Here is a 134,249-nt window from a genome sequence, read left to right as displayed (position 1 = left end):
GAAAGAAAGAAAGAAAGAAAGAAAGAAAAAGAAAGGAAAGGGAAGAAAAGCAAAGAAAAGAAAAATGAACACATAAAATGGTAGCTGAAATCTTCAGTGGCTGAACTGCTTTTGAGCTACTCAAAAGTGTGGTGATGTTTAAAAGGAAATAGGAGTTTTCCTCTCTCTGAATCACTTCACCCCATCAAGACATGCCCAGCAGCTCAGGGGTTTTGAACTTTCCTGAAATCTCCCGGCACTATTTATTCTTCTTTTGCATTATGGTGGCATTAGCTTTCGTTGACTTTTTTTGGTCATGGTGTTGAGGTGAGGGTGGGACACAGACGAGCCCGTTTGTTTTTCCAGGTTTCACAAACCTTTTAGGGGCTTGTAGATTGTGGCTTTAATAGTGTGATGCGCGCTGACCTGGTGCCTATTCTAATTGTGCCAGTAGATGGCGCAAGTTCACCTGTCAGGGCTGCTGCAGCGCCACACTGAAGACAAGGGCATTGAGATCTGGTGCTTCTGAATTTGAATCCTTTGTTAGTTTTGTGACCTTGGGCAAGCCAGTTTCTCCCTCTGTAAACTTGGGATGATGAAAATCAGCAGCCAGTGATGCTGGCTCGGGCCAGCTCCCTCAGGACGGGGTTCGTGGGCCAGTGTGCCCTGAGTGGAGGGTGTGTGAGAGAGAGGTGGTTAGGGCTGGGCTGTGGGTGAATTGCATGGAACATTAAGCGGGTGGGGTTTTTGTCCTAGGCAATGGGGAGCCACAGCAGCCTTCTGAGCAGAGGAATGATGGGACAGTATCACCCGTCATGACCCCTGGAAAGAGCAGGGACTGTCCAAAGCTGGGGACTAGAAAATTTCATCCTCATTTCCTCCCCAAACTTCTTTCCTTCACCTCCCTCCTGTCTTTCTCACCTTCTCCTCCTTCCTTCATTCATTCATTGATTCATCCATTCAACAAATATCTATTAACCGTATCCCATACTGAAGATATGTTTTAGGTACTTGAATTAATCAGTGAACAGCAGTGACAAAGCTTCTTCCTGGAGCTTACAGAAACCCATTCACATTACTGTATTTGTAGATTCATTTATCTTCTTTAATATGGGCCTCCTGAGCTGTTTGGGGTCACCTTCCTCTCCATGTAAAGAAGCTGTGTCATGCTACTCTGGGTTTTCCAGCCCTTCCTTCAATTATATGAGATACTTCAGTATTTCCTCTTAATCTCCCTGCCTCTGTAGGACTAAGCTCACTTAAGTGCATGTCTGCCACATGCTACCAAAAGGTGCCTCTTAGAAAGGCTGACCCATCAAAGAAAACTGAAAAGAACTTCTTGATTATGTTAGGATGCGGGACCAGCCCTATAGTGGGGCCTAGGGTCTGTGGCAGGATTCTCAGAGGCATCTGGATGTCTGGGCCCTGTTCTAATTCTGCAGCCCTAAGTTGGAGAAGGAATGTACTAGGAGAAGGAATGGGTTAGCCTGGAAAGCTGATGTGATAAAGGAAGACTGTGTTCATGTGTGTTTTCATTTGGATTCTTCTGAAAGCAGAGCCTGGGGCAAGGATTGGGTGCAGGTGGTTGATGTGGGAGATGAGCCTGGGAAGTAGGACTGTGGGAGTGAGGAAGTGAGATGGGGGAGAAGGAAAAGCCAATATAAGGGCACATTCTCAAAGTTGCAGCTTGATTCTGCTAGACCCTTCCGAGAAGTATACAGAATGCCTCTTAGAATTATCCAGCTAAACAACGGAGATGGGAGCTTCTTTGCACGGGTTTCCAGCCCCACAGTGATTAAGAGTTGCCTTGGGAGTGTTAACTTTCTTAGCAAGCCAAGATGCTTGCTCCCTGGCTCTGTGAACACCTCTGTTTTCAGAGAAGACCCTTAGCATGGGGCTAAGGGAATCAGGGCCGCACAGAGCCGTCCAGGAGCTGTGGCTGGAAGCAGAAGTGGCCTGACGGCATGTGCTGCATGCACCGGAGCTGTCTCCGCTGGTGCCTTACTGAGCTTTGTAGTCATGGTAAGTTGTATAAGCCCAGGATGGGTGAGGGGCTGCTGGCCAGATGAGGTCTTCTCTGGCTTATATCCAGAATACTAGCCTCTGTGCATAATCCCAGTCTTAAATACGGCGAGAAAATGTTGGGCTTCCAGAAATTCTGATGAGATCCTTCTTTAAGTGGCAAAGGTGAGGTTGATTTGGGGACTAAGGAGTGTGAACCTCCTTTGGAACTTGTAATTTTCTCTACCGTGTACCCCAACTGTGCTGACTTCCTTAAACCTTCAATTTGTCCAACGGCATTAAAATGCCTGACTGTCCTCCAGCCTGGGCCACTGTAGGCATTGGTCACCATAGTGGCCAGGCACAAACCCTGCTTCAGGAACTGTTCTACAGGCTCCAAGTCCCATGTAAAGTTCTTCTGTGATGGTTGCAGCCAGCCGCAGAGTCTGCAACGTGTGGAATGCCTGTCATTTTCCCCCCTGAAAGCCTGGCTCCATTTGATTGAAGTATTTTGGGGCTGGAAGGTTATCTGAGCCGTCGCCATCATGCTTTGTCACGTGCAAACAAATGGCAGGAAATGAATAGGTGAGCCCTGCCAGTTTCTGAGGTTGGGCCGTGAATACTGGGGTTGTGAGTCACTGAGGAGATAGAGAGAATCTACTCATATATCTCCAGCCACACTTAGAGTTTTTCAAGAGACAGAAGAGTCCTCCTGATCTGTGCCTATTCTTCTGCTCCTTGCACTTCATGAGTTGATTTTGCTTAGAGCCATGCAGCTGGGCTAAAGAGGGAACCTGTCACTCACAAGGGCAGAGCCTGTATCATATGAGGCCTGAGAAAGAAAAAGACAGCAGCCACTAAGCTGGCACCCATACCTGGGCTGCAGAGTTCCCTCCCTGCTTAACACACAATTTCACGAACACCAGCATTGGACAAGTTCACTCTGTGACCACGATGAAGTGAAGCAGAACAAGGCCAAGCTGTCATCATGGGTGAGCAAAGACAAAAGCAAGAACACTGAGCAAACTACAAAAATGACCCAATAGCCTTCTCTCGCTGGAACACACAAATGGTTGTTGATCAACCACAGCTTTAGCCCCACTCTATTCCTCCCATTGCCTTCTATATAAAATTACTAAGATGCCCAATCATAAAATTGCCCCATTTTCTGACAGCCTCCAGTCTAGAGCAAGACCATACTTTCTGGAACTCTTCCCCAAATCACCTAGCCCGAGCTCTGATCTCATAAGCCTCTTTCAATAGCCTCCTACGTGGTTCTTCATGGTATGTGGTGTCTCTTGTTGCAACAAGTGCCAAAGACCCCCACTTGGATTGGCCGCAGGTGTGTTCTGGTGGTATTGACTAAAGCTGCTGACAGGCCCAAAGGGTAGATGGCCTGTGCTGATCCGCTGCACGGGGGGGGGGGGGGGGCCGGGATACCCGCCACATCCAATGCAGAAGCGCTCCCCGAAACCATCTGGCAAGGTGATTTGGGCTCTGAGCCTGCAGGAGACATTGGTTGGTTGGCTCGTGTGGCAGGTGTTTTTGGTACCTAGAGTCACATCCTTGGCCCTCTTTGGATTTCAGCATCAGCTCTGAGAACACATTTCCATACAGGCTAGACTCATCTTACACCATATGAAGGTGTAAGCCCATGTATTCCCACTTTTCTGCCTTGGGGTCTTCTCTGAAGCCTTGGGATCCTGCTTTGCTTCTGCAAGTGCAGTTTGCAAGGTGCATTGGAGATGTCTCCAGGGGCAGCCTCCAACCCAAGGGGAGGGAACTGGTGGAAAAATGTCCCAGAGTAGGAAGAATCAAGCCTCAATGCTCACAACATCCTTATATTGGCTTTTCTTCCCTCCTTGTCTCATTCCCACTACTCCCTCACTCTTGCTCCCTGGAGTTACCTCCTAAATAAAGCACCTGCATCCAAGACCTTATTCAGGTCTGCTCCTTAGATTACCCCAAACTAACATCCCTGCCCAGGACCCACCCACCACCATTCCCTCCCTATAGGATTTCTTAGCCATAATATTGGCTGGGATTGTTTCTAGCCCCCAGCTCCAATCAAAATTTCCCAAGCTCCCAATCAAAATTTCACAGAGATTGGCTCAGGGGCAGGTGCATTCCTCGAGCCAGTTTAATCACAGTGAACCTCAGAGCTTTTTCTGGGGTTTCTGGGACATAGACTAGGTCTTTGCCACTGGGCCTGTAGGGGCGGTGGTTTAAAGATGCCCATACATTTTTTGTTACTCTTCCCTTTGATAGGTGGGGTTTGTTTCCCCCTCCTCTTGAATCTGAGATGATGTGTGATTGCTCTGAGCAATGGAGAACAGGGGAAGGGGTCCCATATCCATTCCAGGTCTGACCTTTAAGAGGACTGGCAGCTTCCATGTTGGTCTCTGGGTGTGCTGAGCGACTGTGTAAGAGACCTGCTGCAGAGACCATGCCAGAGGCCCTGAGACCACATGGAGAGGGGAGCGCCCAGCTGATCCTAGCCTGCCAGCCACCCTTGCTGGAGGGCCCAGCATGGGAGTGCAATTCTTTTGGGCCCTCTAGAGTAGACCAGCCACAGTCAAATGCCACCAAGTGACACCAGTCGGAGCCACATGAAGCAGAGGAACTGACCAGTTGAGCCATTCCCAAACACCTAACCCACAAAATTGTGAGCTATAATAAAACCAGTTTTAAGCCGTTAAGCTTAGGGATAATTTGTTACACAACAATAGAGCACTAGAGCAGTGTAGTGAGGAGGGTGTGAGGTCTGGAATGATTGTGGCCAGAAGAGGAGTTTAAAGCCATCAGGTGGCCATCTTGGGGAACCAGGTAATAAAGCTAAGCCAGAGGGGAAACCAGAGCAAGTGATGGATCCTTGTGATCCCCTTTGAGTTCTGGACCAAGCCAGACCTGCAGGTAAACTATCCCAGACTTGCCAATTACCTGAGTTTATTATTTCTTCCTTTTGCTTAAACCAGTTTGGGTCAGGTCTCCTTTTGCTTGTAAACCAACATACCCCGAATGATCCCGCCCCCCAGTTTTCCTTTATGTTGTGAAGAATATAAAGTTTAGTTTTGTTCTGGCACCTGCAATTGTTGAAAGGCAGTTACCTGATAAGAGTACATTTCAAGGACATCAGAAACCCCTGAACCTGGCTACATGTCAGAATCATCTAGAGATCTTTTAAAAATATGGACGCCCAGGCCTCACCTGGTCTGTAGCATTTACTGCCTCAGGGGAAAAACAAAAATTCAAAGAAAAGGTTTGAGAGTGTTGTGAAAGCCTAGGTTCTGAGGGGAAGTGAGGGTATACCCCCATATCCTGAAGCTCTCCTGAGGAGCCAGAGTGGAACTTCCATACAAGCCCCCACCTCATGGTCTGAGAGATCGGACATGCCTAGGTGGAGCCCAGCAGACCTGGGAGAACAGTGTGGGGGTAGATGCTGATATGTGCCTTGGAAAGGGCACTGGGCCAGTGCCCACCCCACACTGCAGTCAGGGGGCTGTCAAGGGCAGGTCGCATCTGCGGCTTTGCAGGAGGACCCCACCTCCCTGGTTTGCTCTGAAACCCACAGACTCCAGGTAGAATGCCAAGCCTTCCGTTGGGGAGGTGGGTGCTTACTTCCCACCCTTAGCGCTGCTATCTTTCCTGTCTACCACTCCCAGGCCCTTTGAAGTTTTCTCCTTAGTCTCCTAGGTTAGAACAATGAGTTGTGCTCAGTCCATTTTTAGTCAGCGCGCTCTTGGCTTTCCTGATTTGTGTTCTTTTGTGCACTATTTGGGGAAAAAAAAAAAAAGACGATTCTACTTTGCAAAAAGATTCCTTTTAATCTCAGTAAACTAGCCTTGTGCATTCTTCGAAGAAAATATTTTCCCCACTTATTGAGCATCTTTGTCTCCTAGTCCATAGACTCTGGAACACTGAAAAGTGATCAAGACAAAATCCTCTAAAGTGTGACCTCACATAAGAGCTCTTGGGTGACTGCATTTAAGTTCTACAACTTTTCTTCTCTTGCTTTTACTCCACCTGACTCTGGGTACACACACACAGAAGATGCCATTACCACTTCAGTTCAGGTTCAATAAACATGTGCTATGTATCTAACAAAAGTCAGAAAGTGTGCGGAGGACTCTGGGCAAAAAGATGTGCAAAATGTGATGAGTCTAGTGGAGGAAACATGTGTGGTTATTGTAATACAGAGTGGTCTGTGTTTAGGCAGAGCCACGTACACAGCAGCCCAGAAGAGGCGCACTGAGCCCAGCCTGGAAGTTTGGAGGAATGATGGATGAACAAGTCTTGCATGATGGACAAGAACAAGCTGATGAAGGGAGAGAAGGACGCTCTGGGCAGAGGAAACAGTGTGGAGAAGTAGAGACAAATAAGTGTTGTATTGGGGACTATGTGTTAAGAGATGGTACAGTGAGTCCAGAGGGTCAGGGCCAGGCTAGGAAGGATCTTGTGGGCAGGTTGTGTTGGGAAGGCAGGGCATTGTTTTGAAGGTGATGGGGAGCCATGGAAGGATTTCCGGCAGGAGAGCCCTTAAGCTACATCACTTGGGCTCTAGTGTCAATTGAAGGTGCTTGAATGAGTGGGTCTGAGGCTCCAGAGGAGTCAAAGCTGGAAAAATACCTGGAAATGATCTTAACATAGCTGGATTATATTTTAAGGATCCCTGAATGCTGGGCATATCTTCATAACAAGTTTGGAAAAATAATTGTTATTTACAAATTTAGGTCTATTTTTTCTCCCACTTGGCAAATGTATCAAAAGGCACATTTGCTTCCTTTCCTGGAATTGTTTTTGAAATATCCCTGCCTTCCCAGAAACTAAAGAGTACATATCCAACTCTGAGTCTGTTCTGACATAATATGCAATGAAGATGATATTTTGTAATTTTTCTGATTCATGGATGACTCATCAAGATCACCAGAGCTAACAGTTCAGAAAACACATGGGACAAGGACCTGGAAATGTTCTTGGTACTTAGTAGATATTCAAGGAATATATGTAGTTTTTTAGTTTGGAAAGTGACCCTAAATGTCTAGAATTCACTCTGGAAAGAGCGTTATAATCTGGGTTTATAGTAGTAAACATATCACTCAGACTCTTAACTTTGTGCTTTGTAAACCTAAAGCCAAGCCATTGAAATTTCTGGGCTTTTCACTGCATTGTTTTGCTTTCAGAGCACAGAAAGATTTGAACTTTTCCAACTCAGCACTCATGGGTATCAGCCAGATGCTCTTACCTTCTGTGGTTACTGACTGGATTAAGAGGGAGAAGATTAGAACCAAAGGGTTGGGGGATTTTGTGTTAAGCCCCTGCCTTATGGAAAAGCCTTGAGAAAATCCAGAGGCCCCTTGACATGATCACATAATAGACTTCCTGCTCGTGGGAAACAGATGGGGTTCACAGGCTGTAACTCGTTTTAAGCAAAATTCCCAAGCATTTCCTGTATCATATACTCCCATATGATATGCAATAAAGGAAGAAAACCATAATAAGTCCCATGGGAAGATCCCCCTCTCATTTTTATAAGCCATGCTTACTTGCTTTTGATGTTTCTTTTAAAAAGCAAATAGAAACCTGACTCTCGGAGACAGAAATAAAGGAAAAGGGCTTTTTTGGATTGTACTTTGGGGCCACAGTTTTTTTCAAAAAGGTGTGTCATAAAAGAGATCGAAACACTTTTGCTTCGTAGAATGTCTGACCAATTGTGATGGTGGAGGGTAATGTCCAGATGGTAGGCACCCTTATGCCTTCCTCATACCCCAGCATGAGTAAACTGAGCTGGGTCTGGGGAAATTGAAGATTCCTACTTTGGGCAGGGGGCAAGAGTTGATCGGATAATACCTTGGGGTTGGGAGCACAGAACTTTATAGGTCTTTGTCTCAGCGTCCTGTCATTTTCATCTCATAATGATAAAAAAGAAAGAAAGAAAAGAAACAGAGCCCACTCTTGCTTGAGAGAGGAGTCATCCCCCAAATACAGACACTGTTACTGGCTATCCATCAAGCAACTTCCCATCTTCTCTGCTTGCAGACCCCAGTTAGGTTCCAGGTGGCACTGTGCCTGGCCTGTTCCCACTTTGCTGAGATACCCTCATGGTCATTTTCCCGCCTCCTGTGCTGCCAAAGGTGACCATGTGTCACAGTTCTGACCAATGAGACAGAAGGAGAAGTCCACTGGGAAGTGGGGTGACCTCTGGGGAAGAATAGAAATAAAGACGTTAGAGAGTTAGAAACAAAGAATAGAAATAAAGACGTTCCTTCTGCTGCCTCTCTTTGTTCCTATTTGGGATATTGGGGCAAGGATGTTTGGTGTTGTGGTGTTTGGTGTGTGGTGGCCATCTTGTAATGACAAAGAGATAAATATCAGAATCAAAAGCCATGGGGAATGGTAAATGGAAGGTTAAGAAGAGCCTGGGTCCTAGATGATGTCTGTGAGTCATTGCACCAAGTATGGAACTAACTACCTTTGGATTGGGCATGCGAGATGACCAAAGATCTTTATTTCTTCAGCCCCCAGGGGGTTGGTTATTGGGTTACTTGCACCTGTACTCATCCAGACTGAAACATCTAATTTTGGCAGGTCCCAAAACACCTTGGCCCTTATTTTCAACTCCCTCCATTTGGAAGGTCACTGCTTTACTTTATTTTCTTTACTCACAAATACTGGGAGGCAGTAAAATGTGTAGGTCAAAAGCAAAGTCTTTTGTGTCCAGTTACATCACTTTCTAGTTGTATGGCCTTGGGAAAATTATCTATGTAAGCCTCACTTTTCTCAACTATAGAATGGGATAATGTAAAATAGGATATTAATGGTACCTACATCATTGGCCTATTTTGAATATAAGAAGAAATAATGCAAATAAAGAGCTTAGCACAGGCTTAACATTTGTGGTTATTACCATTATTTCCTTTTTTTTTTTATGTTATGTTAATCACCATACATTACATCATTAGTTTTTGATGTTCCATGATTCATTGTTTGCATATAACACCCAGTGCTCCATTCAGTACGTGCCCTCTTTAATACCCATCACCAGGCTAACCCATCCCACCACCCCCCTCCCCTCTAGAACCCTCAGTTTGTTTCTCAGAGTCCATAGTCTCTCATGGTTCGTCTCCCCCTCCAATTTCCCCCCCTTCATTCTTCCCCTCCTGCTATCTTCTTCTTCTTTTTTTTATTATTACCATTATTTCTGATGGTGGGTACATATATTTGTTCACAGAGGTCTTACTGCCTATTGCCCATTTGGTAACCAGAGTTTTTTATACCTGATTTTTCTCCCAACTCTTGAAATTTCATTCTTCTGTATCCCAACTGCTGGATTTTCCTTCTCCATAATATAATCCATGGAGTCAAGAATGTTGCCCTGTGGTAATGGTAAGGGGGGGAAACAAAGAAGTATGGATCGTGGCTCTTTGCTTTAAAAAGATGCCTATTGCTTAGCCTGGCATATAATTCCACCATAAGCCATACTGAATAACAACATAGGACGGGAATCATCTTAAGGCAACTTGTTTCATGTTTCCATCAGGATTCCACCTGCAGGGTTAGGGCCAGCTGGGTAGGGAAGCTATGCAAGGAAGTGGCAGATGGCTTGGAGAAAGGTGCTGGAGACCTACCTGACCAGCTGGGAGGGCCATTGCCCAAACAAACATGTTAAGGGTTGTCATTGCAGGGCACAGAGCTGGAATCTTAGGGAGACAGTGGTGGCTCTGCCACCATGAAAACCAACCCACCTCCTAGAGCTATGTGTGAAGGCCTCCTTTGGAGAGTGGTCAAGGACATTCTCAAAGAGTTGACTGAAGAAGAAAATGATGTTCCCAATGAATAGTAAGAACAGGAGCTTTTCATCCTTCCATTACTTTAAGCATCTGACCAATATGGGGGAAAAAACGGGATCGCTCCAAAATAGAAGTCAATAGGCCTCAACTGTGGCTTCCATCTGGATAACCCGAGCTATGGAGCTATCTGTCCCTTGTGCATGGTGGAGGCTCACTGGGCAATGACAGGTGGGATCAACTGAGCAGAGAGTAGAGCAATAGTTTACAAGGTAGAGATGGGGTTGGACAGCTCTGACCCTGTCCATCAGGGGGAGAAGAAGTCCATGGGGAGGGGAAGGCACCCCAGGCTTTTTTTTTTTAATTGGAGCCAGCCTTGGATGTGCCAACATTGACACTTGAAGGGGCATGATGGGCCAGCAGCCCCAAACATCAATTATAACAGGCAGAAGGCACCCCTGGGTCGGGCCTTTAAGCATGTCTTATGGGCCTGGCCTGGCTTAGGAGCACAAGGAGTGAGGTTTGTTGGCCTGGTACACCCCCGGTCTCAAGGCAAGCTTTTGGAAATCCCTTTGCTCCACTTGACTTTTTGCTGTTTGTGTTTTGAAGCCTGGTGAACTTGGATGTCAGGGATGAGAGTTTATATAAATACACAGGGGTTATTGCTTTTGCCCACATAAGAGCTGGTGTCTGATTGTCTTCAAATCCCAATCTCAAGAGAACTGTGGCAGGAAAGGGAGGGAGTGTGTGTGTGTTGCCCTTTGTGAGTGTCTTCACCACAATAACGAAAACTACAGTGACAAATTTTATCTGTTAGCACAATTTAATCCCACCAGCTTGACTAAAATCCTTCTTAGCAGCCCTCCCTCCCACGTTGCTGTTCTTACTGCAGCCTGTGGTCTCACTAAGGAGGCTTGTTCTGCCTAACGTCCAGTGACAACAAAGGCCTCTGGAATCTGTATGTCCCCAAAGGAAAGAAAGCTATGGGCTGAGTGTCAATGTTTTATATTTTGATTAAGAAAAAGAGATTTATTTGTTTATTCCTATTTCTTTCTAAAAAGGATTGAAGTCTGCTTACACTGGGAACAGGCTATATATTGTTTCCCCATGTAGCATGAGAACATGCTGTATATTGTTTTGTTTTTCTTTGCTTTTTTGTTATTTATAGTATACAGAAATACTTTTATATTTTTCAAGCATTCTTACTCACAATTTCTTTGGTAATGTTTTTCTGTTTTTTAAAATCTGTAATTTATCTCCTTCTGCAGCTGGGTCAAAAACTCTACTCTTGGGGGTGGCAAACTAGGGTTGTGGGCCAACTCTGTTTTTGAAAATAAAGTTTGATTGGCACCCAGCCATACTCATTTGTTTATTATTGTCCATGGCTGCTTTTGTGTTACAGTGGCAGATGTGTGTAGTTGTGACAGAGACCATAGGACCCACAATGCCAAAAATATGTACTGTCTCGCCCTGTATAGAAAAAGTTTGCTGACCCCTGCTCTAGTCCATAGTTTAATATAATTTTAACATATGATCTTGCCTCATTGAATTTATCCTCATTGACATGATGTGGCAGCAAGTGTCAGTTCTTCTCTACACCAATGTTACCCTGCTTCCCCTGAATGCCTAGTCACACTGGTATCTACCCAAAGTGCAAAGGCTTTCTCTTCCCTTTCTGTCCTGGACAGGGAGCTCAGCCCTGTTCCTTGATTTCCACCCTCCAACACAGCACACAAGTCAGCATGTAAGTCGTGGCCAAAAGTTTTGTGTGAAAATAAAGAAACACCTTTGTAGTGAGGACTAGTCACCTATCTCTGAAAATCCCTCTGGCAACCCCTCCTGCCCCCACTGGAATGACCTCCTGGATCATCTTGCTCTTTAGGACTTAACCATATTGTCTGGCCCATTTCTTCCTCAATACCCACCTTATATCTGAATCCCCCTCACTTGATCATGGAGAACAATCATGTTCTCCACTCCTAACTTACATGGTATACCTGCACATCCTCTTACACCTGTATGTACCAGTTATTGGACAATAACTAGAAAGGGAAACATTCTGTGCATGTGTGTATGTGAGCGAGAGAGAGATTCAGGGGGAACCTAGGTTTCCCTAGGCTTCAGGTTTCTACAAGTAGAGATATCAGTTTGTGGAATACTTATGGCCTCTCTCTAACCCCTCACTCATTCTTCCCCAGGGAGAAAGGATGTCTAATATTATTGATATATTTGGGGTAAGGACTATGCATGTTGCTCCATCCTCAGTCTCTTCCTTCTTGAGACACAGCTGCCTAGAGGTTCATACTCTGGTCTTGCAGTTCAGTGGAATAAGTTCAGCGCAGGGGAGTGGGGCATCTGGTCCATGGGGTAGGACTACTGATCAAGAGTGGCATTTGACGAGCAGAATAACTCCCATAGGTGGAAGCTTTTGGAGGGCCAGGCCATGTATCTGAAGGTGGGTTTCCCATTAGGAGACACTGAAATAATGATCTGAGTGTAAGCGGTTTACCTGGAAGGTGAGTTTGGGAAGCACCAGTAAGGGGGGGTGGGAAGGGAATGTAGCCAATTAAAGATGTATTATCAAGCCAGCCAGCACTGTGGATGATTAGAATGTAATCCCACAGTAGGCCCCGGAAAATGGTGTGGAATTTGCACCTCAGCATGATCCTGCTGGAGCAGTGAGGGAACTGAGGTATCTATACTCTCGGCAGTCATTGACTGAGGGCTGCCCCTTGAGGGGGTGAATTTCTGGCCTACCCCACATCATAAAGTAGCCTTCTTCAGCTTTAAGAAAAACCATCAGGCAAAGAAATGCAGATACTGACAGTTGGAAGTTCTTCAGGAGCTCCCTGAAGCTGTGCGACCAGAGGGAGATGGATGGGGCTAGAATACGCTGTGTCACTAGCAGAGACTCCAATGTCAAAGGGTGAATTTGGCATCTCCTTCTTAGTTGTGCTTTACTCTTATTGTGTGACTTAAGGATTGAGAGAATCAAATTTTGGGCTTTGGCAGGATTTGTTTTCTGATCATCTAATCTTATGTCTAGCTATTAGACATGGCTATTTTCAGAGGTCATGGGTCCTGGCCCATCTCCCAAGGGTCCCCTACAGCTTCCTCTCTGTAGGTCCTTTATATAGGGCTACCTGCCTGCCAGACCCCAGCTGCCTCCTCAAGACAAGGGCTGTATTCCCATGACCAGCAGTAGCACCTTTAGTAGCCCAACCATCTCATGTCCATGTGAAATGGCATTTCTACTCCTTCGTACTCTGGATTCTTCTAGGAGAGAAGCTAAGGCTGAGAAGAACTAAAAAATCCAGCAATTAATTGATGTGCTCAGTGCTCCAAAAATCCTTTGGAGAAACAGATGGTGTTAACTCCATCAAAATTGTTCAGTTGGATTTGGTGATGGAAGGGCATAGAGGGCCCGAGGGAGGAAAGGGAGAGTGAGGGAAAAGCTGTCACAAGACCATGGATGCTGGAAAAGCAGCTTTGATCAGAAATGAGAAAAAGAGGGAAGCTGAGGACAAGATAAGAAAAGTGAGGAGATCACAACATAACCATAGGCCAAACAGCAAAAACAACAAAAAAGGTAAAGAACTCTCCTGGTCAAAAGAGTAGAACTAGTAGACAGAATGAGAAAGAGGAAAAGAGTTGATGGAAGAGAGGAAAAGGAATTACACTGAACAAGGTGTGTTCTTCTACATCATACAGGATCAAACCATCCAGCCATGTGGATTCAAACAGAGGTAGTCCAAGAACTGGTCCAGTGGGCAGTCTCCTAGTTCCAAGTAACAACAGAAGACTGCTGGAATAGTTTTAATGTTTGCTGCTCAAAGAGTGGTCCACAGACCAGCATCAAGCATCCCCTGGGAGCTCATTACGAATGCAGAATCTCAGGTCCCACCCCAGACCTACCAAACTAGACTCTGCATCTTAACACAATCCCCTTATGATCTGTGAATACGGTGAAATTTGAGGAGCACTGGATTAAACCAAAATATTATGGGATGTCTCATGGACTCTGAGGACAGGGATCTAGCAAGACCTCAAGAACAAACTAGAACCAGCAACCTGAATACTATCAAGATGTTCCATCTTTCTCTTGCCTCTACTTCTGAACAATAAAGTCCAATCATAAAAGTGAAGATCAAACTCTTGGGAATCAAATCTTTCAACTGCCAGGTTTCTCTACTTTTAAAATGATCATTGTGGATAAAATCAAAGCAGAGTCCATAGAGAACAGAATTTGAACACTTGGTTACACTATGAGGAGAAGGTTGAATTTCTTTTAGAACTAAATGGAGACATCTGTTTTGTTTAAATTAAGGATCTGTAAGTACCAGCTAGGGACTGAGTTGACAGCCATTTCTATAATAAAGTAATAAATCATGGGGATGGTTAAAGAAGCAAGGAACCCCACATTCTTTCTTTGTTCAACCAATTAAGCAATAAGCCATCTGGGTCCTTTTGTTAATTACTGTCAAGCACAACTTACACAATTGAATTCAGCCTTTTATTTAATTATATTAATTTATTCCAGCAACTTCAAATACTCACAATGCCAATAATTAAGTTCATTTAAAAAAATAGAAGTCTTGTTTAATTTTAGTTTGCAACTATTAATACCATTTACAAGGTTGCCACCTGAGAATTTTTAGCTCCATCTCAGCCTCAGGATATTAGGGGAATTTGTTTTAAATATAGACATGTCTGAAGGAAGAAGACAGTGGCTAAAATCTCTTCTCTCAATGGGATGATGAATCTATCCAGATCAACACTGTCCAATAGAACTATTTGCAGTGATAGAATGTTCTATATCTGTGTTCTCCAATACAGTAGCCACTAGGCATGGGCAGCTATTAAGCACTAGAAATGTGAACAGTACAACTGAAGAACTGAGTTTCAATTTTTTAAAAAATTTTAATGAATTTACATTCAAATAACCACATGCGACTAATGGCTACCATAGACAGCACAAGTCTGGAGTGTATTCTGAGGAAGGAGAAATGCAGTGGGCCATTGACTTAAGCTGGTGGAAAAAGAATACATAATTATGATAGGTATTGTTTAGAAGCCCTCACTTCCTACCTAGTTTTTCTTATTTGAAACACATTGAATTCTGAGATAGCCCAGAGGAGACCAGTATCTTTGAAGGGAGGTTTCTAAGCTGACCATATGGTGAGTGAACTCCACTTGGAGGAGAAATAGGCATAAATGGTGTCTTCTTAACAGCAGAACCAACGCCACTCAACAGCTCCTTATGGCCGAACTAGGTAGGCCAGCACAGCAAGGAGAGCCATTTAGCTCTTGCTAGCACTGGCTCGGCTCTAGTGGAAGCATGTTCCTCCCCCAGTTGTGAACATTCAACCTGTGGGCACATTTGGGGGTCCCAGGCTCAGAAACGGCCACGTCAGTCCTAATGGACATTAATACCCAACTCTGGTTCCTTTCATATGAATTTTGGCTCAAATGCAGACATTTCCCTTCTGGGAGGCTTACCTCTTTGTGGAGGTTGCTCTTTCTGATCCAGTCAATGCAAACCTTATAACAAGGCATCAGCAGAGTTTCTCAACTGTATACACTTTGTTATTGGGAACGCTCAGTCTGAGCTGACCCTTCCAATAGCAACAACTAAAGAGAAATACATTGCATGAGATTCTGGTTGGGGTTATCCAAGGTAGAGAAGGGCTAGTGCAGGGTGAATGGAGGTAGAAAGTATGGAGGAAATTCTCATTTACATGAAAACATCCTATTCCAGGTCTGCTGGCTCTTGCCAGCTGCCAGGTTGAGCTGGAAAATTGGGTCAAAGCTCTTCATCTCTCTTCAACCCAACTCTTTGCTCAGTGACTTCTCTTCCTTCTTCCGAGCTATGGCTCAGCCAATGAACATGGAATTTGTCCTAATGAACTTAATCCAAAGTTTTGGAGAATTCAGGCCTTCACAACCTCTTCACACTTTAATTTTCATGGTTGGCTACACAGATGATCCACGGTAGGGCCATTTGCAAAAAATTTATCAGTTGGATTTATGTATACTTGGAGGTGTTGCCCGAGACTGTCCATACCTCTTTCCTTTATCAGCGATAAAAGCAATTATCAAGTGCTCAATGGAAAAAAATAAAACAAAACAATCTTCTGTACTACGTAATGACCATCTATCAGAGATGAAGACAATGAGACAATGAATCCCTTTTTTTTTTCTTTTTCTAAAACATCCAGAAGTCAATGCAAAAAGGTGCAAGAAGGAAAGACTTTCTATATTCATTCATGGAGCTTTCTTCTCTACTATCACCAGGAATACAAACACAAAAGGATCTGCTTCATGAAATATACATGCTCTTTTAGTTCTCTTGGGGCTGAACTGTGATGACTAAACTTCTCTTTTCCCTCTGACACCGGCATTCATCATTTATCCACACTGCTGACGTTGTCAAATCGCCACAGCTGGCTGGCTTTTCCATCACACTGGCGCAAGTACAAATCTTTACTGTTTTCCTGCACCACAGCTTCCATGCATTTCCCAGAAAGAATGTGGACAATCATTCCATTCTGAAAAGAGAAAAAAAAGGAGAAGAAAAAAAAAAAGAAAAAGAAATGAAAACCAGTCAGTTCCCTGCAATCAGTAAGCAAAGAAGGATATTTCTAAGCTTTGTGCTAATCATTATGAGAATTATAGAGGTGGTGTGAACTGGCCTGGTAAGGAATTGTAGTATGTTGGTTAATATAAAATATAACTTAGGTAGCTCTAAATATAAATATTGTTTGGAAACTTGAGGTCATTAATTAAATTATCTTTATTGAGATTGTATAATTGTGCTATTTCTTAGAGAGTTCTGGTTAGTAGCATGCCAGTGTATAGAGCATGTTCAGTCTTTATACCATACTGGTGACATTCACTGTTATCACTGTACTTGTACATTTTTGCTTTCAAAAAGATTTAGTTTGATCTCTGCTCCCTGTGAATCCTGCAATTTAGTACTTCTGCCACCAGGTTGCTGTAGAGAACAAAAGCTCAAGGATACACAGAGGGCCCAAGTCAGTCATGTTTGGAGGATGATAGCTGCTTCCTGCTCAAAATCCCCCAGATTTAATATTGAATCTAGCCATCCCTTTTTCAACAAAAAATTGATTTATTTTTGAAAAGCTACACATTTTCACCAACAAGGCTGATAATGTCTATTTGTTTATTTTTTGAGATAAGATTCACATACCATAATATTCGCTCTTTAAAAGTATACAACTTGATGGCTTTTAATACATTCACAGGGTGTATGCAACCCTCACTGTAAAAAGAAACCCACTATCCATTAACAATCACTTCCTGTCCCTCCCTCCTTCTAGCTCCTGGAAATCACTAATTTGCTTTCTGATTAATGGATTTGTCTATTCCGGACATTTCCTATAAATGAAATAATATAAGATATGGCTTTCTGGGATTGGCTTCTTTCACTTTGTGTGATATCTTCAAGGGTCATCCATGTTGTAGCATAAATAGTACCTAATTTCTTTTTTTTTTCTTTTCATTGTGGTAAAAACAGATAACATAAAAGTTACCGTCTTAACCATTTTTAAGATAAAGTTTAGTAGTGTTAAGTATATTCACATTGTTGTGAAACAGATATTCAGAACTTTTTCATCTTTCAAAACTGAAACTCTACTTATTAAACAACTCTCCCCTCCAGCCCAGCCCCTGGTAACCACTATTTTACTTTCTGTTTCTATGAATTAGACTACTTTAGATACCTTATATAGATGGAATCGTACAGTATTTGTCCTTTTGTGACACATTTATTTCACTTAGTGTGATGTCCTCCAGGTTCATCCATGCTGTAACACGTGACAGAATTTCCTTTCCTTTTAAGGCTGAATAGTATTCCATTATATATATATATATATATATATATATATATATATATATATATACCACATTTTGTTTATCCATTCATCCATCATTGAATGCTTGGTTTGCTTCTACCTCTTGGCTATTGTAAATAGTGCTACTATGAACAGTACTTCATTGCTTTTTATGGCTGAACGATAATACTTTAAATTTTAAAGTCTTAGTTTTTAATGCTTGAATTATACTGGGTGAATCTTACTCACTAATCTTTCCCTTATTATTTTAAAATGTATCTTATCCACAGGACTTGGTTAGAATGATCCTTTATGATCATTCATAAAGGACCTTAACTTGGTTTCCAAGATGTCTTTGAGCATGTGTGAGCCCGGAGTCTTAGGTTCACTTGTCGCCAAGTAGGGAAGGAAGAGCCTTTCTATTGCTCCTAAAACCACATCACTGAGGTAGTTGGCTACTTCTGTAACATGCTCCATGGTCTTACTGGTGACCTGAGCTAATAAACTTCAAAAAGGGACTGTCTCCTCTCTCTGCCATGATCACCATCAGAGCTTTACAGAGATGTGGCAAATCAGTACACTTCAAGATGCTGGCGGTCCAACTTTGCTGCAAGGTTGGCTTTACTTCCTCCTGAGGCCTTGATGCCAAGTCACCAAGTTCAACAGCAGGGGCACTGGCCTGTATGGTAATACTTGAGCTCTTGGAAGACCCTGGGACACCGTCCCAGCTGCTGAATGCTTCCTGCACAGATTACTTACCTCTTGGAAGTCCCAGTGTTGTTGATGGATGGCAGGGCCTTCTTCCGTGCACTTCTGAAGAATCACCTGCTCTTGCCTGACATCAAAGCACAGGTGCTGTGGGCTGCCAAAGTGGATCTCCTTCCTGCTGGTATGCTTCAGGTGCTGGGACAGGGGGAATTGTTGTTAGCATAGCTAGAAGGAGATCTTCTCTGAAGCTGGAGATGAAGGAAGGAGAGCTCACAATAGGGTTGAGGTCTAGAGCCAATCTTTAGATTCTATGAGGGTCAGCAATACCATATCTCATAGTCAAATCTACACATACAATGCTAGACTAGACCTAGCCTCTGAAATCTCCACATGCCACCTGCTGTTGCGTTCATATTTATATGTTCTGGCATGTGTCTCCATTATTCTATTTACTGCATCATAGGTGAGGCCATAAAGAATGCTGTGTGTTGTGAGTGCACTGGAAGAGGAGCAGATGAGGAACACTCTTGAGGCCCAAGGTGATCTCTTTCTGGAGAGATCTGACCTGGCCTGTAACTAATTCTCCTGCAGTCTGTTGCATCTGCTGACTCTCGCTCATGGTCATTTTTTCCTCCCATGTTTTGTAGTATTGGATGTGCGTGTCTTTGCAGAGGGGCTTTAACTTTAGGAAGACTGTGTGCCCCGGCTGGAGAGCACTTTCTGACAAAACCATTTTCTGTTCCTGCCAGGTGCAGCCTGAACGAATTTTTATATTAATTTTGTGGTTGGGAGACAAAGTTGGCTTCATGGACATGTGATCTGTGCATTCACATGGGGCCTCATGCCTAGAAGGGTTTAATGTTTTTGGTTTCATATACTTGGTTTAATGCTCTATTGTTACTATCTTGAAATTCTTAATAAATGAATGATGGACCCCACATTTTCATTTTGCACTGGGCCCCACAAATTAGGTAGCCAGTCTTGCTTGAGGATTCCCACACCACACATAAATTTGAAACCTAAACCCATATTAGATGCAGGCTTATGGTTAAAAAAATTTTTTTGAAGTAACTTTCTCCTATACAAAAACCCTGTGGAGGTAGACAAGTTTCCTTGTCATCTTCTTGTGCTGTGGGTGGATTTTTCTAGTCAAACTTTTGGCAGATAGGTTACTCTTTGAAGGTCAAAGTTGGCTTTATATGATGTCTCATTTCCAACTTCTCACCTGTCACAGGCTGTAGGCTCTCATTAACTACTCCTGCATGTAGCTAATGCCTCTGGATTCCCCAGGTTCCCTCACTTCCGGCAGGATAGCTTGGCCAACGCCCTATGGCTCTATTTTAAGTTGCCTCTTGATTTTTGGCCCCTGGAGATTTCCCTTTGTTACAAACTCAGTTATGTGTTTCTTCTTAATTTTTATATGTCATATCTAGGTGCTTTTAGGAGAAGGACTTTCAGCTTATCTAGTTCATGATTTTGCTACACATACAAGTCCTTGCTAGTCCCCTCCTCCCCACCAAGAATCAGAAAACCCACAAAAGCTAACATTCTGTTGGCATGAAGGAAACTGCATGATTCCCAGCTGCAGAAGAGGAAACCAAGACTCGGAGGGGTTAAGAAGGCTTCTGACGTCATATAGCTAGAAAGTGGTGAGCTGTTTCTACCACATTACATGGCTTCCTCACTTAGCACTTTATATCTATGTCCTCCTCCCCTGTGCCAGGTGTGAATGCCTTTTGGTGTGTTCTGTAACACTGGTAAAGGGCAAAACTGAAAGAGGCCACATGGATCCTGAGCACCTGTTTCCCCAAGTGCCCTCCAGGTGTAGGCCTTCCTCTGAGATCCCAGAGCCTGCACGGCCAAGCCTGGCCTCACAGGTCCTCCCTGCCAGGCTGGACTCCAGACCCTCCAAGACATGTTCTGGAGTTTGCTCCCAGGCTCTTGGGGCCTTACTTGACTCATTTGATCAATATCTCTAGCAACTTGTACTTTGTTGTTTATTTTTAATAGAGGCCTTAACGCAAAGGCCCCTGTCACAGTCTGAAAGAGATTTGGGGGCAGTCTAGGCTTTCTAGGTTCATCCAAGTTGTGAAAAGAGTGGACCCACCAACCCTCAGCCAGCATCACTGAGGCTTCCCACCGCCTTGGGAACTTATTGCACGATGGAAATTTTGAAGAAAATCTATACCCTAAGATACAAAGAGACCTTCCTGATAATCAAGGGGCCTACATGGGTACTGGAATGACCCTGCAGCATCTAGGCCTTTCCCTGACTCAGTTACCTTCTTCTGTCCTCAGACAAGAGAGGGCATGAAGTTTAGCAACCCCTGGGGTGCTGCAGGAGGAGACATGGTTCTACTCTTTGACTCTTTCCTTTAGCTTCTGGGAATTATGAACCAGGGGTTTTAGAGCTTCATGGACCATAGGGGGCCTCAAGGGATCCATGAGCCCTAGAAATTGTTAAAATTTTGTCCAGATGTGCTTATATGTGTTTTTTTCTGGGAAATTGTCCTTAGAATTCATCACCTTCTTAAAGGAACCATGTGACTTGTAATAAAGAGTCTGACTCCATGTCTGATGTCTGACCTCTGAGCTTTCAAGCTCCACCTGCTTCACCTTATCCCCTTGCTGCACTTCGGGGCAAGCTCATAAGAAAGCCAAGTGCTTTCTTCTTTGGTGCTGGCAGGAAGTTCAAACCAGGTAAGAGCAGCCGGAGTTTGGGAATACTCACCTGGCCCATCCCCCGACCACATAAGCCCCAAAGCTAGTTGCTGGCCTGCCTGGAAGCCTGCCCTGCTCCCTCCCAGAAAGTCTCATTCTGTGAATCATGCTTTCCATTCTCTCTTGTTACAAGTGTGGAATCATCAGTCTCCAGATCTGAACCAGATTTGGGGTCAAGGGTTGATCCTGCCCCACGGGGCAACCACAGATATAACCTAAAAAGGTTAAGAACCACAAGCAAGGAATGGACGAGCCACTGGACTGACCCATCTTTACTAGACCTAGATTTTAACCAGGCGCCACCTGGATTTCTCAGTGTTGATTTCAGATTGTCTGCCCTGTGGTGAGCCATCTATATTCAAGAATAGGAACTCCGGCTCCGGGAGGGGCCTGTCCCTGTGGGCAGGGTGACTGCTGGGCATGTTCAGCATCTCTCTTTGGCTGCCCTAGGACCATAAGCTTTTCCTGTCGCCACGGCAGCCCCATCCTTGTCGGGTCCTGCCAGGTCCAACTGTGCTGCAGAGTGGGGCCTCGGGGGAAAGCCGTGCAGTTTGTCTTCCTTGCTGCCTCTTGGTCCCTCCCCAAGCAAGTCATCAGAGCACTGTATTCGGGGGAGAGGCCCCACCAGCCCTGGCATCCCAGGAGAGCTTCTGTGCTATGCCCCTCTCCTCCCGAGGGGCATTTGTACTCTCTGCTTTCCTTCTGACCATGGAGGAAAAGGCTTCCTCCCTGCGGGAGGCATTTCACAGACCAAATTGCTCTGTGCACGGGAAATGTTCTGAATGAGGGCAATGTTCTGAATGAGGCCGAGGCTCTGAAGCTGGGAGCCAGTGACTCCATCTGTGTGTAAGCTCTCCTCTGGCAAGTGGAGCATGGTCACCTGAGGCCGGGAGGCCCGTCTGCTCCAAACCCAGCCCTCCTTCTCTGCTTCACACCGACACACAAACACAAGCGTGCACACACACACGCATGCAGAGACACCCACCCAGACAGACACAGACAGACAGACACACACACACACCAGACTCCCGTGGTGCCCTAAAGATCCCCCCCTTTGTGTACTCTGGCTCCCACAGAGCCACATGAAGTTCCTGAAAGCCACAACACATCTGCTTGGGAGGCCTCAGAATCAGGGGACTGAGACAAGACTGTAGCCACAGTCGTGGGTTTGAGGCACCACTTTCTGGGCTCCCCCGGCCTCCTCAGTGCTTCCATGTCTACACTGCCCACTTGGGTGACCCACTTTCCCTGTCTCTGGTCCTAATTGGCTGAGGATCTCTGGCTGGTCCAGATGTTTCAGGCAGTGCCCTGGTGGAAATGTGCATGCACACCGTGGTTCTCTTTGACCTCTGATTATAGATGTTTAATTTAAATGAGATTTTCCATAAACCCTGGGTTTCAAATGTCTTTTAAAATTTGGGGGTGGGACACCTGGGTGGCTCAGTCGGTTAAGTGTCTGCCTTCGGCTCAGGTCATGATCCTGGGATCCTGGGATCCAGCCCCGCATCGGGCTCCTTGCTCAGCGGGGAGCCTGCTTCTCCCTCTCCCACTCCCCCTGCTTGTGTTCCCTCTCTCGCTGTGTCTCTCTCTGTCAAATAAATAAGTAAATAAATCTTTAAAAAAATTGGGGGGGTGGTGTCATAATATTGGGCCCACTTTCATACAGAAGAGAAGACATTTGTTGAGGCTGGGGGACAGGTGCCGCTGTGCTTTCAGATGGGCACATGCTCCTCAGGCCCAGCAGCCTCCACCCAGCTCACTGTGCTCACCTCCTTTCCCTGCCTGATCCTGGGCATATCTGAGCTTGCAACCCCTGGGCTAGTGACTCTCTGAGCCTCAGTTTCCTCATCCGTTCGATAAAAGCATCTATTTCCCTCAGGCTCGGATGCTTGTATTCTCTGATGATGGCCTGTGTTTGTGCGTGTGCCTGGAGGCGGGGTGGGCAGAGCCGGCCGGGTCGGCGGAGTGGGGGACATGGGACCCCTGAAAGGTGGTGCCCCAAAGGGAAGTGAGGAGCATCCCAGGAAAGACAACTCGCAGGTCTGTGACGCTGAGAACTCCGACTACCCACCTGTTGCGGCCGGCTGTCGCTGCAAAGAGCTAGCATCATGGCGCAGCCCAGGATGTCCCCTTCCGCCTGGCAGTCTACACAGAAGCCAAGTCCGCTGTTGTGGAGCTGAAAGTGGACACCCGTACAAAAGTGAACCCCGCCGTCCACTGTAAAGATGCCCTGTGTCAGGCGCCATTCCTCTCCCCTCTCTCTGCTGTGTAGCTCAAGGGGTCAGGTTCAGACCACAGAAATGAGCAAGGTCAAGCTGAAGCCTCTAATCCCAAGGGACAGGAGGCAGGCCACACCTGTCAAGATGACAGGCCCTGAAACAAGTTTCGCGGCAACCCAGTCACCTCCCTCAGGGTAGGTATGAAAGCCTCTGAGGCCCCGTGGAGCTTGGGACTGTGTGGCCAGGGTCATGGTCAAACTCCTGAACACCCAGTTTCTGTCTTGGGAAGCTGCCTGCCCCCCCCCCCCCCCCCCCCCCCCCCCCCCCCCGCATCTTCCCTGGGGTCTGTCTTGCCTTTCCAGAGAACCTGGGCCTGCACTCAGATGGGTACAGCTCAGGGTAGATGTTGGCCAGAAACCAGTGGAACGTCCGACAACCCAGCCTCCTTTGCAGCTGCAGGCGTTCTGTGCAGTCTGGCTTCTCGGCCTGAGGGAAAGACACGGGCAGTGAGAGGGAAAGCCTGCTGTTTACCACCATTCCTGTGTGGACAGAGGTGGCTGAAGGACCCGGACAGAGAGAGGGGACCAAGGCCACCATTCCCCAGGGCTGCAGACAGCGGGGAAGGTCATGTGTTGGGAGAAGAGGTTTAAAAGGGACAGAATAGGATGGATACTCTCTACAGAGAGTTGTGGAGTGAGCAACGTGGGTGTGAGGTCACTCCCTCCCCACAATCCCTCACATCTTCAGTCGACAGAGACCATTATACCTGTGCTCTAAGGACTTTTCTGTGGAAGCTGGCAAAACGGTGGGGCTTTGAAGCTAGGCTGCTGTGACGCAGCACTATAATGAGCCTTATGGAGGCAGGAACTGACCCAAAGGCCACTCAGATGAAATAAGCTGGGAAAGTGTGGGGTGGGGTGGAGACAAGGCAAGTTTGCTTTTCTTCCCCTCCAAGTGCCCAATCTCCTCCATTAACGAATCATTCCTTTGGATGACGCTATCCCCTTACCTTGAGATTTTCCTTTATAATACAGTTGTCCTGGGATGGACATCAGGTAAGTCCTTAACACTTTAGTATAAATTTATGTATTTGGCTATATTGATAAGATATAAGGAAACCTACCCAAACATTTGGTACTAAGTCCTGGATATTTTTAGGGAAGACAAGTGTGCTAAGGAGTGGTTGGAAAGATCAAAAACAAAAACAAAAGTGTGGGGCTCCTGGGTTGGTTAAGCATCTAACTCTTGGTCTCAGCTCAGGTCTTGATCTCACCCCACATTGAGTACTTAATAAAAGAGAGAGAGAAAGAGAATATTTCCTGGGGTGAGGAGAGGAAAGGAGAGAGGGCTGGAACAAGAAGTCCATTTCAGAGTTCCAGCCTGATGGCCTCTAGGCTGGCAACCAGACACTGGGCTAACAGGCTATATGAAGTGAGTTTGGTTTGATTCAGCTTCTTCTTTTTTTTACTCCTCAGATGGAAATGTTGGGGGGAGTAAGGTCTGAATCCTCCATACTGAAATGCTCTCGGCATGCTTCTCAAACTGTGATCCCAAGCACCTGGCTCAGAAATGCCCAAGGAACTTGTTAAAAAGGCAGGTTCCTAGACCCCACACCAGAGACTATGGTTCAATAGGTTGGGGCAGCACCCTTGGAATCTGCATTTTAACCATCTTTCCTGGTGAGTTTTATTCACAGGAAGCTTGAGAACAACTTCTCTGGGGCAGGAATGTCTTGTTTATTCAGCATATGTACCTACCATTAAACCAAAGAGATCTATTACTCTTTCCTCTAAGGAAATTAATATAAGTTTTTTATAGTTTCTCAGCATTCTGAATGTTCACTTGAGACCTCGCCAGCCATTCTATTGGGTTGGACTTTGCTCCCAGAGCAGGAATATTCCTTCATGCATATTCTATCACCTTCACCTTTCTTGGTAATGAAACAAACTGGCGAATCTACCCAGCCCTTGTCTGACCTCAAATGAGAAGGCATGCTGACAATGAACTTGCTCTTCTGTATAACCTTGCTTGAGAGGAAAAAACAAGAGAATGTCAACTCTTCCAACAGTGAAACCCCGGCCTTGTCTTTTGGGTGCCCAGAATTTCTGTATCTCAAAATCTACGTGAGGGTTTTGGGGGTGGGGTGGGAGATGGGTTGGAAGGATAGAAATTGTAGAACGAAATTAATTTTTAATTATTTAAATTTAAAGTAAATGCATAAAGTAAATGCCTCCACCTTCAGGGAGGCAGTGATATTATTAAAATCTTGACACTGATGTCAGCAATAGGACATTTCCAAAACATGAATTAATAGGAATGTTCAAAAGAAAAAAAAAAAGGTCTTCTCATTTACCAGTAGGAGGTGCCACTGTCCTTGTGAAAGTCATCAGATAACAGATGGGGAGATTTGTGGATCAGAGAATAGAGCAGACCCAGCAGAGTAGGCTGGTGAGGGGCTTGTGGGAGTTGTCCCAAGACCTTTGTGGGTCACGGAAACCTTACCTTTGGAGCGCCTGCTCCCAGCATAGCAAACATTAATGGGAACCCACATCTCATGTCGAATAATATTATGTGTTACCCCATAAGAATTGAGCTGAATGGCCGTTGAAAATGCACTGCTTGTGGACATTTAATTAAATGTTTAAATTTTTCATTTTTCTGTGGCTTGTTTTGGATCTTTTATGTTTATTTTCATACTTTATTTGTTTCATGTCTTGGGTAATTTCGTAGCCTTGAGCACTTTGCCCAGGATGAAACGGCCCTCTGAGACCTGTTACTGCTTGTTCCCTGCACAATCTGTCCTCTGCCCCAATGTGTTCTGTGCTACATCCCATAGATATCATCCCACTGACATCAGGAGGCTCCAGGCCAAGACCAGCTGGGATGACCTGATGCTTGGGAGAGATGCTTGGGAGAGACGGGCAATCCTGCCTAGTAGAGGAGGCACTTGAGAGGGGCAACTTAAGGGAAGCACAAGCCGAAAGCTTGTATTTTCCCCTCCAGGCTAGAGGGAGAGGTACTCCCTGGCTCACCCTCCCGCTGGTGGCCCAGTGGCGGGTCAAGAAGCCCCTGCCTGGATCTCTCCTTACCTTGCTCAAGGAGAAGGCCTCTGGGCTGTGCCTGTAGAAGGTTTCTTTGAATGAGCCCAGCCAAGTCTCAGCAATGCGAACCTTGTTCCTCAGAGCGGCCTCCTGATCAAGTGGGGAGTGGGTTTCCTGATTCCGGTAAATGTGCCCCACCCGAGAGCAGGGGAGGATTTCAACGGAGCCACCACAGAGCCAGACCTGCCAGAAAACGAGAAAAATAAACATCTGAACACCACTCCAAGTTCATGGGAAGTCAGGAATCCAGGGGCTGGAAAAATGCACAAGAAATCAGGAGCACAAAATTGGAAAGAGAATTCTAGTCCTCGGGTGCCGCAGAGTTTCCAGATCTGGGAGTTCTGGGCAGGGGAGTGACAGGATGGGAAGAATGGGCCCAGTTGTCCCGGGACAGAACCAGTGGAGTGAGGGGGCCACATCCACATGACCACCTGAACGTGCCCTTCCCCTGAAGCACACCGAGAGGGGCAACTTTTAGCACTTTTAGAGATGTGGCCATGTGTTCCCCTGTTCCCCAAAGCTGCCTCCTCAGGGGAAAGGGGGTCCCTAGTGGTCAGAGAATTTCTAAAAGCTCGCGACGTCCCCTGCAAGGGGAAAGCAAGCTCTCTCTAAACATAGTCAGTCTCTCCTTCTTCAGGAGGATTCTCAGTGTTCTCCGCTAACGCTCCTGCCTACTCCCAAATGCCTGGAATTCATTTGCTAGGAAGCCTTTCATTTCATCCTTGGGGATAAAGAGGAAAAACAAAAACGTTCCTAGCATGGGCAGCATATGAACTGAAACACAACAAAGATGGAGTTTCCAAACTGTATGCCAAGGTACCCCCTGGGGTGCCCCAGCAACCTCAAAGGGCCATGCAGGGTATTTTAAATGTTTGAGAGAAACATAGTGACATCTGTTGGATGTTCTGCAAACTACAAGCTTGAGGTAATTCATTGTTTCAACATTAGATGGCTGCACTTCTGATAATGGACAGCTCTATTGGGTTGGGCTTTCAGTGATTGCTGGGATGAAAAAGCAAGTATCGTGTTAAAATCGACATGGAATGGGAAACGAGGTCTGATCTGATTCCAAGGTTCGAGAAGTTGGGTGGTGCCCAACAGGCGCTAAAGTTTTAGGACAAATACTTATTTTTTGGAGCTAGGGTAGTTCCTTCTTATCCACGGGGGATATGTTCAGGACCCCCAGTAGATGCCTGAAATCACGGATAGTTCTGGGCCCTATATATACTATGTTTTTTCCTTATACATACATACGTACCCGTGATAAAGTTTAATTTATAAATTAGGCACAGTAGGAGATGAACAACAACTAATAATAAAATAAAACAATATAATGATATACTGTAATAAAAGTTATATGATTATGGTGTCTCTCTCTGAAAATATCTTCTTATAACGTACCTGCCCTTCTTGTGATGAGATGGAGTGAGAGAAATGTCGCAGACACTGTGACCTAGAGTTCAGCTACTAGACGATACCTCAGAAGGAGGATCGTCTGCTTCTGGACTGCGGCTGACCATGGGCAACTGAAACCGCAGATAAAGGGAGACCACTGTACTCAATGCACAGAACTGTCTGGCATTGGTTTTGGCCTATGGGTGCTGTGAATAATGACAGAGATGCTGAGGGTGCCGTGCACAGAGAATGTACGGGAACCCCTACGTACAGTATGCGCGGCTGATACTGTGCCCTTTCCTATGGGGAGGTTTGATAGCTGCCTTCGTGAGGGAGGCTGGGGGCACAGTCAAGGTAGGGCACGAGACAGATGGGAAGGGGACACACCACATTTCATGACTTTATTCTTTGCCTGCAGCCTTAGACCTGACCAGGGGCATTTAAGGGCTGCCTCCAAGCTGGGACCTTACCCACTACTCCACAGAACCCACCTGGCTCCTCCCTTGGTCCAGGACATACCTTGAGAGACAGCTCGAGGTTTTCGCCACCCTGCAGGGACATGAGAGGGTCATACGCTCCAGTGTTTTGGAAGTAATGTCTGTCGATGGCCACAACCCCGCTGGGCACCACCGGGCTCCTGGGCAGAGAGAAGATGGAACAGACGGCAGTTCAGAACCCCGAGCATATCAGGAAGGCTTACCATGCGGGAGCTCCAGGGGCCGAGAGAGTGGGCTACGGGCCCAGATAGACCTCAATGCTTTTAATTGCAAGACCAGAGCCAAGCAACCATGTCAAAAATCCCAGTATTTTATGAGAAGAGAGTTATGGTTGCCTGGGCCCTTTTACCTCCTAAAGGGAGGGCCATGGGGCTGCACCTGAGGCTCCCCTACCCTCTGGCTTGAGTACCTCTAGAGAGACCTTTGGGAAGAAGGCCTTGTTAACATAATGCACCCTAAGGCAGGTAGCACCAGGCTAGGGAAACCAGGGAAACAGTCCGGCTTTTTCTTCCCACATCCCAAAGTGGGACTTGGGCAGATACCGAGGGCAGGTGCAGGCCGCTGGGGGCCGTGTGTGCCAACCTCTGGCCAGAGGCCATGACCAGTGAAAGTGCATGGTGGTGAACAACGATGCAGGACAGCTTGAGCCCAACGTGGGGCACTCCCTCCCCACCGATGCTGACCACCCCCCCAAAGAAGCCTGGAGCTCAAAATCAACTTCAGGGAGACAGGGTGAGGGGACATGCCTGGATGATAGATTTAAATATGCAATCACTAAGCTGTCATGGGATTTGACTAATTTGCACGGACGTTTTCTGCTGTTAGGTGGAAAGAGGGGTTAAGATAGAAATGACCTAAGTCCAGTTATTAGAAAATAAAAACAATTTTTTCTTTGCACTTCTAAGCTTGTGGCTTATCAGACTTCTGTTAGAGTCACACTCCCCTGGGCAGACCCTTGGGAAGGCCTGTTTGTGCCTAATGCCTCCCTACCGTGTCCCTGTACGAGGTGCTCAAACACCAGCTGTATGATTGGTGAGCATTGGGCAGGGTATGATGGAGATGGACCATGGCGAATGGAGGTCAACTGCCCAGAGGGGAACACCACACGATCCCTTGTCCCACAGGCTCTCCTTACAATGTGACATTGACATTGCTTCCCCTGAGGGGTGGGGTCTGTGTCTCCTTCCCATGAACCTAGGTGGGTCTGTGATTTTTTTGGAAGTGACCCTGGGTGAATTCTGAGGCTTGGTGAGAGAAGGGGATACGTCATCTAAAACATTATACTGAGTGAAAGAAGCCAGACATGAAAGGTCACACATCGTATGATTCCATTTATATGAAACATCCAGAATAGATCAATCCATAGAGATAGACAGTGGTTGCCAGGGGCTGGGGGGAGGAGAGGGTGGGAAACAACACTTAACAGGTATGGGATTCTACTTTGGAGTGATGGAAATGTTTTGGCACTAGATCGAGGTGGTGCTTGCACAACTTGCGCTACTTGTTATGAGATTGTTCATTTTTAAATGGCTCATTTGTGGTATGTGAAATTCGCCTCAACAAATTATTTTTTTTAAAGGGGGAGGGGGATAGAGCTTGTTTCACCTGGCCATCTTAGGATACTTAGTGTCAGAACCCAGTGTCATGGTGTAGCAAGCCCCAGGTGCAGTGACCTGATGGAGGGAGTGGCTGAAGTTCCCGTGGAGGTCCCAGCTGATGACAGGCATCAACCTTCAGACATTCGATGGGCCTCAGGGCAGCCCCCCCAACCCCTGCTGCCATCTTGAGCTATATCTCCTGCCATCCTGAATACCATGGAGCAGAGACCACCAACCCTGGTGCTCTCTTTCATAATTCCTGAACAACAGAATCTGTGAGCTTAATAAAACTGTTGTTGTTCCACACCACTAAGTTTGGGTGGTTTGTTATGCAAAAGAAGATATCTAGAACATCTTCTTAAATAGAATAAGCTTCCAAAACCCAAACATGCCCCAACACCAAAGCAAGCAAGCAACTCATAGAATTTGATATATTTTGAGAGTTAGGGTGTCTTAGCATTCACCTGAAGGAATCCTTCCTTTTTAGCAAGAAAGCACCTGAGGTCAGGGAAATTCCAGTGTTACCTGGAGAGGTAGAATTAGGTCAAGATCCCAGCTTGGGTTCTCTCACTGCCCCACCCACAGGGGTGTTCACTGAAGAAGCTACTTGAAAGAGCTTAAGCTGGACTCCATTCACTTAAGAATATAACAATAATAACACTGAGGTTTGAGTGCCTGGCACTCTCTCTGCTTTTCATGTAGTGACTCTTTCAATCTTCCCAACAGCCCTGTTACCCTCAATTCACTGATGAGGAAACTTGAGGCACAGATTAAGTAACTTGCTAGAAAACAGGTGGGGCCAGGATTTGATCCCAAGCAGTTTGGCTGCCAAGTCCTTCCTGAGGAAGCAAAGAAGGAGCAGGCTGTGTGAGGAGCCTCACCTAATGGGGCTGATGGGGGACTGGAGGATCTTCCTTTCTCGCTCCGGCAAAGGCTCCCAGTGGAAATCCAGCTTCCAGTCCAACACCCCACGCTGCAGGTACTTGGAGGGGTAATACTGGAAATTCTTCCAGTCAATCACATCTATGACTGGAGACACCACTCGGCTCCTGGAAAAAATTGTGGAATCAAATAAGGGATAAAAACCATTCACTTGCTGGGGGATAGAAGCGTAATCTACACTTGCGCTTCCTAATATGGCAGCCAGGAGGCACATGCGGCTCGCAGGCACCTAAAATATGGTCTGTCTAAATTGAGATGGGGAAAGTACCGCAATGGCTTCTCTCTCCAGCCTTCCAAACGGTGCCCTTGATGGGTAACCAGAGTGAGTGCATCCTATATCTAAAATGTTTGTGGGGGCACCTCGGTGGCTTAGTGGTTAAGCGTCTGTCTTCGGCTCAGGCATGATCCCAGGGTCCTGGGATCCAGCCCCGCATCGGGCTCCCTGCTCCACGGGAAGCCTGCTTCTCCTTCTCTCACTCCCCCTGCTTGTGTTCCCTCTCTCGCTGTGTCTCTCTCTGTCAAATAAATAAATAAAATCTTTAAAAAAATTAATTGCATGTTTCTTTTTGTTTTATAATATGACTATTAGAAATGTTTAAATTTAAATGTTAAATACATGGCTTGTTATATTTCTATGAGATAGCACTGTTCTAGAAAATACGTTTTTCCATAAGGAATTGGGGGCCCATTTAAGTAAAGAGCATGCCTGCCTCTTTCTTTTTTGAAAAACCTCTGTTGACAGCACCAAAAGACAGGAGAGTGGGGTTCTAGTCTCAGCTCAGCTGCACGTCTCTGGGCCTCAGTTTCCTCAGTTGTAAAATGGGAGTTTGAACCACTTCCCACAAACACCTTTCTCAGCTGTAATGTTCTAGAACAGTGGCTCTTGACTTCTTTTGGGGCCTTTGATCTCTGAGAATCAGGGGAAAACTATGGACTCCTCTTCAGAAAAATTATCATATGCACATATGCAAAATATTATGCACAATTTCAGAGGGTTCATGGGCCCCTGCTCTAGGGTCTGGTTCTTGTTCTTCCCTATATCAGACAACTTGATCGGCTTGAAGAATCAGGACTGCCAAACTCCAGCAGTGTCCCTGGTGTAAATGCACATGTACGCGAACACGTGGCGTCTATGAGCAAACCAAAGTCCTAAGTCGAGGCTTATCTGCTTGCTCATTTACTGATGCTGTTGGTAATTGGATTTTACCCCTTTTTGGCTGTTGTTCTTGTTTGTTTTGTTTTGTTTGCACAGCCTGGGATATGACCTCAGAGAGGGTGATGGGGGAAAATGGTACAGGTCAGAAACCTCACCTTTTAAGTAAACAGGTCATCATTCAGGAGTACCAGGAGCTGATCTCCACGTAGCCAATATCTCAGTCACATTTTTTTCTGGCCTCTCATGACTGTTACTTCTAAAATCTATGCCATGGTGTGCCTGAGTGGCTTAGTCGGTTAAGCCTCCAACTCTTGACTTTGGCTCAGGTCATGATCTCAGGGTCGGTCGTGAGATCAAACCCTGCATTGGACTCCATGCTGACCCTGGAGACTGCTTAAAATTCTCTCTCTCCCTTTCCCTGTGCCCCTCCTCTTTCCCCCTGCTCACTCTCACGTGCATGCTCTCTCTCTCTAAAATAAAATAAGTTAAAATCTATGCCATGAAATGGATCAGGCCTGAACTCAGGGGGTCCTGGAAGGTCTCAATCTAAGAGAAGAGAGATTCCTGGCAGAGAGATGCCAGCCACACTGTGTTTACACTTCTATCGATTTCCATCTCTATTCTTCCCACCTCAGAGATGGCCAGGCTAGGGTGGCCCAGGCTACATGGAAAGCACCAGGCTGGTCCTAGGACTCAATTATCTGTCCTTAAGTGGCTGACATTGGCATGAGGAGTCATGGGGTTTATATTTAGAGCAAGGATCCCAATATGATTTTCTTGCCCTTTTCACATTGTTCCCTCTGGAAGGTAAAGTAAACTTAATCCCTCTGGGTCCCCACTTCTTCTGGCATCCTGAATTGACCTAAGAAAACTGAGAGGCAAGGTCAAGGAAGAAAGGAGGACACCCAGCCCCCCTCCCAAGTCTCCACTTCCTGTGGAGTGAACTGAGCAGATGGGATGGATTTGGCTACTGGCAAAGCATTTTGTGGAATTTCAGAGTCAAGAGCCAGGAAAGCCGTGTGGCTGAATCCTGAAGAATCCCATCAAATTCGTGCCATCTTAGTAATCATAACAGGACAGGAAAGGAAATTGCGTCTGAGCATCCATACAACTAGCTGCTCCTAGATCTTTGAGCTGTGTCCTGCCTGACAAGGCTGTGCATTCCCTTGGACCAGAAAATGGGGACTCTAGAATTTATCAAGTCTCTCTATTTGCTCTGTCTTGCTGGAAGCTCAGAGTCCTATGCAAAACTCACATTTAATAACTGTATCACCCCAAATATCCAATGTTTCTTTTCCTGTCTGAGATCTCCTTTTCCTTCTATTTTAACCAGACACCTAAGTGATGAATCACGAGACACTGAGTGCCTTTTGGATAGAGATGAAGAGGATAGCAGCTGCTTAGCCATGGCTGAATTAAGGAGTAACTGCAGTCTAGTGACTCAAAAATGGTGATTTAAAAAACCCAAACAGTCTTATATTTAGCTTTGGGTTTTGTACCTACAGATGTGTCTGGTGTTCTTGGAATACACTTAAAGCAAAATAGCAACGCTGCCCTGTTTGACTCGGAAGGAGCTAGAAGTGTCTGCTTACACCATCATTCTCTCTTGCAAATTGAGTTTTAACTCTCAGGCAAGTACAAGGTTGATTCTCTCTTAAGCCTTTCTAAGCTCCAGGGGGTCAGGCAGTTGGGTTTCAAAAGACAAACAGAGGTAGTAGAACTGTCAACAAAGACTGGCTGACCACTAAACGTGAGGTCAACTAATAAACTACTGTCCAAGCAGTCAAAATCTAACTGCGGCTTCAACCTTACCAACCAAACTTAGGTTACTTACAAGCCCTGGCTTACCTCATCCCTCTTTATTATTCCTGCACCTCCATGTTCCTCCGGGTCTGTGATATCTAAAGTCATTTTGGAAGTTCACTCAAATTCTTCGTGTTGTGGACAGTATCTTATATTGAGAAGCAAAAGTCTCTGAATTCTCTAACCCCAGAGCTCTTGCTTCTCAAGTGTGACCCCAAGACTTGTGTCGGCCGTTTCACGACTCTGTCATGCTGAGGGGTGTGTGGTAGGAAGAAGGCTGGAGAGTTTCCCTGGGGCTTGAGACCAAAAGAAGCCTGCTCCCTTTGTGGGCTGGGGTCATCTTGGTCCCCCTGCTGCTCCTCACCACACACACACACACACACACACACACACACACTCTCTCTCTCTCTTTTTATACACTCTCTCACACACACACATATTCTCACACACACACACACACTCACACACACACACACACACTCACACTTTCACATGGGATTCCTCAGACTGCTTTCCATCATTTCACCCCTTGCAGGGCAGGGTGATGGGAGGTGGTCTGTTCCCTGTCCCACCTTGCTTCTCCCCATGGAGCAGGCTCAGCCCTAGCTGAGCACTACATAACCTTATGAACTAGGTGTCTCTAAGATAGAGGACCAGACTAAATTCAAGGGGAAAACAGCTTGGACAGCCTCTGGGGCCAGCATCGCCCCTCAGTGGGTGTTGTCTTTCAGCACTTCACTGAAGACTGCCCCTTTCCCATTGGAAACCTTCATTTCTCTAGGGCCATAACTCTCACTCCTTGGCTTGGGTATTAGAGCTGACAGTTAGCACAAGGCCGTTGTCAGCTGGCAGCTAGAGTAACAGCTACCCTTGATCTTCATCTGTGTTACTTTACACGGAAACCAACTACCAACCAGCACCTCTAACACTGCTCTAAAAACTGCTCTTTGAGCAGCTCTGTCTGGGGCTGCTATGTACAGTTATGTGGGTTGTGCACTGCCCAAACTTAGAGAATGCTTCAAATATCATAGGCATTATAAATTTGCATACTTCATTCTAAAATTTCTGGCAGTTAGCATTAAAGTAACTTGTTCTAAAAAATGAACGTGTTATGACACATGTTCTGAGAAATGAGAGTAAAGGATAATGAAGAAGGGACTCCTTTTACCAATTCATACAAAGTTGCCATATGGCTCTCTATAGACCTGTTCTGTGGGCGGGGGTGGGAGACCAGGGCTAGGAACCAGGCCTTGAACCCTCTGATCTGGGTGTTGAGGAAGTTATGACTCTTTGAAATAGTTGATTTATGGCTTGTTACACTGTTACTCATCATCCCACTCCACCTTTTTAATGAAAGGTCTTAAAGACCTTTTCCTGCCTCCTGCACAATGGATCCTCACCTGGTGACAGAATGTCTCCTGCCATGAGCCTCAGAGGCAGCTGGGACTCCTTTCCTCTCTTGAAGAGCAGCAGCTATTAGAAACTGTGCCCAATGGCTTCTACAGCTTTGCTTCACACAAGGTGAGCTGCCATGGGAGGCCAGAGGAAACGCTTGAGCAAAACTGCTATAGGAGCAAAGCAGACCTTAAAAGGGTCACTCTCCCAGGCCACAGCTTTCAGAGCATCTCTGTGTGCAGTGGAGAGAGATGAGAACTCAGGCCCATGAGAGCTAGCTTTTCTTTCAGACCCTCACCTGTGAAGGCCTGCAAGCTGAACATCGGTCCCAAAGAAAACAGGGTACATAGGAAGCTGTGAATGAGGTGTGGGATGACAAAAAGATGGCTAAACCATAGAAGAGAGGGGACATGAAGAGGAAGCCAAACCAGAATGGGGTGTAAGACCAGAGGCCGTGTGTGTGTGTGTGTGTGTGTGTGTGTGCAGGGAGGCAGGAGAGGGAGAGAGGTAGGGAGGGGAGAGAGGGAGGGAGACTGAAAGGGAAGAAGAAGGGGAGGGGAAAAGTTGGATAACGAGAGGAAAGAAAGAGCCCAGGAAATGAGAATTTCACGGACCCACCTTCTTAACTGTGGCAAGTCTCTCAGGGAGCCCCATTTTATTTATAGCTGAGGACCCTGAGGTATTGCCAAGTCTTCCTCTCTCAGCCTAGAGTGAGAAATCTCCAGATCTGTGAAAATGGCACCAATGTGAGAAGCAGACATGAGGGGCTCGTTCTAATCAATGTTTTAACACATGTCTCACAACCAGGGTGGGGAGGGGGATGAATAAATCTCATTCCCTGATCAGCATCTCCAATTCTTAAAATAATTCATAGACAGCAAAAAGAGCAGTAGGCCCAGAGTTAGAACACCTGACTCAGCAGCAAAGTCTCCATGCACCCTCGCAGATCATTTCACCCCGAGGAGCCCCACTATCCCTCTCTGTAAAACGGAAGCAGAAGTACTTGCCTGAGGCATCTCATGGGGGGGGCGTCAGTAAAGAATTATATGAGAACAGTCTATTCGGGTTATACATACATAAGGCTTAATGATATTAATTCCTGGGTTCCTAAATGTCTGCATACAAGAAGCATAGAAAACGGTCTAGCTCTTGAGTGGCTGTGTGACCCTGAGGGGTCTCCTTGGCCTCCCTGGAACTCAGTTTCTTTCAGCAGTGAAATCGTGAGATAGGACTAGATGATCTTACAGGTCCCTCTGAAAGCTATCTGTCTGTGACACGGGGATGGGAATTAGATGGGGAATAGGCTGGACCAACTTTAGTTCCCACTGCAATGATACACGGTCATTATGATGTTGAGGGCAAGATCCAAGATGGCAGAGTTTGTTAGGTTTGCATGTTTACTTGTCCTCGTCCTGGTCCTGGATTTATACACATCTCCTTTTCTTCTGAGATAATAGCCAGGAGTGGGCAGTAATCTGTATTACGGTACTGGGCAAAACTAATCCTTCCCGATTTCACTTGAACTCTGATTATTCTTTATTAAAAAGGAATTGCTGGACTATTAACGATTGACATCATGTTGCTTGAAACCTCCTTCATCTAGTGGAATATGCTAATTCCTTTGCCTCCTCATCCAGAAAGGTCTTTTCTTAGATGTTGTCATCCCCGACTTCAAAGGAGACATTGAACGTATACCATGGGGAGGAGTGCAAGGATAGAAGTCATAAGGCTTGGTTCTGGCATCTGCTCTATCTGGCTGGCCATCATCAGAAACAATCATTTGTTGAACTCCTACCGTGTACTAGGCCTCCGCAAACCCCAAGGGGTATGCCTGAGGTGGTCCAAGGTGGGCTAGCCACCAGGTTTTGCTTTTTCTTAGTGGGATATTCAGATTGGGGAAAATGGTTGACAGGGCATATTTAGGAACAGTATGAGGAGAGCAAGGAAGTGGGGAGCGAATGACAGCAAGATGGGGAAAAAGAACAGAGAAATGGTCAAAGAAAAAATTTTAAATGCTGGGCTAAGGGGTGTGTAATGCAATTCTCTCTGACTTCACATTCCTGAGGCCTTAGTTAGGACATTAGAGACCCCTCATCCCAAAAACCAATGCTGGTTCTTGATTGAAGTTTAGCAATCACAGAGTCTAACACATTCTGTTTAGGGGTAAGTACCTACGAACAAAATATAAAGACTTTTTCTCAGGTTATATTATAATCCTGATTAAAATTCCTGACTTTTCAACAAAGGGAGTGACACCATGGTAAGATGTTACCCTATCCAGGAGTATTTGCAACTTAAGAGAAGCTGTTCTCCAGGCCCCTGTGTTTGTATTTAGAAAACAAAGCAGATGGACTGGAGGACCTCTAACTTCCCTTCCAATGTACCTCCCTATACTTTTGAAAAGGCCCAAACTCAAACATCTGAAAAAAAAACCAAAGAAGCATGTTACTCTCTCATGGGGAGCCTCGGGGACTTGTTCAATGGTGGATAGATGTTCTGTGAGTGGTGGAGGCTGTAGACTCTTTCTCCCAGCCCCACCTCTGCTCCCCAGACCCCAAGGGTGAAGTTACCTGTCACCAGCTATTCTGCTGAGGAGGGGCTCCAACCAGCCCGGGTGGCACTCACAGTGGGAATCCATGAAGACCAGCACGTCCCCGGTGGCCCTGGTGGCCCCCAGCATCCGGGCCCTGATGGCACCCAGCCTCTTGTTGCTCCTGAGCAACTTCACTCCCTCCAGCCTGGCCACGTATTCGCTGAGAGAAGACTTGAGTTGTCCTGGAATCAACAGAGTTGTGGTCAGTGGGGTCACAGATGCCACAGCCAATGAGAGTGTGATGACCATCACTAGGATCATTGTCAGCAATTCTCTCTTGGGAGCTGTGGTGAGCACCAGGGTCCTGAGACTCAGATACATCACACTATGGCTGTTGCTAAGGTGTAAGTTGCTTCATTAGTTTGGGGTGGGTCAGTATTCCCTCCAGTAAAAGCCAGGAGAGATGGTGTCATAAACCCGGAGAGGAGAGGAATGGCTAATCTTCTCTAAATGCAGCAGTGGGTTATGCAGATTCTGTTGGTGCCCGACTCAGATGACCTAGGGTCCCTTCTTAGGTTTGGTTTGGTTTGTACGTGCCCAGCAGCTGTAGGTTTGTTGCTAACTAGTCTGCACCCTTCTCCGGGGACATGCCCTTGGGTATAGAACTGCTTCTCCTGTGAGTGCCAGAGAGTCCTGCAGAATGCTGCCCCTGGCCCCAGGTGCCCAGGGTCAATGACCAACCTGTGCAGGGCTATCAAAGCTCACTCCTTCACCTCAAGGCAGGACAGATTCTGGGATGCAGTTGGCACTGCAGAACTGTCCATGGGATCAGGCTGTGGCTGGACTTCATCCGAAACCTCATCTTGGCTCAGTTCCTTCCTCTGCCTCTCCTGCTTCCCCTACTCTCCTATAGGCTTCCCCTGAGAGTACACCCCCTAAAAATCACAAGCACATGAATCCCATCTCAGGCTCCGCTAAAGAAATCTGACCTAAGGCAGTGGTCAAGGAGGTCAAAGACAGAGGTCCATTAAATGTGGCCACTGGTAGATCATTGGTGGTGCGGGCCAAAGGGTTTCATTGTAACGGTAGGGGTGGATAGCAATGCAGTGGGTTGAAGAGAAAGTGGGACTTGAAAATCCGAGACCAAGAGACTAGACGTTCTTTGAGGAAAATGATTCTAGAGGGGGTAAAGGGAGAAGCTTATTAGGTTTTGTGTTTAAGAGCTTTCTTATCTTAAACACACACATGCACACACACACACACACACACACACATGCATACATCAAGATGAACAAGCTAGTGGAGACAGAAGGAAGAAAGAATAATGCATTCATGGAGAAGTAGTGTCCTTCATGAAGTCTTGGAAATGGGGTGCTCCTAGTCCACTGAACTAAGATCTCAAGGGCAGGGATTATACCTCATGCATTTCCACTGCTCTGATCCCTAGCACAGGGCTGGCCCGTGGTAGGCACTCAGTACATGTGTGTTGGACACAACTGTGCTGAAGAGCAAGAATTTCCCTGGTTCTCCAGCCCAGAGGCAGTCTTGATGGGAATACACATAGTCTTGCTACTTTGGTAGCTGAGTCTCCAGGGAGTTCGGGAAGGCTCAGGCAGCCTTACCTGAAGGCCCCACCAGACTCCCTGGAGAGCTGCCTTCTGAGCAGCACGTGGCTCCTCAGGGAGACTTTTCTGCAGAGGAAACTGTCCTGAGCAATGAACATAAGGATTCCCAGTCATTGGCTGTTGAATTTCTTGGTGGTAAAATATTATGTCGATTACTTTATAATTATTTTTCTGATAAGTTTGTTAGTCCCAAGTCCATTGCTTAGAGAAGGACCTCTGTTAGCAAATTAAAATTTCTGAACTTGGATGTGTGAGAACCAGCCCCTCGGTGACTCCACGGTATTGAGAACTGCTAGTTGTCTTGTCCAACATTCATTCTCCTCTTCTACCTCACTAGCAGAAACTTGATTTTGTTCAGGGCAGCTAAAAGCACTAACCTACCAAGACTCCCTTGCTGTTAGTAATAGCCTTTTAATCTAACTCTGGTGGAAATACACTAGGTGAGAAGATTCTGGAAAAAACTGTTGTTTTACGGATTTTTTTCTAAAGGACAAACTTGGCTGACCTCGGCATTTCACCCTTTTCTGCTTGGAATGTGACGTGACGTGCAGAGGTAGAGTAGCCTCATTGGATTAGGAGGCCAAAAGCCACACTCCAAGTAGGGCTAAGTGGAAAGCAGAAGATGCTGAGGACGGGGCGCCAGGGTGGCTCAGTCGCTTAAGCCTCTGCTCAGGTCATGCTCTCAGGGTCAGCCCCATTTCAGGATCCCTGCTAAGTAGGGAGTCTGCTTCTCCCTCTCCCTCTCCCCCTCCTCCCTGTTCTTGCTTTTTCTGTCTCTCCCTCTCAAGTAAATAAATAAAATCTTTTTTTTTTTAAAGGGTGAGAGTATTAAAAAAAAGAAGATGCTGAGGACATTGGAGGACCCCACTGCCCTGGGGCCCAGCTCCTCGGCTTCTACACACACAAGGAGAAGGGAAGGCTACCAAGGGACTCTGACATAACACAGTTCATAGTCTGACAGGGGAGGAGCCACAGATGTGCTCTTGGGAGGACCCCGGCACAGCCGAGAGTTCGGAGAGTCTGTGGGTGCTTCCACCAGCCAACACATCCCAGGCCAGGACCTGCTTGCCCGTCCGGCCCAGTACGCAGCTGTCTGTACCTCAGTAACCTCACACGCCTCTGGGGCCTCTGGATAGTCTGGTTCACTTCCATGCCCGGGCCGGGCAGATTCCCAACATGAGGCCCTTCAGAAGAACTAGCAGAGGCCAGTGGCCACTCGAGCCTGTCTTCTGTCACTCCCCTTAGAAAGGTGTTTTTCAGACCTCAGCAAGTGTTCAGTCTCCCTTGGAGCAGTCTGTTCTCCCCACAGGGCCCGGGGCGGGGCGGGGGGGGCCTCCACAGGCCATTTGGTTGAGCCAGAAATAAAGCCTGAGGCCCCAGCTGAAGAAGAGCAGTGGTTCTCAAAGTGTCGTCCACGGACCAGCATCATCCGTATCACCTGAGACCCTGTTAGAAATGCAAATTCATGGGGGCCCAGTACCAGATCCAGAAACTCTGGGGGAGATCCCAGCAATCAGTGTTTTAATAAGCCTGCCAGACAATTCTGATTACATTCAAGCTTGAGAACCACTGACCTAGAACTTTCTTCTGTCTCCATCTTCTTTTAACAACTCAGCCAGGCAAGGGGCTGGTCCCTAGTAGTGAGTTTCCTGTCAGTAGAAACATTTGAGCAGATTCTGCAAGTCTGGGCTCTGGGCCTGACTCTGCTGCCCTTGGCATGACTCAGTCCTGGTCAATTCTCTTCTCTAGGCCTCAGCTTCCTCCGTCTGGAAAATGAATGGATCAGGCTAAACAGGAATGATCTAGTGACTAATACATGTCAAGTGCTTTACCCAGTGTCTAGGAGGCAGTGAGCGATAAGGAATGGCCACCCTGCTGTGATTCTTGAGTGTCTTGGGAAGAAGCATATTGGACTGTGTGGAGGTTGAGACTGGGAGAGATCCCGCTGGGATCAGGCTGGAGCGACCCTCCTGAGATCCTCGCTGGGACCCCCTTGCCTTGTTTGGCTGCTTTGTCTTCTATGTCTTCTCCCCCCACTTCCTTACCAGGTGCCCCTGGGGCTCTTCACTAATGAGTTACCTGCACCTGAATCCTCATCTGGAGGTATGCTTCTGGGAACCTTTCCTCTACAGGCTCTAAACCCTAGTCTTTGCATGGGAACCCCCCAGGGTCTAGGCCCACCCGAGGAGCGGGAGGAGCCCATAGCCACCTTGCTGGCTGAGGTCATCCACCAAGATGATCTCCTTCAGAAAGGCCCTGGGCACTGTGTCAAGGATGCTGTGCACAGTCCTCAGGAGGGTGGACCAGGCCTCGTTGTGGAAACAGAGGATGACGCTGGCTGTGGGCAGGCTGTCCCCGGGGTTCTGCTGTAGACACCTGCAGGGAAGAGAACCAGGGAGCCATGGGAAGAGAAGACCCAAAGGAGCATTGGACATCCTCTAACACACTCCCTAGGCCCTGGCCAGGGCTGCTTTAACCAAATAGCCTCCCCGCCCCACCCCCCGGGTTTGCTTGAAATTTCCATGGAAAGAGAACCCCTCACACCCTCGCAGTAGTGCTGTCTACTGTCTCCCAATCCTCAAATCCCAGGAGCAATGTTTAATCCATGCCTCTCTCATAGCAGTTGAGAGATATTGCCACTATTCCCAGCAAACAACTGTTCTAAACTGTAAAATGGGAGTGAATGACATTACCAACCTCATAGAGCTGTTGTAAGGCTTAAATAGGAGGAGGTACATAGTGAGTATCCTATCAACACGCATTGTCATTCATTTAAGGGCAGAAACACTATTTTCTTTATTTTTGTGTCTGTATAATCTAGCACAGCACCTAGCACATAATAAAGGTTAAATATGATTATTGTTCTTGAAGAAGGGCAAGGATTGAACATTTGTGAGTGCCAACAATATGCCAGATAATGTGCTAAGTCCTCTACACATATTACTGCTTGTTTACGCTAAAATAAGTCTTTGGTTTGGGCACTTACCCCATTTTGTGGATAAGGAAACTGAGGCTCACAGAGTGGACAAGACTTACCAAAGCTCACAGTGCTGGTAAGTGGCAGAGCTTCCAGGCTACCCTGCCCTTTCCCCTCCGCTGGTTTGTGGCTGGAGAGGTAGGGGTGGGAGGTACCACCCCTGTCAGGAGCCTGCCCCGTTCCCTCCTTCCTTTGCAGATGAATAGTATGCTCCCTATTTGCTTTGCATTTCATCTGCTGAGAGTTGTGAGTGAGACCACAGTGGAAAGAATTATAATAACAACAGGATGCTCGGAGCAGTGTGTGGCTCACAATTGTTCACAAAAGGGGCTTTTTTTTTCTAGGTAGCCTCTAAATGTCCCTCCCTGGAGGAGGATTGGCATTTGAGTAGGGGTTGGCTCAAGGACCTCAAACTTCCAACATCTAAAGGCAATTGTGAAGGTAGAACTGCCTGCAGACTGACCACCAGACTAAGGCTGGCCCAGCTGGAGGGAAATGCCACGCTGGTCCTCAGCTGAGCATCTCTCTGCCTAGTACAGTCCTAACCAAGGCTGAGACTCTCAATGTGCAAGACTCCTGCGTGTGGCTCCAGGCAAGAATCTTATGCCAGGGGGTGGAGGAGTGATACAAGGTAAGTGCTTTAAGGTAACAGTAAAACAGAAATCCTAGATTAAAAAAAAAAAATCCCAAACATATGAATATCTCATAAACTAGCTGCCAATTATTTTATTAACTTAAATATTAATGCCCTATTTCTTTCCATAAAGGATTTGAAGTCACTCACAAGGAATATGCACAATAAAATAATGGTAATATAAAAGTAAGGATGAAAAGTCAGGAGGAGGGAAATATAAGTAATAGAAACTCCAGGGGCGCCTGGGCGGCTCAGTCAACTGAGCGTCCGACTCTTGATTTCTGCTCAGGTCATGACCTCAGGGTGGTGAGATGGAGCCCCAAATCAGGCTCTGTGCTCAATCAGGAGTCTGCCTGAGATTCTCTCCCTCTCCCTCTGCCCCTCCCCATGCAAGTGCTCACTCTCGCTCTCTCTCTCAAATGAATAAATAAATCTTAAAAAAGAAAGAACAGAAAGTCAATATCTAGAGAAAGAACATAAATAGATAGGCCATAAGGGCCTTGGAGTTTCCAGAATGAATTTGAAATTTGAGCTTCCCGGTAGCCAAAGAAAATGGAGGTTTATTCTGCATCAGAATTGTCACCATCAGAGAAGTTATATACTAGAATTTTTAGGGAGAGTGGTGCTCTTTCTAGTACTTTTCTTTTTTTACAATTTATAACTTTTATTTTGAAACAGTTAAAGACTTGCAAGAAGTTGCAAAAATAGTCCAGAGAGTTCCTGTGTTATCTTCATGCAGCTTTGCCCAGTGATGATATATTATATAACCATCCACCATGAGCAGAATCAGGAATTTGACATAGTTCAAATACTATTAGCTCAAATACAGACTTTACTGGAACTTCACCAGTTTTCACATCTCACACTAGTTTTTAAGAGAAATTCCTACAGATCTTAGAAAGAAGTCCCTAAATGGGTGACTGTCCTTAGAAGCATCCCTACAACAAATGAAATCATGAATTTTATGTGCACTTTTACAGGCTGCTCACATAACCCGTTCGAAGTGAAACCCCCTCCTGTAAGGTTTTCAGGAGATAACCAAGGCTGCAGGGCTCACTGCCTGCTCTGCTGAGGGATTTCACCCCTGCGGCCCCTCCCCGCACTCACCCTCCTCTCCCCGGAAGCCCTGGTGAAGCTTTGCTCCCCCACTCCGCCTGACTTGGAGAATTTCCACTCTGCACTCAGAATTTCTCTAGACCTGCTCACAAACAGGTTCAACCTCTTCAGGCAACCGCAGGACTGCTGGGAACCGTGGAAATAATCTGGAGTTTGAGGGGAGGACAAGCATGGGCTCTGAGTGAATCCTGTGGTTTGCCAGAAGGCCCAGCACTCTCGGCAAGGCTCTGGAGGGAGTGCAGCGCTAAGTATTAGAAACAGAACTTTGGCAAGGCCTTGCGTCTCAGGGCATATTTGACGCTTTTCAGAGGAGCCAGGGATGGATTATTTTGTTTCCGGTGAATGGAGTGACCAGGCGGAGGGGCCTGTGGATGGTGTCGGCTGTGTGGCTTCCAGACACCAGTGGCAGGAAGCAGGACCGGCTATATGCGTGCCCTTCTGGGGGTGTCTGTGGTCATCATTCCAGGGATGGGCACCATCCCCCTGTGGGCAGCACTGTCCTGTGGGGATGGGCAAATGGGGTGCGCCTTCTCCATGCCCACGGCCCAGGTAGTAGCACAGAGTGGAGGAGGGTGTGACACACGATGCCCCGAGGGCAGGCGAACTGCAACCCCACTCACCTCGCTGAAAAACTCTGTCCGTTCAAAGCATCTTGGAAAGAGCCTGTACGTCACGTGGACAGAGATCAAGCTTTGGCATTGAGTTCTAACCTTGAATCTGTCCTTATGTGGCCTGGGCAAGTGACATAAGCTCTCTGATAACCATCCTTCAACAATTTCCAGATCCACAGACCCAGTTATGTCTATAATAATCAATCCTTATTTTTTGCACTCCTTTTGATTCCAGTAAGTCTTTTTTGAGCATGTAATATGATTAACCTCAGTTTTCTCATCTGTAAAATGGGGGTGTTGGAAGGATCAAATGAGTTAATATATATGAAGTACTTATCCCAGTGCCATACTCATAGTAAGAGTTCAATACATGTTAGTTTTCGCAAGCCTCCCATGTGCCAGGATACCCTTCTAGGTATGTGTTTGTCTATAAAATGAGGATAACAAGTAAAGCTACTTTAGAGGGCTATGTAAAGATTATATAGGGGTGCTTGGGTGGCGCAGTCGATTGAGCGTCTGACTCTTGGTTTCAGCTCAGGTCATGATCTCATGGGTTGGGAATCAAGCCCCGCATCATGCTCAGCAGAGAGTCTGCTTGAAATTCTCTCCTGCTGCCCCTCTCCCCACTCACTCTCTCCCACTCTCTCTGTCTCTCTCTAAAAAAAATGAAAACAAAAACAAAAAAACTTAAAAAAAAAGATTATATAAACAAAGAGATGCCTTACGTGCCTTGTCCATAGCAAGCTTTCAATAAATGGAAACTCTTGCTATTTCTCAGGTTAGTGTCATGGGCTGGCTAGTTTCTGGTATTGCTTTTCATCATAGGAGAAGACTGGTCAGGTGTTCTAAAAATACTGGTCCCTGATATGTGTGGGATTTTCCCACATGCTCTGTCATTTAATCCTCATTCCCGCCCCGGGGGCTGCTGCACCGCCCAACTCCAGGGGACGCCATGCTCACAGAACGCCACGTGACAGGGCCCCTTGGAGTTGTGTGGCATGATGGTGTGGTCCACCACGGAAGATGGCGGGCAAAGAAAGCCATATGAGTGACTGGAACTCATACAGATCCCCTGCTGGACCCAACCTCTACAGAACACGGCCTAGCAGTGAGATGTTCTCAGTCGCCAGGCAGCCTTTGGGAACAAAGGCCTCCCGTCCCCTGTTGACCCAAGTGGTGTTGGTGGCTTCCATTTTGTTTTATTAAAATATAGGAGAAATTCTCCTCAGGAGAGTAAGGCTTGTGAGAGCAAGCATCCACTTGCCCCTTAACTGATATGAGTGGGTAAGGTTTGGGAGATCCTGAGGGAACAGTAAGAAATGGTCCAGATGGTGGGGCCCTGATCACCTGTGTTTGGGAACCCTGGTCCCCTGATGTCACCATGGGGACATCAGGTCCCTAAGGAGAGAGAGGGCACAAGGAGGGAGGTGGGGCCTGGGAAGAGGAAGGCAGGCGGTACTACAAACCTACCATCTGCTTCATAATATACCTGCTCTTCCTGCCCACCTCCCACCCATTTCACAGAGGTCTGGAGGGTGGGGGGCGAGGGGTGTAGGTAGGCCCGACTAGGGAGAGAGCTTGAGCAGTGATTCAGAGAAGCTGCTGGAAGCCTCTAAAAAGAAAAGCAAACAAACAAAACAAACTCTCTAAAATGCAGCCAACAAAGACTGCTTAAAAGCGGCCAACTCCTCCTTGCAAGTGCTCCTTGGTTGGGTACGAGCGAGCACACACTCAGATGTCTGCAGAGACTGTCAGACAGCCAGGGCACAGTGACCTGGGGTGGGGGTGGGGGCGCTGCCGGGAGCGAGAGACTACATGGCCCCCCTCAGAGTAGCCAGTGTCACCAGGAGGAAATTCAACTCAGCATCGCCAGATCGTTCTGATTTTCAGAAAAAGCCATAAACCTGAACTGTTTATGGGGAATCTCTCAATTTTTTTTTAAGATTTTATTTATTTACTTGACAGAGAAAGAGACAGCGAGAGAGGGAACACAAGCAGGGGGAGTGGGAGAGGGAGAAGCAGGCTTCCCGTGGAGCAGGGAGCCCAATGAGGGGCTCGATCCCAGGACCCTGGGATCATGACCTGAGCCGAAGGCACATGCTTAACTGACTGAGCCACCCAGGCGCCCCAGGAATCTCTCAATTTTTAAATATTGGTCACTCTTCCAATATTTAAAAAAAAAAAAAAAAGCCTGTGGTCAGGGGCGCCTGGCTGGCTCACTCAGTAGACCATGTGACTCTTGATCTCAGGGTTGTGGATCCAAGCCCCATGTTGGGTGTAGGGATTACTTAAAAATAAAATCTTTTTAAAAAACAACTGCAGCCAAACAGCATGTCTGGGACAGGATACAACCCGTGGGCTGTCATTTTGTGACATCTGAGTTACCCCTAACTTCGGGGACTCCTGCTCCTTCATCCCAGGCAACACTTTGCCTCCTGTGCTTCTTTTCCCTCTGAGACCTTCCTGCTTGGAGCCGGCACTAGGATTACAGCCCGACCCAGGATACCAGTCCGGGGGGAAGAGTGTGAGACCAGGGGTCAGAGGGCATGCGCCACGTGCGCTAGAAGAAGACAGATGCCGTGCTCAGACCTCTGAATCCCCTGTGAGCAAAGGGCAATAAGGGACTTTGAGCAGGTCTGTCACCCCCCTGGGCCCTCGTTTCCACATGAAGGAGGGATTCACTCACTATACAACGTCTAGACCTTTCCAGCTTTGCTGTCTGCAATCTGTTCTCAGCACGGGGGATTGGGGAAATTAGGGTGGGCCATGTGATGTTGTAGTGTCTTATTAATATTCACTGTAGCCACCACTTAATGAGGGTTCCTACACACCAGGTGCTGTGCTAAATACATGCATTATCACATTTGACCCTCCCAACTGCCCTTTGAAGTAGGTATTTTTGCGTGTGCAGAGATGGTCACCACAATTCTGTCCACCCTCATATGCATGCTCCTTTGCAACATGACTTTGCCACTTTTCTCATGAAGAGTTGCAACCTATTTCTCCACCTCCACCCCCCCCCCCCCAGCCCCCGAATCTGGCTGGTCTTGTGACTTTTTCTGACGGGTAGAATGTACTGGAAGTGATATTCTGGGACTCCCAAGTTGAGGTTCCAAGGGGCCTTGCAGCTTCCCCTTGCTGCCATCAAATGCAATGTTAAGGAAAGGTATCTTACTCTACCAGAGGGTGAGAGGCCACTTGGCGAAAAGCTGAGGTGCCCCAGCAGAGGACCAGCATACGCGCCAGATACGTGAGTGAGGCCATCTTGGATCACTCAATCCCAGTTAGCCTCCAGATGACAGCAACCCCAGGAGGGACCCCAGGTGAGGGTGGCAGAAGAAATGCCCAGCTGAGTCCAGTGCTAATTATAGAACCATGGATAAATGGTTATTGTTTTAAGCCACTAATATTTTGAAATAAGTTTATTGAGATATAATTCATATATCATAAAATCCACCCTTAGAAAATTGTACAATTTAGTGGTTGCTAGTATATTCACAAGCTTGTACATCCATTACCAGTATCTAATTTCAGAATATTTTCGTCACCCCCAAAAGAAACCCATTACCCATTAGCAGTTACTCCCCACCCTCTGGCAACCACCCTAGCCCCAAGCAAACACTACTCTACTTGCTGTTTCTAGAGACTACTCTGGACACTTTATACATATTAATGGAATCACACAATACGTGGCCTTTTGTGACTGGCTTCTTCCACCTAGCAGAATGTTCTCAAGGTTCATCATGTTGTAGCGAGCATCAGCATTTCTTTTTTTTTTTTTTAAGATTTTATTTACTTGAGAAAGAGAATGAGAGAGAGAGAGCACGAGAGGGGGGAGGGTCAGAGGGAGAAGCAGACTCCCTGCTGAGTAGGGAGCCCGATGTGGGTCTCGATCCAGGGACTCCAGGATCATGACCTGAGCCAAAAGCAGTCGCTTAACCTACTGAGCCACCCAGGTGCCCCAGTATTTCACTCCTTTTTACTGCTAACTAGTATTCCATTGTTTGAATATACCAGTTTGTTTATCTAATCATCAGTTGATGGACAGTTAAGTGTTTCCATGCTGGGCTGTTTTGAGTAATGCTGCTATGAACATTCATGTACAAGTTTTTATGAGTTTGTGAAACAAGTTTTTAGGAACATACGAAATCTGTTTTCAATTCTCATGTGTCTATAGCTAGGCCAGGCATCCCTGAGTTATGTGGTAACTGTTTAACATTTTGAGGAGCTGCCAAACTGTTTTCCAAAGCAGCTGTATCATGTTACAATCCCACCAGCAATGTGTGAGGGTTTCAACTTCTTCACATCCTTGTCAGCACCTATGATGGTCTGCCTTTTTTATTTTAGCCATTCTAGTGGGTGGTGAAATGATATCTCATTGTGGTTTTAATTTGTGTTTTTCCCTACTGACTAACGGTTTGAACATCTTTTCATGAGCTTTTTGATCATTTCTATGTATTCCTTGGAGAACTGTCCACTCAAATCTTTGCCTATTTTTAAATTGGGTGTCTTTTTGTTGGGTTGGGTTGGAAGGGTTCTTTATGTATTATGATACAAACCCCTTATTAGATTTGCAAATATTTTCTCCCATTCTTGGGTTGTCTTTCACTTTCTTGAAGCACAAAAAGTTTTGATTTTCATGAAGTTCAATTTATCTGTTTTTTAAGCCATTAAATGTTGAGGTGATGTGTATGCAGCACTAGATACTGGACACACATTCCCATTTTAGAGATGAAGAAACTAGAGCCCAGAGAGCTCAAGTGACTTGCTTTAAGTTACACAGCAGATAGCTGATTGGTCAGTCTGATGTTAAACCTAATGCTCTTAACCAGTATAGATACTGCCATCTTGGACTAAAGTGTTAACAGAATGTTCTGGATTCAGGGTCATGAGGCTTGGGTCCCGGGATCCAAATCAAAGTGACAATGATGGAGGGTTATTTGAAGATTACACAATCCATTGATTCCTTCAGCTGCTCTGGACTATCTACACTGATTCATTAAGGTCCTCAGAAAGCTCTGTCTTGGCTACCTTAGAAATTTGTTTCTGTGGAGTCATGCTTGGCCTCGTGCTCTCAGTTTTCATCACAGAGGGAACCTGTTGAGGGTGTTGTGTCTGTCCTCTATCACTGACTATCACCTCTACACAGCTTTGGAGGGAAATTCCTATCAGATATAAATGCTAGGAAAAGGCACTTTTCTTCCTCTGAGGACTTGGTATGTTTTCCCCTCATGAGCAATAAGGATCATGATATCTATGGGTGTTTCCTTTTTCAGTTTGGCTGCCAGGAAGCTCAGAGTAAGGAACTAGGATATTTAGTCATTGAGAGGGTTCTATGGATTGCCTACTTTCGTTCTAATTTTCTCTTTGGTCTTGACTTTCCCTCTTTCCATCCAGTTATTTAACAGGTATTTCCTGACAACCGAAGTCTGTGAGGACTGAAAGATGAATTAAATAGGTAAGATCCTTGAAGCTGAATCTGTGGCGCCCATATCCCCTTGGGCCGTACCCCTACAATACACCACAGCCTGCCTTCCAACTGCCTGAGGGATTTCTCTGCCTGCTGGAGATGCTCTCCGCGGCTGACCTGAAGAGCTGCCCTCCCCTGAAAGCTGCCCTCAGCCAGTGACTAAAAGGGGCTGACGTATTCATACCCAGCAACCCTGACCCTAAGGAGGTCAAACACATGGAGAGGCGTGTTCCATAGCACCTCCCAGATTCCCCAGCAGGCTGAGCCCTAGCTGCCCACGGAGGTAACTGCCTTGAAAACACACCTTTCATCGGCCTTCTATTTTCTGCTCCACATTCCCAGTCCCTTACCAGGGCTCCCTGGCATCATCTGCAAAACGAATTTTCGTCTCAGGGTCTGCTCTGGAGGAACCCAAACTAAGACAGTCTCTGATGTCACGGAGTTTATGTCCTATGAAGCTGATAACCAAGTGATTATTTAACAGCCGCAGCTCCAAGGAGACACTCAGGGAGTGGGGCATGGATATGAAAGCCAGGACCTGAAGGGTGGGCAGCATGCAGTTGAAGGAAGGGGCGTGGGTGGGGAACAGTGTTCCCGGCAGATGTCACAGCCCCTGCTAAGGCCTGCAGGTGAAAAGGAGCTTGGGCATACCAGGAACTGAAGGGAAGGTATTCCAAATTTATTTCCCCTTATCGTGATTAACATTATATTAATAGCAATTTTCTATTTTGTGCCGTATTTTTCAATCGTCTGAGGGAATAAGGTAGGTAGGTAAAAAACAAGTGAGCAAAAGGGCCCTGGGCAAGTCACCCCCCTCTCCACGTTTCCGATTCTTTCTGTCAAGTGGGGGTGCACGTTCTTCCTGTTCTATTTGTGCCACGGCTTCGCTGGGGGAACCGGTGAGGCGGTGCCTAGAAACCGCTTTCGGACATTGCAAAGTGGTCCCCAAATGGGACAGGCAGTTGTGAAGAGGATCCATGAAGAAATGCATGTTCTTCTTATTTCCTAATGGGGTTACTTTCTTTGTCCTTCAACCACATAGCTGGTGGATATTTTACTCTCTTGCGTTAGTATACGTCCACAAGCTCACCCTGACCTCATTTGTCCATCTTTCTGAGTGGCTGCAGCAGAGAAGGAAAAAACCAAGGGCTTTGGAATCAAATCAACTTGGCTCTGGCTCCTGGCTCCATTTACATCCCCTAATTAGCCAACACGGCGAGGCTGATACGTTTCTATAGCTCAGGGGTGCTGCTTGGATTAAAGGGCTCCTCCTGGCCCAAGAGGGCTGCTGAATGAATGTTAGCTTCAGATCTTCACACTCTGAGATCAGAGGAGTCCGGGGTCTGTGTTTACACACAGATGCACGCCCTCTCTGCATGCAGCTCCAGGATCCCCTCTGAACTCAGAAAATGCATTTGGGCAATGATTCTGAAAAGGATGAGTCACTGCTTTGCGCCAGATGGCCTGGCTGGGCCACAAACACCGCCCCCACCCTTTCTGTGCCTGGCCAGAGTAGAAAGGTGTCTGCTGGGTTTTCTGTTTTGGGGTTACTGACCTCCAGCTTCCACCAAATCAGCAGAGGTCCCCCACTCAGCTGAGTTTCCATATCGCTGCCTGGAGCCCACCGATGCAACAACCTGGGTGCTTCTCTGCGTCCCTCAGTGCTCCCCAAGCTCCTTGGGTTTAGGGCTGGGTCTTGCTCACCTTTTCACCTTTCATAGTTGCTAAATAAATATTTGTCCAATGAATGAAGGTAGGCACTGTTCCTGCTCGCAAAGAGCATATAGACTGGTGGTCTATGCAAATGGGAGGGTAATGCCAGAGAGTCAGCATCCCACATTCTGTGAAAATCTCAGTGTTCAGTCCGTTTTGTAATCGCTGGAGCTCATCCTGGGAATACCAATTTCCAGAAGGGCTGGGACACAGCCTGGGGATGATCCTTTGAGGGATGGACAACTTCCTACAAATGAGAGAGGAGTATGGGACAAGCTGGAGCCTAGAGTTGAGGCTAATGCTGCCCGCCTGTCATTCCCCAGAGTTGGAGAGAAGTCACACAAGGGTCACACAGTCCCCTTCTCTTTATGGGGTCCTCAGAAGCCTCACAGTCTCCTTCTCAGGGGCTCCAGGCATCTTTGGCTTTGCTCTGATTCTGGCTCCCTGGCCCTGTACTAAAGATGGGCACTGACAAGGAGTCACTGGTCTGCGCACTGACCAGGGCCTATGAGGCATCCTGGGGCAAGAGTCCCCCTAACGGGCATAGCCTCCCCCAAATCGTAGCCAGGTGAACCTTCCAGCTCCTCTACCTCAAGGAGTTTGATATTCGGACCTACAGAGAGGACCAGCAGTTGGTAGCAGGTCATAGAACAGGCAGTAAGCCGAAGACGAGGCAGCAAAAGCCAAGCGGTTGCCCAGGGCCTCTCAGATGTTAACGCCCACCTGTCATGCCCCCCCCCCCCAACCCCAATCTCCGTCCATAAATGCAGATTTGGATCCCAGAGGCTGCACTTCAGGTGATCCTGATGCTGCTGGCCTCTGGACCAGAGCTTGAGCAAAGGACAGTGGTTGTTAGTGGCAAGACATTAGCTGGTAAGTGGCCAGGAGGGCAACATGAGCAGGCTCCGGGGACACTGGCTGCTGGAGGACATCAGGAAGGCCCAGCCCCAGAGGGGCTATGGCTTGTGAGTCTCTTTCCTGTCCTCCTCCTGCACCCCCCGCCCTCCTCCTTGGGCAGTCCCAGCTCCTCATTCCCTGTGCAGACTACAGGAAGCCCTCCAATGTCTCTGCTCCTTCTCACCTCAAAGGGTGGCGGCAACTGGAATCACTTAGGAGAGTCCCAGCGGACTGTATTTAATTGGTTGGTCTGGGGTGGAGCCTGGGTGTGACGATCTGTAAAACTCTCCAGTAGATACTAATGTGCAGGGAAGGCTGTGAACCACTGGCCTCATCAGAGTTTCTGAAACTCTGACATGAATAGAAATCAGCTAGGGATCTTGTTAACAAGAGAGATTTTCATCTAGTAGGTCTGAGTGGGGCCTGAAATTCTGCATTTTTGATTCTGCATTTTTGATCCTGAGGACCACACTTTCAGGGGAAAAAGCGGTTTTCCTAAGAATTAAAAAAGGTAAGACGGAAGTTAACCACCTCTGATCTAATCCCCCAGCCTAACCCGAAGCACAAAGCAAGACTCTGCTGCATTGACTCCCACGAGCACATTTGATCTCAGACAGTTAGACTCAGCCTGTCTATACCACAAGCCCACTGAAGGGTGATGGATCCAGAGTGGAGATCCAGGGTGGGGGGGGCCCGCTCCCAGCCGTGGCTGCCCTGGGCTTGAGGGCCGAAGGCTTGGTGCGTGTGTATTCCGTCTGTGACTCGGCTGGCCAGGGCCCAGACCCAGCACTCCTACTGTCCACACGGCATTGTCTTCCCTCCCTTGCAGGTTGGGAGGGTGGGTAAGCTGAGCTCCAGCCCCGGGTGACGGCCCCAGCCTGCTCCTTCTGCTCTCCCCTCACTGCCCCCGCCCCGGTGCAGCACCACCCTCTCCTGGACAACAAAGCTGCTGCCAAAGCGGCCTCTGGGCAGGACGGAGGGAGCAAAGGAGAGGATACCCCTTCCTGCGTCTCCCCACTGACGGTGGACCTGGTGCCTCGAAGCCCTGGTCCTCGGCCCTGGCTGCCCATCGGAACTACCTGGGGAGGCCCAGGCCTCTCCCCAGACCAACTAAGTAAGAATCCCTTGGAGCGCGACCCGGCATGAATAGTTTTTACCACTTACCAGGTAATTCCACTGCGCCACCAAGTCAGTGATGATTTAGCAGCCCATGGGGTAGAAAATAACTCTTTGATCAGAGATAAGACAGTGACGTGATGTCCACAGCTGCCTGCTCAGACTTTTCTCCATCTCTCATTTCACTCCTAGGCCCTACACTTAAGAATATGACAAGGACACCTTCTGTTTGGACTAGACTACTGAGGGGGGAGGTCATCACACATTTTATCTCATTTAATCTACAACCCCATGAGAGGGTGTTATTTTAGCTACGTTTTAGAGGAAACTGAGGCTGGAGAGGTTGAGTGATCACACGGGGTCCCACGGGAGAAGCTGGGGCCAGGATTCAGCCCCAGGTCCCCTGTTCTTTGGGCGTATGAGTTGGTCACAGTTGTAGGGATATAAACCAGGGAGACACGGGCCAAAATAGGAACGCAAGTTCTAAATTGATGCAAGTAGGTAGCACACAGCCAGGTACGGCTGAGCCGACATTTGTATTTAAGTACAAAACTCTGGGTCATGAAGGGGACTGTGTTCTTCTCTGCCTCTCTTTTCTATTTTCCAATTCCAGTACTACCTCCTCCATGGAAGCTTCCAGAGCTCTACTCCCTCTCCACTCACTGTCCACATCAATGGTTCCCCGAACTAAGATCAGCTTTTAAAAATTCAGATCACTGCACTCCAACTCAGAACTATATGGAGAGTCTCCAGCAAAGGGGTCTGAAAATCTACATTTTTAACAAGCAAGATGGGGGAATCTGATGAGTATATACTTTGGTGAACCAGCGATGTAGCCCCTTGCTGCTCAAAAATGTGGTCTGTGGACCAGAAGAAGCAGTACCAGCTAGGAGCTTGATGGAAGTGTCGAATCTGGGGCCGAACCCCTGGCCTACGACATTAGACTGTGCATTTTAACAAGATGCCTGGGGGGAGGGGTTACATACACTTGAAAGTTTGTGAAGTGCGGCTCTGTCTAACCTGTTAAGTATACAGAGTGTCCTCGGATCAGCAGCTTGAGCATCACCCAGGAAACCTGTAGAAAACAAATTCTTGGGCCCCACCCTTGACCTAGTGAATCAGACAATGTAGGAGGAGAGGCCAGGAATCTGCATTTTAGCAAGGCCTCTAGGTGATCCCATGTGAACTCAAGTTTGAGGGTCATTGCCTGGACCAGGAGATTACGAAGCACTTTCTCAGTTGGGAGCCTCTTTGATCCTGGCAATCGGTTGCCCCGCGCCAGATGCCAGGATGATCAAAGGAGAGCTGGGCCTGGCAGAGGCTCGAAAGCTGTCATGCCACACGAGGCTGAATGGGCAAGGCCTCTTCCTCCCGAACCCCTCTTTGATAGCAGCTTTGAAGGACTGAGTCAACCCTAGTCTTCAGTCTGGGGCTCTTTATTTCTCTTTATTTCATCTATGTAATCATTCACTTCTAGTCCTGCCCCTGGCCCCAGGACCCTGCCCTCCCCACAGCACAGCCAGTCCATGGAGCTTCATCTGTTCTTATAAAGAACGCACTGGTCAGTGTGCACGGGGCTCACATTTCTCCAGTGATGTCATGCTATGGACCTCTTTTCTGCATCTTACTTGCTTCGCTCCGCACGGTGCTTGAAGGTCTCCCCGCATCGGTATTGTGCACTGAGTCTGTGACGTCTACCTCCTGCAGAGTGCCTCTGGGCTGCACCCAGCTCCCCCAGCGCCCCCTGATCACGTGCCCAGGTGGCTTCCAACTCCTCAGTGCCACCAAGGACGCTGTGACAGACATCCTCCTCCCTCCTCCGTGTCTCCCTGTGGACCTGTGTGAGTTCTCCCTAATTTATAGGTGGAGAAACTTGAAAGGCTTCCAGCCCAAGTGACTTGCCCAGAAAGTACAATGTGGCAGTTACGAACATGACTGGTGCCAGACACACCTGGTCAGATAACCTGGCTTCAGTCCCTTCACTTTTCTGTGCCTCAGTTTTCACATCCGTAAAATGGGAATGATACTAGTATCTAGCTTATGGGTTCGTTATGAAGATTAAGTGAATGAAAACCACTTAGCAGGGTCCCTAGCACATAGGAAGTGTTCAGATAAATGTTCCCTGTAATTTTGCCTTTCTTTCCAGAGCCTGCCTTTTGACTTTTTACACTGATTTTTTCTTTCCTGTCCAGTCTTGCGTTATTACTGACTTCCTTGCATGCCCCTTTTCAACATGACCTTCAGCAGTGACCTTAGAGGTCCTCAGAAAAAGCCTGAGGCTTTTTGGGGGGAATGAGCAAAGGCCAGGACTGGTTTGGAGATTTTGGTGCATGAATTGGGGCCGGCAGGACTTGTCTGGGTTAGGACAGGCTTGCAAGAAGCCCTAGGATGGGTGGTGCTCAGCACACCAGAGCCGAAGGCAGAGGCACTGGGATTTCCAGAGTTCTCCTAGCCGGGGTGGGAAAGCAGTGCAGGACTCGCACGGAGTAGGCGCTTACTACATGGCTGTTCTTTTATGAGCTGTATCTGGGCCTGGTTTTGTAGTGGAAAGAGGAGGAGAGGCCCGTCACCCTGGAGGGAGTGTGGGGGCTTGTTGCCTCACTTTGCAGAGAATCCCTTGTGTGCCCTGAGAGGGGCTGGAAGGGCAGCACCTGAGCTGCAGAGGGGAAAGCAGACGCTGGGGGCCGCCGCCCGGCCGCACAGGCTGCGTGGGGGGGCTGGGCCAGCAGAGGGCGCCACACACCTCCACACGGAGCTGACGGCGGGCCTGGGAGAACTGGGGCAGGCTGGGCGCGGGTTTGCCTGGGACTGCGGGGTTTCCCAGCCCGGAAAGTCCCAGACAACCTAAGACGAGTTGGTTATGCTGGCTTGAAGAGGCACCCACTGAAGCGGCGCACACACACGCGCGGCAGTGAACATCGCACACGTGACACAAACCGCACCTGCACTCCCACCACACATGCACAACACACACCCATGCACTTCACACCCCAAGCATAACACACGCCACACACTCGCACACACACGTACAACTCGCCCCTCACACTTACAACATACATGCAACACACTCAATGCACACAGGCAATACACACCAAATACACGTGCATACATGTACCCACAAACATGCAAAACAAGCGGTACCTCACAGTACACACACGTACACCACACCACACGCAGCGCATCTACAATACACATATACACCACCTACAGGGGCACAACACACGTGCCGCAAAATTCACCCACGCTTGCACCACACGCACCCAAGACACTCCTGCGCTTCACACCGCGTGAATAGTACACGCAGCCCACATACACAGGGACAACTCAGGTAATAGGTGTGTGTGACACGTGTGCGACTCACGCAACCCACACACTCACACAAGCATGTCATGCACACGTAACACAGTCACAACACAGTATACGTGCACACCTATTCCACAAAAACATACAAAACAAAAACCCAGTCACAACACACACATGCACAATGCACGTCGCATTGTGTGCAAAACATACATCATCACACACGTACCACATATGCCACTTTGTACATCAACATGCACACACATAAGAACGTGAACACAGGCATGTGTGACTACACACCACACAACTCATACCTGTGCACAGCGCACAACACACGCAGTCACTTGGCCCACGGGCACCACATAATGCACGACAGACGTGTACTACACACAACACACATGCAATCTGTTTACTACACACACAACACACACGTGCGCAAACACATACATACAATGCACCCACAGATATGCGTATGCACAGCACATTTGCATAATGCACGCGCACGTGCGTGCACGCGCGCACACACACACACACACACACACCTATGGGTAGCCAGAGACCCTCTTGTCTGAGGCAATGTTTCTTATTGGCAAAATGAAGACACTCCTTCTTGTTCTAGGCCAAAGAAAAACCGTATCCAGAGAATTTGAAAACAATATATTCATTCATTCAGCCCTCATTTCTTTACTGTCTGCATGGCAGGGACCTGAGCACTGAACAAACATCAGTGACCATTTAGCTTTGGTTGTAGTGAGTGTCATGAATTCAAACTTCTGAGAGCACAAAACTGCACTGGGGTGGGCCTGGCTGGGTCTGGAAGTTTCCTGAAAAGAGCTTCTTAAGCCAAGACCTGAAGCTGGAGCGGCAGGGTTGGGATGGGTAAGATGAGTGAGGCACCCACACGCGCAATGTAAGGAGCCACTCTCCCGTGCGCTGACCTGCATTTGCACGGCCCCGAGGGTGAGCGCCAGGCAGTCAGGCTGAAGGAACATCCCCCCTCCCTGCCGCCCGCCCAGGGCTCAGAGGAGTACATTGTCTCGCTCTTGATTGCAGCTCTACATGGACTCGCTCACCCACAGGGTCAGAGCATGTGTTTGCTTGTTGGGAAACTCTCTGGGCTCTAGGAACAGCAGGGGCTTATAGGAAGGGACTTCCCCGAACTAACCAGCCACTTTGGCCCTGGCCTCTGGACCAGAGCCCTCCTCTGCAGCTGGCCATGGTCATGGTCGGGGAGGACAGGGGATGTACAAGGCGAGCTCAGCCTCTCCCTGGGTCCAGCCTGCATATCGTCACACTTCCCAGCTTGCCTCCTGGTGGTGGGGCCACCCTGCCAGGCTCGGCTGCATCAGCACAGCATTCTGGCCCCTGGGCACTGGGACTGTGCCCTGAGTCTAGTAGACTAAGGAGGGCAGCATGGGGTGGCTGTCCAGGGAGACTGGAGCTTCTTGGATTCCAATCCCTGCTTTGGTACCTGCCAGCTGTGTGACCGTGGACAAGTTACTTGACTTCTCTGTGCCTTGTTTCCATACCTATAAAATCAGCCTGATGGTAAATCCTCTCACTCATCGGACAGAGTTGTAAGGACTGATATATGAACAGCTCTTAGACTAAAATCAGCCACGATGGCAGGAGTCACATAAATGTTAGTTTCAATTGTTATTTTGACCCAAAAGGAAAGCAAACAATAGCAACAATCATAATATCAAAATGTATCAAGGCCGAGTGTTAGAGCTGGAGGGTGGGTTGGAGAACATCTGCCCCAAGCTCACTATGTGTTGAATGGAAAAAGCTGTTTGACCTGATGACCCCGAGACAGAAGGACTAGAACCGGGGTGGGGAAGAGAAGAGCAAGTAAGAGCTCCTCCTTTTCGCACCTGGAGCGCTGGTTAAATCACCGGACCCACCCAGAGTTTCTCACTCAGTGGGTCTGGGATGTGGTCTGAGACTCCAGGGACCACATCTTGGGAATTGCTGCCCTTAGGACAGTGGAGGCAGAGTGGAGAAAGTTGGCATCCCTGAGTCTGCCGCTAACGTCTCAGAAACAGGGGAAGCCAGGGCCTTACTTACAGTGGATGCCGTACCTCGGGCAGCGCCCTCTGCAGGGGGATGCGGGCACTGAACGCCTCCTCCAGGCTGAGTGGGGTCAGCTCATCTTCGGATACCGCCCCATCTTCCTCCTCGGCCGCCCAGTCCCTCTCTGGGGCCTCTTCATCCTGCCTTCTGCTCGGCTGTTTGATGAGCCGGTAGCTGCCACCTCTCCTGCCCTGGGTCTTGTTCCTTCTGGCCCTGGGTGAGGCCACGGCCACCAGGAGCTGATCCTCCCGCAGCGAGATAAAGGGGGGCAGACCCTCCAGGGGGCCGTACTCTTGGCCCTCATCCTCGGCCTCCAGCACCCATTCCTGGGATTCCCCGAAGTGCAGGCGGTACCCAGCATCAGGGCTGCGCGGGGCGGCCTGGGCTGTGCGGGCAGGGTGTGGGGCGCGCGGGGGAGGGCGCAGCATGGCCACCATCAGCAGCGCGCATCCCAGCATCAGTAAGAGCAGCAGGAGTTGCAGTCCGCATGGTCCATGCCGGCATCGCTTCTTTAGCAGCATGTTGCTGGAACTTGCCAAATGCAACAGGTCATATTCAAGTCCGCTCCCTCTTCCAGCTCCAGGTTCCTTCGGGCGTGCAGGAGAACCTGGCTTCTAGTTCCACCTGGAAGTTTTTTGCTGGTCACTTAACCTGCTCCTTTTTTCCCATCTGACACTAGCCAACAGCATGTGTGAGACTGACTTGCACTTACAATCAGAAAGCCACCGGATCCAGGTCCCACCCTGGCTCCTCTCTGAGTGGATTTCTGTAATTGCCTTCTGAAAGCCCATTCGCGGGGTCTTCAAATGGAATCGTTTTGCCCCCTTTACCCCCTTTATCTCCTTGGGGAAAAAATTATTCCATTCTGCTCAGGTGTTTGGTCTCACGTGTTTCGTCTCCCCCCCTCCCCCGCCCCTTGCATGAATGGTCAGGTTGCTATGCGATGTCTTTGGGGGGAGCTGGTGGGTCCTCAGTCCAGCGGAGCTGACAGTCGTCCTCCTTTGGATGCTTCAAGTCAGGTCAGATCAACAGATGTGAAGCCGGCAGGCAGCGCCTGATTTCCTTTCACACATAGCTCCGTGCTCAGCTGAGAGCCCTCTGCCAGACACATCGGGAGCCAAGCATGCGCCTCGCTCCTGGTCCTAATGCCCTCACTGTTCCAAGGCTTTGCACAATCCCACAGAGCACAACTCCGGGGCAAAATAAACACCGGCACTGCCAGGACCAAACCCAAACAGGAACATCCCAGAAGTTCAGATTTGAATCTCATTGATAGAAGACTTCTTTCCCCACCCACAGGGGCAGGAAAGAGTATTCCCTCCTGATTTCAGAAAGGCTGTACCTGCGGCACTGATGCAAACAGCTAGCTATCTATTGTACCCTGAGCCTCCCACGAGTGATCTGGAAAGTTAGGCTGGACTCTCCCTCCTTCTTGAGGACCACTGTCCTCATCCTTCTGAGAATGAGGAAAGCTGGGGGGAGATGCTCCCTGAAGTCCCTCCTGCCCACAAAAGCATCTGAATGCCTCGTATACACGGCCACTAAGGGGGGAAATCAGGAGAAGAGTGGCATGTTCTTCAGTTGTAAAACCTCCTTCATTCAACCAACAAATATTAATGAGCACCTACTATGTGCCAAAACTATTCCGGGACTGGGAGTCCAGCAACGAATAAAACGTTGTGGGGATGAGCATCTGGGGCAGAGGGGATAGCAAATGCAAATGTTCTACAGCGAGCATGTGCCGGGCCTTTCCAGGAGCAGCAGAGAATCCAGTGTGGTAGGAACAGAGTGAGGAGGGCAGAGTGTGATGAAAAACAGGACGAAAGGGGTAAAGGGGGTAAGAGGTGAGGGGGATCATGGAGGACTTTGGAGGGCATTGTAGGGCTTTTCCTCTTTGTTCTGAGTGAGATGGGAGCACTCGGAGGGTTGTGAGCAGAGGACAGACACAACTGACATAGATTTGAATGGGATCACTCTGGCTGCTATGTTGGGATCAGACTGGGGGAGCAAAGGGCAGAAGTAGGGAGACCAACTCAGGTGCTGTTGCAGAGAGAAATGATGAAGGCATGGACCAAAGTGGAGGTGGCGAGGAGCAGTCAGCCTCTGGGCATATTTTAAGGAAGATCCTATAGAACTGGCTGGTGAATTGATATCCAGTGTAAAGAGAAAGAAAAGAGTCCAGGATGATTTCAAGTTTTTGGTCTGGTAGTTGGGAGAACAGAGTTGCCATCAGCCAAGATGGAGAGGGCAGGAGTTGGTAGAAGGAGATATATGACAGCGGCTGGTTGGGCCATGTGAAGTTTGAGATGTCAAGGGGAGATGAAGGGTGGGCAGTGGGATACATAATAGCTGGAGGTTGGGGGAGAGGTCTGGCCTGCAGATGGTAAAGCAGCGCAGGGATGGTGCCTGAAGCCATGAGATCCAAGGGAGTGTTGTAGATGGGAGAGAGGAGGGAATCCGGCATGCTCAGAGTTCCTGGGCTCCCGGCTGGATTAGCTGATTAAGGGTGACTAACCATGACTGTGAGGTACATTTCTTCTGCTGACTGCAGAACTGCCAGTCTGCCCAGTAACCAGGAGTGGGGGGAGGGGGGCTGTCATTGGGGAATTCCTGAAATGAATTGCTCATTTTTCTATTTTGATTTTGATCTTAGAATGTGAGCTTAAACATCTCATGGAAAAAAAATGTTTTTCCTTTTGATTCAGTTGCTTCTTCCAGAGCTCCAGCTCAGTGTGTATGTGTGTGTGTGTGTGTGTGTGTTTTCCCTGAAGACGTTCAGAGTCAGAGGTGACATAGTGGGTTATATGTGATTGTTCTTAATAGCCTAGCATAGTGTCCCGATGGACAGCAGTTAGGATTGCTGGATTGGACCATATTTTCCAAATCCCACATCAGGGTGTAGTGGGGTGGGAGTTATATGGCTTTCAGGGCCAAGAGGCAGGCACTCTGGGAGATGTCATTTCGAATTTCTGGGACATTTTGAGGTTAACAAGGATGATTCCAGAAGACTTTCAGAGAACAAGGAATGTGCAGTCTCCAGCTCCAGGGCAGAACACCCTCCCCGACCCTCTCCAGCAACACTGGTTTCAAACTCACCAGCCAACTCCCCACCCCTCCCCTACCACTGCCAGGGCCTTTACCTGGCTGATCCTTTGCTTGACCTCTCCTTCCCCAAAAAGCCAGCCATAAGGCTCATTTACTTGCTTTCATGTTTCTTCCAATATTGCCTGTTCAGCGAGGCCTCTCCTGACCCACCCTTTCACACCAGAAGCCCCTCCATCTATGCATGGCATCCTGTCCTCTTGCCTTGCTTTCTTTGAGAATCTCTGTAGATTTGTCCAACACTTGATAAACAAGATAACTTGGTTCTTTGCTGTCTATGCCCCCATCCCACCCCCATAAAAGGTAAGTCCTACAAGGAGAACTGTTCCATCGGTTCACTGCTGTTTCCCCAGAGAACTGTCTGACACAGAGTGGGCGCTCAATAAATATTTCTCGAGTGAACATAGAGACAACAATATAGCTATTCTGATTCAAGTCAAGGGAGGTCAGCATGTCCTCTGAGGCTCCGGGATTTAGACCAGCCCTAAAAGGATTCCCCGCAGCCCATAATCATGGGATGATACTTGAAGTCTGCTAAGAATGAAATAAAATTCCCACGTACTTCCCCCATGGACAGAGTCACCCCGAGCGGAGGGAGCGGGTGGGCCCTCCTGGCCGCAGGCCACTGGGACCATCTACACATGCTGCTCTGCCCCGTCCCAGCTCCTGGCTCATGGGGGTGTTACTTTGCTGTTTGTACATCTTCTCTCAGCTGGAGCCTCCCTTCAGCACCCAGATGTCAGCAATGCATCCTCAGTCTACAACCCTGGCTCTTAGCTTCTGTCTTTGTACAGCCGGAATTTTCCTCATGGTGTCTTCTGCTCAGAAACAGAACCAATCAAGCCATGGGTCCCCAAACACAACACAAAGTCTTTCTAGTCTCCGTGTATTCCTCTCAGCCTGGCTGGCTCAGTCAAAAAGCGTGCGACTCTTGATCTCGGGGTTGTGGGTTCAAGCCCCCGTTGGGTATAGTGATTACTAAAAAATAAATAAACTTCAAAAAAAAGAAAGAAATGGGGCTTCCCCTAGAGACATCCCTTCTGTCATTACCCAAAGCTTTGAGGGCTACCCTGCCCCTGCCCAGGGCTCTTTAGGGGAGGAAGGGCTGGACACAGTCCCATGGCCCCTGTCCCCTGTCATCTCTCTCCTCTCTTTCTCATCTGTCTTCCTGTTGTGGGTTGAACTGTTATGGATTGAACGGAGGGTTGAACCTCAAAAGATGCTGAAGTCCTATGGTACCTGGGAATGCGATCTTACTTGGAAATAGGGTCTTTGCAGATGATCAAGTAAGATGAGATCATTAAGGTGAACCTTACTTCAACATTACTGATGTCCTTATGCAAGGAGAGACTTGGCCGCAGACACACACAGGGGAATGCATGTGAAGATGAAGCCAGAGATCAGGGCGATGCACCAACAAGCCAAGGGATGCCAAAGGTTGCCAGCAAACCACCAGACGCTAGGGGACAGCACGGAACAGATTTCCCCTCATAGCCTCAGAAGGAACCAACCCTGCCGACACCTTGAGTTCAGACTTCAGCCCCCAGAACTGTGAGAAAATGAATGTCTGTTGTTTAAGCCCCCCAGTCTGTGGTGCTTTGTTACAGCAGCTCTGAAAATTATTACAATTCCTTTTGCCCACCCACCTTTGCCTTCCCTCAACTCTCTCTCTCCTTGTCTTTCCTTTCTCTTCTCTCTTTCCACCTCTCTTCTCATATCACACTACCTCTGCAGTCAGTGTGCTAGTCTTCCCATGGTGCAGGCCGCCTGAAGAAAGCCGCCTCTAAGGACTGGACCTGGCTTGGCTCTGGCCTGGGACTCTTGGTTCTGGTTTAAGACAAGCCAGGTCTGGGTTCCTCCTGAGGCTATGGCCTCGTTCTCTTCACCTCAAAGCTCCAGTGCCTGAGGTCCTTCCTTCTTCCCTCCCTCCCTCCTCTCCCCCACCTTCCTCCCTCCCCCCTTCTTCCCTCCCTCCCTTCCTCCCTCCCTTCATTCCTTCCTCCCCGCCTCCTCCCTCCCTCCCTTCCTCCCTTCCTTCTTTCCTTCCTCCCTCCCTTCCTTCCTTCCCTCCTTCTTCTCTCTCTCTCTCCTCCCCCGCCCCCATCCCCAACCATGGGTTTTTTTCTGATCACTGAATTGTTGAAAATGCCAACCATATTCTAAAACTATGGTCAACCAGTTCTTCCTGATGCTGGGAAAGTGTTGGGGGATGGTTTGAATTTTGTTGATCCTTAAATTGAATTTTCAATGCTGCAGTTGAGAATCACAGGCTCTAAATGAATTTCTCTAAATGAATTTTTTTGTAGTTTTGTAATGGTACAGATATGTACCAAGAAAGCTGTAACTTAGGGTTATATTGTGGGGTTTTTTGCTTATTTGTTTTTGTTTTTTTTTTTTGGAATGATTTGTTAATTTTTCTAACTTTACCAAAATTTGCAGCTTATACCTCAATAGAACAGGGGTATTTTAAATCACACAACTGCAGAAAAAACAAGAGCAATATTGGGAGCTGGGACAATGGACACTCCAGTTAGGTGCCCATTGGGATGTCTGCATGTTACTTCCTTTAGCTTTTTATCCGCCTGTTTTCTCATAGGCCACAGCACCTTTAGTGTAGAAAAGTCTGCTATTTGCCTAGAAAAAAAGTTAAGTCTTCAATTCAGTCTGGTAGCAGGTCAAAGTGCCTGAACAAGTCAGAGACCAAGAGCCTTCACTGAAGGAACAGTGGACATCAGCTAGTAAATAAACTCTCTGCCATGCACCAGGAGACCTGGCCCAGGCAGTTCAAGACGTCATCAACAGGTGAATCATTCAGTTCCCATCTGAACTTGAGGTGGAGAGAAGAGCCAGAAACAAGATGAGAAGAGAAAACAGTTCCCCCAAGCGCCTGACCACGGGCGTGTTCTCTGTGTGATTTTGTTATGCTATATGGTGATGGCCGTGAGCTTTTTGGCTTCCCCTATTAATGGGGGCTCCATCTTTGTCTCTCCCACACGTAGCACAGTTCCTGGCTCAGCAACACATGTCAAATGCTTGGCTCTTGGAGATGAGACCTGAGGTACACTACACATTGTGCACTGAATGAATTGTTGACAATAAGGTAACAGCCTGGGATGGGTACCAATGTTCGGCCTTAGAAAGGGGAGAAGGCAATGAGAGGCCCTGCATGCCAGCCCCACCTCCTCCCTTCCCTCAGACCACCTGACAGGACCTGGACTGAGGTGGCCAACCCCACTCCTGCTTCTCTGATGTAACCCATTCTGCTCGGCTTTCCTTGTGCCTGGATTGTACTGGGAAAGAACATTACCGCTGATTAGGGCGTAGCCATGTGTCGATACCATAATGATAAGCATTGACGGAGAGCAGTTTTTACGCAGGGCTACCTCAAGGGAGGAGTGGCATCTATGATCCTTGTAGGGTCATCTCCAAATGCAAGAGTGACCAAGAATAGAGGCCCTCCTTAGCCCTTCTCGGGCTTCCTGAGCTAGAGTTGATGGGGGGTGGGCCCAGGCATCTGTGTTTTAACGAGCCCTCCAGATCCTTCTGATGTCTGCTAAGGATGGAGAGCCCCCTCGTAAGGATCAAGCAGAGAAAGTCAATTATCATATGGTTTCACTTATTTGTGGAACATAAGGAATAGCATGGAGGACATTAGGAGAAGGAAGGGAAAAATGAAGGGGGCGGAAATCAGAAGGGGAGACGAACCATGAGAGACTATGGACTCCGAGAAACAAACTGAGGGTTCTAGAGGGGAGGGGGGTGGGGGGATGGGTTAGCCTGGTGATGGGTATTGAAGAGGGCACGTACTACATGGAGCACTGGGTGTAATACACAAACAATGAACCATGGAACACTACATCAAAAACTAATGATGTAATGTATGGTGATTAACATACACAATAAAATAAGATAAAATTAAAAAAAAAGGACTGCATCTCCCTCAATGTATATAATTGTCTAATCACTATGCTGTACACCTAAAGCTAATATAATATCAAATGTCAGCTCTATTTCAATTCAAATAAAAAATTTAAAAATATATATATAAAGAATATATCTCCCCTAACATGACAAAGAAGAAATCCAAACTCAATTTGCTTCTTTCTGTCTTTCTCTCTAATCTGGGACATAGTCTTCCTGGGCATGAGAGGAAAGCAAGGGAGCTCAGTTTTGTGTGTATAAACCTCAGATGTTCAAGGCCACGTTCTCCTCACATTCTCCTCAGTGTGGGTTCATGAGTTCATTTGGGGCAAAAATAAAAACACTCGTCTGGTGTTAGGCCATTCAAGGTTTCTCCATGCCCTCCCTCTCCCGGAGGCAGGGTCTAGGTTGTCGGTGCTACCCAGGACCCAGGCATTGAGAGGGAGCACGCTTGTCCTCATCCTTGTGATTTACCCATACCGGGGTCCCCTCAAAGGGCCCTGGTCCCATCTGGCCTCTGAAAACCCTTACAGAGGTTCTGCTGGAACTACCTGCTCTCCAAACACAAGGCTTTGTTGGGCCACAGGCTCCCTGAGGCCCAGCCCGCCACTCTTCTCGGGGGGCACCGGGAGCTCTGTGAGACCGCCTCACACCCACCAGCCTAAACCCGCGTAAGACTTTTCTCCCGCTCACACAGTGTGCTGGTTGTAGAGGCCTCTGGGGGCTTGTCACTGCCCTGGACCCTACCCGAGCATGGGGACACTGGTCCTCTCTCTCTCTGGGGCTTCTGTCAGTACCCCCACGTCCACTTTCGGCCTGGGGGATGGGCTTGGAGGAGGGGCTTAGGGCACTTTCCAGGGATCCCCTGGGATCCAAGGTCTCTTTGCTCTCCCTTCATGCTTTCCTCTTCTGGACTAGTGGGTTTAAAAATAGATACATTTAATATTTCTTTTTTAGTTCCCAAAGAGCCTGTACAGCCATGGTTGACCCACTGCCCTGGGTCCCTTGGCCTCCCTCTGAGTTCACCTGCAGCTGCGGATGGACAGAGGCTGTGACCGCAGACAGCGCCCCACAGCGGCCGCCTCTCCCTGCCCGCCTGCGGGTCTCTCCGCCATCGGGGAACTCGCTCCCCCTTAGTGCAGAGCAAGTCAGGAGCGCTAGGGACTTAGCTACAGGAGCAACTTTAGGCATTAAGGAAAGGAACTTGGTGGATAAATGCCTCAGTGAAAAATACCGGATAAGCTCAGTGCAACTATTCTGAGCTATGATCTACATACTCCATTAGAGAATTCCTAGCAGGGTTGAGGTCCCAGTAGTCCACAGTGACAGTCTGCTCATCAATATATCCTTTATCCCCGTTCTCCCTTCTTTGTCTCATTCTCGCCACCCCCTCCCTTGTACTTCTTGGTTCTCTTCCCAAATAAACAACTTACATCCAACTTCTTACCTCAGGGTTTGCTTTCAGGGGAATCCAAAGTAAGACAGGGATGCCAACCAGCATAAATACTTGATCTATCCCTTTTATTTTCTGGTTGTGGAGGAAAGTAATTGCAGAAAGAAATACCTTCCTCTAGTCTTCTGCAAGATTATTTCTGTTCTTTTTGTGTAAGTCTGACTGTGACATGATTTCTGATCTGTGGTCTGTGCAATGGAACGGATAGCTATGTAATCAGTACTCTTTTAGATCTAAAGTCCTCAAAAGAGTGAAACATTCTTCAGCATATTCTATATGATGCCTAGAATAATATGTTGCAGGGTAAAGGCCATACCTGACACTAAAGACAGCTTGTCTTAAAAAACACAGTTAATCCCAGCAACCCTAACAGTATTTTAGAATTCATTCTAATCACCCAATTCCACTAAAAAAAGTTTTTTTATTTTTTTATTTTTTATTTTTTTTTTTTAAGATTTTATTTATTTATTTGAGAGAGAGAATGAGAGAGCGAGAGAGAGCACATGAGAGGGGGGAGGGTCAGAGGGAGAAGCAGACTCCCTGCTGAGCAGGGAGCCCGATGCGGGACTCGATCCGGAGACTCCAGGATCATGACCTGAGCCGAAGGCAGTCGCTTAACCAACTGAGCCACCCAGGCGCCCTAAAAAAAGTTTTTTTAAAGATCCTGTTATTTTGTTTTCAAGTCACGGTTATGTATTTTTTTAAAGATTTTATTTATTTATTTGAGAGAGACAGAGAGCACAAGCGGGGGGAGGGGCAGAGGGGGAAAGAGAAGCAGACTCCCCTCTGAGCAGGGAGCCCGGTGCGGGGCTCGATCTCAGGACCCCAAGACCATGACCTGAGCCGAAGGCAGATGCTTAATGGACTGAGCCAACCAGGCACCCCATGATTATGTATTTTTTAAGGGCAACGACTTTTCTCCTAAAAACAAGTACTCAGAAAATTACCCCTGTTGCTCAGTAGGCTGCTCAGTAATATCAGGTGGATGTCAGATGGGGAGGAGGATCATGGACACTAAGCTTATCCCCTATGGACCCATTCAGATAGGGTGGTGGGGAAGTGAGAGCTCTCCTGATTCTGCCTGCCTGGGGAGGCCTAGACTCGGGCAATGGTAATGACCCAAATCAACATCTTGCTGAGCCCAGAAACAAGACTTCAGACAGCTCCTGCCAGCTCCCAGCGGCAGATGTACCCAAAAAATGACTCCATACAAATTCAGACGGTGTGCATTTCAGCCTCATGTTGTGAGAACACTCCAGGAGAGTCTCTACTTATTTCTTCTTTCTTTTCAGCTACCACTGACTCTCTTGTCCCTCTGAGTGAAGACCAAGATTCTCATAACCACCCTCAGACTAGCCACGTGAGCCCTCTCTGGGTAACATCAGTCACTGTGGATGCTATGATCTACTCTCAACAGATTCTGCTCAGGGGACCTTTGGCTCTTGTACACAACAGGGAGGCTCTGCTGATAGTCTTCAGGTGTTCTTCTTTTTTTAAAAAATTATTTATTTATTTATTCATTTATTTATTTTTGGTTTATGTCCCTTTTTAGTCTATTGAACCTGAAAAGCTAAGCATTTGAATTCTTGGTAAGCAGCATTCTTCAGTGCCTTCCTTTACCCAAGGCAATGAGGATGGGCGTCAGGTGTCAGAATGTGGAAGGGCCGGGGCACAGAGGAAATTACGGAGGGCAAACTTCTTAGTCATCCTGCCACTTGAGTTCCAGGTGTCTTTGAAGGTCGAAGGGGTCTGGGAGAACCACGTGCCTCTGTCCTTCATTATTCTTCTAATTCTGAGAACAAAGCTCTACTTTCTGTCCTGGTGCAAAAAGCAGGGAGAATGCACCACGCTCTATACTTGAAAAAGTGTAGCTTGTGGGTGCGTGCGCCTGCGCGTGCATGCACATGCAATTATACTATACATGCGAAATAGACCTTGCAGATAATTACACTGACTTGAACAGGGGTTGAAGGGATTAAAGATGCTGCCAAACTTTTGAGAGGACCTGGAAGACTAATTGCACAGGGCGTGGTGTGGATTTTGGAGATAGAGATGAGTTATGTGACGGATACATGAGGTTTGAAGTACCTATAATGCTTCTTTTGGAAAAGAACTGTGAAGCCCTACCGGGTATATTTATTATTGCGTTGTTTCCATTCATTCTGAAGACATTACTGAATATCCACCAGGTGCCAGGCAAGGTGCATGGCATGGTGAATAAAAAGATGAATAAGATGTGGCCAGTAAGACAGGTCCACAAGTTATTATAACCACACTGCGCTGGGAGTACTCCTAGAGATGCGTACAAACTAATATTTGGGTACATGTGAAGAAAACAAAATAAAATGTAAAGGCCTGACATTTCTCCAAGCCTGTTGATGAACAAAAAAGTGCAATTACCTCTCCATTCGCCCATAGGCTGTTCGATCTTAGAAAGCTCGTGGGATCTCATGTGCTTGGCTCCTGCTGGTGCTGTGACTTCAAAAGGCCTTTTTAGTAGTGTGTTAATAATGAATTAAAGCCAGATTAATTCCAGCTTCGAGGCTGCCACTCTCAAAGCCTGGCCTTTGGTTCTTTGAGACATAGACAGAGCTAAGAAGGAGTTTACGGCAGATGACCTTGAGGGAGGAGGATAATCCTGCCATGGATGATTTAGGCTTTGTTTACATAATTTCCCATTGGGCTTGATCCATGGAAGCTAGGTCTAGAGGGAACATTTTTGTCTTCACCAGCTCATTTTAGCCATATGGAGAATTCTGATCCTATGGAGAACTTTTTCCTTATCAACCCTGTTCCTGGACTTTTTCTACAGCTTTAGAAAAACGGATAGAGAAACACTGAACTAGAGAGGCCTTGGTAAAAGGAATGAATTCTTGTGTCGGTCAGTTCTCAGGTTCTGTTTTGGTCTGGGAGAAACTAAACGATGGGAAAAGTGGAGAAGGAAGAGAAGAAAGAGGCAGAAGAGGGAGAGCCACCATGAGAGAGGTTAAGTCGATCCATATAATAAAGAGGTGAGACAGGAGAAAGGGAAAAAAATGAAGAAAGCCCTATGGAATGGGCATAGAGAGTGATAGATGTCAAGTTTAGAGGAAGAGATTCTCTGAACTAACCACAGGGAACAAAGGAGGAGAAGAGAGGAAAGGAATTTTAAGAGGTAGCTCTGTTCTTCACTTATCAATAGCAGAATACACATTCTTCTGAAGTGCATATGGAACATTCTCCATGATAGACCATATGTTAAACCCTAAAACAAGCCTCAGTAAATTTAAGGATTAAAGTCATATAAAGTATGTTCTCCAACCAAGTATGATCAGTACCAGAAGGAAATTTGAGAAACTTACAAATATGTGGAAATTGAACAATACGCTCCTTAATAACCAATGCGTCAAAGAGGAAATCATAGGAGAACTTAGAAAATACTTTGAAATAAATGAAAATGAAGATACAACATACCCAAACTTATGGCATGTAGCTAAAGCAGACTTAGAAGGGAATTTATAGCTGTATATGCCTTTATCGAAAGAGAAGAAAAATTTCAAGTCAAACCTATCCTACTTTAAGGTACTGCAAAATGAAGAGTGAACTAACCCTAAAGCAAGCAGGAAGAAGGAAAAAAAAAATAAAAATCTTGGGCATTTTCTCATGTAAGTATTTATAAAGCTGCCTCATTTTATTTAATGGCCATATAGTATTTCATTGACTGGATAAACTATTCAGTGGTTAATTTAACCAGTCTTGTAACAATACACATATAGGCTGTTATCAATTTTTTGCTCTTATGATCATCCTGCCTTAAATATCCTTAGACACACAAAATCTCATATGTATGTGCATATATTTGTGAATTCTTAGAAGTGGAATTTCTGGGTCAAATAAAATATGCATTAAAAACTTTAAAGCAATTACAAATTGTACTCCAAAGAGGCTGAATTAATTTACATTTGCAATAATAAAATATAAAAATGCCTGTTTCCCCTTAATATTACCAGTATAGAGTATTAGTAGACCTTTTAATCTTTGTCTACCCGATAAGTGAAAAATGGTATCTCAGCAACAAAAGCTCTAAGGTACATAGTAATAAATCTCACAAAATTTACGGGGCAAGCTATAAACTTTACCGAAGGAATAAAAGTAAACCTGGAGAGAAATAACATGATCCTGGGTGAAAACACTCAATATCGTAAAGATGTGAATCCTCCTCAAATTCATGCATAAATTCACTCTCGTTTCATTCAAAGTGCTAATTGAGCTTTCCATAGATTTTCACAAGCTATCCTACAATTCCTACAGAAGGGTAAAGAACCAAGAATGGATAATTATGAACAACAAAGAAGGAGATCCTTCTCCCTGGATATCTTAATTTATAAAGCATAATAATTAAAATAGTGTGGTATTGGCAAATGAATGAGAAAGAGATCAGTGGAACAGAATAGAGAGTCCAGATACAGACTGATAAAATTTTTAAAGTCTGATGATACCAATTCAGCCAGAGATGTGGGGGATGGGGACTGTTCACGTCACTGGTGGCAGTGTAAACTGGTACTTTTGAGGAGCATTTTGGCAATATCCAGTAACATCAAGGATGCCCATATTAGACAGCCCAACATTTGCACTTCTGGAAAAATGTTTTGTATATGTTCAAAAAAAAAAAAAAAAAACACGTGCAGGGATATTCACTGAAGCACTGTAATGGCAAAAAATAGGAAATAGCCAAAATGTTCACATAATGTCACATAATGAAGTCCACACAAACGAATCTCTAAAACATCATATCGAGTGAGAAAATAAGTTGTAACAGGACAGTGTAATATCTATGTGAATTTTTGAAAGAATCAAAATGATACTACATTTTAAGCATATGTGGTAAACATAAAAATTATTAAAAAGTAAAACACCTTGGGTGTTAAGGAGGGAAGGTATTGCATTGCATGGAGCACTGGGTGTTATACGCAAACAATGAATCATGGAACACTACATCAAAAAAATAAATAAAATAATAAAATAAAGTTCTCATCTCCCCACCCCCCCAAAAAAAGAATTTTTGGTACATTGACTAATAAACACAATTAGCTATTAAAAAAAAGTAAAACACTTTTAGGAGATGAACACTACTTGGAAGGGAGGAAAAATGGAATAGAGTAAGGGCCGGGGTGTAGCTGTATCTGTAACTTCAACTATTAATTAAAACCAAAGTTCTGAGGCCAACATGACCACAAGTCAACTTTTTATTTTTTTTTTTTTTTTTTTAAATTTTTTTTATTTTTTTTTTTTTTTAAAGATTTTATTTATTTATTTGAGAGAGAGAATGAGATACAGAGAGCATGAGAGGGGGGAGGGTCAGAGGGAGAAGCAGACTCCCTGCTGAGCAGGGAGCCCGATGTGGGACTCGATCCCGGGACTCCAGGATCATGACCTGAGCCGAAGGCAGTCGCTTAACCAACTGAGCCACCCAGGCGCCCCAACAAGTCAACTTTTTAAAAGCCTTAGAATGTAAATATGTGTCAGTTACATTATTTTCAGTATGTTTGAGACGTTTTATAATCAAAAGAAATCTAACTGGTATGTTATTGAGGTTTGAATATCCATTTCTGCCGGGGCTCAGCACTTATTTGGGGTATGTTAATATCCTCTGAGAATGGGCTCAGAGATGTCCATTGAAAAAGCCAAACTCACAGCCATTTTTATGTTTTACCATCCAGTAGAAACAAGATCTATGAAAATTCAGTGTGGTATTTAGGACATTTCTCTCATCTTCATTTTGTTGTTCTTGTCATTTATCCTTTCTCGTTAATGAGTAGATGGTCTTAAAACAAAAGGTTCCTATTTTTATAGGAGGGCAAAAATGAGGGTAGGAACTGGAGAGACAGAAAACTCCATAGCCATTACTTCCATTTCCTGGGAAGAACATCCCTTAAAAATATAGCAGGCAACTTCCCACCAAATCTCTAGTGCTTGGAAGAAGAAAGCTGGGACGTGTTGGAAGCCACCTCAAACTGAGCATGGCAGAAGCCTTGTCCATCCCTTCCCCTTGACAGTGTATCTGGGGAACTTGGCACCTAGTCCAGCTTTCCCACTGTGTCTCCTCCCAAGGACCACAAGAACCCACATACCATCAGGTTCCAGGGACAGACCTAAATGACCTGCAATTAGACGCCACACTCTAACAAAACCTCTGACTTCTCTTACTCTTTTCCTCTCTGAATTTCATTTTCTGTTTCTAGTTTCTATTGCTCTGTCTTCATGTTAAACTAATTTTCCTTTTGTAGCATCTAATCTGCTATTAATCCCCTCTAGTGTGTTGTTTCATTTTTCATCTTAGGCATTCTGGTTTTATCACTAGCATTTCTATTTGGATCTTTTTTATAACTTTCATGTCTCTACTTAACATACTCCATCTGTGTTCCACTTTCAAACATATGAAATATAGTTACAACAATGGTTTCAATGTTCTTGTCTACTAATATTACCATCTGTGTCATTTCTTGGTCTGTTTCTATTAATATTTCTCCTCACTATGGGTCATATTTTACTGGTTCTCTGCATGCCAGGTAATTTTTTCTTTGATGCCAGATGCTGTGAATCTTACTGCGTTGGATATTTTTGTATTTCTGTAAGTATTATTGAGCTTTGCTCTGGAAGGTAGTTCACTTAGTTGGAAACAGCTTGGTCTTCTGAGTAGTCTTTAGCTGAGGGCCAATTTTTTCCACACTACCAAGGCAAGACCCTTCTGAGTACTCTACCTGATGCCCCAGGAATTACAAGGTTTTCCACTCTCGCTGGTGGGAACACTATTCTCAACCCTGTGTAAGCTCTGAGGATTCTTCCCTCTGTTCCTTTAGGTGGCCTTGGTGTTTCCTCGCACACATGTTCTGATCAGAACTCATACGAGGGCTCATAGATCCTTGCAAACCTCTGGAGCACTCTCTGAGCTCAGCTCTCCGCTCTCCAGCACTCTGCCTTGGCAACTCTAACGACCTCGACCTCCTTGGTCCTCCAGCTCCATCTCTTCAACTCAAGGTGACCCCCAGGCTCCACCTGGGCTCCTCTTTCCCACAGTACAGCCTGGAAATAGTCTCTGGGCAATACTCTGGGGGAATCATAAGACTTAGCTCATTTGTTCCCCTCTCTTGGGGATCCTGTGCTAACTGACGGCCAATGCCTGAAAACAATTGTTTTATATTTCTTCCCAGTGTTTTCAGTTGCTCCTGAATTATTTGAGGAAGAAAGCATTTCTATTGTGCTGTCTTTATTTGGGGTCCCCTGGAAGCCGACTTGGGTATAGTTGATACTTATTTTTCATGGATTCTGTATTTGTGAATTTGCTTCCTTACTGTAATATTTGTTACCTCAAAATCAACATTCGTGGCACTTTCACATTCATTTGTGAACATGCACAGACTGGCAAAAAGTTTGAGTTACCCATTCCCAGCTGAGGTCAAACAAGGTAATGCTTTGCCTTCTTGTTTCAGTTCTTATATTGTAAACAAGTACCTTTTTCATATTCTATTTAGTGCTTCATTTTCCCCATTTTTATTCTTTTTGTTGGTGCCCTCAAACCTAGTATTGAAGTGCTGGCTAGTGTTCCTAAGCCCAAGAAGACTGTGATGTTGTCTATGGAGACGTGTGTTTGATAAGCTCCATTCAGGCAAGAGTTAATGTGTTGTTAGCTACTAGTTCAATGTTTATGAATCAACAATATATATGTAATAACATATCTTTGAACATAAACATAAAAGACAAGGTTCTGTATTGATTGGTTGAGGAAAACATTGTGACTAGAAGCCTAGGAACCCAACCCCAGAAGTGATGGTTCAGTGTTCGCTAATTCTGTATTCATGACAACTGCATAAAATGTGGCAACTACAAGCTCTTGTTATTGTGCAATAAACTGTACACTGAATTTATTCAGGTGACAAAAAAAGAAAAAAGAAAAGAAAAACTACTAGTGGAGAGAGAAGAGGATAAGGAAGGTAAGGCAGCCTTTAAAGGGCTTGTCATCCAGGCAGTTACCATGGTGGGTAACTAAAGCTTAATATCCTTGGGGAGTTCTGGTAGCCAAGGTACAACATGTACCTCAGAGTGATCCCAATTTGGGGGGTGGGGGGGAAGGAAGCTGGGGCATTTATACAACAGCTCCAATCAGTTGGAGACTGCTGGGAAGGAACAACTGATGACCTGCTGGGGAGCAGACAGAGGGACTGGCTGCCAAAGAAAGTCCTCAGGCAAAGAGGTACAGACACTGGCAATTGAAGTCCAGCCTGGGTTTCTACTACAGTGGGAGAGGGGGATCTGCTACAGACAGGATGACCAGGGCTGTAAACGTAGGTGTCTCCAGAAGCCAGACAGGTAACAAAAGCAAGAGAGAGAAGCGAGGTGGGGCTGCAGGAGATAGCAAGTTCCTATCCCTGTTGGACAAGAACAGCAGTCACTCAGTATGGCCAATTTTTGCCATGCTGGAAAATAGGCCTGTCCTTGCCAAATCTGATTTTTCAAGAAAAGTGGGAGATTCCTATTTTTAAAAATGTGAAATCCCCAATTTGCAAAAGTTGGCAGTAGATTCAAAAATTTTAAAATACATCATTAAGGCCAAAGAAAACACGTTGGCAGGCCAACTTCAGCCCCCAGACTGCCAGTTTGCAACCTCTCTGATGGGAGATGTGCGAAGCTCCACCTGTTGGGTATGAGCCCAGGAAAATGTATCTTTATCTCCTGTGCAATCTAAGGCATTCTGGGAGGGGCAAGAGATGCTGAGAAGCCTGCGCTGACACGTGCGTGGCGAGGCACCTCTGTGTCTGTCTAGTGAGCTCATCTCTCTCTCTTGCCTCAAGATTTATTCGGTGTCCAAGGACCACCATTTGTCATGGCTAGTGGAGTTCTCCATGATTTCTTGTCACTGTTCTGGCATTTTTCTTCTCGTGATTCTTTGACTCATAGTGACCCATAGGGCTTCTGTAGCCAATAAGGACTATTTTTTTTTTCGGCTGAGTACAAGAGGGCTTGGCTGTTCTGGCCTGTGACCTCATTGTTTATCATCATGTTTTAAAGCTTCTGCCTCCCTTCCGTAGGCCGGATCAGAGCTGGAGACAGCACGGTAGATGTGTGAAATAAACTCCAGCCAGTGTTACTATAATCTTGAACACCCAAACAATGGGTCACATGTCTACAGCTCGTGACTTTTCAGCAGCTTGGCTGACCCTGAGCTCTTCCGCTTTTAACCGTCATTTGAGATGTGAAGGCATTGGAAATAGCTAATCTGTGAACATTTACAGTGTAAAATCCAAACTGATAGGGAAGAGATGAATTGATGAGCAGCCCAGTCTTAGCCCCCAGGGAAAGACTAGAAAATACATAGAGTCTGACATGCAAAAGTCTGACATGATCTAGATGCTGCCAGTTTGGCATCCAACTCTCCCTACACCGTGCAGCACCTGGAAGGGGGAGGGCGGGGTGCTGTAGGACATTCAGGTGTAGGAAGACAATGAAGACAATGGTCCCCAAGATGGGGGCCTGGGATTTACTCCCTGGATGTTCTTTGTATGGTGTCTCAGTTTGCAAGAGTGGGACTGTCTCTAAAGGAGGCTTTTGAAAATCTTGTGTGATCTCTTTCTAAACATGAGATGATCCCTGAGAGAAAGTGTGTAGGGTAGAGATGACTCTTGACAACAGTGGTTTGCTAAGAAGCAAGAGTGGGACAGGCAGAAATGTAGGCCTTCCCTGACTTTAGAGAGGAGGTGGGGCTGGGTTCTTGAACAGAGAACTCTCATGGCTAGCTGGAACCTTTCAGTAGGCCTCGTGTTCGGAAGGCTATGTATCCAGACAGTTTGGGGTATGGACCCCCCTGCAGGCACTTCTGCAATTCTTGAAAGAAGTACATTGTCATGAATGTACCTTGGATGTACTGAGTAAGTTGGAGGTAAGTCTGGAGGAAATTTCTGAGAGATTGTCTTAGAGGCTAGAATTGAAGTTTATGCACCTGATTCTGGGTTAGTCACAGGTGTGGTGGACATTGGATCCCAGTCCAAATTCTGCAACTCATTCTATGTGTAATACTGGAAATATTTCTATATATTCACAGAAGGAAAGGGCTGGATACGATGTTCCCCAGAGAATGTTCTATAATGGAAACTGGACCTGCATTATAAAATGGAGATTTTGGTTGTGCCATTTATACAGAACCTCTGAATAGTCATGCAGTTGGAGGAAAGTGAATAAATCTTAAACATTCCACATAGCCTCCCTGCTTTCTGAACAAGAGTTCTTGGGATAACCAAATTCCTAGCATCTGCAAATATAACCCCATGGAGAACCAAGTCATCAGCCACAAAGAATCATAACTTCAGGCACAAGACTACCCTGCATTCCCATTAAAAATGCCCGTGCTCTTGGCTCAAAATATTGATTTACATTTTAAATTATATTTGCATATGGATTTCAGAAGACGCCCCCCCAACAGCTCTGTAAATAAATCAGATAAATTAATTAGGAGAACTGACTGTGGTAGCACTCCCGATCCAGCAGTGGAATCACTCACAGAGTGCAGAGTTGAGCTTATAAACCAATCAGGATAATTGTGTCCTTGATTGGAGAAGAGAAGTGTGCAGTTGAAAGCAATCGTCTGCTCCTTACTGGGACTCTTAGAGAGACCAGAAGACAATGACAGAGAAAGGCCAAAAGGCATTTCTTGGGTTGGGTATTCGGGCATTAGTACTTTTCTGTATGAATCATGGGGGAAAAGCATGAATCTTGAAAAGGTAGCTTTGGATTGAAAATTGGAAGGCTTGCATCATAAGAATCAGCATGATCTGCTTCGTAGAGTCTGTCCAATATTTTTTATGCTCTGCCTCTTCCTAAAAATAACAATTACCATCTGCATTTTATTTATTTATACTTTAGGCCTTTCTTCGGAAAGGATTTATGGCAGCTTGTGTGTACATTCAATTTAATAGGACAGAATAAATAGCTAAGGACTCTGGGTCAAAGGGAAAGTCAGCTTAGGGAGTAAGATGAAAACAGAAGTAAAGTTAGCACATGAAGCATAGACCATGCAGTCTGTGCAATTGCTAAAAGTGAGCCACTCTGATCTTCCTAGCAGCCAGTGTAAAGAAGGAAATATGATTAGTCCCCAGATTCACAGTATTCATAGAATAAGAATATTCTGCCTGGACAATCAATAGATTCTCCTGGTCATTGTCCATGAAACCTGGGGTTCAGGCTTTTAATCTTTATTTTATTTTTTCAGGGTTTTAATCTTTAAATGGCAAGTACCTAGAGAGAAAATGTCTATATTGGTCAGTTAAAAGCAATGCTAAGTGCTTTGACAATCAAGAAAACATAATATAAGGGTTATATTCTTTTTGGTTTGAAAAAAATTTGTTCACACCAGGACTTATGCCTGTGTGGAGATCCACTCCACACTTGCGGGGAGGTGGGCTGGAGGAGACTGTGGATAGAAGCACACTGTTTTTTGGACATAGGGGCATTCAAGTGCCAGTGTTCTAGGTCCTAGGGCAGTGGATCTCAACCCTGGCTGCACATCAGAATGACTGAGAGCTTTGAACAACATTGAAACCCAGTCTCCCAGGGGATCCTCATGTATAGTCAGAGATGAAGACCAATGCCCAGGGCATGAATGGGGCTGTTTCAGGTGGGAAAAACCCAGGGTAGCTACTACCAATCACCAGTCATAGCCATAGTTAGTAAGATGCCCCTGCTATATCTGACTGTGAGTGATGGAAGATCCTGGTGAACAAGGAGAAAAAATGTACCTGGAGATGGTAAAGGAGTTGACCTGCTGCATCAAATTGTTGGAACTTAGCCAGTTAGTCTTGGAGGATGCCTGCCCACAGGAAGGGATTAAGCCCTTTCAGAATGGGGCTTCCTCCTGTGACTTTAGTTTGTAGAGTGACCAACCATCTCAGTTCTCCCAGGCTTACCAGACCATGGGGCTTTCATTGCTCAAACTGGGAAATCCCAGCAAACTGGAATGAGTTGGTCATTCTGTTAGTCTGACGTCTTCTCAAGACAGGATCAAAGAGTAAAAAGGGGTGACTTGGCCAAAGAGGAAGAGTCAGGCCTGAGACACTTGTGACTCGTTCTGAGGCAGAGCAGGTTTTGGCTCTCTGTGGATATTTATCTGGTCAGCTGTGGCCTCCTTTCTAGAAGGGCTGCCAATGGCAGGGTTCTCTGCCTTCACCTCTGTCCCTATATCCCTGAGACATCTCTGTGTCCTCTCCAGATTCCAGCAGGGGCCCTGGGCCCTGGAACCTTTGGGGTCTTGAGAAAGTGGAACTCCCCTAAACGTTGAGATCTGTACTTTGGACCTGTAGGATCATGGCTCTCCTCCAAAGTCAGGTCACAGGACTTCAAGACTCACTGCATTTTGCCTGAAAGCTTTGTCCTTGAAAATCAGGTGGGCAGTCCCTGGGTTACAGACACGCAGCTAAAGCAGGATCCCCACAGGTAAATGGTGACCTGTTACCAGGGTTGGTTTCACAGGCATTCACAAAGGGCCTATGATCAGAAGAGCCCATGTTTGGTTTAATGGTTTATTGTCACCATTTTGAAATCTTTAATAAATTTTGAGCAAAGCATCCCACATTTTCATTTTACACTGGGCCCTACAAATTATGTAGCCCAAAGGCTTCCCCACCCCAGCCCAAAGGCTTCATTCTACCCCAACAAATTACCTTCTGCTACCTTTGCCAGGGGTGCCATCATGAAAAAAACTGACAATAAAATGGGGAGACTTTATCTCAGGAACTCACAAGCCTGGCCAACTCCTGAGACTGTGTTATAGCACATCATTATAAAGCTCTTCCAGATACCATATATGTAAATAACCTCAGATGCATAGATAATAATAAAATGTGGTAAAATACTTAGGAAGTGATAGATTTTGAGTATCCCTTACCTTTTCTTTTAATATACTTCACTCAAGTATAAATTTACATAATTTAATTTTTAATAATGAGTATGTTCAATAACCAGCTAGGAAGATTCCTGAAATTTAACAACTGGCTGTGTTTAGCTAGCACTTCTGGAACTGGGCTCAGTGATTAACAGTGCTATGATCAATTAACAGTGTCTCTTAAGGACACAGAAGGGAAGATAGGTGGCACACATTTTCTAGAATGTCAATGACTTTATGAAAACAACTTTTGTTTTTTTAATTGCAAAGAGCCTGGAAAGAAAACAGCACATTTCTCCCTGGGAAGGGATATGTAGATCTTGCCCCTGGTTTACAATGCTTCTTTAGTTCTATCTGATTGCCTCTCATTGGCACTGTCAACGTTCTGGAAAGAAAGGAGTGGAAATAACCTGGGGACGAATTTCTCATTTTTGTCGCAAGTTGCTAACAACTCCATTAGTACTATACACTCCAGAAAAGTGAACTACTGAAATGTGGGCATAAATAGTTTGCAGATTCTTTTGTTTGAGTAGAGAGAGTGTTTAAGTTCTGAATCTCACAGTTTAATATCTCATCAAAACTTTCTGCACCAGCTTTCCCATTTCCTTTTTCCTGGTGGTATTTGCCTGCAGATGAGCAAATCTAGGGTCACCCTGGTTCTTGGAGGGACCAGGCAACAGCCGCCTCAGTAGAAGCATGAAGGAGTTAATGTGACTTCCACAGTGTCAAAAGTGTCTTAATGAGCTGTTAGTGTTTGGTACAAATTGCCTCAGTGGCTATGAGGACTTCCAGATACTGCTTTTGGAGTTGAAAAAGGCTCCCCAAGTCTAGGACCCAGGCTCGATTCCCCCCACCTGTTGCTGTATCTGTGGTTACTGCAAGGATTTGCCCACAGTGGGTGTTTGATAAACCTTCATCCCAAGTTGATCAGTCAGAGGGTGTTAGTTACAGCGAAGAGATAACCATTCTTACCAACAGACTTTTTTTTTAATTTCTTTATTGAGTTATAATTTACATGTAATAAAATACACATATCTTGAGTGAACAGCTCAATACTTTTTTGTATATACATTTGTAAATATCCATGTGACCACCACCCTATCAAGATGTAGAATGTTTCCTTCACCCTAGAAAGTTCTCTTGTATCCTTTTCCAGTCAATGCCAGCTTCCCCAGAAGCAACCACTATTTCCATCTCGTCTTAAGGTTGCCGTAATAAAATATCATAGGTTAGGTGGCTTAGACAACAAAAATTTATTTTCTCATGATCTGGAGCCTGGAGGTCCAAGATCAAGGTTCCGACCAATTCAGTTCCTGTTGAGAGCCCTCTTACTGGTTTGTGATGGCTACCTTCCCACTGTGTCCTCACATGACCTCTTCTTTGTATGCAAATGAGCCCTCTGGTCTCCCTTCTAGAAAGACACAAATCATATTGGATCAGGGCCTCTCCATTAGGGCCTCATCTAATCTCGATTTCTTTCCTAGAGGCCCCATCTCCAAATACAGTCACACTGGGGATTAAGGCTTCAACACAGGAATTTGGGAGGCACGCAAAATTCAGTCCGTAATAGACCTCTATCACAGATTAGCATTGCTGGTCTGAGAGCCTCATATACGTGGAATCATAGTATATGCTCTTTGGGGTGTGCTTTTTTGCTCAGTGTAATGCTTTTGAGATTCATCCAGGTTGTTGCATGTGTCAGTGGTTCATTCCTTTAGGAATGAACCTAAGTATTTGGGAATACTGAGAAGTATTTTGTTGTACAAATAAGCCATAATTTGGTTATCCATTCTCCTATTGATGAACATTTGAGTTGTTTCCAGTTTGCCAAGAGATGCATTTTTTTAAGATTTATTTATTTATTTTAGAGACAGAGAGAGAGAGAGTGGGAGGAGGGGCAGAGGGAGAGGGAGAGAATCCTCAAGCAGACTCCCCACTGAGAGTGGAACCTGACGTGGGGCTGGATCCCAGAACCCTGAGATCATGACCTGAACCAAAAGTAAGAGTCGGACACTTAATCAACTGAGCCACCCAGGTGCCCTGAGATATTTATTCCTTGTAGGTCATTATGTTAGCTCCTGGGCTATAAAGGAATGTAAAATATGTCCCCGCCCATCAGAAGCTTATCTGTGGGGGTCTGTGCTTGAAAAATAGCTAAGACTAAACCAACGTATCAAACAAAATATGACTCTGACTCAATGAATAGAGACTGGGCAAGGACTCAGGAGGAGGGAGTTTTGAAAGGAACATCAGTAAAGTCTGTTTGTAAATACATGCACTTAGAAGATGAGCCAGCTTAAAAACATCAGCTGCCAGAGAACCAAAAGCAACTTCAGATGAGGTTGGAGCAGGCAGGTAGTTGGGCCTGTTGCATGGGTACCTCTGGGAGGCCTCCCAAATGCCCCATGGCCTGTGTCCTGGGCCAAAGAGCTTAATGAAATGGGAGCAGGGTGAAAACATTCCCCTTAGAACATATCTGGCTCCTGTTTTGTTTTTGTGGTTTTCTCCAAGAGGGCGGGGAGGGAAAGGCCTGTCTTCAGAAGGACAGCTAGTTGCCACATCCACCATCAGGAAGGGCTCTCTGTGGCCAGGCATAGATGTTCCAAGTGGTGGAAGGCAGGGTGGGCAAAGGGGATATTGGTCCTGGGTCCCAATTTGGGGTCTAGAGCGTGCATATTCAGCAGCTCTGCCCCAAGGGTGGAGTTGGGTGAGTTGGGTAGAGTTTGAGGCACCAAGAACAGTGCCATAAGGGTAGATATGGGGCTGGAACATGACAGCCTGCTAAGGGGACCTGAGTCAGTGGGCAGAGCTTAATAACATCCCTGTCCAGGAGGCTGAGGGTTGAGGTTTCGTATGTGTTTTCATAAACCTTTGGAAGCTCATCTCTTCAAATCTTACCTCACCAAGCTCTGTCTACTTCTTAGGGCTTTGCCTTTCCTTGCTCTGGTCACATAGCATGATTGAGGTGAAAGCGACCTTGGAGCTCCTAAGCATTCAGAGGTGAAGGAGTGATAGAATGGGCAAGTTTGGGGAGATTTCCGGAGAGTTTTTCAATGAAATCTCTGAACCATAGTTTCACGATCATGTCGGTGATAATGACATCAATAAGATCACATAATATTAATGTTCTGCTTGCTTGGGTTTTAAATTTTCTTTTTAATGTTTTTTTTTTTCATTGAAAGGACAAAAACCATCTTAAATAAAATTTGGGGAAAAATGAGAAATCTTCCTGATAGCACTTCCGTATAGATATTTTCATGTTTGTCTTAACTTCCAGGTTATATTGCAAATACTGTATTCGCACATGCTCACCTCAGCATTTTCCGAGTTGCTGCAATAGTCTCGACAATGATGATACTTACTAGCTGCACAGTATTTAATGTTGATGTACCATATTTTCCTATTATCCGTTGCCGGACATCTTAGAGTCCAGATTTTGCTATTATCTGTAACTCTGCAGCTGAGTAATTCCTTAAAAAAATTTTTTTACCCATAGGTGCCACTTACCACAACCCTGAGGGAGGCCCAGGGTGTAATCAGTGACAAAGAACAGAAAGATGAAGAGGACTCATGACTTAAAACTGTGTTGTTGTGGGTCCAAAGAAAACCAAAAATGGAGGTGTGGTGGGGGGGACTGCCCAAAGCATAATGTTTCAAATGCTAAAAAAGCATAATTCTCACACAAATACATTATGAGTACATGCCAAAGTTTTATTTTAACTCATTAGTAAGAGAACCAGGTGTACAACATGTACAAGATGACTCATATACGGTAGTAAAAGAAAAAATGTGGAAGGAGTGCGGCGCCTGGATGGCTCAGTTTCTTGAGCATCCCGCTCTTGGTTTCTTGAGCTGGGGTTGTTCTCTCAGGGTCCTGGGATCAAGACTCATGTCATGCTCCGTACTCAGTGGGGAGTCTGTTTGAGATTCTCTCTCTCCCTCTCCCTCTGCCCCCTCCCCCCGCTCTCTCTTTCTCTGTCTCAAATAAATAAATAAATCTTTTCAAAAATGTGGAATAAGTTCACTAAGTTATATGCAACACTAGTTCTTTTTCTTCAAGGCCACAAAACTCTAACCTTTAAAGTTATAGTTTCTCTCAAACAGAAGCCATTTTGATCTCTACAAGAAAAAACCCATTTGTACCACTATTGGATAAACACCCTTTGTATCTTAATGATTCTCAACGAATTAATAGCTAATCTTGGAGAATTCTACCATGTTGGATCAAGAGTAAATAGTAAGTTAAACAAAGTTACGTTCTGCTAGAAAGTCAAGTGACCCCGAGGTAGGCTTGACTACAAGGATCATGCATCTATTTTGCTTTATTTCTGACTTTGGGATATTGTTTTTCTTGAAGAGAGAAGTGACCAGAGAGGAGACTCCCCTCTAGATATTTCAGTGCAGGGCGGTAAGCTGGGTTGTTTTTGGGGCTTGAAGCCTTGAGCACAAGAAAGGGAGCTTTGAATACTGAATGCCCTGCCATTGGGGATGGACAGAGAGGGAGGGGCCCCCCACCCCCAGCACATGAGAGGAGCAGGAGTGGGGCCCTGGGATCTGGTGAGAGGCCCGGACTGCCCCTAACTCCCGAGGATTCTTGGAAGGCTGCCTGGGAGGGACCTTAAAAGCTCAGGCGGAACATGTTCATTTTTTTTTTTTTAAGTTAGATTCAATCAGCCAACACAGAGTACCTCCTTAGTGTCAGATGTAGTGTTCAATAATTCATCAGTTGCGTATAACATTTTACAAAGCTGAGTGATCCTTTCCTTACAGGGTGGAGTTCCGCCCCGGTGCTTTTGTGCCATGAAGAGTACTGTTCACTTTCACCACTGCCACTTTCTCACCCAAACATCACTTAGCACCCTGAACCTAGAGCCTAAAAGCCTGGCTGTGCCTCTGGCTCTTTCCTTTCCCTTCCAGGCCCTGGCCCACAATCATCTCGTTGCCCCTTCCTGCAGTTCCAGAGCAGAACCCGGCTCTGGGCAGCAGAGCAGTGCGGGGAGCTTCTGATTAAGGAAGAGAAGGCCAGTCCCTGCATTTCCAGGACTTTCTGGATTAAAAAATGGAAAGTCCCACATCCCAAGACCCCCCTCAGTCCAAGCAAACCAGGACAGTGGGTCACCCTAAGTCCAGGCCCACTTGCCATCTGAGCAGCTATTGGACGCTGCTCTTCCCACCCCTGGTGGTTCTTTTAACTCCGCTCAGGTTTCCTAGACCTGATGCTCTCGTTGTAGCTCTCTTAAATACCCTCTCAATTCGTGAAGCTCAGGCCATAGGTCGGGACTCATAAAAGTTTCCTGTGTATTTCAGTCTGGAACAGAAACGGATACCAGTGTTGCATTTTTGTTTTCTAGCAAGGAGATATTTGTGGAAGCTTCTGAGAAGACAAATTGAACAGGAAGGGGTGTTTGCTTTCCTGGATCAGAAAAGAATCACACTGCTTTCTTTCAGTCATGGCACAGAGTGACAGAGTCACAAGAAGGAAAGAACAGAAAGAAAATGTTTTCTGGTGGAGATTTGTGAATAAAGGCTCCTGCGTGGAGACCTGGGATTGCGAGACAGAGATTGATGGTGGTTGACTGTGGTCCACTCTTGAAGGACACTTAATTTGCCATGCTTATTTACACCTGGGTGCTGTTTCCAGATGCTCTCTCTAGGCATTTATTCTGCTCAAGGGTCTTTAGAAGAACAGGTTAATAACTGGCCAAGGGAAGGGAGGAAAGGGAGACTGTGTCGGTGTGGAATGGTCCATGGCTGAACTCCTCTCAGGGATGAAGGCAAAAGCAGATCCCAGGATAAGGGGGCATCACGCACAGCTCTGAAAATAAAATGTTATTGGCTCAAGTCTGAAACTGTCACTTTCCACTGAGATGGAATATATTACTTAGAAAAGAGAAGCACCAAATATTATGCAGTCTGCCTTTGGGGAAAGAAAAAAAAAACACCCACTTCTTATAAAAACACTTTTTTGGGATGAAGGATTTGATTTCAACCGATGAGTCATCACTGTGTTTTTTTACCACTTCGCCAAAAAATGAGGTTTTTAAAAAAGCATTCCTTGAAGCAAATTCTTCCATTGCTTGGGTTTCCCTCATCTGAGAGAAAAGGCATTCTAAGCACTTAGATCTGCAGTGCCAGAAGTTGTCCCAATTAGCAGGAAAGATGTAGTGGGACAAGATTCATAACTACCAAGTTCCAGAGTCATCATGAACAAGCAACCTCAAGGTAATAATTATGATTTAGAAAAAATAAATGATCAAAAAACAAATTTTAAAACACAAAATTTCAATCAGTAAAGAGTATGTTTTAAAATGACACAATGAACATCAGAGAGGCAAAGGAATTTAAGAGAGCTTGGTGAGCATAGTAGTAGAGGTAACCTGTCTTGGCTTACCAAGGCCAGTTTTATTCATGCTTGAAAAGCACCCACTTTTGCTCTCAAAATGTCTTGCTTTGGACAGTGAGTTATATGGTCACTCTAGGTGTAGTGGTTCTAAAACATGTCTACAGACTCATTGACACTCTCACCATCAAGAAGGCTGTATCCGGGACGCCTGGGTGGCTCAGTCAGCCAAGCATCAGCTTTTGGCTCAGGTCATGATCCCAGGGTTCTGGGATCGAGTCCCGCATTGGGTTCGTTGCTCAGCGGGGAGCCTGCTTTTCCCTCTGCCTGATGCTCCCCCTCCTTGTGCTCTCTCTCTCTCTGACAAATAAATAAAATCTTAAAAAAAAAAAAAAAAAAAGAGTCTACATTCCCTCCCCTTGAAAATGGGTCAGCTTTTGTAACTGCCTGGATAAGTGGGGTGTGATATGATAGGACTTCTATCCTGCTCTCTATCAGGACACACACCCTAGAAACCCAGCTGCCATATTGCGGGAAAGCCCAGGCCACACAGAGAAGCCACACGTATGTGTCCCATCGGATAGCTGTGGCTGAGGTCCCAGCAGATAGCCCTCATGAGCGTTCAGACAGCTGAGTGCCTTTTCCTTCAAATGATTCCAGCACCTAACTCTTGAGCCACCCCAGCCAATGCCAACTAAAGCAGGGGTGAGCTCTCCCCTTTGAGTGCTCATCAACATGATGCACTATATTGTCATTGTTTTAAGACTAGGCTTTGGGATGGTTTGTTATGCAGCAATAGATAATCAGAACACCACTGTATTTTTATTTCTTAGAACTCTCCCAATTGTCATATATAAATATTTTTTAAATGATTTGCTAAATGTCTGTTTGTCTTCCTAAATTGCAAACTCCATGAGAACCAAGACCCTGAGTGCCTTGTCCACTACTGTATTTCCAGCACGTGACAGTGGTTGATCATACAACAGGGGCTCTTATATATGTTTATGGAATGAGTCGTGTATACAAATGCCTGAAAAGTACATGGGAATGCCAAAAAGATGGAAATGAAAATCAGAACAGTCCCTGAGGATCTAAAACAATTATTTTGCTTATTAGAAAAGTGAGGAAGGATATATTGCTCATACAAGACATCTGAGGAGCTTGCTGCCATTTTGCAGTCTTGCATTTATCAACCATCCATCCACACTTGGGTGCACACTAACATGCTATCTCAACAAAAGCCTTTTGTAATCTTTTGACACCTTTAAGAGTTGGGTTCAGGGTAGATTCTTGGTTTACCCAATTTCATTAATGTGTTTATACAAGATTTAACTGTACCCACATACCAAAACAAGTATCATCTCTCATGGGTGGGAAGGTGTGTGTCAGACTCTACTCCACAGAAGAGAGTTTGTTTGAAGGTGGGTATATTCAAACTGGCAAAGTAGGAGACTCAAGGGGTTGACAAGTGTTATTGCAAAATACTTAGCTATTAATTTTGAGAACATGTGGAAGACTGAGGTCCCAGAGGCAGGGAAGATTACAACAGTGTCCATCTTTTCAAAAAAAAAATAACATCTCAAGAAAGAAGAGGGGTGCCTGGGTGGCTCAGTCCATTAAGTGTCTGCTTTCAGCTCAGGTCATGATCCTAGGGTCCTGGGATCGAGTCCCACATGGGGCTCCTTGCTCAGCGGGGAACCTGCTTCTCCCTCTGCCTGCAGCTCCCCCTGTGTGTGCTCTGTCTCTCTGACAAATAAATAAGTAAAAAAAAAAAAAAGAAAAAAAGAAAAAGAAAAAAAAAGAAAGGAGAAAAACAGAACAAAACACCAATTTATCAATTTGTGAATGCCAGGCAGAACTCGAGGTCCTGAGCAACCAGCTTGGTTAGAAGAAGATGGATTTGGAGCCAGGACCAGCTAGCTGTCTCCAATGGGAGTGACAGGCTGTGTAAACAATGGCAGAGTCTGAATGACTGTATTTGGGCTTCTCGGGTGTTGTCTGCAGGTGAACAAATCAAATACCTCTTCAAAGAGCTGGGCCTGAGAAGAGTTGGTGAAGATCTCCTACTACTGGGGGAGAAATAGACAGCCTTGTGAATTGGAGCCACTCAAATGTCACATAACTTGCACTGGTCATCCTTCTGTGTATACCTCTTCCATCCTCTGGCTCAGTTTCTCCAGGGACTGCATCTCTAGTCTCCTTTGAGATGGGAGAAGGGTAGATGTTAAATACCCAAGATGGGAAAGGGGTCCTCGTCCACTGATATTAGCTGGTGATGCACACACCCCCTTCTTTTTAAATCCAGTGTTCTATCTGTCCCATTTATAGTGCAATGGACTGAATGTTTGTGCCTGAGTCCCAATTCATATGTCGAAATCCTAACCCCAGTGTGATGGTATTTGGAGGTGGGGCCTTTGGATGTAATTAGGATTCCTTATAAAAGGGACCCCAGATTCTCTCTTGCCCTCTTTCTACCATGTGGGGATACAACAAGGAAACCACAGTCCACAACCCCAGAAGAGGGCTCTCACCGGGACCTGACCATACTGGACTGATCTCTGACTTCTTGCTTCCAAAACCATGAGAAATAAATTTCTGTTGTTTATAAGCCCCTCCGTTTATGGTTATTTTGTTATAGCAGCCTGAGCTAAGACATCTACCAAACCTCTGTCCTTTCTAAACTCATTGTGTTCTCTCTGCCCTCTGTAAGTTGGCCTTGAAATGCCCTACCATTCCCCCTCCCGTATACTTCTTACAGTTAACTTTACTGCTCTCCTCTTTCGAGTGTCAGTTCAGGTATTGTAGTAGAGACCACCTGCACCCCACCAAGATCCCTGTTAGCTGGCAAGTATACTCACCCCAGCTGCTCAAAACTACATCCTTCTCCAGAGATCACCAGCTGCCAGCAGGAGCTTCTCCCAGAATTATGTAGGATGTTAGGTCCTCTCCCCCTCGGGAGCAGCCTGTAGCTTGATAAGGAGCACAGAAGTCTGGCCTCTTTGACCCCATGAGGGGCAACTCTGGCGTGATTTACACTCCCTCCAGATATACCTTTGGGATCAGACTAAGGATAGACTACACGGTTGAATTCACATGTATGCATACATCTATCAGGCTTCCCTCATTTCTTCACAGGTTTCTTCTGATCTCCTTCATTAAATCACTTGTCTAAGATTTCTCCTCTCAGACTTTCCTTCAAGGGAAACTAACCCAAGCAGAGTTGTCTCTTCTAGGAGATTTTCCCTAACCATTTCCCACCCAAACTGAATTAGGGACCTTCTTTTGGGCACACACCACTATGCAGAGCTTCTCACTGAGTATTGGAATCCTTGAAATACTTGTCAGTCTCCCCATTTGTCCACTTGAGAGCAGAAACCCTGACCCATTGATCTCTTCCTCCCTAGCTTCCAGGACACTGTTTGTCTGGCTTTTACTGGGGCTCAGGAAAAGTTTGATGAGTTGAATTCTTGGGGACATTTTTGAAAGAGAACGTGCTGGTGAAATGTACAGAGGTAAATAGAGGAGGTTTATTTTGGTCTCCTACATTGGAAGAGGGTTCAGAAATAGGATATGGGCCGTGAGATATTGATTAGCACTACTGAAAATGGAATGTAATCTGGCAGGTGGGTCAGTGAATGATTATCAAGTCAGTTACTTACAAGGTACATTGGAAGGTTTCTTAAAAACGTCATACATGGACCCGACTTCAAACAACTTAAAATCCAGTTTGGGAAAGATTGGTTGTAAATATATGAAGAACCATTCCAGAGCAGAGCACGAACCAACTTCTAGCCCCAGTAAAGAACAGGAATAAATAGGTTTAAACCATGGTGAGAAATACAGGAAAATCTCTGAATCAACTTTCTGACCGGCAGGGCATTGGAGGTCTCGTCAACATTGACAAAGACTCTGTCTTTAACCAAACTTGAGTCAGGCTCCTCTGTGACCTCTTCTTGAGTAGGCCTCAACCTCAGCCTAGGAAAACTGCAGACTTCCAGAACAAATTATTTGTCCACCTTTCACACTTAAAGACTTAAACAACACCAGCATAGTTTCTAACAGCTCAAGGGTGCATTCCTAGAATGATGGCCCCAGTCTCCTTAAATTCCTGCTTTGAGAAAGCTCAAAGCTGCCAAAAGAATTTACTGTTCGTTCTAAAACATGACTATAGGCTCCTGACCTCCGTTTTCTTAGAAACATTAGTTTAAAAACTTGCAACTGTAAATCTTTTTTCTGTCCTTTTGTGACATGCCTTCCACAAGCCAGGAATGTTTTTCTCAAGGACCTGGAAGCCATCACTTTGAAATGTAATCATCAACCAGAAAGGTAGGACCCTGTCACCCAGTTTCTGTGGGACAGTAAGAGGCTGACTACAATAAGCAAGCACAGGTGGCCTATTCACCTCAGTCTTCTTGCCCTGACCCCAACTTTTTAAAGTACTTTTCCTTTCAAGTACACCCCAGCACTTGAAAACCCTCCTGCCTTTCATTTCTGTGAAGTCAAACTGAGGTCTCTCCCCTACTGCAGTAGTACTGAATAAAATCGAGCTGCCTTCACTAGTGTTTGGCTGTTTCTCTTTGGCAGCACCCAAGGGAAGCTGTGACTTCAACATTAGTGGACAGCTCTGATGAGAAGAGCAATGGGGTTCTACTTCAGAGGTTTTGTCCTGTAGTGAAGTAAGAGGTGGACAAAGTGACCTGTCAAGCCCCTCTCCTGACCAATTTGTCAGATCGTTAGTAAAATATCCTTTAGCAGCTCTGTGAGTTTAAGGAAAGGACGAGGTAATGAATTAGGTCCCCAAAGGAAATAGAAAAGTTGTCTCTCTAGTAATTAAGAATGAGACTGGTCCTGACCCCTGCTTCTCCATTGCTGGGTGACTTTAGATAGATTACAGGACCCCCCTCCCCCAGCCTCAGTTTCCTAATTCTATAAAAAGAAGGGGTTGCACTAGATGATGTTCAAGCTCCCTTCCCTAAATCCCTGAATTATCTCGAAAATCCCTCCTGTTAATCACCCTTGATGGCTATGTTGAAATCCCTGTCATCTGTGTGTTGAGGTGGGGGAGGAGCCCTCTACTGTGTGCCAAGGAAGAGCTCTCACACCTCTTCTAGGGCCATATGTGGCCAGGATCCCCCGGGAAACCAAAAGCACACATGGTTGCCAGAGAGTCTAACTTTGTGACTCAGAAATTGCCATCTGCTAAACAGCTTTTAATTGAAGCTCCAAGAGACAGAAGCTGGCTGGAAAAATCTTGCAAGTTGATCCAATAGGATTATCTTCTCTAAAAGAGGTTTTTCTATGTTTAATTAGTTGGAAGCCATTTTGCTACAGATGGATTATTCAGGTGTCAGTCCTTTTGGTGCCCTGCCCCCTCCCTCTGTGTTTGAGTCCCACAGATTCTTTACTTAGTAGCAGCCTCTGATTTTTTTCCACCCCGGAGACCGCACTGCCCATCCTCTGAGGCACCCAGTGTCACAGAAGCCTTTTCTCCACCACTCAGGATACAGGTGAGCTATTTCACCATGGGTGGAGAAGGCAAATGCAATCAGTTCTCAATTTTTGGTAATTTGAGTCAGTTACATATACTCAGGAACCAAAAACTCATGGTCACGTTGATCTGCACTGAGTCATCAGGAAGGCATGAGCCTGAAAAACAACACTGACCAAAAGGAAACCCAGTCATTTCAGGGGCAGAGTGTTAACCCTTTGCAGTCAGGGTTAGACAGGGCTTTCAGCTTCATCTGCAGCTGGTGAGAGGTGGGTGAAGGAATAAGTACCCAGAGTCAGAGGTTTCTTCCAGTCTGGGATTTGGGCTGCTGCAGTTCCTCGTCTATCCTCATGGCATGTAGTGTGAGCTTCTGCTATAACAAAATGGGTAGAATCAGGCAGTGGAGACAGGGCATCGGAACCAATGTCAGACGTGGCTGCACCAATGAAGATGCTGTTCAAAGTGCTTCTAGATTTGCAACTGGGTAAAATACTCAATTTCAACACACAAGTAGGTAATATTTTCTTCATATAATGCTTTTATTATGGAAAATTTCAAAACATACAAAAGTAGAGAGAACATTTAAAGAATTTCCATATACCAATTGCCCAGTCAACAATTATCAACTCAAGGCTAATCTTGTTTCATGAATACCCCACCAATCTCCTCACGCCGCCTCACTCCCCATATAATGTCTTCACATGTCATAAGGAAACCAAAGCTATAAGCATAAATGAGGAGGAATAAATTGGGTCAGTTATTCTCAATGAGTGGGGAGAGGCAGAGGGTAGAGGGCATATATTACATTCTTTGGTGTGATGTGTGTGTTTTGGAAAAAGCAAGATCGATAATACACTGTTATATAATTTTTATTTGAAACATGAAAAAACAATACACTATTATTATATAATTTTTATTTGAAACATGAAAAAGCAATTGTTTTCATAATATAAATTACAGAAAGCAAAGTGAGACCAAAGTTTTCATGAGTCAGAGGGTGGGAATGACATCAAACCTCCCAGTCTGTGAGATTTTTATGTTTATCAGAAAGAGGTCATGAGTGAGAATAGGTCATGAAATATAGAATTAGAGTCTGTCCAAGGTCCAAGGTCCCTTTCCTCTTTTACCTCCCAGGATTTACTATCTTAACACCTGCTCTCTTATATCATCTAGCACAGTTCTGTGTAACCAGGAGGCTTCACTAAATGCTTTAGAGAAGTGGCCTTTCCTAAAGTCGTAGTTAAAATATGAACCAGTGGGAGATTTAGAGGAAATTGCTCATGCACAGTTTTCACATGGCATTTCCAAATTGGAAAAATAAGCAATCTCCAAATTGGAAAAAACTGCTTAAAAATAAGCAAACTCTGTAGTTTTAAAACTCTGTTCCCTGGGACCTTATGGCTGCAAGAGGGGATTGGCAAGAATTGACATATCCCGATCAACCTTGGAAGAACTGAACTCTGTATTGCTTTTGTTTTGTATTTGGGTTTTGCTATACGATTTCATCAACATTTCAAAAACGAGTTCTATTGCTAAAAAGCCAGTGATGATAGTCTCCTTCCACAGGGGAGGAGCTGGTGATGCAGAAAGGGAAATGTGACCTAGCCAAGCTCACACAGCAGCGTAGTGGAGTTGCTAGGACCAGAGCCTGGTATCCTGGGATCTATGGGCAGTTGACATGGTTGTTGGATTGGAAGCCACAGAGAAAAGGGGAAAACCCTTTGGAATGCAAGTGCTGTCCACACAAGTTCTCCTGCTCTTCCAACCCCAGGTCAGGCTCAGCAACTTTCCAGTGGTTTGTTCCGTAATTGTTACAGTGAGGGAGAGGCCTTGTGGTCCAGGAAAACAAATGAATAGACAAACAAACAAAGAAAAAGCAGAATCAGACCTATAAATGCATAGAACAAACTGATGGTTGCCAGAGGGCAGGAGGATGGGGGGATAAGCAAAATGGATGAAGGGGAGAAGGAGATACAGGCTTCCAGTTATGGAATGAATAAGTCACGAGAATGAAACGCACATCATAAGGAACACAGTCAATGATATTGTAATAGCGTGGGGGGACAGATGGCAGCTACACTTGTGGTGAGCACAGCATAATGTATAAACTTGTCAGATCACTATGTTGTACACCTGAAACTAATATAATATTGCATCAACTATACTCAAATAAAAAATTTTAAAAAGAAACAAAGAAAAGAAAATGACCTAGATCACTGCTGTGCTGGTCGAGGGACATGGTATGCTGTGCCCCTGAGCTCTCAGCCAGAAGCTCATCTTTGCTAAATGTTTCTCTCTCACTCAGCTAATTCCCCAGAAAGGAGACCGTGGACACATCACACCATTAAGGAGCAATAGAGGAACTTTGGATGGGATATTTGGGAGGATTCCTGCAGAGGAAGCCATTGCTCGGAAACATGGCAACATGATGAGAACACAGGCTGTGCTTTTCTCTGCTGAGCTAGAGAACCCTTGACTCATGGCCCTCAGAGTACCTGCTCATTGAACTAAGGCCGTGTCAGTGGTTGCAAAGAAATGGTCAGTAGACTGAGCACTACCCTCAGACATGTTTTGTTTAGCTTGCACGGTGTTTGAATATTTTTTTTTAGTCAGTCACCAACTTAAATTGGGAGATTAAAAACTAGATTTCTGGGGGTGCCTGGGTGGCTTAGTCGGTTGAATGTCTGTGGTTTCAGCTCAGGTCATGGTCTCGGGGTCGTGGTGTCCAGGTTGTGAGATAGAAACCCAAATCAGGCTCTGCACTCAATGTGGAGTCTGTTTGTTCCTCTCCTTCCCCCTTGGCCCCTCCCCCACAAGCATGCACTCTCTCTCTCTTTCAAATAAATAAGTAAACAAATAAAACCTTTTTTTGAAAAAACTAGATTTCTGGTGTCTCTTTAAAAAAAGGAAAAGAAAGAAAGATCTGGTAACAGTGGACAACACTGACAACACATCATTTTCAGTCAGCTGGGAACTGTAATGCATTCTTCTGTTTGCTTTAGTCCCCACCATTCCCTATTATCTTACACCCAGCTTGCTTCACTTGTTCAATTTACCTCCTGGACCCTATAGCAATCTGACTTGGTGACTCAATACTCTGACAAAGCGCTTCAAACAAAAATTCTCAAATGTAGCATCAGAATCCTCTTGGTGCTCACCTGGGGTTCTACCCAAGAGATCCTGATTCCAGTGCACTAATAAGGCTCAGGATTTACATTGTAAACTGGCAGCCCCTGGGTTCTGAGGCAGGTGATTTTATGTCATCGTTTAAGAAAAGCAACCATAAAATCAAGGTTCTCAATACTGGGTGCACATTTGAATCACCACTGGGAGATTATACAATATATTCAGCTTTTACCCCAAACTAAATCAATCAGAAAACACTAGAGGCATGGCCCAACATGGTTAATATTTCTTCATGCCTTTTTTTTTTAATTCCCCCCAATACACAAAATTCCAAAGAAGAGTTCATTCGACTCCTTTAAACTTCTTATCTAAATGAACCAAATGTTAACATCTTGCCACATCCACGCCATCACATGTATTTCCCTTTAGCCAAACCATTCAAAAGTCGGCCAGAGACACTTGCTATTTGGCCCGTAAATGTGGCAACATGCCTCCTTTTAGAAAGAGTATATTCTTTTACACAACCACACAGCGTCACCAAGCCTGAGAAGAATCACTGTTTCCTGGTGATTAGATTCAGGTCCAATATTTCCAGCAAGAACCTCACATAGGTGATTCTTTGTGATGTTCTGTAGCTCCCACCACATCACATCAGGAGGCAGAAAGGCAGTGGTTCACAAACTCTTGTGTGCACCTTGAGGGCTTGTTAAAACCCAGGCTGCTGGGCCCTACCCTTGTAGATTCTGATTCCAGAGGTCTGGGATGGGGCCCGAGCACTGGCACGTCTCACGAGGTCCCAGGTGATACTGATGCTGCCCGACCAGCCTCCCAACTTGGAGAACAAGGTCATCCCACCAACGCAGTAAGTATCGGTGATGATGACATGCAGGCAGCATCGAGAACCACCGCTAGTCTGGCCCCTTAATACTCAGATACAGTCCCGAAGGGGGGACCTCGGGCCCCACCCTAGATCTACCAACCCAGAATCTGCATTTTAACTAAATCTGCAGTGATCCAGGTGCACGTTCAAGTCTGAGCAGTGCTGCTCGGGAGCACCTGGGAACTTCTCCCACACCTGGCGCCTGGTGGCTCTGCACCCATGGCAGCCGTGAGGGTTAGGTGGCACCGGCTGTCTCTGGGAGCCAGCTGAGCCTATGCTAGTGGGAGGGCTGTGGCTTCAAGGCCACAGGGAGGGAGTGGGGAGAAAATACCACCTACCAGCTTCACTCTGCGCCCTTCTCCCACCCCTGCTTCAGCTTTGTCAAGTCATTTTGAAGAGCCCTCACCTGAGTTCCAGGGCACCTTGAATTTGGGTGCCTTATATTTCCTACTTCTCTGGCGTGGGGTCCTCACACATGGCCTCATTTAATCTCGGGATTTCTGCGTGCACAGCATTTTGCTAAGCCCTGAGGATACGCAGGTGACTAAAGCAAAGTCCCACTGTCAGGGAGCCTGCAGCCTGGTTCTCTGTTTCCCAGCTGGCCACCTGCATGGCCTTGGAAGGTCCCCACCTCAGCCTCAGAGTCCCCCTTTGGTGGCCTGTTGTTTCCACCCACTCCTCAGCTCTGGACCTGCAGGGTTGGGTCAGACATGGAGCTCGTCTGACCTCTTTTTCTTTCCAGTTTAGGGGCAGGGGCTATTTGGGGCCATCTACCAGCTACCATCCAATAGTCATTCATCAAACACGTATCGGGAACCCACTGTGCACTAGGCCTTGGATCCCATGAAGACACGGTTCCTGGCTTTCGATTACCCACAACATGGAAGAGGAGATGAGGCACTTATGGAGAAGGAAATAACACCAGGAAGAATGTGTGTGGAGACATTCGTGAGATTTCAGACTGGGGAGAAATCACTTCCCAGTGTGGAATTAAAGCAGGCTTCGTGGAAGAGGAGGTGACATGTGGAAAGAGGCAGTTGACATCTTCAGGGTTGGCTAAAATAACCAGGTGGCTTGGTTCTGCTTTAAGACAGGCCCAAGAGTTGCTCAGATTCAGACATTGTTTACTGCAAACCCACTTCCGCACACTGGGCATCAAGGAGAAGGCAATATATTTGCTCATAAAGCATTTTACAAGCCTGAGCAATGGGGCATGGATTGTAAAGGGCTCTAACTAATTCAGTGCTGGGGTAGAAATAGCTTCAACATGTGGGAGGAGAAGAACCAAGTGGGTAATGTGACAACTGGGGATTGGAAACAGCCGGCAGAAGGACTGGTCTGCACCTTCCACTCCTGGCAGAGAGCAGGTCTATCAGGACCATAAGCAGATGGCTGGGCTGGGGAGCCTCGGAAGCAAATCTGGGGCTGGCTAAACTGTTGTCCTGGGTGAAAGTGAGTTCAGGGATGGTCAGGAGAAGGGGACAGAGGAAGAATCAGGAAGAGAGCGGCCATCTCCCCAACCCAGAGCCCTGGCAAGGCAGAACCATGATTCCTGAGCTTGAGCATCAGTTCAGAAGGAGGCCCCTGCTGGGGGTGGTCAGGGAGGGCTTCACGGGGGAGGGAAATCTTATGACTTGAGTGGAGACTTTCCAGGTCGGTGAGGACTGGTGGGAAAGTAGAGAACAGCCCACAGGAAGTACATGGCTCCCCCTCTGCTGCTTCTTCCCCTCCCCCTGCAGCCCTGTCCTTTGCTATGGAACTGGGGTACCCTCCCACTGTGACTCCGGCCCAGTCCTGTGCTCTCTTTGACCGATAGGATGAGACAGAAGAGAAGGCGTGCAATAAAGGATTAACTCAGCAAGTCCGATGGTCCAAACCCTGAACGTTGCAAAGGAAGCTTTGGCCCTGGGCTGGTACCTGGTTCCCAGGAGGTAAACCTCTAAGTCCTCAGAATAGCCTGCTTGATAGGAGGGAGGCCTGGGGCTGGGCCAGATAGTGATGCTAACAATGTTATTAACGATGGGGTCCTTGGGCTCCCTGGTATCAGCTTGATCTCTGGAAGGACAGGAAAGGAGGCTCAGTCGCACGGCAGTCAGCCGAGCCTGTGTGACCAACCCCCAGTGAGAACCCTGGGCACCATCTAATTGGCAATGTCCCGTGTATGCTGTCACCCATGGTTGCTGGGAGAAATAACACCGTCTGTGGAGCTCTACTGGCGGCTTGCCCCTGATGTCTCTTAGACTCTGACCTGTGAGCTAGTGCTGATTTACTCTGTATCCTTTTGCTAGGGCAAATTGTAGCCGTAAGTGTAACAGCTTTGCTAAGTTCTGTGACTCCTGGTGAACCTGAGGGTGGCCCTGGGGACCTCCAACCTATACACGGTATGCCAATCCTGAGCCTAGGCTTGAAGAAGCCTTAAACATTTTTCTCTTTGTTCTCTTACAATCATTCAATTGCCTTGGGAAGAGTAGGCTTGGGGCTGCCCACTAGTCCAGGAGGGGAAAGAGAGATATATGGAGCAGGGCCACTGCCAAGAGGTTTAGCCTAGATCCATTTACCCCCAGCTGGCTGTCCAGGAGTGAGCCCCACTGAGAACAGCAGAACCACCCAGCTGCGCGACCTGTCCCAGACCCCAGGCTGACCTACAGGCTCATGAGCAATAATATACGCTTGTTGTTTTAAGCTGCTGAGCTTTAGGGTGCTGTATCCACCATGCAGCAGTAGAATCAATAAAGCCCCAAACAACTGTGGTGGCCCCAGCCTTGCTCTGATATCAGGGCCTCGAAGGGCCTCTGCAAGCCGGTTAGTCTGAGGGACTATCTGTCCCCAACTTCCAAGTCAGGATAGAGTCACAAAGCAGACAGCCACGTAGCTTCACTCATGCACACGCAAGTGATCGGTGTCTCCAAAATATGCCCAAGTGTCACCAAGGCTTGGAGGAAGGGGCACAGGTAAGTGGAGAAGGGTGATCTGGAAGCCGGTTTAGGTAAAAGGAAGAAAGAACGGGTCCCAGGGAGCAAGGCAAAAAGAGGAAAAAGAGAATAAACATGAGGAAAAGGACTGTATGGAGGGCAGTGTGGGGAAAAAATCTTGGGAATATTTTTTACAACCTTCCATCAGGTTTATGTACTCTTATACCAGGCAGCCTGTACCTTCCAAAATGCTACAGGCTTCCCAGGCTCAATCCTGGATGCATTTATGTCTTTGCTCAGGCCCCTACTCTTCTTGGATATACCATTGACCTTTTGGACTTCAGCACAGTTTTGAATTCTCTGGCTCTGACTCTCTGTACCCTCCCTCAAACAAGGTTTGCTTTGTCTCTGGATCTATCCACACCCAACTTCCCTGGTGTCCCATCCCTATTTGATGGAACCCTAGCCTCCAGGATCCTCCCCAGGCTGATGCCCTCTAGCCCAGGACTCTACTGACCACCTGTGGTAGGTCCGATTACTTTAGAACAAATATTCACTACCTTTACCCCAACTCCTTGAAGGGAGTTGCTCACACACACATTGATGTAGAGCTTGGCCATGTGACTTAGTTTTGGCCAATGAAATATGAGCGTAAGTAAAACTTTTCTCATTCCAAGCTTATGTCTTAAGGGACATCATGTTTCTGCCTGTTCCTCTAGGAGATTCTGATCCATGAGAGACCATGCCCCAAGTCCCCTCATCTCATGTTCAGAAGGAGACATGGGGGGTAGATGTGAACTTGATCCTCAGCTTGAAATAGAGCTACCTTGGTCAACTCACAGGCATTAAAACCAATTTGGAAGCAGCTTATTATGTAGCACTTTATAATGGTTGCTGACTACTGCACCACCCATGAAGGGGGAGAGCCAATGTCTTGCTGAAGCGGGATCACCATTATGACATTAGCTACCACAAATCACTAATTAAGGAAAATTCTTTTTATTCAGAGACACTTCCATAAGCCTATTCTTGGTATCAACATTTTTAAGCCGCATAGAATTTGGCTATTACTTGTTCGTGAGATTTGGGGAAATGATGCTAAAACATGAATGCTCTGAAGAACACTCAAGTGGGCGTTGGTCTACTATCACCAGTCCAAATGAAGGCAAGATACTAAGTGTCATTATCATCTCAGGGAAAGAAAGTTGTGCACAGGCACATTGAATCCCCCCCCCTTCTTTTTCATTTGGCTGCTTTGATGTGGGAAGGAATGTAAGTCTGAGGGGTATGGGAGAGCTCACTTGGTATCCAGCTACAGGATGTGCTTATAAAAAAAGATTTTGCAGGGGCACCTGTGTGGCTCAGTCAGTTAAGCATCTGTCTTCGGCTCAGGTCATGATCCTAGGGTCCTGGGATCTAGTCCCACATCATGGTCCCTGTTCAGCAGAGAGTCTGCTTCTCCCTCTGCCCCTCCCTCTGCTCATGCTCTCTCTTGCCCTTTCAAATAAAAAATAAAATCTTAAAAAAAAAAAGATTTTGCAGACCTGATAAGATACCTTGGAGTATGTGAAGGGTTGCCATGGGGAAGAGGGATTAGACTAGTTTTCTACGTGAGGTGGAAGACATAGGAGTAAAATCAATATTCAGAAGTATTCTCTGAAAAGAGACATCATGTCCTGCCAAAGGAGAGGAGTTTTCCATCACCAAAGCTATTTATGTGTTGAATGGATGGCCTCTTTCATTCAATAATGAAACTCAATAAATTCCATTCAGTAAATATGTCTGTGGAGCCTGCCACATTCCAGGTATTACTCGAGGTGCTGCGTGATGAACAAAGCGAGCATAGTAGCTTCTCTCCTGGAGTTTTAAGTCTGGTGGTGAAATTAGGTATTATACATGCAACACAGAAGTGGACATATAGTGGCAAATTGCAGAAAGTGCCTTAAGAGTATAATGACTGCTTTACATTGGGTGGCCAGGGAGGATATGTAACAGACGTTTGTCACTAATGTGATTGATTACTTCAGGTGCTTGAAAACCCTTTTATCTCAGGCATATAGGCCCTTTCCCAGGACCAGTAAATGACTTGAAGTGGTCCTAAGCAGTCAGTGAACTCTCATCTCCCTTGATCAGTGACTTGGTTGTACGGAGGTTATTTACCAATGAAATTAAAGTCATTTGTGGCCAATGAGGTAGTCAAAGTCTGCCGGGTAGGCCTTATTAGAAAATTTTGCTTTATCCATTTGTCTGTTGAAGGGCATTTCGGCTCTTTCCACAGTTTGGCTATTGTGGACATTGTTGCAATGAACATTGGGGTGCATATAATGGGTGAAGGAGATGTGGTCCATATATACAATGGAATATTACTCAGCCATCCGAAAGGATGAATACCCAACTTTTGCATCAACATGGATGGGACTGGAGGAGATTATGCTAAGTGAAATAAGTCAAGCAGAGAAAGTCAATTATCATATGGTTTCACTTATATGTGGAACATAAGGAATGGCATGGAGGACATTAGGAGAAGGAAGGGAAAAATGAAGGGGGGGGGGGAATCAGAGGGAGAGACAAACCATGAAAGACTATGGACTCTGAGAAACAAACAGGATTTTAGAGGGAAGGGGGGAGGGGAGATGGTTTAGCCTGATGATGGGTATTAAGGAGGGCACGTACTGCATGGAGCACTGGGTGTTATGCACAAACAATGAATCATGGAACACTACATCAAAAACTAATGATGTAATGTATGGTGACTAACATAATAAAATTAAATTAAATTAAAAAAAAAACTAATGATGTACAGTATGGTGCCTAACCTAACATAATAAAAGAAAAAAAGAAAAAAGAAAATTTTGCTTTTTGATAAAAAATGGACAGACTCAGATGGAATGGCCTTTGCTCTTTGTCGTTCCTTCTTCTTTCAGACTGAAATATTTGGATGATGCCTGGAGGAATGGCAGTTATCTTGCAACCATGAGGCCACAGGTCAATTACCCTAAGAGTAGAGGGATAGAAAGACAGGAGAGCCTGGTTCTTGACAATATTACCAAGCTGCTGCATCAGCTCTGAACTATGTACTTCTGACCTCTTCTTAAGTGAGAAAAATAAAGCCTTATTTGTTTAAGCTAGAGAAGTTTAGTGTTTGCTCACTTGCAGTAAAACACATGCCCAACTGATGAGTCCAATAGAACCCTACTGATGAATCATTGAACACCACATCAGAAACTAATGATGTACTATATGTTAGCTAATTGAATTTAAATTAAAAAAAAAAAAGAACTCTCCAAGGAAGTAACATTTACTGAGACCTGAGAGATGAACACGCTATTTGAGTGGAGAATGAGACAAAAGCACTGCAGGTAGAGGGGCAGCATGTGTAAAGATTTTTCTTTTGCAATCCACTTCACATAATTTTCAACATTTAAAAGATTGGAGTAATGCAGCACACCTTCGAGTCACATGTCACCAATGTAAGCCATGTGCTCTCCCAGAGTGCACGGCATGTGCTACTGATCTCTTGCTGAGCCTGGACAAACATTGCCCTCTATCTTTCCCTTAACCTGATTAGTTGTGAATGTGCAGCCAGAGTAGGAAAATGGGATAAAATATTTGGTGATTTGATTACTGGCTGGTTTGCTTTGGTGCTAGCTATTGATTATATAAAGAGAAAAGTAGCCATCTTTGCCCTTGGAATATGGATTCAACCATTTTTGCTTTGATAATGGAAGGCAGCTTTCTACTGTTCATCATTAAGTCCTTCAGGAACCTAGGTACTTTTTTTTTTCTTAGTATGAGGAGAGTTGATAAAGGTACGATTTTCAAACTGTAGGGAAACCCCAAGGCATGATGCAGTATTTTTGAGACTGGTAACCAGAGATCTAGTATTCTCCTTCATTTATTTCACAACTCTTTGTAATACATATTTTTCGTTCTTTTGGTGTATGTCTTCCTGACACAACTGATAGGCTCTGTTTCATTCATTTTTGTATCAGTCAGGGTGTTTTGGATGAAAGCAACAGAAATCAGTCTGGCTAATGTAAGAAAAAGGAAACTCGTTGGAAGGACATCTGGAGTTAATAGTCAGGCTAAAGAACAGGGCTTGGAAACAAGCAGGAACAAGGCAGCTCTAAAAAGTAGGAAGCTAAAATGGCAGGAAATGTTCTGGTAAAAACAGCCTGTTGGGGTATGAGATCCCTGAATGCCAACTTGTTTTCAGTCTCTTTAATAATCTGTTTTGATTTAAAATCCAGAGTGAGAACATTTAATTGGCCTGACTTAGATCATGGGCTCACCCTTTTCTTGGGGAGGGAAAGAAGCCTCATTGGACTGGATCCAAAAGAGAGAAGTAATCTCTATTCTAAAAAAAAAAAAAAAAAAAAAAAAAAAAGCATTGGTTGGCTCTTCCAAAGGGGAGAATGTGTGCTGCCTAGCCTCAAACAAGGTATCTACTGGGCCACTGTATTGATGCCTGCTGAATATCCAGACAGGGTAGCTACCCAATAAAAACATTTGTTCAGTGAATAAATGAAAACTTAATTCCGGGCGAAGTTCAGAGCTTGCTCAGTACATACGCTTAAAAAGAAGTGATTGTAAATGCCAGTCTTGGTGCTTTGGAATATAAACCTCTTGATGTGTTTAACAATACTTGGCACCACACATCCTGACTTAGTGTCATGGAATCCATAAGCAACTGGGGATACTAGGGAGTCATATACCTTCGACCAAGGGCAAACCGAAAATATTCCTGAAATGTCATACCCAGTACTACTTTTAATGACCTCAGAAGATGGTAATTTTTATCTCTTTGGGTAACTTTCTCTGGCATTATCCAGGAAAATTTCCTCTTCAGTCTCTAAGGACATACAACCCCTCACTCACTGAGCCACCTCACAAGAGATTGGGCAATAAGACAGGAGGCATTTGAAGGGAGTTTTCTCTCTTGGTGTCTCAGGAGGACCAAAAAATCTATGGCCTTCCCTTAAACTGATGTATCTATTGAGGGGGAAACTAGATATGTGAGAAAGGAATGTGGGGAACTGAGTGAGAGCTTGGTCTTATCTGGCTAGTTGGTGGAACATTCTTATACTTCATGGTTTAAGGATTTATTTTCTTCTCAGGATTTGTGAGTAAAATATTTTTAATTTTCAGGAGAACAGGAGAGAACAGATACATTTCCAGATTCCATTTCCAGGGCCCTTTGGCTACATTGCCAGGCCCAGAAAACTTTCTTCAAGGGTCCTAGGCCAGACATCTGGGTTTCCAGATGAGTTTTGTAGCCAAGAAAATCTTAGAGAGGAGACATGTTTCAGTTATCCTTTGTAGATTTATGAGCCACCCCCAAAACAGTGACTTAAAATAGCAACGATTTCTAATTCTTCATGATTCTGTGGACAGTCTGCTATCAGCTGAGTTGTTCTTCTATATTCGGCCATGAGTTTGACTGGGTCTGGGACATCCGAGATGGCCTCTCATCCTCCAGGACCTCTCACTATTCAGTAGTTCAGCCCAAACTTCTCAATATCATGGCAGTTGACTTTCAAGAAGGAGCATTTCAAGAGGATTATCAAGCCTCTCTTGGCATTATTTTGCTAATGTCTCAATGACCAAACCAAGTCTTGTGGTCAAGTGCAGAGAGAGTGTGGGAGGGGACTACACAAGCGTGTAAATGCCAAGGGTGGTTCATTGGAGGTCACCAATGTATCAATCTACCCCCAAGAGAGCAGGGCAGCTGTGCAGGCTCAGTCTCCCCAGTTGTCAGTAGGTTAGGTAAGGATGCATAACCCAATATCCGGCCTATGACTTTGCAGTTCCAGAAATTCACTGTGATTGGGGTGCATATAGCCTCATCATTTTCTCTGCAATTGCCTCTTATCTACAGATCCTGCCAAAGAGATGAGTTTAGGTTGTCATGCTTTTATTTCAAGATCCTGTCTCCTTTATTTTTATTCTAAGCCACTGGTATTTTTGAGGTTATTTATTACACAACATTATTATGCCAGGAGCTGACTGATACAAATCTCAATGTTAAAGGTCCTGGTTGGCCAATTTTCTGCTCCACTGATCATTGAAGGCCTCAGTCTCCTTAATCTTGTGGTTCTACCAACCCCTAGAGTATGATCCTGATCTGCATGTTTGGACCCTCATTACAGGCCTGTTCAGGTATCATCTTTGGGAAGAGGAAAAATGCATGGAGAAGCACATAGGTAATATTTAAAGGTCAAAACTTGGAAGTTGAGAGCATCATTTTCACTTATATACAACTGGCAAGAATATAGTTACATGATAACTCCTAACTGCAAAGGAGGTTGCAAAATATAATCTTTACCTGAGTAGGCAGGTATCCAACTACGGTGAAAGAAAAGGAAAACAGCTTTTGGCAAACGATTAGCAATCTCTTACAGATGGGGAAAATGGTTAAAAATCTTTGAAGATTTTCATGGATAGTAAGATAACATGAGTTATCATAGTGACATAGTTTCTGAAACAAGCTAGACAGTGAAACAAATTTTATGCTGACTGAGAAAATGTGATAGTCCTGTTTTTTCTGTGCTGTTTTGACATTCCTCCATAGTATAGTGTCCACTTCACGGTCACCTTTTAGGAAAGACAAAGACAAACACAAGTGTATTCAGAGGGAGTGAACGGGGTGATGAAGGCCTCAAAAGGAGGTCATAAGCAGAATGGTTGAGGACTTGGGGACTTTAACATTAAAGAGAATATTTGGGAAACAAAATGACTGCCTTCAAATGTTTTAAAGTATGTTATGGTGAAAAGAGATAAAATTTATTCTGTAAAGTCTCCAGGAATAGATATAAGATAATAAAAGGAAACTACAGAGAAATATATTTATGTTCACTATAAGAAAAGAATATTCTAGCAGTGAGGTCCAAAATGATTTACACCTCAGATGCATTTGGGATTAGAAGCGACTGAAAAAACGCTAGCACTTGTCTAGTACTTACAATGTGCCCAGTACTGCTCAGACACTTTCACATACTATTCCTTCCAAACTCTTAAAGTCTATAAATGAAGAGGCTGCACCTTACATCTTTCTGAAGTCTTCTGAAGAGGCCACTTTCCTCCACATTAATTCATACTAGTTCCTATCTGAGAGTTTTCTTTTTTCCTGATTTTGTCTCCAAATTCCGGGGAGGCAATTTACTGCAACTCCACATACTCTTCTTCAAATCCTATTTTTTGGGGACTCACTGATAATCCTGCAGAGAACATATGTGAGTTAAATATGTGGGGTGGAACTTCCTAGGGAGAAAACCCTGGGGATGTTGTATGTATACCAAGTTGTGGGTTCTGTGGTGGATGGAGAAGCTGGCTGTGGCAGGGAAAGAAGGAATCGCTTAGTAACTTTCCGATTCCCAGCAGAAACCCAAGATCCTTGAGAGGGACTAGCATAGTTTTGTGGTGGCCCTCATGTCTATTGCATTACCACATGGGGGAGTCTAGAGAATGCTGCCAAGGAGGGTGAGTGGGCTGGTTTGGAAGCTCTGTCCAATGCACAGATGTCCAGTGTCTTCCACATACCTCTTCTGGGAACTAGTGGGGAAAGATGCATTTTCTGATATATTAGGAGTTCCTCTTTCTTAACAAGAGTTAAAAGTCTCTTTCTTATTCCTTGTACCAAATTTTCTGGATTTCCCAGATGTTTCCACTTGCCTGTCTTTAAGTTCAATAGTCACTCCAGTCAATCCAGAACCTCTAATGTTATGTTATTCTACCAGTGGGAATCCCAAACAGGAGCTAGAAAGTGACATTGAGAAAGAGACCCTAAAACTCCAAATCTCCTTAAAGGGTGTGAGAAGCTTTAATGTTTTGTACACACCTGCAATAAGTGGTAAGAACTTCCCGCACATTCCCAAGAAATTGAGAGAGTTGAGAGGGTGAGGTAGGAACCTATATGGACACATAAACATCCCAGTTGAGCTGTGAGGAAGGTGCACAGAGGACAGTTCAAGGCCCCTGGAGTCATAAAATGGCATGCTTGAGGAGCCTGCTTGGAGAACAAGGGTGTCCTACCTCTCACACCCACCCATACTCCACCTCCCGGCCCCCAGTCTCTTCTTATGTCTTTGAAGCCCTAGAGCCTCATATTTGGCCAGATGTTAATAGGGCTTTGCTATGCTCAGGAGTCACAGGCTCTAAAGTGTGATTAGGAAAGTTCTGGTCTTATGACCTTGTGGAATAGAATGCTCAGAATCCCATTCAGCCTTTCCAGTGATGAGAGCTCCAGTCAGCCTCCTCTGACTTACCTAATGGAAAGCGTATTTCACCACAGCAACAATAATTTTTTTGCAAGACAACAGGATGTAGACTCAAATGAGAAATGTACATATTCTTTCTACTGACTTTCTAAGGCCCCTCTCATCTTTTGTCTTCAGCTACTCTTGTGATAAGTGCTATCAAATTAGCTGAGAACACTTCCAGCTGAGCATCCAAGAGGAGTGGACCCAAAGAAGATCGGGGATGGATGTGATGTCATGACTCTTCATCAGGATTATTTCCTTGTTCTAGATTCTAATAAAGTGAAATTACTGAGTTAAAAGATATGAACATTGTTCAGGACTTTGATACACATTGCCAAACTGCTTCCAGAAAAGTTATACCATCACTGCTGTCTTGGATTATTTTTCATATCTTAGTCCCTTAGCAATGTCCTTTTTCTAAACCTAGTGGCTATACTATCTTCCTGAATTATATCACCAGTCCCCATTCTGAGAACTTAACCGCTACCTTTGGCTTAGAACTTGCCCCACTCGCTAGGGGCTGGGAATATTTGAAAATTGAGTTTAGAATAAATCCTTATTCCTATGTGAAGCTCCCTCTCTGGGATTACACCAGCCTCATTACACACCCAGCACACTAGCCATACCTTTGAAATGAACTCATCACATTAACTGGCAACATTTTGTTAGTGAAGGAAATACGGAAAGGCGACCTTCTCTCAAAAAGAAAGAAGTGTCCCCAGGAAATCTCAGGTTACCTCCTATAGGTTATTTGTTTAAATGTTCCTGTCATTAAAGTATTTGCATTGTCTCTAGTCTCTTGATGGGGAACAGAGTAAGGAAGACAATCAGGAAAAAGAAATATTGAGATCTCCATTAAATTGCCCTCCAGTTTGGGCTATCTAATTAATTAGGCTGGTTTTGGCCACAAGTAACCGAAAAGCCAACTCAAAAAATAATTTATAATCTCACACAGAACGGTCCAACAATGTTTTCAAGGGCACTGACTCTTTCATCTTCTACCCTGTCTTTCTCAATGTGACGACAGCATTGCCTCCCTGCTAGCTCCTCTCAGTCACAAGACAACCGTGACCATTTGTTGCTGCTGTAGCCTCAGACAGTCAGTTTCATACATGCTGAGTCTAAGATGTCTATTAGACATCCAAGGGTGAATGTGGACAAGGCATTTGTGTGTATGTCTCTGGAGGTTAGGAGAGAGATCTGGTCTGGGTATATAAATTTATGAGTCACTGGCATAGAGGTGGTGTTTAGAGCTATGAGACTGGATGAAGTCATCAAGAGAGTGAATGCAGACTGAGGAAAGATCAAAGATGGATCTCTAAGGACTCTAGTGTTAAAAGGTTAGAGTGAAGTGGCAGAGCGGGCAGAAGACCGTGAAAAGAAGCAAACAAAGAGATGGGAAGAAAATCAGAGAGTGTGGCAGCCTAGAATCCAAGCATAGGAAGGGACACCAAGGAGGAGGGAATTATCAACTGTGCCCAGGGTTACGGACGGGTCAAGAAAGAGGACTAAAAAGCAAGAATTAGATCTAGCAACACAGTCATTGCTGTCCTTGATAAGCAGTTTTCATTTAGTGTAGGGACAAAATCTTGTTTGGAGTGGCTTAAGAGAGAATGGTTGGAGAGGAATTAGATACTGTGAGTTTAGAAAATTTTTTTCAATTTTGCTACAAAGGGAAGCAAAGAAGATATAATTGAAAGATTTTTTTGATGGGAAAATAACAGCTTATTTGTATAAATAGGAATGATCTTTAAGATAGTGAAAATTAATGATATAGAGGAGAAGAGACAAATGGTTGGGGTAAGGTCTTTGAGTATACGAAATGTATACGAATTCCTCTTAAAACAAGGTATTTCTTTCTAGAGGAGCACAGATAATCCATCTATAGTATTGGGTGGGAAAGCAGATGGTGGCTGGTGGGAGTTCATAGAAGCTCTTCTTTAATTGTAAAGAACAAGGTCATCTGCTAAGAATGAGGATGGAGGGGGTGGAATTGGAGGTTTGAGAAGAAAGAAAAAGATGTGAAATCATTGTGTGAAGGTAAATAGACTAGGAAATACAGTGTGATTGGCAGAAACAAGAAGGGCACATTTGAAGTTCATGCCTATAAAATGGGAATGATGATAAAAACACGATGTCAGGCTGTCATGAAGATGAAATAAGTCAATTTATGTAAGGTAATCAGAATAATGCTTGGCATGTGGTAACGCTGTGGAAGTCTTAACCATTATTAGTAGTAGCAGAAAGGGACAGATTTGTTAATTCAGCAGAACTTGAGCAACTCGAGCAACTCGGGCAGTGGGTGAGATTCCAGTTGCGTTATATTATTTATCATAGATCATATGTCTAATAGTAAATATAAGTAATAATAAATACAAGAAATAGCAATTAAACTAGGAGAAGGCAGAACACATTTATCTTGGGATGACTTTGAAGCACTCACTCACTCACATCTACTTTATGGCAGCCCTTAATTCATCTAAGTATTAGAGATCAGGAGAGCTGTTGCCCTGTTGGGGGTGAGTGGAAAGGGGAGTGAGGAGGTCTTCTGAGATGCAGGCAATAATTCTGTTTCTTGATCTGATGCTAGCTACATAGGTGTGTTTCATTTGAAAAAAAAAAGGTATCAAGCCATACACTTGAGATATTTGTACCTTTCTGTGTGTGTGTGTGTGTGTGTGTGTATACATATATATATATTTCAAAAAAAGTTTTAAGCCCATAAAAATTTAACTTAAAAATTTTTTAATGAGCATAGAAACAGGGAGATGAATGTCTGCTAATGTCAATAGACTTTCTCAGAGAATGATAAGCTTGATCCTTATTTAAATTTTCCTTTTTTGGACTTAAGCTATCTCGAGTGGGTTTCTTCAGGCTGGAGGACGAGTCATTGATCCCCAAGCCCCTCCTCCTGGGAGGCAGCCCTCCCTAATGACAGATTTGGGCCCAGAACTCTTCCCTCCTCTCTCCCGCATCCTGGTCATCTTCAAAAGTAGATGACTCTATTCTCTGCAGAAACTTAAGTAATTTTCAAATTATTAATCTCTACCATCTCATCAAGATCAACATTTATCAAATTCTGCTAAGAGTCTTGAGTTTTTTGAGAAAAGATAATGTGAACCACTAGTGACTAAATCTCATCTAACAAGTCTCTCCAAAACAGAGGCAGGGTCTAACTACAAATATAAACTACAAACTTGCCTACCAAATGCTCTAGCTCCGCAAAGGAAAAGCAGCATCTCTCATCGGCCTGGGGTGTGAGATGGGGATGCTGGAGACTGGATCATCAGCCAACACAGTGTCAGGACTCACAGTCTGAGATGTCTTATGATCAGCCCCGACAATTGGGACTGTGGTTAAATTTATGCTCTCAGAAGCTTGGTGATTTATACCCCCCTCCAGTCCCCTAGATGCCTTTATGAGAAAATAGAAACCAACTCAGAGTCCAATTCCTCCCATACAACTTCAAGAGGACAGATATCCAGCCCATGAAGCAGAGGTGGCAGAGTAATGACGTGCTTGCAGCCAAGGAGAGATCAGACCCTTGGCACTGAGCTCTAACCCTCTCCAGATGGCTCAGCTGCTCAAACCTAACCCAGACCCAGACAAATGAGGCAGCACCTTCTCTAGACAGGCTCAGATTGACCCAACTTCATCCAATGCAGTAATTATTGCAAAGCCAAAGCTATGGAAACTCGACTCTTGATATCTGTTCTTCATGTGTCTTGTATGACCATTTTCCCTCTAACCTTTCTTTTTGGATGGAATGGATGACTTCACTTGCCTCTAACCACAATGATTAAGTCTTAAAGACTATATTTGCTTGGGAATAAAATTTGGCTTCAGTAGAATCATTCTGCCTCTATGTGGATTATATGTCTCCAGATCTCCTTGTACTGACTAGAAGACAAGAGTTCTGAGACTGAGTGCTTCTGGCAAGTTCACTTACTGTCATGGCCTAGTGGGAACTTTATTCATTTACAACAATTTAGCGAGCACCTATTTCTGTGCCATCAACCACTCTATCTACTAAGAATATGTCATAAACAAGATAAACAAGGTCCCTTCTGTCATAGGGTTTACATTCTAGAGAGAGGGAGATAGGCAAAGAACAAGTAAAGAGATAAAATTTTAAAAGACAGTTTCAGCTGTTGATAAGAGCTGTGAATAAAAATGAAACAATGTGGTGAGAGCAAGAGTGGCTAAGGTGGGAGCGAGCTGTTTTGGTGGGGTGGCAGGAAGAGACCTCTTTGGGGAATGTCACATCTAAGCTCAGATTTAAACTACAAGGAGGTGCATCCAGGCAAAGATCTGGGAGAGGTATTCCAGGCAGAAAGAAGAGCAAGTGCAAAGGTTTGAAGGCAGGGACCAGCTTGGTGTGTTCAGGAACCAAAAGAATGTGGCTGGAGTAAAGGAAAGAAGGCCAACGAAGCATGTAGGCGCTAGATCATGTAAGATTGTGCACTGTGATAAGAAATAAAATTTGCCTGCCTGAAAGGGATGGATCATTCAAATGTACTGGGTAGCACCAAAGGGGAAAAAATTGTTTTGAATGTGAAGGAGGGCATATAGCAAAGCGGTTAGGAGCTCAGGCTCTGGAAATAGAACTCTCTTGGGCTATATCCCAGCTCTACCACTAGGCTATGTGAGCTTAGGCAAGTGGCTTAACCTCTTGGGGCCTCAGTTCCCTTATTTTAAATTAAATATAATAGTAGTTTCTACCTCAGAGATATTATTTTGTTTTGAGGATTAAATAAGTTTATATCTTTATGGAGGTTAAGATAATTCCTGGCATGTGGTAATGCTTATATTTTAAGTGTTTCATTGTTGCTGTGTTATTACTATTATAGACTTATTGATAATGAGGAAAGGACTTTCAATGTGCTCTTTACTATGTTACATTTTACATTTTTAAATGGTTATTGGGATCACATTGTCACAAATTGCATTACATGCCCTTAATTCTTCCTTCCCTTTCTTCCCCTGCCATGGTTTCTGTATTAGTCTGCTAAGGTAAACAACAGAAATTTTTTAAAATTTAAAATTAATAAAATTTTGGGTGGCTCAGTCAGTTAAGCAACCAACTCTTGTCTTGGTTTCAGCTCAGGTCATGATCTCATGAGTGGTGGGATCGAGCCCTGCATGGGGCATCGTGCTCAGTAGGGAGTCTGAAGATTCTCTCCCTTTGCCCCTCCCCACACTTGTGCCCACACATGTGCACACACACATTCTCTTTCTAAAATAGATGAATAAATCTTTGAAAAAAAATTAATAAAATTCTTAAACAACGGAAATTTATTTTCTCACATTTTTGGAAGCTAGAAGTCCAAGATCAAGGTATTAGCAGGATTGGTTCCTCCTAAGGGCCATGAAAGGCAGATCTTCTAGATTTGCAAATGACCATCTTCTCTGTCTCCACATTGTCCTCTCGCAGTCTGTACTTCTCTGTCCAAATTTCCCCTTTTTATGAGGACACCAGTCATTTCAGATTAAGGCCCTCTTTAATGACCTCATTTGAACTCAATTACCTCTGTGACAACCTTATTTCCAAACCAGGTCACATGATGAGGTACTGGGGGTAACGATGTCTACATAGGAACTTGGTGGACATAATTCAACAGCTTCACTGAGTGGAATACACCTCTTCATCCCACTTATTTAGAGCTTGATCATATGACTTGCTTTGGCAAATAGAATGTGAGCAGAAGTGACAGTTTCCAATTCCAGGGCAATATCTTACGAGACATTACATGTTTCCGCATGCTCCTCTTGATCATTTGATCCCTGCAATCAGGATGTCATGCCCTGGGTCACCATGGTGACTTTAGTCAGAGTTTCAAAATGAAACTAAGCAGAACCTAACCTAAAGTCTTGAGTCCAGCCTAGCCAAGCTGATCCACATCTGGCCCACAATCACCTGCAAATTAATTGGCAAGAAATAAATATCTGTAGTTACAAGCCACTAGAAGTTGTGGAGTTATTTGTCATGCAGCGTTATCACAGTAAAAATGGACTAATAAAACATGAAACATATTTCAAACATTTGTCACTCAGAATATAATAATCAACTGTTTTTGTTTTTACACCCCCATTCTTCCGATCTTGATCCTGATGCCCACATACTTTTTTTTTAAGAAGGCCCCATGCCCAGTGGGGAGCCCAGTGTGGAACCTGAACTCACGACCCTGTGGTCAAGACCGGAGCCAAGATCAAGAGTTGGTTGCTCAACCAACTGAGCCACCCAGGCGTCCTGCCTATATGCATTTTTAGTGCTGTTTAATTATGTGTCATTATCATTTCAGGCTCTGATTTTTTTCTATTTAGCACCATGTCAGACACTTCTCAAGCAGCTTCACAGTTGTCCTAAGAGTCAAATGTCCTGTCTACATAGCACCTCCATCATCTGCTCCTCTCTGGGGGTCTCCTGTGAACTCAGGCCATCTCTTACCACAGTTTGCTTAGTCCTGACCATTTCTAATGCTTCCAGATTGTTGCAATTATAAACACTGTCATAAAAGGGTATGGTAAAACCAGGCTGCCTGCAGGCCTGCCTGCTGACCACCAGGAGGCCCCCAGGATGTGCCAGGCTTAGCCATCTTGCCACTGGTCCCTGAGTGGTCTTCAGCCTTGTTGAATTTTAGAAGCCCAACTGTGTCGGTGCTCCTGAATTAATCAGATGCAGAAAGACAGTGATGTAAACCAAACCTATGTATTTCCAGCAAGGAGGAGCTCGCCAGGTCAGGGATTGAATAGCTTCTATCCCATAACGAGGGTTTCCACTTTCCCAATACTCTTGTTCTTGAGGAGCTAAATTTGTCCTAAGACTGGCGAATTTAGAATCAGAACAAGAGGGGAATGAGGACTCTGAGGGCTGTTTCATCCAGCCTGGGAGGATAGGTCTGATGAGTGACCACGCAGCACTGTGCTGGAGACTCAGGTCTCTTACCTCAGGCCTGTGCTGGACAGTCACTGAGTCCCTTACTCTCTGACACCTTGGTGTTTCTACGTTCTCTAAAGAGGAATCAGAGGGCCTCAGCTGCTGGAGATGGGGTGAATTCCCCTCCTCAGATTGCTTTCGTGTGGCTGAAAACATGTACTGTCACCACTTGGGATAGTACATTCAGACTAATCTCAACTAATACACTTGAAGTATTATAAGAATATTTGGAATCAGAAGACCTAGGTTTGAGTTTTCATCTCTTATCAGTTTCCTGGATGGCTTTGGCTGAAAAACTTAACCTCTTTGAGCCTCAGTTTCCCCATCTGCCCTTGTAGGGCAGACTTTCTAAGGTCATAAAGGTGAACACATTTTCAGATCTTGTTAATCGTTGTTTCTATGGCTGTCTGGGTCTCCCTTCCATTGCATAGAATTCTCCAGACTCACCTAACTCCTTGCAAAGTTTGCCAAGGTAGAATGCACCAATGTCTGTTATACCCCAAAGAGGCCCAAAAAATTCCCTCAGAGGGGAAAACAGCAGCAGGCGACATAAATAGCTGCCTACCTTCCACACACATGTCCACTGCTCAGTGACCCGAAATTCCATCCTTTGTCTCCCTTCTTGAACTCTCATTAAAGAATGGCTTTAATTTAGGGGCCCAGGGTGGTGGTGGTGATGTATGGAGATCCTAGCAAAATGTCAGGGTGTGCAAAAGTGACATGAGCTATGATTAGAATGGCTAACAATAATCAAGATAATCATATCTCATGCCTTTCATTTCTCAAAGTACTCTTGGAAAAAAGTACAAAGTAATCTTCAGTATTTGTAAACTGAACAGCATCTATACCAAGTGCTTCTGTGGTTTGTCTTCCTCTTCATCTTCTAGGTGTATTGAAAGCAGAAGTTGCAGGTGACAATTAGCAACTGGTGTTTGTGTGTGTGTGCAGGTTGCATTCGCGTGCACACCTGCACACACATGGGAGAACATGAAAAAAACAAGAGGCGGAAAGAGAGAGGGAGAGAGATAAAAAGTGGGAGGAAAAGAAGGTGAATAGAAGAAGAGGAAGGAGAGACATGCTAGCCAAACTCAAAGAGCATTGCAATAAATTCCAGAATAATACTTCATTATCAAAGATAATACTTTCTCAGTGTTCACAAATTGCTGCCCACTCTCCTGAGCCCCCTATTCCTGGACTCAGATGATATAATCAGTGTCAGGTTGGAGCTCTGGCAAGTCTGATGGGATATTTTGATGATCTCCCAGAAGGGCCCAGACTCAACTATTTTCTAGCCGAAATCCTTATTTCTGCCTGTGACTCTCCAAGAGGTAGGCATTATCATTATGTCTGTTTTTCAGAGCAGAAAACTGAAGGCTGTAGCCACTAAGGAGTTTGCCCAAGATCAAACAAATAGTGGGAATTCAGACGTCAGTCTGCCTGCAGGGCCCGAGGACATAACAGGTGTGAGCATAGTTAGAAACACACCTGCCACATGGTAGACACTCAACACAGCTACCACCTTCGCTACTACTAGATGTCACCACCGTGTGCAGGGAAATGGGCGATTCCTGCCAGGGATGGCCAAATCAATGCTCTACCATCTTTGCTTTTTGCATCTCTCAGCTTGGCTGTGGATGCGTCTTATTAAGTAAGCCTTAGTCTTGTATTGGAGCTTCCAGGATGTTCTGGGAATTGCTACATAGTGGGCAGGAAAATCCATAACCACTGACCTGGACTGATATACACAGCATGTTCAGACAGAGCTGTTATTAGTTGAAACACAACAATACAGCCAACACATCTGTTAAAATATTGAAATCCTTCCAAACAAGTTGTTAAGTCATCGCTAACCCCAGCTCCCCAGTGCCCACCACCATCCAGGAAATCCCGGCTCTCCCCAAAGGTATTCCCTCAATGCAGCAACTGCAATGGTTAATTTTATGTCACTTTTATTGGGCCACGGGGTGCCCAGATATTTGGGTAAACCTTATTCTGAGTGTGTCTGTGAGGGTTATTTCTATATGAGATTTACATTTGAATCAGTGGACTGAGTATAGCAGATTGCCCTCCCTGAGGTGGGTGGCCCTCATCCAAACAGTGGAAGACCTGAATAGAACAAAAAGTCTGGGCAAGAGGGACTTCTCTCTGACTGACTGTTTCAAGCTGGGACATTGGTCTCTTCCTGCCTTTGGACTCAGACTCGGGCTGGGACTGACACCACCAGCTCTCCTGGGTCTCCAGCTTGCTGAGTGCTGCTCTTGGGACCACTCAGCCTCTGTAGTCATGTGAGCCAATTCCTTCTATATTGGAAGATAGATAGATGATAGATAGATAGGTGATAGATAGATACACAGATAAATACAGAGAGAGAAAGACAGAGATTCAATTTGGTAGATATAGATATTGATATCGATATCTGTTTCTCTGGAGAACTCAGACCAATACATCATCTAAAGGGTTGATGCCTAACCAGCAAGCAGCCTCTGGGACCGTCCTTGAGCCAGTGTGGCAGAGTATCATTGAGATTAGTTACTGCCGGAGAGCCCCCCGTAATTAAGCATGTTGGCTCCCCCAACAGGCGTGTGCATCTGGCTATGCCAGGCAACCACTTCCCTGGAGAGCACGGAGTGGCTGGAGGAGGAGTCACGGGTTCGACCTTCTAATCACACCGGGTCCCACCCATCCTGCTGTAAGAGAGGCTGCTTCTTCCGCCAGCCCAACATCAATGCCTGTTCGTCAGGCCTGAGCCAAAATGCTTCGATAAATCATTGCCATCTGTGGGTGGAATCTACTGAGGGGAAGTGGGGGGCCCCCCGAGAGGGGACTGGGCGTGGTTTGCTAGGAGAGGCATAGCCCATAGGTGTTTGGCTTGTAATAGGTCTGTGTCCAAGATCCCGATCCCAGTACCTATAAGTCCCTGTCCAGAGCCCACGTGAAAGGGAACCTCAGTTTTGTCTTCATTCTTCCCGGACCCACTCACACACAGATTCAGATGGGAAGGAGCTGTATGGTCTTTTCCACTGCATATATTTGCCAGTATAATCAGATGTCGAGAAAAATGTATGTCATCAAATAAAGAAGTCGGTATGTCCCAGAAACTTCTGTAGGAGGGGGAAAGACTCAGAAAAACCACAGGGAAGTAGACGAACTCCCAAGCTGATTGGGAGTTGCCATTGCTGTGTGTTGTCTTTGCTCAGCAGTAAAGCCGACTCAACACCGGGGCTTTTTAAAAAATCATCAGTTCCTGCGTGTTAGTGCAGGTTTAGCTGCAGTCTTCAGGCCTCTGATGCTCGTCGTTCTGCGTGAGAGATGTGTGAAAAGAGGGAATGCGTTCTTGTGTGAGTGCGGGGTTAAAAGCAGGAGGAAGGGTGGGAGAAGGAGAATATAGAAAGCAGAATTAAAGCAGCATTTGAGACAGATGGCAGGAGAGGAAACTAAGACATTTCCTTTCTTGGCGTAACTGAGGCAATGGATCGGAGCTGAGTGTTGAGCTCCAGAAGACCACTGTGTGAGAAGCCCCGAGGGGGAGCACTGGGTGGTACCCGGGAGCTGGAGCAACCCAGCCAGGGGTGCGCATGGAGTCCCAGAGCCTCCTGTGTGGGCGGCTCTCTGTCCCCTCACATGTCTAGGTTAGACAAGCTGACCGGAGACCAGCACTGGCATCCCCTGGTGAAGACCCACGTTGCTGCTTAGTCTTCAAATATTTCTCCTTTCCTTTCCCGAAGCTTTGGGATTTGTCTGGTTCTGCCCTCTTGGTGGCTAGATATTGGTGGCAAGCTCCAGGTGCAGGACTCTTGAGTGGCGGCTGAAGGCCAGAGGATGCCAGGAGCCCCAGAGAGGAAGGGCAGACTCCTGGGGGCTCCCCAAGGATGAAGATCACCAATCTGGCAGCCAAGGTAGCATGGGTTCCTTGGTCTCGCCTGATAATGGCCCAGGACTTGTGCTGCTACGGCTATGGGAAGGGAGCGAGGAACGAATGAAGAGTTTCCTGGACCTAAATAAGTGTTTGGCTGGACTCATGATGTCTCCTTGGCATGCTGAAGTGTCAAAATGTCACTCAACTCTCCCAAGGTCCTGTGAGCCAGCCCGATCTCTGACCTACTCAGAGGAATTTTCCAACACCCACGACATCAATATGACATGAAGCAATTCTCTTTCCCTCTGAGCAGAGGGCGAGCTGTAGCAGATTGTATTGTTCAAAACAGCCGTTACGTCTCCCATTGTACATGTTCTTCTGGAACAGGGGTCAACAAACCATGGCCTGTAGGCCAGCTATCTGGTTTTGCGATGGAAGTTTTACTGGAACACGGTCTTGCCCATTTTGTCTGTGGCTGCCTCCGTAGGACTGCGGGGAGCTGCGGCTTCCCAGTGGGCACCGGGAGAGCTCAAGCAGAGTCTTGCTGGCGTGAGTCGCGCATCTGAGCACCACTCCGATGCACCACTTTCCCTCGCCTCTGCTGGGCTTCCTCCATTGAGGTGATGGGCTGCAGCCTCAGGTCCCCTCTCCACTCCTCCAGCCCCCCTGAACCCCACCCCGGCTATCTGGGACCACCTGCCTAGCCTTCCCTGTGACTCTCCTCCTTCGCACTTCTTAGGGCTGGAATGCAGATGCAGTGGTGGGCCACTCCCTAGGCTAGGATGGAACAAAGAACAAGCAAGAAAAGGGGAAAGCCAGACACTGAGAAAGAGGTCACAAATTTAAAAGATGCCTTTCTTTCTGGAAGGACTCGTAGGGCTTCCCCCACAGGGCAGCTTTTAATTTAAATTACTTCCAACCCACAGCAAGACTTGTCTTCATCCAAGATGGGTCAGTTCCCAGGATGGCCCAGGGCAATGTCTGTGCAGCTGAAGGGTTGAACTGTCTCAGGAAGCCAAATGGACAGCCGAGAGCACTGGAGATAGGCCCTTGGGGCTGCACGTGCTGTAGCAAAGGCACTGACATGCCATGTCCTCCCCCAAGAATTGTGGATAATTCCAAATGGACTGGCTGCTCTGCGGAAAGGCACACAAGTTCATCCGAAGGGTGGAGGTCAGGGCGCAGTGGGCAAAAACAGCCACATCATTTTATGGCTGATTTAGTAGCTGTTTCAGCTGGCTTAAATTTCTTCGAGCATTTAGCAATTAACCCTTTCTTAGCGTGTTCCGGAAAATAAAGTATCTTGTAGGGTCCACTAAGCATTCAGCTCAGGTCCACAGCTTGTTGTCTATGTGCTCCCTAGCAACAAAAGAGCTGGTGATGGCATTTGTGTAAACAGATCAGGCGCACTTTACTGATTTGTGCAACACCCTTCCATGGACTTTTTCCCAGGTACAAGGTTTGGTTGCAGCCTTTAAAGAATTGATTGTACTTGACTTTTTCATTATTAAGGGTGAAGAGGGAGAAAGTTAATGAGCCTGAAGACCTCAGGCCTTCCTTTGGATCTGCAGACATTTAAACTCTTGGCACCTCAGTTTCTTCCTCTGGAAAGAGGACGCGGAATTACCTACCTTGCAGGGATGTCCTGAGGATCAAAAGGGTAATCTGGATGGAACCTCTGTAAGCCGTAAGGTATTAAGGGCAAGTGAGAGATTTATTCAAACTAGTTCCCTCCTCTCATACCCTCTGTCCTCCTTCCACACACACATAAACTCCAAGTGTGCAAACGCAAAGTCTGCTGTTAAAATTATAGATGATCAGACCTGGAGGTGCTTGATTTTATTCCAGCTCCCTGTTTACGTTGTCATCACAAAACCAAGCTATGATTAGTCCCAGATTTGGCAGGATTTGCCTCTAGTGTTTTGACAAGAATGTGTGTGTGTGTGTGTGTGTGTGTGTCCGCATGCGTATGCACATGCACATATACACACGCATATCACTGTAGCACTCGCTGGACTCTGCAAATGTCCCTCCGAGACACTCAATCAAGGATCCTGCATACTACATTCCCCTCTGCATTCTCTTTCTCTATCTCTTTCTCATGGATATGCAACAAAGAGCTGTTGGTGGAAGGCTCTGAGGGTGTTAGGCTGAGCCTGGGTTCTCCTTCTGGGCCCAGTGTGTGGGATTCTTGTATATTTATTGCATTTGGGGTTTCTACAACTTCATTCATTTTCTTTCTCATGCATGATCTTTACACTAGTAAGTTGGCAATGGTTTATAATCCCACACAAAGCTGCCTGCCTTAACATACTAGCTGCTGCCCTGGAGAAACTCGCCTTGGGTTCTATAAGATCTCTTTCCCTTGCACTTCCAACATAGATCCTTTATTGTAGGATATAACTCCCAAAAGAAAGGAATCCCTGCCGCTGAGATAAATGTATCAATTGTAGAGACAAGGGGGAAGAATCATAAAATCATAAAAATTTGCTTGGGATCCTGAATGTAAGATTCTGCCATAATTTCCTCTCCTTCCTGTTAAAAGAGGGGGGTGGGTGGATGGGTTAGCCTGGTGATGGGTATTAAAGAGGGCACGTTCTGCATGGAGCACTGGGTGTTATGCACAAACAATGAATCATGGAACACTACATCAAAAATTAATGATGTAATGTATGGTAATTAACATAACAATAAAAAAATTTTTTAAAAATGTGTTTTAGAAAAATGACCTTGGGCAGGAGGAGAATGGTGGAGCATGGCTGTGACTACTCCAACCAGATCATTTCCACCAGCTCATTCTCCTGGAATTTCCATTCCTTGGAACATTACTACTGCTTAGCAACGTGGCCTAAAGAGCCAGGCTGACATCTTTGGTGGATTTTGAAAGAGAGTCATGCCTTAGATGAGGCAGCCTCAGCAAAGAGCTGCAAATTCAGTACTCCCTACTTACTCCTTATGCTCATCCTGTTGGTGTGAGTTTTGGAGGGACAGAGGCCAAGGAATCTGTCATTTGGTGAAATACACAAAAAGGGCACAGTTGAGCAATTTCAGGAAAACCGTAACCCAAGGTGAGTTCAACATACAATGTTTTCTACCATCATTTGCAATCAGATTATAAATGGAAATCATTTTTTAAAATACATAAATTATTACTGATGTAACTATCAGCATTCTTGCTTCCTGACCTCCAAAATGTTTGTCTTCATTTTACAGACCATCAGATGTCTGTCTCCTAGATCAGCTATCACCCCAGACCACCCTCCCCACACCACTCTGGGCATGCACTGGCCCGCCCCAATCTTCTACACTGTTCTGCCACCTTCCCACTGGGCCCTTCAGGTCTCACATTCCTGCCATTGTTAAAAGCTTCTAGAGCCTTGCCATCTTCTCAGCCTTCCTTTTTGCCTCTTGCCCTGACTCTGGAAGCTAGGTCTGCCCTGAAGACACCACCTCCCCCTGAGCCCAACCAAGTGGAGTCCGCTTTGTTCCTTCAATATTACCCTCCTTGCTCCACTACCACTTCCAAGCCATTTTCCATTCTTCTACCTGCAAAACCCCAGCTCCTCTGAAGCTCATGACTCTAACTTAGACAAGCCCAACCTCTTTCTGGTCCTGTGTTCTAACAATCCCTATGGGATCATCCCTTAATCATGGAGGTTTCCAGCACCTGGCCCCCTATCTTTCTCTCCACTCTGGCTCTGTAACCACAATTTCAAATACATATATGGATGACTCATCCACCAACTTGGCATTCCTATTCTTTGACTTCTTCACCTGCATTTATCTTTTCTCCAATGCCCCACCCCCAGCCACCTTTGCCCATAGTCATTCTGACCTTATCACCACTGATAAAAGCACCACCGCAGAAACCTTCCCGCTCACTTACTCAGACAACCCATTCCAACCCACCAACCTTGTTTTCCATGGAGACGCTCAGTCCAGAAGTGACGATCTCTTTATCCATTACCCCCTCAAAAGCCTACCCTCCTATTTCTCCAAATTACATTTTATGATCCAATCTTTCCACTCACTGCCTGGCAACCTCCAGCGACTCTCTGACCCTCTCTCCCTGCCATGTTCACAGGGTTAATTTGTAATTCAGGTTGAATTCACCCCTCCACCCACTCCAGACCTCCATCTGAGTAGCAGCACCTGCTGAAGCACAATGCACCAACTGTACCAATGGGTCTCACATTAAATTCATGGTGACCACAATCTTACATGGGCCTTACCTGGACAGCCTCCTACAGCTGCCAACATACACCCCACCACTCTTGAATACGACCCTCATGGACTTTCTTTTCTGTCCTCAAACTGCCCACATGCCCTCCTCTGGCTTTACTTCCAGATGAGTCTTAGCGGATATTTTACTGAACAAATAGTAAGCAGTCAGAAACTCTCCCATGTTCCTGTTACCAAATCTGTCAATTTACCTACATCGGTCTCCAAACCTCTGCTTTCCCTCCTGCTACAAGGGATGAAGTATCCCTGCTCCCGTCTAAAGCCAACACCTCCCTCTCGCCTTCTCAAAGTTGTCACCCCTGAAGTTAGGCCTCCTCCCTAACTCCATGGACAACCTCAAAGCCATACGCTCACCCCAAGTATCTCTCAAAAGAGTGGCCCTTCTCTCCCACACCTTATCCGTGGGGAACACCAGGACTAGCATGGAGTGAGAGACTTACCAGGGCACCTGTGAGTGTGACCTTTAATTTCCAGCCCTCAGTGACTTTCTTGCTTCATCCTAGTCCAGACCCTGTCTCTAGGTTCGTCAAAGCCATGCCCCAGTCTTTTCCTCAGACTGTGACAAACTCCTATCTCCTTTATTACATTTATCACAATTATAATCAAATAATTATGCAATTATTTGTTTGATGTCCATCTCCCCTACTGGAATAAAAGCTCCCAGAGGCCAAGACCAGATTGACCACACTGACTGTTATAATCCTCCATAAAAACTCTCTGTTCCTCAGTTTCCCTGTCTGTAGAATGGGGATAATAAAGTACCCAATAAATATTGGGGTTTATGATTAACAGTATCCCTAGCAGCTAGTAAGTTCCCAGCACATAAGAGGTACTTCATCAATAATTATTGAATGAATCCATAAATGAAGGAATAATTCCGGGACTGAAGTATGGATGAAGATTCCACAGGGCTGAATACTTTCCTGAATGTAGTAAACTATGAAAACCTGGCAATAAAATGGCCTAAGGATGCAAGCCTTCCTCTTTTTCTGCTGGTTGGTGAAATGCGCTCCATATCTTCCTCTCCCATATTTGTGGTTACCTACATTCTGCTGCCCCAAGTGACTGTTATCCAACCAGGTCCAACCTGCCCCTTCCTTCCCGTTCCAGGGGAGCCCAATGTGTGAAATCTTTGGCAAAACAAAATCATTAATTCAGCTTTCCCCTGACACCCTGGCTAAGGCTTATCAAGCTCTTCAGGGAAATAGAAAGGCAGGGAGACTGTTCTCTCCGTTGCTACAACAGAGGGCTTGCTAAGGAAACAGACTTATCCCTTGTCCCCTTCTGGGCCCCTCAGGGTCTGCCCACTCCTCCCAGGGCCCTCCCCACTTTCCTGATCAGGCCCCTGTACCTCTGTCCCCTCTGTGTCCTACCTCCCCTCAGAGAGGGAAAAAGAGACCCAGTCCAGGCCAGAGAGCCAAGGAGGCCCTGCAGAAAGCTTCAAGGCTCTGGTCCCTGGTGACCCATTGGCTCCCAAGGCCTCAGCTCTCAAAGTTGATCCCCCCCCCATTTCTCCCCTCCTCAAACACTGCAAGCACTACACCACAAAATGCCCGGATACAGGCTTCAGGGTAGCCCCACAGGATTGTCACGGATAACCCCCAGCATTTGTCAACAAGAAATAATAGCTACGACCTGTTCCTACTACCAAGAAGTGGTGTGGCGGCAACTCCTTGGTCTCTGGCTGTGGTTTCTCTCGGCCTGGTGGCCTGGACTACAGGGCTTAGAGGAGTCCCATCAGCACTCCCTGCCGATCCCATGGCTGCATCTGCAAGAGCGATTTTCTTTTATTGCTTCCCCTCACCCACCGTTTGTCTTCCAACCTCCTCCCTTCCTCCCTCCAGTAAGGTTTCTGACTTTCTTCAGGTTTCCCTTGGGGTCAGCTGTCGAATATTTGATTTTACCTTGAAGGTGCTGGGGCCTTCCCTGTTGCCCTCTCCTAAAGCATGACCGAAATCTGAATGGCTGCTGAGCTGGGAGTGGGAGAAGTAGCCCCGTGCTTCCCAGCTTTCTAAAACCCTCCTGTGTCTGTCTCTCTCTACCCATCAGACCTTGCTTCAAGGTGACCTTTCTTCAAAGCATCAGTCTTGGCAGACACCTCTGTTCCTCACTATGTGATTGTGGTATGAATTGCCCACCTTTCCTAACTGTGAATCAAAGGAATCCTCACTTGGGAGTGGACAAGAACATCTGTGTCCTCATCCAATCTTTCCTTTTATCACCTGGTTCTGCAATCCTCACTGATCCCCCTTTGTGTGTCATGCCTTCCACATTTCCAGATTTTAGGCAGTCAGAAGGACGCTTTCTTGGATAAAAGTGCCCTGGATATTTTGGCTTTTACACTGAGATTCCCACTCTCTCCAACTTTAATTGCTCATGGTTCCAACCTGAAGGCTCAGTTGTCTTTGTAGCTTTAACTCTGCCTTTGCTATTGGGACATTAACGGAGTCTGCCCTCCTTCCCCACAGTGGGCTGTGAAATGCCTGCTCCCGGTTTACTAGGAATGCCTTGTGCTGCCTGAGCGGCTGGGTACTCTGCCTCTCCCCTCTGGGTCTTCTCTGTCGGCCTTGCAAGAGGAAGAGGAGATTTGTTTTTTAAGATTTTATTTATTTATTTGAGAGAGGACAAGCAGGGTAGGGGCAGAGGCAGAGGGAGAAGCAGGGTCCCCACTGAGCAGCGAGCCTGATGTGGGGCTCAATCCCAGGACCCTGAGATCATGACCTGAGCAGAAGGCAGATGCTTAAGCGACTGAGCCACCCAGGTGCCCCATGAGGAGAAGGAGATTTTAAAGCCGGCCCTGTTTATTGGGTGGCAAGTGATGTAAACAGCCTGGAAAGGCCTGTCCTGAGTCATCACCAGCCCGGGTAGTTGGGTGGTGCACTGTCCACACCCCCCATCCCCAGCTACAGCTCTCCGAAGTTTTTATTTTCATGCTTTGCTATTTAACTATTTCATGCCCATGTCTGTGCAAGCTCCCTAGGCAATGCTCCAGCCACACACTGCCCAGCTCAGTTGGGACCCAGGAATTCAGCCTGGAACCCTGAATTCAACCCCAAACACCCCCCGGGCAGCTGCCACTGGGAGCTCGTTTAGTGACAAAAAGGGTCCCAGACAGACCTGTGTCTCTAAGGCCTCCAGCTGCCTGGGCCAGGTATGTTAGGCCGAAGCTTGAGGAGTTTTGAGTTTCTAAAATTCTCGTTCCCTAATATCAAAATCACCAACTTTAAAGCCCCTGTCTAAAACATACGATGTAAATGCACTGAAAGGGAATCAAATTATGAACATTGTAGTTTTGGGTTAATGATTGATTTGTTTGTTTGTTTTTAATATTATCAGCCATAGCAAGAATCTCTGTTGTGTTTATGCAAATTTCATGTGCAATATGAAGATGTGTGCTATGATTTTGAAATTTTTATTTTGCAACAAAAAGCCCAGAGGATCTTTTGGAAACACACACACACACACACACACACACACACACACACACAAATAAGCACAAGAGAAGTAATGCAGCAATGATAAGATCCCTAAAAAGCCATGCAGTAAAATTAAGGGAAAAAAGTTCTAATGGGTTCCATTCTAATTCCAGCTAAGTCCTCCTCAGAGAACTGAGATAAAGCATGTGTGTGTTCTAAATGTGTGTGGGGGGTGCATATGCACATGTGAGTGTAAGCCACAGGAGTGTAAGCCGGTGTGTGAGTGGGAATGTGAATGCATAAGCCTGTGTGAGCATAAGTGTAACTGTCTGAGTGTAAATGTGAGTGTGTACGTGTAAATGGGGCTGTATTTGTGTATAAGTGTCATTTATGTGAATATGAGTGTGTGAGTGTGAGTATGAGTGTGTGTGCCTATAAGTTATATGAGTGTGAACATGAGTGTGTGTTAGGTGCCTGAGTGTGTAAATGTAAGTTGTGTGAGCATGTGAGGAAAACTGTGTCTGAGTGTCTGCGTGTATGAATATAAATTGTTTATGAATGTGTGTGTGACTGCAAATTCTGAGAGTGTGTGCATTCACTATGAAAGAGGATCCAAAGATGCAACTTTACAGGATCTTGACTGAACATCCATTACTTCCGAGCACGCACACCAGCTTGTGCAACCCTGGAGGGGCCATCTCGGGAACTGGTAATGATGAGGAGGACCAGACATCCCAATTTGCTCAAGTCAGAGCTCATTTATGCCTGTTATCCTGGCATAATTATCATGATTTGGTAACCATACTGATATCGTGGCTGAGGTAAAGCTTATACCAGTAAAATACACACCTCTTGAGAGAGCAGGCCAATGATTTTTTACAAATACACACACCCATGTCATCATACCCCAGATCAAGATACAAATATTTCCAGCACACAGTCTCAAAAATATCTTGGTTTGGAAGATGAGTCACCCTAGTAAAGTCTTCCAGGGTTTCTCCTCAGCCCACCTGAAGGAGGGTGGATTTCACTGTCCATTAACATTATCCCATCTTCTGGCCTTTGTGGTATATTTTACACAGGCTGGAGAATCACAGTAAATGTATTGCAGCTGTTTGGGAACCAGGAAGGGTTAAATTACATCGGCTTGACTTGACAGGCTCTGAGGATGTGTGGATTCTGGAAGGTGGAAACTATTAGAACAAACACCTTCATGGAAATTGCCATTAATCCAAAGTGTCTGAACTTCCCTTTACCCTGTCTCCACCACTCTGGCCTTCCCCTGCCAAACTTTCCTTTCATTAAAGGAGTGACTCATCCCCATCGGGAATCATATAGGATCTGTGGGAAAGAGTATGGGATTTGGAGTCTGCCAGGCTGGGCTTTGCAACTTGACTGTACCATTAGCTAGCTCTGTGTCTTTGGGTAAGTTAGTTAACTTCTTGAGGCCTCAGTTTCCTGAACTGTAAAAAAGATAATGTGATCTAATCTTCAGAGTTGGGGTGAGGCTTAGATTTAATGACTACAAGGTGCCTGACACATGGGCACCAAATATATGATAGCTAATATTTAAGTCAGATTTCAAGATCAGAATAAAAACAGAGTATGGCAGATCAACTTCTCCAAAATGGCCAGGGCAATGTTTCCAGTCCCATTCATTCTTCTAAAACTTTGCCACTCCCCATCAAGAGGCAGTGTCTCCCGCACCCCCACATCCCCCTTGAACTCGACAGGACTTTGTGACTGCCTCAACAAGTGACATGGGGCAGAAGCAATGCTACATCACTTCTAAGGAAAGATGAAAAAAGACAACACAGCTTCTGCTTAGCACTCTCTCTCTCTCAGGATGATCTCCTCAGGGAAGCAGCCACCATGCTGTGAGGAAGCCCAAACTGGCCCACCTAGAGAGACTCAGTGGAGAGGCCCATGGGAAAAGGAACTGAGACTCCCCAGCCATGAGCTACTATCAACCACCAGACTTGTGAGTGAACAAGCATTTAGATGATCCTAACCCTCAGCCATTGAGTCTTCCAACTGGAGCCCCAGAAATTGGGAAACAAATTTAAGCCAACTTTGCTGCGCCCTATTCAAATTCCCACCCCATGAATCCGTGAGCATGATACATGTTCATTTAAGCTTCCAAGTTTGAGGGTAATTTGTTATACAACCATGCAACTGGAGCTCAGTGTAATCAGGATCTTGTGGGATGGGGCTGACATTTCTCACATACATCTGCATCAGGCCAAGTGAATGTGAACACAGCTCTCTGCTTTGGTCCATCTAAACCTCAAAGGTGGAGGGAGAGTTTGCTCCACACATTTGTCCTGTTGCTTGTGATTAGAACCTGGTGTACATGTTCCTGCTCACAAAGTGAATTGGTTCCATTCCTCAAACTCAAAGTGATTTCCTATACGCAAACTCCTAGAGCCCTGTCTGTTCTTTAACACTAACCATTTGCTAGCCTGTGGGAAATGGAACCATGAAATAATGCAACTATATTAGAACCAAAGATGCCTTAAGTTATATATGCAAATTGGCTGTTATCCTCTTCAAACAGCAGTTGTGAAAGCTCTAATCTTATTTATTTTCTGTCTCACAAAGATGGAAACTTTACCCCATGCCGTGAATGCATCTGGGGAAGGAGAGCATTATGGCAGACTAGCCAGGCCTCCAGTGACAGCCAAGGGCCATCAGGAAAATCAGGCCAAAAAGTGGGGCAGCAGCAAGACCAGATTTCCACACAGGCCCAAGGCAAGAACAATGGGTCCAATGGCCTAGAGCCTGTCACACTGTCATGGCAAGGAAGTTAGTTTAACAGAGTAGTGAGACTGTGGGCTTTGGATCAAGCAAACCTGGGTTCAGATCTGGTTTCTCCACATACAGGCAGTGTGACCTTGGTTAAGTACCTTAACCCCTTAATTTTGTCAACTATAAAAATAAGACTTACATGTGGCAGGAGCAGCTAGTTGTCTACCACGTGACTAGATGGACCAATGTGACCAGTGTATTTAGTGTGTGCCTTGCCTACATGATCATCCCCTTTCATGGTGACCTTGGAGGTCAAAGGCTGAAGACGATGACCTCACAGGATAGAATGAGGCTGGATCTTTGTGTCACCCCTTGGAAGAGAGCCACTTAACTAGGCACATACACATCAAACTTTGTGTAAGTGAAAAATGAACTTTTACCAGGTGAAGACACTGAAAATTGGCGCTGTTTGTTATAGAAGCCAGCCCACCCTGACTCATACATTGTTTTAGAGAATGGAGACGTGCATTATTGTAGGTAATTATAAAGAGTTGTTTACTGTCTTCCCCATTTGAATGATGCTCCTTGAGGGCAAGGACTGGGCCCTGTTGAGCCACAGTGCCCTCCCCTGTGTCTGGTACATACCAAGCATGTCAGCAAATCTGAATTGGTTATCTGCAGCTTGATTAAGAGAAGAGAATTAAAATCTGGGCATTTTAGTGATAGAAGAAAGAAAAGTTTGATGTTAAAAAAAAAAAAAAAGACCATTACATCAATACTTCAGGACAGAATGTACTTATTTAAACACTTATCAAAAGAACCAAAAACAAAAAAATAAAATAAAATAAAATAAACAAAAAACCCCACCTAGCAGTAGAGTCATAATTTGCCAGTTTGGAACTTTGGGGCCAAAGGGGTCCAAAGAAATAAGTTTTCTTATTAGAAGTTTTGGAAACCAAAGCTTACTATTAGATTTTCTTTCAAGTTCCACAAAGCTTTTACAAGTTAATTAAATGGTTGGCTTAACCACTGGTTCATGTTTCCAGCAGATGAAGTGGAGTGAGATCGGGGAGGAAACAATTGTGTAAATGCAAACTTGGTAGCAAGATTTATCCCCGAAAACAATACCTTATCAGTAACATCAGAGATTTCTCTTTAAATTATCAGGGTGAACAAATAGAATTTGCGTTTCTATGGAGCACTCTCCTTTTTATTGTTCCCACTGTGTTCTCATAACACTCCTAAGAGTTAGGGCACGTTTTATTGTCATTTCACAGATGGAAAATCCATGAAATAAAGTGAGCCGTGATTTGGCCAACATCTCATGGCTCGTGTAAGAATCAGAGGCCAGGCCCCCTGACTCTCAGCATAGGACTTGCTCTCCACCGGACCTCCCAGGTTGAGATGGATTCAGTGTGGATGACAGCCCACTGGGAACCAAGTCGAACTAACTGCTTTTGAGCCCAGTGTGGGTAACGTTTCATGCTTGGGTATCTTACAGGGTAAAAAGTAAACTAAGACACAGTCCTACAGTCCAACAACAACCAGAACACCAGGTAGGCTGGATGGAGGAATTGGGATTTCAGAAAAGAGAGTAAAATTATGTAAGAAAACTGTCTTATCTGCTCAGCACCCCTCCCTTATTCTTCTGAAAACATATCCCCCTTTCTTCCCCTCTTCCAGTCATTTGAGATTGATTCTGGATACAGCTGTCAGTGATAGCGTCCTACACCTTGGCCATTAGTGGGCATGAGACTTGTTCTAGCCATTTCGAATTCTTAGTGGGAAAAAAAAGAACTGGAACTAAGAGAAGGAAGCAGTCCTGCTTGCATGAGACTGCTGGTGGCCATGGGGCTTGCTTCGTGGAAGAGATTGACTGCGAAAAGGCAGCTGAGATGAGTGATGGGGCAAGAGAGTACTGGTGGCATTGGGAATGTGGTTCCAGCTGCCTCTGCTTCAGTGGTTGCATTGAGCTAATCATTCTCTTTTCCAGTGGTGGTCAAGTGGAGCTCGGGTCACTGGCAAACCTAGTCTTGCCTAAGGCAATAGGTAGAGAGGGGAGGGGAAGCCACCCTCTCTTAGGCAGAAGCTACTAAAGGAGCCTACAGGGAAAGTGGGAAGATGCAAGACTTCTTTGGGAACATTGAAGAAGGCAGGGTCTCTAGGGATGAGGATCTGCATAAAGACAGAGTGAGATACCAAGCTCTGAGCACATTGAATTTGAGACCAGAGCGGAAAGTGTCCATGGAGACACTGAACAGGCAACAGGATGTGGAAGTGGGTCTACAGGGAGAAATTAAAGCTGATGCAACTCTAGTGAAAAGAGTGCTGCACTCAGAGTCAAAAAGACTTCAAAGATAAAGGGCTTTTGTGCTGATTAAACCCGTTTGTGAATTTAAGAGAATATTATTAATTTGGGAGCTCTCTGCATGGAGGTAACAACAGGAGTCATAGATGTAGAAAATTCTCGAGGAAAAGAAGGGAAGAGTCTTGGATAAATGCTCACAATTAGTCAATACAATAAAAGCATCAAAGAATTAAGAGAAAGCAGGGTGACAAAAGTCAAGTAAGCAAAGAGTTTAAAGAGGGAGAGGTTGAGCAGTAGTGAAAATGAACCAGTGACGCCAGTAAGGAAGTTGGTGAGAGAGAAGTCTGTTTGAATTGGAGGGGCAGGAAGTTATTGGTGAAGGAACTTCAATATGGCAGAATGCCAGCCAAATGGTGGAGCGAAGTTATGGGTAAGGTCTTCTGCTGCCAGTGCCCACCCCCATTCCTTTCATCTTCCATTGGGCTCCTGCTGACTTTCCCGTGTGGAATCTGCATCTCTGAGCCTGAGGGATCTTTCCCCCAGAACCGCAGAAGGCTACTCTGCCCGTGAGGCAAGCCAGAAGTGGTAGGGAATTAACAGCCCTTGGAGGCAGCCCTTGGACATAGAGTTGGTGTATAAACACCCCACCTCTCTTGCCTTGCCCCGCGGGTGGGGCGATTCTCAGGCTTGGATTTTGCACCATTTCTCAGAGTTTCCACCAAGATTAAGCTCCAGGTGCCCACTGTGGTGGCTGGCTTCACAGCGCGCTCTTTATTAGCTGTGCTCTTTTTCCTGTCTTACTTCTCTAGTCCCCGAGCAGCATGGTCCCTGCATTTCCCAAGGAAATGACTTGTACTTGAATCCTCGTCTCAGCGTCTGCTCTGAGGGAAACTGAGCTAAGACAGGAGCTCGTGTAACTTATAGCCCGAACTAGGACACCTATGAAGAGTGAAAAGGAGAGGGGGAGGGGGAACACTGTTAATAATGATGCTGGAACAAATGGGCAAAGAAGGATTTTGCATACCTGGAGGTCTGGCCCCCTGGTTCCCTGCCTCTCCTTCGAGAAGATGGAATTCAAATGTTAATTCTTTAGAATAACAGGGAGTGAAGATGCCTTTTCTTTAGTGACCATTTGTGCTTCCTGCCCCATTACCTGGAGGGCTCTGGAAAAGAATATGTCAGCTCGAGAGTGGGAAAATATCTCAGGAGGAGAATGGACCATGAGAAGTAGGTCAGCGTCCAGCCCCCAGGAAAGCGAGGCTTGTGCATTTCGGTGATGCTGGGCTCCGAGGCTGCGAGCAATCCTGTCAACTGCGGTCCGCAAGATGCTCCCCTCCCGGCATCACTGGCCACCCCCTTCTTGCCTCCTCTTGCCTTCCATTAGTCACGTCGGTGCGCTCCTCTCTGCGGCTGCACAGACGGACAAACCTCCTCTGACAGTGCCTCAGCGCCCTCGCTGCTGGTGCCCACAGCCCCGAGGATATCGTCTGGAAACCTGGATCCTCTAATACCCCAGGCCTTCCACTTCACATGCTTCCACATCTACCCTTTTATCGTGTCTCCTCAAAAAAGGGATTTTTTTTTTTCTGCCAGAAAATCTTTCAAGGAAGCCACTCCATTTTCTTGCATGTTCGAAGAGCTGCTGGATGTGATAGTGTGGGAAAAGGACAAGACACCAACATTTTTTCCCTGCCCTGTGCACAAATTCATCCCATGCCTGGATTCCCGATGGGAGTGGCTGCGTGAGGTCAATGGCGCAGGAGAAGTGTCTCTGCAGGGGAGGGCGTCGGCCCTCCAGGGCCAGGTGTGGAGCTGGCTGCTTCCTGTGCTCTCAGGACACCCCTTCCCGGGAGATGCAGCCATCCCTCTGAATGCCTGTTCTTGACAATCTGGCTCCCAGCTGCCCCGCTTGAATTTGGAGTTGATATATAAATAGATAGATCAACACGTGCCGTGCTAGGCCCCTTCTAGATGTTAGCTCACTCCATCCTTGAGATTCCATGAAGCAAATCTCGTTATTCATTCTGGGTTACAAGTGAGAGCAGAGATACCGAGAGACTAAGTAGCTTGTCCGAGCTCTCAGATAGTCAAGTTTGCAGTTTGAGCATCAGAAAACAGAAAAGCCTGTGGGGTATTCCATTAGACAAACAGGTAAGATGGGGCTGGTCGGCTGGGTTGGCTGAGGAAGGGACTGCTCTGTAGGGTCTCAGTGCCACAGAGTTCTCATTAGCTTCACAGATTAAAATCCTGTTCTGTAGCTACACTCCTATCCTAGACCTCGGGCCTGGGGTTGTGATCCCCCATGGACAGCCCAGGGAGAGTTTATCAGGACACCAGACTGTGCTCCTTGTCTCCAAAACGCAGCTCCTTCCCCACTCTCCACTGCAAAGTGGGTTTTTCTCCCGAGAAAAGCTGCCCACTTGTGGCACAGACTAAATTCATTACCTCCTCAGGAAAGACCCTGAAGACCCTTCCACCCTCCCGCTGCCCTTAGATCTTATACACCTGCATCCTTCTCTGCCCGTCTTTTGCACAGAATTTTGCTTGTCCTCCATCATGGCAGACGGTAGACCATGGGTATCTCTCAGCTAGACGAGCACTAGATGAACAGGCCGCTCACATCTATATTCAGAGGGCTACTTGCTGAGCCAAGCTCCTTGATGCTCCCCAAACACACGTAATGTCCTGCCTTGATGGCTTTGCTCATGCTGTTCTCTCCACCACGAATGACTCCTCTCTGACTGCCCATCTGATGAGGCACAGTACCACGTAGCCACTGCTTGATGCCTTCACTGAGCCCCTCGCTGGACGGCCTCTGAACCTCTCCTGAAATGCTGTAGGCTTTTGTCTGTATCCCTCTCAGCTCACGCACGTGCTGCCTTCTTCTCTGAGATATGCATATTTATGTTCATCTTTTCTTTTCCAGGCTATGGGTTCATTAAAGGCTGAACCACAGTAATTCAACTGTGTTTCTTCAAATTTGCTTAGCAGAGAGCCTGGCATGTGGGGTGTTTTTGAATGAAAGAAAAGGGTAGACTCACACAGACAGGGAAAAAAGCAATGCCTGGTTAAAAAACCTTTGGAAATTGCAAATAACGTATTTGCCGAATAGATGATGTACCAGATGCATCAAATAAA

At 45.8% G+C, this 134,249-nt stretch overlaps 1 protein-coding gene across 1 annotated transcript; it reads right to left on the bottom strand.

Annotated features, from left to right (window-relative positions):
- Positions 1–14,276: 14,276 nt before the first annotated feature.
- Positions 14,277–60,372, bottom strand: GALNT15 (polypeptide N-acetylgalactosaminyltransferase 15). Its single transcript, XM_032408751.1, has 10 exons — positions 59,212–60,372; positions 41,520–41,686; positions 37,723–37,927; positions 30,738–30,905; positions 28,281–28,398; positions 26,355–26,549; positions 23,620–23,751; positions 23,118–23,222; positions 18,377–18,520; positions 14,277–16,312 (listed from the first exon to the last, which is right to left on the bottom strand). Exons 1-10 carry the CDS (start codon positions 59,736–59,738, stop codon positions 16,169–16,171), a joined length of 1,905 nt encoding a protein of 634 aa, XP_032264642.1. The 5' UTR covers positions 59,739–60,372; the 3' UTR covers positions 14,277–16,168.
- Between the last annotated feature and the right edge of the window lie 73,877 nt (positions 60,373–134,249).

The sequence above is a fragment of the Phoca vitulina genome, unplaced genomic scaffold (genome assembly GCF_004348235.1).
Source record: "Phoca vitulina isolate PV1807 unplaced genomic scaffold, GSC_HSeal_1.0 scaffold10, whole genome shotgun sequence".
NCBI classification, from domain to species: domain Eukaryota; kingdom Metazoa; phylum Chordata; class Mammalia; order Carnivora; family Phocidae; genus Phoca; species Phoca vitulina.
The sequence above is the reverse complement of the archived record's forward strand: the minus strand, read 5'-3'. Positions and strand labels throughout refer to the sequence as shown.

Bases quoted from the DNA above. Each gene is read 5' to 3' on its own strand.
- GALNT15 (XM_032408751.1), bottom strand. From the start codon at position 59,738: ATGCTGCTAAAGAAGCGATGCCGGCATGGACCATGCGGACTGCAACTC. The intron at 23,752-26,354 runs GTAAGGAGAGAT...TCTTTCCCTCAG, and splicing joins AGGCCTTCTCCTTGAGCAAG to GCCGAGAAGCCAGACTGCAC. The intron at 16,313-18,376 runs GTAAGTAATCTG...TTCTCTTTTCAG, and splicing joins AACACTGGGACTTCCAAGAG to AATGGAATGATTGTCCACAT.